Source organism: Natrix helvetica (genome assembly GCF_964273705.1).
Source record: "Natrix helvetica genome assembly, chromosome: 1".
NCBI lineage: Eukaryota > Metazoa > Chordata > Lepidosauria > Squamata > Natricidae > Natrix > Natrix helvetica.
Genome location: NC_138548.1, coordinates 47,708,270 through 47,830,165, shown reverse-complemented (window position 1 = coordinate 47,830,165; position 121,896 = coordinate 47,708,270). Strand labels below are relative to the sequence as shown.

The 121,896-nt window shown below is 39.5% G+C and overlaps 3 protein-coding genes and 1 long non-coding RNA gene across 4 annotated transcripts in view; 2 read left to right on the top strand and 2 right to left on the bottom strand.

The window, feature by feature from the left end:
• Positions 1 to 23,768: 23,768 nt before the first annotated feature.
• Positions 23,769 to 38,676, top strand: PSMC1 (proteasome 26S subunit, ATPase 1). Its single transcript, XM_081934644.1, has 11 exons — positions 23,769 to 23,871; positions 25,103 to 25,156; positions 26,636 to 26,732; positions 27,332 to 27,456; positions 28,591 to 28,776; positions 29,777 to 29,905; positions 30,816 to 30,912; positions 32,770 to 32,959; positions 35,302 to 35,453; positions 36,773 to 36,927; positions 38,021 to 38,676. Exons 1-11 carry the CDS (start codon positions 23,869 to 23,871, stop codon positions 38,153 to 38,155), a joined length of 1,323 nt encoding a protein of 440 aa, XP_081790770.1. The 5' UTR covers positions 23,769 to 23,868; the 3' UTR covers positions 38,156 to 38,676.
• A 3,984-nt stretch (positions 38,677 to 42,660) lies between these two features.
• On the bottom strand, positions 42,661 to 68,675 carry NRDE2 (NRDE-2, necessary for RNA interference, domain containing). Its single transcript, XM_081934643.1, has 14 exons — positions 68,535 to 68,675; positions 65,248 to 65,347; positions 64,289 to 64,495; positions 61,493 to 61,639; positions 59,251 to 59,713; positions 56,443 to 56,848; positions 54,180 to 54,313; positions 51,439 to 51,562; positions 49,673 to 49,845; positions 48,865 to 49,251; positions 46,645 to 47,555; positions 45,847 to 45,985; positions 44,313 to 44,384; positions 42,661 to 43,385 (listed from the first exon to the last, which is right to left on the bottom strand). The coding sequence occupies exons 1-14, from the start codon at positions 68,605 to 68,607 to the stop codon at positions 43,260 to 43,262; spliced, it is 3,462 nt and encodes a 1,153-aa protein (XP_081790769.1). The 5' UTR covers positions 68,608 to 68,675; the 3' UTR covers positions 42,661 to 43,259.
• Positions 68,676 to 81,430: 12,755 nt separating this feature from the next.
• LOC309388905 lies at positions 81,431 to 84,056 on the bottom strand. Its single transcript, XR_014174865.1, has 3 exons — positions 83,584 to 84,056; positions 83,254 to 83,492; positions 81,431 to 82,810 (listed from the first exon to the last, which is right to left on the bottom strand). It is a non-coding gene; the product is annotated as an uncharacterized lncRNA (long non-coding RNA).
• A 31,230-nt stretch (positions 84,057 to 115,286) lies between these two features.
• CALM1 (calmodulin 1) overlaps positions 115,287 to 121,896 on the top strand; it is a 17,780-nt gene continuing 11,170 nt past the window's right edge. The window contains exons 1-2 of the mRNA XM_081945147.1: positions 115,287 to 115,436; positions 119,399 to 119,429. Of these exons, the coding sequence (XP_081801273.1) occupies positions 115,434 to 115,436; positions 119,399 to 119,429 (34 nt within the window). The 5' untranslated portion in view covers positions 115,287 to 115,433. The remainder of the gene's footprint in view (positions 115,437 to 119,398; positions 119,430 to 121,896) is intronic.

Genomic DNA, 121,896 nt, shown 5'->3' with positions numbered 1-121,896 from the left:
GAATAAAAAAGAAATAGTGATAGCAGCTGATCTCACAATAAAATCAGTAGCCCATACTACATTAACACCCTGGACCCTGCATGTGGGGAAATAGCCAGGTGTTTATGCTGTTGTGAAACTTAGTAACCCATTTCGGTTCCTTATTAATCTGCCATACTTTGTCCTTTTTCCACCTATTATATACTTTATTGCTTAAGTTACAGTTTTTAATCATAGGCCTGATAAAGAACTGACAATTCAACCTACTTGTCGCTGATGAGAATAGACTTTTGTGTCTCAAAGCATTTAGTTCTGCAATGTCCAAATCACAGACAAATGAACTTTGAGCCTTTAAAAATGACGAATATTTATGGACTACCTTGAAAATTTGTGGTTTGATTTCCATTGCACATTTTGGTACTCTTTTACTCCCCATTCAATTGTTGGTAGAACCCTCACAGGTTAATGATCTTATGTACACCAGCAAAATGAATTTTTGCAGCTTCTCATATCGCAGTGTGCTTCACCTGATTGGAATTGAGATGATTGTAGGTTACGGTATTTGCTTGATTACTTGCTAGAATGAGATCCTAAGAATATATTTAAATTAAAACAGACTTTTTAAAAATCAATTTCCTTCCTTCACTTAAGATTAAAAAAATAAAGCATTAAGATTTTGTTCATAAATGGTTTAAGAGCCATTTTAGTCTAGTAATTAAAGTATCAGCCTAGAAACCAGGAGATTGTGAGTTCTAGTCCTACCTTAGGCCTGAAAGCCAGCTGGGTGATTTTGAGTCAGTCATTCTCTCAGCCCAACCCACCTAACAGAGTTAGGTATGCTCATCACCTTCAGTTATTTATAAAAAAATAATAAAGGCAAGATTAAAATCTAACGTAAAAATTAAATTAAGCAAAACATTGTTTATTTAAGTACAATTTACTCTATAAATCTCAGTTGGCTAGACATGTATAGGTAACTTGCTAGGCTACAAACTATGGTGGCTGGGATCAGACAATATTAGTAAACCAAAGCCAATCCAAAAAAGCCTCCTGAATATCTATATTGAATCAAGTATGCCAATAAAGGCTACTGGAGGCATGGTAATGGTTCCCACAACAGTTCTTTCTGTTGCTCAGGTTGTCATTTACATGTCTGTAAGACAGTGCAATTCTGGTAAATGAAAAACGTGTAGATGTATTTTAAATTATGTGAAGCTTCACTGAATTTGCAACTCTTGAGAATATTTCAAGTCCAGCTACTTGAAATGTTCAATTGTTAGACACACACTGGTGAGGAGAGCAACTATTATTAGTTGTATAATTTCTCTGAAAAGAATCAACTAATTTAGCAATAGCACTTAGACTTATATACTGCTTCATAGTGCTTTTCAGCAGTTTACAGCCCTCTCTAAGCAGTTTACAGAGTCAGCATATTGCCCCCAACAATCTGGGTCCTCATATTACCCACCTCGGAAGGATGGAAGGCTGAGTCAACCTTGAGCCTGGGGAGATTTCAACTGCCAACTGCTGGCATTCAGCAGTCAGCAGAAGTAGTCTGCAGTACTGCATTCTAACCACTGGGCCACCACGGCTCATTATTTCGTTGTGTTTTTTTGATATCATTTTTATTTACATTTGCAGGCTGATAATAAAATACCATAAGCTCATAGCACATTAAGATCTTAACAGAATTTTGATTAAGGAGACAAACCAACAGAGAAACAATCATATAGAAAAATTATCCTAATGATGGAACTACCAAGGAAAAGAAACTACATCCCCAACAACACTGGCAAGGCAAGTTACTGTATATAAATGGGATAATCATAAATCCCACACTCACTAACACTGATAACGCTTCCTGGTCAGTTCAAGGCCACCATGGCAACCATGGACATAACCCAAGTCATTAAGGGCATGAACACACAATGGGAATAACATGTGGTTCAGTGTTAGGTGGTGGCAATATGATCTGGACCTGGGAAATATTTCTGTTTGTCCCTTGTCATGATCAGATCACTCTGATCTGCTTCTCACACCAGAGCAAAAGCATCTAATTCATCTGGTCATTTCAGATGCCTAATGGACCAAATGAATTCCAGAGGAGACTTGGTGGAATTCCCAATAATCTGGTGCACAATTTGCCAAACTTGGAATAAGAGGATAGAGATAGGAATAGGAATAACTGCGTCTGTAGAGCTTCTCTCTGCAGGCAAATTCCAAAAAAAACTATTTTGTTTTCAGAAAAATTATGGGAGATGAACTGGTTGAAGAGATGGTTAGAGTGTCACTAGAGGACAACAAAGAGTAAATCCAAACAAAGTACCAGTAATTAAGAGACTTTAAGGATAGCACCATGGTGATAAAAGTAGCAACACTTTTTATTGCCTTTACTGCATTCTTAGATTGCATCTGAGCTGTATTTAAAGGGACTTGATCCCTGCTTTTGGGGGGAGGGGCTGAGTTAGAAAATCACATGCAGGGCCACTGAGGGTATTTTATACCATATGTTAGCTAAAATCATTCAGTTCCACTCGGAGTTGCAGTCTGGATGCTTAAGTCCTCTGGAGTTTGTTAAGAAACAAATTGGCATGTATATTTGTTAAGGGTTTGTTGACTCTGAGAAAATAGCCACAATCCTTGAACCTAGGATGTTTCTGCCTGAATTTTAAATCCATGCCATCTTTTTTCATCTATAAAGTTTTTTATATTTTATTTTCATAATATATAGCCACATGCATACTATTACATAACCAACATCGTATTATATTATTAACTGTTTACATCATTTTGTCTTACCATCAACTCCCAAAAATAATTATTGGCTCTTCTGCTCTCCATACACCATATTTGTACCTTATCTATCACTTTCTTCTCCCTCTCTCCTCCTCCCTACCTCCTTTCTTCCCTGTTGTCCTTCTCTTCTCTACTTCCCCTTCCTCTCCCCTTTCCACTCCTTCTTTCTCTCTTCCTTTTCCTCCGCCCTCTCTCCTCTCCCTCTCTTCTTCCCTTACCTCTCTCCTCTATTTCACACTCTTCATCTCATTTACTTAGTGTATTTCAGCCTCTGAGAGAGGTCCATTTTGTGTTGATGGTATTTATAATTCCTTTTCAATATACATATGTAATTTTAACATATCTTCCTCTTTCGTTTTTAATAGAGAAAAAAAGTATACATATGTAGTAATTGTATTTTTAACCCACCCACCCCCGGCCTATTTTTGGGCAAGATGTAGACCTGGTTACAATTCTCAGCTATTCTCATCATTATATTTATATTATTATGCATCCTTACACTCCCCAAATTTGTGGTTCTGTCTTTGTAATCTCAATAATTTCCCATTGTAGGTATATTTCATGTTCCCTCTCCATTTTTCCATATCTTGGCTTAGGTTACCCTTAATTGTCTTCAAATAACAATCCTTACTGTTCAGTGTTCATTACAATTCCCTTAAACGACTGCATAGAATAACAAGTGGTACACATCTCACTTTGTTCATCATCTTAGGAGTTATATATGTATCCATGTTTCATATATTTAACCCATACTTAATTGTCCTTCCATTGTCATATTCAATCAATTAGCAACTCAGTTTAATTGTCATGTATAAAAGTGAATCTCATACCTCTGCTTTACATTCTCCCCATAAGTTTCATATTTGTCCATATTCCATATATTTTAACCTTTATTTAATTATCTTTCCATTACAGTGATGTGCAGTCAGGTGAGGCAAGTGAGGCACAGCCTCACCGCTCTCATCATGAAAAGAAAAAAATGTAAAAGGAAAAAGCTGAGCTAGTTGCTGCCTCACCGTGGATGACTCTGCTTAACTGTTAAAAAAGCCTCTAAAAAGCGCCCTCTACTATGAGGCAGGAGAACTGCATGCCTCCTCTAGTCTGACTTTAGGCATTTTATGATCACTCCAGCAGAATTAAGCAAGGGTTAAAAGCCTAAAAATTCCTGACGTAGTTGAGGCATGCAGTTCTCCTGCCTCATAGTAGAGGGCGCTTTTTTAGAGGCTTTTTTTAACAGTTAAGCAGAGTCATCCACCGAAGCCAGGCAAAGAGCCATGCTGTAGCACACACACTTTTCCCCAGCCTCTTCCTTTTGGAAGGCCTGGATCGGCTCCCCTCTGGCTTCTCTGCCTCTCCTCTCACCCCAGCCTGCCAGCAGGAGGTGAGTGGGTGGGCTTTATTGCTTTCCAGGCATTTCCCACCCAGACAGCAGGCTGCATTTGCAATGGTGGAAGTGTTTGGGGAAGGCAGCAGGGGAATGGGGGGATGGCAGAGGAGCTGCTTTCAAGCCACTGGAAAAGATATTCAATCCAACTTTTGTGTGTGTGTGTGTGTTTGTTTGTTTGAGAGTGAATGAGAGAGGGAAGGGGGTAGGAGAGATAGTCCAATCCAACTTTTGTGTGTGTGTGTGTGTGTTTGAGAGGGGGAGGAAGGGAGAGAGAAACAAATGCTGTTGCTTTTAAATCGGAACTGAGCATGCCTGGCTGTGGAATTCTGGGAGTTGAAATCCACAAGTCTAAAAATATTTGAAACCCACCACTGTGTCAGTGCCTCACCAGCCATAAACCTCACCGCACATCACTGTTCCATTATCATATTCAATCAGCAACTCAATTTTATTATCATGTACAGGAATAAACCACATATCTCAGCTTTATATTTCCCCATATAACAATTTCTAATTATCTGATTTTTTCCTAGTAAATCTTTTGTCCCACTTCTCTATTACTGTCTTCTCCCTTTTCTTTGTTTTGACATATCCATCCTCTTCCATTTTCCCCAAGTCACTGTCAAACCCAATGAAATCTTTTGTATTTCCCTTTGTTGGGGCATAACCCACCTCTACAGTTTTCTCTATGTCACTGTCAGCCTCAGTAAAATATTTTCTCTGCTTTTTATTTCCTTTTGTTGGGACACTTCTCCCTTTTCAATTTTCCCTATACCACTGTCAAACCCAATGAAATTTTTTGTCTGTTTTTTATTTTTCACCGTTTCTAGCCCTTCGTTATCCCTCCCCCTTCTTCCTTCACTTCTTTCTTCAGTTCCTGCTTCTCTGAGTTCAAAATTCTATTTAAACTTGATTTTAATTATTTATGCATATTTTTTATAATTTCACATAGTTCTTCAAATTCCCATCTTTCCATAATGTCCAGCTCCAAAGTTACAGTTAGTTATACAGTTCTTATTTCAGAGTTCTGGTCTACCTTAAGTTTAGCTAGTTCATCTGATGTGGAGAGGAAGAAAGGTGGGAGTCATCTTGATCTTTTGTTCTTCCCTAATGTCCAGTTTCAAAATTGCAGTTAGTTATACAGTTCTTAATTCAAAGTTCTGATCTACCTTAAATTTAGCTAATTGAGCTAATATAAAGAGGAAGAGAACAGGAGCATCTTGATCTTTTGCAGAGAGGAAAAACTTCGTATTTTCCCGGTTCTTGGTTTTATTATTTTTACCTTCCACCTCTCATTGGTTATCATTGCTCAAAATATATTAATTGGAACAAACTTGCATACAGCCAAATTCCAGTATGTTTCTCTTCACCTCCTGCTTTTCCAAGTTCTGATTTATGGTAATTGGTTAATTAAATCTTCTTACTCAGAGTTTCACATTCCATTTGCCTCACAGGCAAGATTAGGTTATCAGTGAGAAAATAGTGCTGTTTTCTTGTTTTTTCCCCCCCCTAGTTACATTCCACCTCTCATTAATTGGAGTTGCTTAAGATATGTTAGTTAGAAGAAATTCGAACACAGCAAATCTCCTTGGTATGTTTTGATTTTCATTTCAACCTCCTAGTCGCTTTTAAAAACACATTTTTTTCAAATCCAAAACCAAATTTAGAGTTTGCATTTGAGTGGGTTTGCCACTTCTCTACTTTCTCCTTTTCTGTTCAGATTTCTGTCCACACACGTTTCAAGCAAATGGCTCTTTTGGGGCTAGTGGTTCAACCCTCCATTTTCCCTTTCTTTCTTTTTGCCAAAATCCAGATCTATCCATTAATATTATTTATACTCTCAAGCAGTGACGTGCGGTGAGGTTTATGACTGGTGAGGCACTGACACAGTGGTGAGTTTCAAATATTTTTAGACTTATGGACTTCAACTCCCAGAATTCCACAGCCAGGCATGCTCAGTTCCAATTTAAAGCGACAGCATTTGTTTTTCTCCTTTGCTCCTTCTTTCTTTTTCTTTTTCTTCTCCTTCCCCTCCTTCCTCCCTCTCTCCTTTCCTCCCCCTCTCTCAAACACACACACACACACACACACACACACACACACACACACACACACAGAAGTTGGATTGGACTATCTCTCCTACCCCTTCCCTCTCTCATTCATTCTCAAACAAACAAACACACACACACACAAAAGTTGGATTGGATATCTTTTCCAGTGGCTTGAAAGCAGCTCCTCTGCCATCCCCCCCCCATTCCCCTACTGCCTTTCCCAAACACCTCCACCATTGCAAATGCAGCCTGCTGTCTGGGTGGGAAATGCCTGGAACACAATAAAGCCCACCCACCACCTCCTGCTGGCAGGCTGGGGTGAGAGGAGAGGCAGAGAAGCCGGAGGGGAGCCGAGCCAAGCCTTCCAAAAGAAAGAGGCTGGGGGGAAGTGTGTGTACTACAGCATGGCTCTTTGCCTGGCTTCCTGCCTCCTCCTGTGGTCTTCTCAGTGCTCGCTTGTGCTCTCCCTCCCCAAGTGTAGTTTGATTGCAGGTGGAGCCACGTTGCCTTTTCAAACTTGTAATCAGTGAAGCTGGGTTAGATTTTTATATAGTTTTATCCAGCTGTGTGTGTGTGTGAGAGAGAGAAATGAATGGGGGCCTGGGGAGGAAGTCACTACACTTGGGGAGGGAGAGCACCAGTGAGGTTAAGCAGAGTCATCCACGGTGAGGCAGCAACTAGCTCAGCTTTTTCCTTTTACTTTTTTTTTTCATGATGAGAGTGGTGAGGCTGTGCCTCACTTGCCTCACCTGACTGCACGTCACTGCTCTCAAGGCTCTTTGCCTTTTCCAAATTCTGATTTATGACTGTGGGTTAATTAGATCTTCTTACCGGGCTTTCATCTTGTCCTTGTCCTGCACGCTCCTGTTCAGTTGCTTTGGCTAGAAGACAGCTTCTTGTGCAGCCATGTTGCCATGCTGCCGCCCTGATTCCAATTCAGAGAGCAAATCTCCGACCTACGAGGGACCTGTTGCACTCCCTCTGGGTCTGCCCTTTCTTCCCCTCCCCCCAGGGGGGTTCTGATCCAAAAAGGATCTCGGAATTGTTTTGTCAGACAGAGTTCATGTGAGACTCTTCAGAGCTCACACACCCCTTGTCTATCCAGCTGGAGAACTTCCGGTCGACTCAATCCATGCCATCTTGGCTGGTTAAAACCTTTCAGGAGATGCCAGAGGAGGTGGTCCCTGCAAATAAAGAGGCAGAGGTCCATTCCCTCCTCAGAATGCCAGGACTGAACCCAAATATGCTGCATAATGTTCATGTTTTTTCAATAATTTAATTAAAGATTATATTAAATAAGTAAAACTAATGCAACAATCTTATTAAAAGAATAATGTGTGCATGTACAGTATATATGTATAATACCCATACAGGTACAGACCTTAATGATGATTTATGGAAGATACTTCACAGAATTCCTAAAACAGCTAAGATACTGTGCAGAACCCAAGCCTCTGGTAGAGGACCCAAGACGGAGGAAGCAGAGTCTGAGGGAGGAACTAGAAAAGATATGGAAAGGCCAAAATGGTCCCAGTGATAGTAGAAACACTCAGGCCTGTGACTCCTAAGCTGGAAGAGCAGCTCCAACAGATCCCCTGGGATACTTTTTATCCATAAGTATCTCGTTTTCAATAACCCGGGTAAATCTAGAATTTATTGCTGTAGCTCAATGAAATGCATATTGAACTCTTGGGTAATGCTGGAATTTTCTTTATTAATATGTAATGTTGAGGAATGTCTAGACAATATGGAAGAAAATAAGACTGTGTGAAAAGAAGGTGTGGGAAGCAAGTGAGGTCATTTTGTCCATTTTGGCCAATATGTTCTTGCACCCTATAAGCATGTTGATGGGGAAATGTGTGTGCTTTTCCTCTATAAGTTTTACAAGTCTAAGGAACAGAGTACCTCCTCCTCTGCTAGGAAAAGTGAACAATGAAAATGTGAAGTAAAAACACTGATTTGTGTTTCCTTTCCCTGTTTCCTGATGTTGCAATAAATTATGACATCCGTTCTGGCTTAAGTGTAAGTAAATAATAAGGGATTTACAAGACAGGTGACAATTCAGCCTATGCTTCATTCCAAGCCATTCCGGAACTTATACTCTTGCACTGTATCAGTTTTAATTTACATGCATAAAATGGAAGTTTGGGTGAATTATTTCACATAGTGATAATGAAGATTAATTGTAAAAATTATGTAAGTCAAATTCTAAGGAAAAGTAGTTTTCCATAGGATAAAAGTTGTGATTTGCAGTGAAGCTTCAACTGCTCTGGGCTATCCTGCTATGCCATCTCTATTTTGTGGCCACAATTAAAGCCAAAACATCATGGCCACCAAATAATATACTGCCTAAAGAAGTAGCAGTAGCTCCCTCTGATTCAGTCTTATTAATAATTTTATATTTTGTTTAAAGATGGAAGTACAGTGTCAGGAACTATTTACAGTAGTGGTCCCCAACCTTTCCAGCTCTGCAGATCGGCAGCAGTGGGGGGAAGGAATGATTCCACACACAAGTTTCATGTGTTCGGCCACTACGTGCATGGCCCAGTTCGCAATAGGCCATGGACCAGTACAGTCTCTGGACCAGGGGTTGGGGATTCCTGATCAACAGTACTGGGATTACCACTATTCAGAGGTAGGTTGTGAATGCATGACAGTAGTTTGGTTCAGGCTTCTGCTGAGGCTGTAACGCAAGTAGGCCGTAAGAATGTGACCTTTAACATATATAGTGCTTGCATAGAATGAGAATGTGACCTTTTAACAGAGTGCTTGCACAGGATATTGGCCGACCACAGTATCTGAATAACCGTTCATATAGCTTAAAATATCGCTTGCATAGGATGTTGGTTAACCGCAGATATTTGATTGTTTGACTGTTATATGGCAGATTTTAGCCCACCTTTTGCTGTGACGCAGTTGTTATTCGCTTCTCGTGGAAAATTACTGAAATGTACTTTCATATATGTGTCCACTCCCCCGCCCTTGCAAATCTATACAATAAAAGGGTTTGTACAGAACATGTCAGGAGGAATGTAACTTACACCCTCCAGGCATTCTGTGCCTGCCTACCTCGAACTAATTCTTTGTGTAGTGTCTTAATTTGCGGCCTTCGTCCACGTGTGGACCCTCCAAATTCCCGGTGAGGACCGGGGCTCGTTCTCCCACCCAAGGGAGAACCCTGAAGGCCCAGACAGGCGAATCCGGACTCAAGTGTGTTGCAGATCTCGCTGCAACATCTGGGGGCTCGTCCGGCTGATTGTCCTGTCTTGGCGTCTTCGTGGGCACGATCGTTGTCTAGCGGTGTGCTCTCCTTCACTCCTGTGACCTTACCCGGCCGGACGCGCCACTGTGCACACGTAAGTCATGGGCTCCTCGGGCTCAAAAGCTTCTGCTCATTACTGAGAGGAGCTTTTTGCTCTCGTGAAGCGTTCAAATTGTCTCCAAAAGATTAATGGCACTACTGTCTACCCGCTTTCTAAAAAATCTATCGCTTACTCTCTATCCTAATTCTCCTTCAGACGATTCTTCCGTTTCTTTTGTTCCTAATCCTTCTCCTTCGGACGAAACCCCGAAGGTTTCACCACCTCCTTATGAGGCCCCCAAAGTCTCAGTAGCTTCCTCCGCTCCCCCGGCGGAGACTTTTGCTTCTTTTCCTACTGAAACTCCTACTGACTTTCCTGACGTAGATTCACGGGCTGGCTCCTTTTCTGCCTTTGTTGCCTTGTATGTATGTATGAAATGAAGGAAGTTCCTACTAAAGGTTTGCCTTCAACCTGAGTTAAAACCCTCTGCATATTTTTCTGACCAACCTACTCTATTAGTCCTAAAGTAAAAACCTGGCCTCCAGAAGGCAGTTTTGATTTAGATTTTGTCAACAAATTTGCTGATTTTTTGGCCACCATCAGATGAATCAAGAGCCCACCCAGATGCAAATGATGTGTTAATGAAAGTCTCCATACATCTTGGATCTTTAAAAATATGCCAGCATGAGCCAACCTAGAACCCTGGCTGAATGCAAACAATGTGTGGACAAACATCTCTGTACATTGTTTTTATACATCTTGATATTTAAAAATGCCAGCGCGTGCTGGGATATCAAGATAGAATTTGGATCTTTAAAAATTAGCCTGCGTCCGTTGGCAGATCCACATTAGAAACGAACACCCCAGGGCAGAGACAGGCATTAACTATCTAGTGCTTAAGGAGATAGAACAGCCGGGTCACTTCAAGCAAAAGTAAGAAATTTAGCAGGTAACAAAAAGGTAAAGCCTGTCTGAATGGAAGACCTAGGTAATTGGACTTGATTAATTTGATGTAATATCTGTTAAGAAATTCTTAGGTGTGCATCTATACACTGCTCTCTGAGTTTTCACATGCTTGGAGAACGAGCCATGGTATTTGTGCATGTATGTGTGTGTGTGTGATTATTTCCAGACCTGGAGGGAAGTTGAGATCCTTTAATAATAGAAAATGGAGCTCATTGGCTTATGTACAGCTCCCTGAAGTAATTGTAATAACTGCCTTGCATGAAGAAAGAATGAAATGGGATTTTTATATGTGAAATTAATGATTGTAGTGCAAATGTGAGTAGGTTGATGGTAAAAGTTGGTATGAATGTAGTTTGATTCCCTTTTATATAAAGAATGGTATGTGTGTGTATGCATGTGTGTTATCATTTCCAAATTGTTTGGCATGAGCAAGCATGAAGGTTTGATTGCAGTATGAATGTGAATATGTGTCCCCCATGCCCCAGGGAGTGATAAGTGAATGGCTCCAGAGGTCCACGTGATTGCCTGTGTGAATTTCCCCCTCCCCCCACCCACTCTTCCTTCTGGGTCATTCTTTGGAGGGAAGCAGGAGGAGCGGGGGGAATGAGTGTTTGCTCATTTTTACTATGAGTGTGTGTATGAACCGCCCCAGTGATACCTGTGAATGCCTCTAAGAGCAGTTGGTCAATGGAACGGCTTGCCTCCAGGGGTTGTGAATGGCCCAACACTGGAGGTCTTTGAGAGGATGTTGAATGGTTATTTGTTTGAGATGGTATAGGTTTCCTGCCTAGGCAGGGGGTTGGATTGAAGGACCTCTAGGGTCCCTTCCAACTCTGTTATTGTATTGTATTGTATTGTATTGTATTGTATGAATTGTAGATAGTTTTAATAAAGCATGACTGCATAAAATGTTATAGTCTTTTTTGTTCCAACCTTTTTTGTTTGAAAGTAGTTATTTTGCTAATTAATTTATGGCAGCTATTGGGGAATCTTTGTTTGGATTTGTCCGTTTTTGTCTGCCGCTATCTAAAGTTTTTTATTTGATTTTTTTTTTTCCCTTGTCACAGTTCAAAAGATTAATGAGATTTTGAGCATTCCATTTGTGGTTTGCGTAACTTGTCAGCTAATTCTTTTGATGTTTTTTTTAAAGACAACAGACTCCGTTTTAAAATGTTTTGCCATTTTTTTTAGGCAGTTAAATTAATAACCTTGGGTTTTTTGTAGAAATTGGACTGATTTTATTAACATTATTTTTTTTATTCCAAAATTTGATTTTTTTATTTTATTTTCAAAATAATTTTTTTTCCAGTGTCTTTTAATTGACTATGTGGTCTGTATGACTTTTCTGCTTGCCTATTGTTCTCAATTCTTTGCTTTCATAAGACTGGTTTTTTTTTGGATGGAAGATGAAATTGTTTATAAGGACTCTTATGAAAGTTTCCTACCTTGCAATATTGTTGTTTTTGTAACTCTAAAAATTGTTTTTTGTTATTTTATTTTTTCACACCTTTTTTTAATAAGCTTTTTAACTATATTTCTGACTTTTATTATGTGTGTCAATTTATTTTTACTTTTTTAGAAACTATGTTTTTTTTTTCTTTAGATTTATTTTTGATAATTTTTTTCTCATCAAAATGCCTGGGGACTGGCACAATTTTGCCATATGCCACTCAACCAGGCCAAGCAAATTGTTTTATTTTGTTCCCAGTGTTTTGGGGCATCCCCCTCTGGGGACAAAGAAGTTAATTTTTATGATTTGGCCTCTAATCACTATGGCAAATGGATGTCCCCTATGTTTTCTTTTTTTTGGCTCCTTAGAAATAAATTCATTTATTTAGTTAGGGGATTGGACTAGAAGACCTCCAAGGTTTTTTCCAACTTTACTATTGTATTATTATTGTATTATCTATTTTTAATTTTTGGCCACATTTTTTTTTTCAGCCTTTATTGCCTTGGGCAAATTTTTTTAAAAAACTGACAATGGCCTGGCCTATTTTTTATTGGCCTTTTTGTAATTTTGTACTAATTGCACCAGTTTTAATTTTTTGGGTTTTTCCTTATAATTCCACAGGTTAAGCCATTGTGGAACGTGTTAATTGGTCCTTCAGGGACTGTTTTTTCAAACATATAAAAAAGGAGGGATTTTGGGTACCTAGTAATTTGGTGTACCCCAATTTGGCTAATTTGGCATAGGTAACACAATAGATTTAAAAAGTTTGTTTGCCTCCCCCGCAAGGGGGACGAGGATATGCTGTGCTTGTTTTTACAGATTTTTATGGATTCTAGTACGTGATGTTTGTCTAGACAAGAATATTGTCGTACCAGTTCCCAAATCCAGTTCCAGAGATGACCAAGATGACTTTACAGACAGCACAGTGGCCAATACGATCTTGCCAAAACAGCTGTCCAGTGATATGAAAAACCAAAAACCACCAAAGCAGTGCTGAAACAACGACACGACAACTTATGTGCTGCCATTTTTGCCAAGTTTTTAGTCATCATTAGTCATCATTTGTTTATGTTTATTTGTTTTGTCATCTCACCAAAAAACTCATTTGAACAGTGACTGCAATAAAAATCTATGGGTGCAACTAACATTACACACACTGACTTGAACTGTACATGAAACATTTGCTTTTTATATGCTTGGATCCTGTTTGAATTTTGCCTGTAGTAATTCAACACTTCATTGGTTCGAATTATAAGACTATCTTTCATTGAGGATTAATTGCTTATGATCCTCCCTCTGATGCAATTGCTTTGTATATATTGATAGTAGCAGTTCCTAAAAATGTAACATGTGTTAAAGTAGTTAACTGTATATTTTTAAGTAATAAGCCTTATTGTCTCTTATTTCTTCCTCCTATTTTGCTCTTAATAACAGTCATGCCTTTCCTAATGCTGATCCGGAGTGTTGGATGTGCCTTTTTTTCCAACCACCATTTTATGAGGCCATAGGTTCTGCCGTACCTTTTCAATCTATGGTTGCTCTCCAGAATTCTCTTATTTCACTATCTGAGGTTGTTTTACAGAATAGAAGGGGTTTAGATTTGCTGTTTTTAAAACAGGGCGGGTTGTGTGTAGCTTTGAAAGAAGAATGTTGTTTTTATACAGACAGTTCAGGCATTGTGCTTGACTCCATGGCAGAATTAAACACCCGATTAAAAGACAGAGAGTCAGAACGCTCCAAGTCTCACATATGGTATCAAGGAATGTTCAATTTATCACCATGGCTAACAACCTTGCTTTCAGCACTCATAGGCCCTTTGATTTTGGTTTTGCTTGCTTGCACTATTGGTCCTTGTGTTATGGGAAAATTGCTTCGATTTTTGCGCAGCCATTTAGGTGATATAGATAAAGAGGTTAATGCAACTAGAAAAGATCTAAACCTACTGCAAAACTTATTGCCCTCCTCGTATGACTCTTGTAAACAACCATTGCTGACATTTTCGGATTCCGATTCCGACACAGAAAGTGAGATTCAATTCCCGGATAGGGTGAATGGTTCTTCTCACTGCCTATCGGAGGGTGGGTCGTTAGAGGAATGCATAGCCTTAGAGGGATATTGACCTCCTTTTAATAATAAAAACAGAGGAGATGTGAATGCATGACAGTAGTTTGGTTCAGGCTTCTGCTGAGGCTGTAACGCAAGTAGGCCGTAAGAATGTGACCTTTAACATATATAGTGCTTGCATAGAATGAGAATGTGACCTTTTAACAGAGTGCTTGCACAGGATATTGGCCGACCACAATATCTGAATAACCGTTCATATAGCTTAAAATATCGCTTGCATAGGATGTTGGTTAACCGCAGATATTTGATTGTTTGACTGTTATATGGCAGATGTTAGCCCACCTTTTGCTGTGACGCAGTTGTTATTCGCTTCTCGTGGAAAATTACTGAAATGTACTTTCATATATGTGTCCACTCCCCCGCCCTTGCAAATCTATACAATAAAAGGGTTTGTACAGAACATGTCAGGAGGAATGTAACTTACACCCTCCAGGCATTCTGTGCCTGCCTACCTCGAACTAATTCTTTGTGTAGTGTCTTAATTTGCGGCCTTCGTCCACGTGTGGACCCTCCAAATTCCCGGTGAGGACCGGGGCTCGTTCTCCCACCCAAGGGAGAACCCTGAAGGCCCAGACAGGCGAATCCGGACTCAAGTGTGTTGCAGATCTCGCTGCAACAGTAGGTACTCACAGAATTGAATCATCAAGCAAAAATCCCCAGGACTGCAAATCCCTCTCTGTGTATCCCAATTTCATTTTTCTCATAAATGGTGCTACCATGCTAACTTTCTCTTTTCACTAAAATCTCTTCAAGCATATTAAGAACCTGGATATTAGAATTTCTGTAGTATATCCAAATTGTCAAAAAATATTTTACCAATTTGAATACAATGATAGTGGGCTTTCCTGATAAAGATGGGCACAGAAGAAACAAGTGGATGTGAGATTGGATATAATGAGAAAAAATAATGACAGTGAGAAGGAACAAGGAAGATAAAGTATGGCAGAGAATGCAATCTTGGTTAAATTCAGAAGTGAACCAATTGGCTACGTTAGCTGAACATTTACTGGAATTTCAGGATGGACTGGAGAACAAAGAATTGCTAATAAAGGAACTAGGTTTAAGGGGCCCATGTAGCAATTACTTCCATTTTCCAAAGCAATTAAAATAGCCTCGTCATTTTCTTTTTTCCATAGAATAGATATAAGAGCATAAGGATTTCTAGACTTTTTGACTTAAGACTTTATGAAGTAATTGATTGGATTTTTAATAGGTACTCCCTTTTCCCCAAATTTTTAGGTGAAAACTGAGCATTGTTTAAAAAGAACAAGGTAAATTATTTTGCTGTTTTCAAATATATTATTTAAAAGTTAAAAAGAATATTCCAGAAAACAAGATGATACAATAAATATAAAAGAGTAGCTCTCTGCTCACACATGTAAGCCAACATGGATATCTACTTGGTCAACCGTATTGTGATTGTTCTGTGTCAACTTGCTATGCAGCTATGGTGTTCTTCTTATCAGCATTCCTCAGCTACCTGATAATGTTTAACAACAATATAAATAATTACAATAATACATTTTGAAACAGCTACCTTCATTGTGTTTCTCAAAAAAAAAAATTAAGCATTTTCAGATGTTCTTGGCAGAAGAGGAAAAATTAGAACAGTTGGAGAAATTCTTATTTGGTTGTAGACTGTGTGTGATCTACTGAGAGATGATTTAATAGAGGCAAGTTAATTAAAGACTATATCCATATAAACAATTGGAAAAAAACACGGTATTTCATTAGAAAATTACAGACCGAACTGACAGATGGCACAATGTGAAAGAGTACAGAATTGATTCTTCATGGTTCAGGAGAAACAAAACACTCGGGGAAAAACATTTTAGCAACACAAATATAGTTAATGGAAATTAAGTAACAGAAATATAATATTGCTGTTGAAAGCTGGAATAAAACATTGATTCTTATGTCATAGCATGTAAGATTGGGTTACAAGAAGTTACTTATGAATTTTAAGCGATTGAAGAATTTTTAACTTGTGCTTTGTGAAATGTTTATACTCCACCCCATTTACGTCTGTTTTAATTAAATTGCTTGAGGAATTGTTTATCCCCTTTTCCCGCCAGCATTTTTCCTGCTGTTCCTTTTTAACTATCCAAACTACAGGCAACTAACCAGAATTTAACACCCATCCTATCTGTGTTGAGTCAAAAATCCTGAAGAACAGCACTATTTTGTGATACAATCAACCAGGTGTGTGTGTGTGTGTGTGTATACAGTATATAACTCACCTATTTCAAAGAAAGTGTTTTAAAATAGTAACAGAAAGGAGGAAAATGCAGATATAAATATCCAATCAACACAAAATATAAATAAGAAAATAGAAATCTACAACTTAGTCCAATCTCCATTAGTACCTTTATACCCTGCAGTATAAAATATTGTTTTCAACTTATTCAATCTTTGCTTCTAAACTTTGCCACTGTTATTATTTAGTTACTTATCTTTATTGCAATACAATACAATACAATACAATACAATAGTAGAGTTGGAAGGGACCTTGGAGGTCTTCTAGTCCAACCCCCTGCCTAGGCAGGAAACCCTATACCGTTTCAGACAGATGGCTATCCAACATCTTCTTAAAGACTTCCAGTGTTGGGGCATTCACAACTTCTGGAGGCAAGCTGTTCCACTGATTAATTGTTCTGTCAGGAAGTTTCTCCTCAGTTCTAAGTTGCTTCTCTCCTTGATTAGTTTCCACCCATTGCTTCTTGTTCTACCCTCAGGTGCCTTGGAGAATAGTTTGACTCCCTCTTCTTTGTGGCAACCCCTGAGATATTGGAACAATGCTATCATGTCTCCCCTAGTCCAGCGATGGCGAACCTTTTTTGGCTCCCGTGCCACAAGTGGGGGAAGTGCAGGGGGGTTGTGTGCGGACGTGCCGCACCCATAATGCAATGCGCGACCCCTCCAGTGCGCATGCGTGCACTACAGGCGCGACCCCCTATTTTTACATGCTTTTTTCGCCCTCCCCAGGCTCCAGATGCTTTATAGGAGCCTGGGGAGGGCAAAAAGAGCCCCGCCGCCCCCCGGAGGCCCTCCAGTGGCTACAGGGACTATCCGGAGGCTTCCCTGAAGGCTTCAGAATGCTTAAAATGACCCTCTGAGCAAACCGGAAGTGACTTCCGGTTTGCTCGGAGGGTCGTTTTGAGCACTCCGAATGGTCCCTGAAGCCTCAGGGGGGCGGGGGGGGCGGGGAAGGCTCTTTTCGTCCTCCCCAGGCTCCTATAAAGCCTCTCGAGCCTGGGGAGGGCAAAAAATGGCTTTAAAAAAGGGTGAACTTAGCTGGCCAGCGCGCGCATGCACGCTGGCCAGCTGACAGGGCACCACCTCGCGTGCCCTGACAAATGGCTCCACATGCCACCTGTGGCACGCGTGCCATAGGTTCGCCATCACTGCCCTAGTCCTTCTTTCTCTTAAGCTAGACATACCCAGTTCCTGCAACCGTTCTTCATATGTTTTAGTCTCCAGTCCCCTAATCATCTTTGTTGCTCTTCTCTGCACTCTTTCTAGAGTCTCCACATCTTTTTTACATCGTGGCGACCAGAACTGAATGCAGCATTCCAAGTGTGGCCTTACCAAGGCATTATAAAGTGGTATTAACACTTCACGTGATCTTGATTCTATCCCTCTGCTGATGCAGCCTAGAACTGTGTTGGCTTTTTTGGCAGCTGCTGCACACTACTGGCTCATATTTAAATGGTTGTCCACTAGAACTCCAAGATCCCTCTCACAGTTACTACTACTGAGCAAGGTATCACCTATACTGTACCTGTGCATTCCATTTTTGTTGCCTAAATGTAGAACCTTACTCTTTTCACCATTGAATTTCATTTTATTAGATAGTGCCCAATGTTCAAGTTTGTCAAGATCCTTCTGTATCTTAAGCCTATCTTCTGGAGTGTTGGCTATTCCTGCCAGCTTAGTGTCATCTGCAAATTTGATGAGTTCCCCATTTATTCCCTCATCCAAATCATTGATGAAGATGTTGAAGAGTACTGGGCCTAAAGCAGAGCCTTGGGGTACTCCACTGCATACTTCTCTCCATGTAGATGCAGTTCCATTGAGGACTACACGTTGAGTGCGGTTGGTCAGCCAGTTACGAATCCATTTGGTGGTGATGCTGTCTAACCCACATTCTTCTACTTTATCTAGTAGTAGGTTATGGTCTACCTTATCAAAAGCCTTACTGAAGTCCAAGTAAACTATATCAACGGCATTCCTCTGGTCCACTAATTTTGTCACATTATCAAAGAATGCAATAAGATTAGTCTGGCATGATCTGTTTTTGACAAATCCATGTTGACTTTTGGCTATTACTTTATTTGCTTCTAGGTGTTCGCAAATTCGTTGCTTGATTATTTTTTCCAGAATCTTTCCTGGTATTGAGGTCAGGCTTGGACTTGGACTTTCAGCAATTTATGAACCCTTTCAATGCAAAAAGAATGTGATATACTCCAAATGACTGAGTTGTGAATAAATAAGCTTATGACACTGTGCAAATATTGCTAAGAAAAACAAAGCCAGTTCAGAATGAGAACAATTCTGTGTGTGTCATGTAATTCTCAGCAGAACCAGGGATATATATTAGAGAAAATAAATGAAAGAAGAAAAGTCTAGCTATTAACTATGTCTTGACTCATTGTCAAGTTTTCTTTCTATCCAGGTAACATGATATTTTTAAATATAGTTTTACTTTGTGCACTCATCAAATGTTTCAATGCTTCTAAGTAGTCTATTATTAAGGTAAACAGGACTGCTCAAATGTCAACCACAGGTCTTATTTTAATTAACTTTCTTTTATTTTCTTAGAACTGTAACTTCCGTTGCACCTTACAATTTCCAGACTACAAGGGAAGGGTGGTCTAGATAGAAAGATAGAAATTCTTCTGTTTCTCATTTTGTCTATTTTTTTGCCTATGAAATTGCTAATCTCAGGCATCTTCTTTCCTATTTTTATCTTCCAAAGCACACTTCTTCTTTGACTCTTTGCCTGATCAGATGCAGTAGGATCTGCCAGCCTTCATGAACAAAGACTAACAGTATAGCAGTTTCCTGTAACATTAATCAAAAGGGATATCAGAAGAAATACAGCCCAATCTGATATTAGTCCTAAAGATGTCATTGTCTAATTTTAATTAAGGCTCTAATCTCTCATGGATTCATTTTAATGGCTTGAAGGATAGTGGATTGTTCAATTGGACTATTACAAGCACTTTTCCTAAGTATCAGTTCCATTTATTTACAATACATAATAGTGGATTCATATTTTATTACCAGCCTCAAAGACAGGGGTTCTACCGAGTAACAAAAATTCAGATGATTGCACAATGGTATCAAAAAGATATAGAAAAGCCATTGCCACTTAGGGATCATATGGATATTTGCAGCCCATGCATGAAAGCCCTACTAAAAAGTGATCCCAAGCTGGCACTCAAACACAAGACTTTATCATGTGCCCAACCAGGTGTTGTGATTACTTCAGGAGAGGAAAATGTCAACTGATTAAGCCAATCCAGTTTGCATTATTAGCACTAAATATAATTAAATGTGTATGTCAACGCATTACTGTGAGATAGCACTGCAATCAGGAGTTCATTAAAACTAAAGATGCATTTATTTAAGGTTTGAAGTGATCTCCGCAAGTTTGATGTGCCACAATACAGCCACAATTTATTAATCATAAGATGTATTTCTGAGTCTCTGCACAATCAACAGGCTGAAGATAGACCAAGGGTCTGTGTTACATGGAGCCAACACTTAACATAATATGCATGAATAAAGGGCATAAAGCAATCTCTTTCTATGCAATCTGTATCTGGAATCATGTGACTTCTCTGGTCTAGTTGGGCTTAGTTAGATAAGCATATATCCCGTTTCAATAAATCTTGCCAAAGAAAACTCTGTTAGAATTACACATTCATTTTTAGGCAGTAGCCAAAGAGCCTGATGGTAAAGCACCAAACACTGCAAAATTCAGTAATCTATAAACACCTTATAGGGGAGATGTTTAATAAATAAATGATAAAAATAAAATAATAAAACAAAACAAATCCAGACCGAGAAGAACTGGACAAACACCGATGACAGCAAAGAGTTACAGTTTGCAGCTTAGATATTGTATCCTAAGGCAAGAGGTCCCCAAATGAGCTGACCTGGTAAGAAGAAAAAGTTACTAACTACTGCCATTGAGAAAAAGTTACTAACTACTGCCATTGAGGAAAGAGCCACCCAAAGCCCAAAAAATATACTTGTTTTTCTTTTGAAAATACTGGAGAGTATAACACATTTCATTAATGATTTGGGGGAAAAGTTACCTATTCTATCCTCTGCTACATCTATAACATATATTTCTCACCTTTCTTTCAATGGCTTTAGAGCAGTGCATCAAAATATATTAAGTCATTTCAGAAAATGTCCTAGCTTAAAAATGTCTAACAATCCATTTTTTTCTTTATTTGTTGTTGTTCCTGAGGATAGGCAGCCCACATCTTATTGTTTTTATATAATGTTGTATTTGTGCTGATAAATAAATGATACATATATACATACATACATACATACATACATACATACATACATACATACATGTTATACTATATTGGTTGTACATATAAAAACTCTTTGGTGCAAGAAATTCCTCTTATTTATGCACGTACACTTGCAAAATAAGATAAATCATAAATTATAATGGAAATTCTATTTTCCATCTAGAACAACAATATAAACACAAATCATGAGCTGTTACTACTTAATTAGATATAAATAGTGCCATACATTCTACCAAAGTCATCTTGCACTACCCAATACAGTTTTGCAGGCATTTTTAGAACTGTAACTCTCAACGAAAATATATTATTTTTCCATTTAGTAAATTTGGAATGTCTATTGCACTTGGATATTACTTTTAATTCAATGCCATTTTTGTTTGACCAATTACTCCTTTAAAGAGCTAAGATCCTAATGATAATTTTGGATATGCTGGAAGTCATTTCTTATAACTTGTAGGAGAAAGAGTGGCGGAGCCTGGGGGCAGTCAAAAGAGGGATAAACCTAGAGTCACTACAGAACCACAAACAGACAAAGTCTAACCCCTCTTGAGTTCTATTGACCCTTACCTAGCCCCAAAATAGTGCTAAACATTAGTTGAGTTGATTCCTATGCATAGGCGTGAGAAATAATAAATCAGTTTAATTGAAATTTTATGTGTAATCCTGGTCTTTTGTGCCTGACAAACCTAGCTATAACCGTTTGAAATAATTTGACCTTGTGGTTTTTGTTTTTTTGTTACAGATTTTGCTATCTTATGCTCCTGGAGGAAAGATGGGATATAAATCTTGCAAATACATAGATTCTTAGATTCTCAGTTTATATACTGCCCATATTGTGCCATTTAAGTGTCTACATTTTTTTAAAAAATGGGTTAGAGCTACTATTAAGGCCTACTTTGTAGCAGTCAGAACTGTGAAGCATCATAACTTTTTTGCCCTTTTTGTGTCCATGGATAGCTGTTTATGGTGACATGATAGAGGACCCCAAACAGTTACCTATGTTAGCCAGAAGGCTGGCTAAGTATGGGAATGTGAAAAAGACAATGTCCACATAGGATCAAGAAAAGACACAGCCTTTTATTTCTGTATAGAAACAGAAGAAGTTTCACACCCAAGGAGCATACCAGAAATCAGGCACTATTATTGTTATAAAATGAAAAGCAAAAGATTGATTTGTGCAACTTTGATTTCTAAACAGTGACCAAAGTCCAATGTAGCAATAGAGAGACCTCTGCTGGTTTATTTTTTTATCACACTTTTAACAGCAATCAGTATAGTGGAAGTATGGCTAATTTTATAGGTATGTTCTTAAAATTCAAATCCCAGCAGTCCTGTTCAGGAGAGAAAATAGGGAGGGCATAATTAGGCAATTGAGGGCAATAGTGAGGAAGACATGATATTTTAATACATTTGCTAATATTATTTTTTGTATTTAAATCTCACATTTCTTATGAGTGGTCAAAGTAGCATACATGGTAGTCTCTCTGATATTATTTCCATAATAACCCTATAAGATAGATAGGGATGGGAGAAAATAACTGGTCCAAACTCAACCATGACCTGTGTGGTTAAGTCAGTACTTTGAACAATCTCACTAGTCAAAGTTTATTATTCTAACAACTGTATTGTATTATTAAGAAGAGAAATACAGTGGGATACTTAAAAATCTAGTTTGCATATTTGGAGACTCTTTATTAATTCCATGTGGGGGGGACTGAATTATCACTTTTGGCTTAAAAATTGACTACAGGTAGTCCTCGACATATGACCGTAATCAAGCCCATAATTTCTGTTGTTGAGACATTTGTTAAGTGAGTTTTGCCCCATTTTACATTTTTTGCCACTGTTGTTAAGTGAATCACTGCAGTTAAGTTACTAAACAAATCTGGCTTCCCCATTGAATTTTGCTTCTCAGAAGGTCACAAAAAGGTTATCCTATGTCCCTGGGACATTGCAACCGTCATCAATGAGTCAGTTGCCAAGAGTCTGAATTTTGATCATGTGACCATGGGGACATCACAACAGTCATAAGTGTGAAAAAATAACAGTCATAAGTCATTTGTTTCAGTTCCATTGTAACTTTGAATGGTCACTAAATGAATGGGGAATTTTTGGTGGATGGTGGGTGTTTGGGGATTGTCATGTGTATTGGGCCTGATCTCTAGGTGTTATGTGAATTTCGTTGTATGGGTATACTGTGTATATACGTACAATATATACGTATACGTAAAGTAAATATAACTGTATAAGTTGAGGACTACCTGTATGTGAGAATATAACTGGTACCTTGCTGGATCAGATCTCTGACCCATCGAGTCCAGCAATTTGTTCAGAGTGGCCAACCAACTTCACAGTTGCCCACAGGTCTCCCAGCATATGGCTTTCAGAGGCAGTCACGCTGACCTCAAAAGGCTAAAAGTCATTGATTCCCATGTTTTTAATAAAAGGGTCCAACATTTTATTGAAGCCAACCAAATTGGTAGCCAGTACAAGTCACGGTAGTGAATTGTAAAGTATAACTGCACGTTATGTAAATTTTTTTGTCAGCCCTAATTCTTCCAGGATTCACTTTGATTGGGTGATCTCTGATTCTAGTTCTTTAGGAAAACAGCTTCTCCTACTTCCACTTATGGCATTGGGTATCCTGGCTTTTAACCATGCTTTTGTAGCAGACAGCTATCAAAAGCGTCAATGGACATAATTTGCCTCTCAAGAGATTATCGTTAAAATGTTATTTCAGCGAGGTGCCTGCTTGCTATCTCTCCGCGGTTCAAAGCAAGACAAAAGAATTAGAGTTGTCATGGACCACTCACTGACATGGCATCTGAAATATATGAAAGCTTAATTTTATCACTCATCTCTTCGTCTCGTAGATGTCGAAAAAGGAGTCATTCAGCCCCGAGAAGCAACACGGTGATATGCTGCGCAGGACATACAATCCCGCCTCCCACTGACTTAATATGACTTAATATGGATTTGTTATCTCACCAAGTATCGTTAGATGTAGCTCACATACACACCCGTCATAAACCAATGCTTTTTCTACCCACCAAAAGGCCAATTCATCCTTTCCACCCTCAATTCTCCCTTTCCACCTCCGCCCACTGGGAGAAGACGATCACTTAACTCCGCCTTCTTCTCTCTCTCGCTCTCTCGCCCAAACAGAGAATTGACCCTCCTCGCGCCCCGTACTTCCGTTCCGGTTCCTCTAGGAAGCCGTTCGATTTCCGGGGTTGGACTCTGAAGGAGCAGGATGGTGAGGAAAAAAAGGGGGTTTGGGGGGAACGAGGCCTGCGAGGGGGGTTCTTAAGGCCCGTTTGGAGCCTCTTCCCAGTGTCCGCTGGGAGAGACCGATTCCCTTAAGCCAGGGTATCCTTTTCTCCCGGCCTGGGTCCTTTGGGCGCTGTTATGCGATGTCATGATCGCATCGTTTCTATAGCTGAGAAGCGCGGGGAACTGGCATTGGGGGGTGGGGGAGCGGTTAGGCCAAAGCAGCCTTGGATATAAAGCGTTGGTGACGGGAAGAGCGCCTGATTTTCTTACCGTCTTCTGGTTACAGTCACCCAAAGATGGTAAGAAAATCAGGCGCTCTTCTGTCATCACCATTTTTAACTACTATCCCTCTAATTATCTGCTGGACCGTTGTCCAATGTGAAGTTTTCCTATATAGCCCTCTGTGTGGATATACATTTTCCATATGTACACGATATGCATTATATTTACAGACATCCTTATGTGGCGTAGGAATGTTGACAGTTTCTCTTTCTGCACTAGGGTTACCTGCGATTGTGCACAACAACATCAAAACAGAACATCCTTGCTTATTATTGCTTGGGCCAGCCAGCTTCAAGCTATATATGTAGCAGTTCAATTATTCCTAAGGGTGTTTTTGCTATTTGTTCCATTAATTATGTTCAGTGTTATTTAGTGACCTTAAATGCACAGATATTCTTGTCTTGAGATTTTTCAACTGAAACAAATATAGTAGAAATATCCAAAAATTAACTGATAAATTGGTTGCTGCAGATAATTTAGGATGTTTAAAGTGTAACCCTCCCTCCCTGTTTTAATTACCATTTGCTTACCATTTTGTATACAATCCGGAATATGATTCTGCTTTTCAGTATTTTTTGCTGAAGTGGTAGTCACCAAAAAAGATTCTTAGAAAGTAATGTCTTGTTTATGCTTAGAAGTTCATTTCATCGAAATGAATTGGACCCAGGGGCAAATCAGTGTTGGGTTTCTTCTTGCACATCAGAAACATTTTCTTATCTTTGTTGTGTAGCATTTCCCTGTTCTGGAGAGTTTTCTGGAAGGATTTTTTTTATAGTGTCAGAAGAATGAAGGGAGAATTACTTCTGTCTTCATTCTTTTGACAGTTGTTTCAGAAGGAAAAACTGAATTTGAGTTTGCACATAGTTTATGGTTAAGTTGTCTTTTTTTTTCCTTTTCTGAGTTTCATTGATATTTTGTCTCTTTGAATATAGGGTCAGAGTCAAAGTGGTGGACACGGTCCTGGAGGTGGCAAGAAGGATGACAAAGTAAGGAAAAATAACTTTTACCTGGTGTTCTTTGTTAAGAGAATATTTGTAGAAAACATCTTCCATGCTAATTAAGCAGCTCAAAATATATATTTTCCCTCAGTTGCCCTTATTATATAAACATTCAGAAAATCAAATATTGGGTTTTTATATATTTTGACCCAATGTTAAGTTTTCATTGCAGTGTTCTAGTTTTCAAAGCATGTAGTTTTACTGTAATGTACGATATATGGATAAATAGTTTATATATGCCTCGATTTATGTGCCTTTCTTTCATTTTTATTCATTGTAGTTTGTTATTTAACCTGGAGCCTATGATTTGATTTGATTTAATTTAATTTGAAACTGTCTTGTCTATGGAGATTCTCATCCAGGTCATGGTTCTCCCAAAGATGCTTTTTCAAGAAACAACTGATCTTTCCGGTTTTTCTTTGAAGAGGTTTTGCTTCTCATCCAAGAAGCTTCTTCAGCTCTAACTGGATGGTGGGAATGGAAGGATTTATATTGCTTGCAGACAGCTGGTCATTTGCATCCTTTTAAAAAGTTGTTGAGGCACTTGGAAGTTATCTGTGTCCTCAGGGTCATCTGAGTAGTGCAAATGGCTCCTGTAGTCTGCAATTTTTCTGGAAATCCATCCATACTCCCACACCATTCGTAGAATATTCATCCCAAATTGCATAGCTAAAAGTCTATAGAGATTCTCAGTCATCCAGGTCATGGTTGTCCCAAAGGTGCTTTTTCAGGAGGCACCTGATCCTTCTATTCCCCACCATTCAGTCAGACCTGAAGAAGCTTCTTGGATGAGAACAAAATGTCTTCAAAGAAAAACTAGAAAGTCTAGTTGCCTCTTGAAAAAGCACCCTTACAACTATCTTGTTTCTTATAACCATAGTTAAGATAAATTATAGTTCAATATTCAAACCTTCCCCGGAGGCACAGTGATAATAATTTATGAAGCCTGTAAGACTCCCAGTAACTCTGGCCAGCTCACAACTGTAAAATTATTAAATAAAAATGGAAAGTAGGGCAGACCACATGGAATGAAGCAGGTGGTCTCACTTTCCCTTGCCAAAGGACTGGATAAAGAGATACATCTTTACACCTCTTCTAAACAACAGTAGATTGGAGGCTATCCTAATTCCAGAGGTCAGGCACTGCTACAAAGAACATGTGTTACTGTGGTCCCAATAGATGACATTTCAATCTAGAACACACCAAGTCGAATTGACTGAGTAAACACTAATGGGATACAAGCAGTCCCTCACGTAACCAGGCTCTATACCATGGAGAAATATGGAAGTTAAATCTCAATTTATCTAGAAAGCAATATAATAACTTTATAGTTTGGCTTAGATGATTTATGAAATAATGGGCAATTTAGGGCTTTTGAAATATTTGACAAAACCTAGAATTTGTGTTGGATAAGATACACATTACTTTTTATAAATTACTTTTTAACTTGTTTTTTAAAATAAAAAGGACAAAAAGAAGAAATATGAACCCCCAGTTCCAACCCGAGTGGGGAAAAAGAAGAAGAAAACAAAGGGACCAGATGCTGCCAGCAAACTTCCACTGGGTAAGCATGGTTTGTGCCATCTCCCTGAGTAGCTATAGCTCTGTTTTGGAATGGATTTTTTCAGCGTGCCAAAAAAAACTAGTTCATACTTGAGCACCTTAATTTTCCAAATTCTCAGCTTGAAACATTGAAGAGCTAAAAAGTAACTGGAATGGAACTAGGTTGCTCAGTCGTTTGTTCTGAAATAGAGCAAAAACTTAGATATTTTCATCTTCAGAGTACTATATCGTAGGATCCAGAAAATTAAATCATAAGGTTGGAAGGAGATAGATTTTTAAAATTGATTCCAGGAATTGATTACTTTACAATTATAAAAACATAACTTCTCCTTAGAACAAGATGTAGCCCTCTCAAGAATGTCTTTCAATCGTGTTATTGGAATTTGTTTAGGCTCACATATTGCTACATCAGTTCCATGCAAAAAGGCAACTCTTCCATCAAAAACCAGTACCCGAAATAATAGGAACAAGAAGCATCCCAGACAAAAGACAGGAATTTCAAAATCATTTTAGTACACTGTCTCTTTCTTTAGCTCACCTAAACAAGCTGAATATATTATTCCAGATTGTAAATTTAGAAAATCTTCTATTTAATTGTAGTCACTCCTCATACTCAGTGCAGACTCAAATTATTGAAGCTGGAAAGAATTAAGGATTATCTTCTAATGGAGGAAGAGTTCATTAGAAACCAGGAACAGATGAAACCTTTGGAAGAAAAGCAAGAGGTATGTATGCTTTGAATTAGGAAAAAAAAGTTTAAATTCATATTTTCTTTTATCAATTTGCTTACCCTCTATTTTCTACTTCACTTCATTCACTCAGCAAAACAAACTATATGAAAAAGAACAAATGTTAAGTTTCTAAAATGACCTCAATGAAGGAAGCCAGATGGGGCTTCAATGGGGAAAACAGATTCACTTAACCTACCGGTTGCTAACAACCGGGTTAGTAACTTAACAACTGCAGTGATTCACTTAACAACTGTCTTCTTAGCAACAGAAGGGTTCCGTTGTAGTTGTAAGTCAACTACCTATATGTATTTTGGGATGGTGAACTTGAGCATATCAAAGAGATTAGAAACTTAATAGTTAGAAGTAGCAGTTAGTTTGAGTAATAATGTAGTGGCATATTTGCAATAACATCATAAAACCTAAGCCGAATCTGTGAATTCCATCATTCTACTCTACAAGATATTTATAATCAACACTTTCATTCTGTTGATTACTATAATCCTAAAGTCTTTTCTTTCTCATCTACTCACACCCCATTGAATAATGCTGAGTTTATTTCACCTAGTACCTACTTATAGCTAAATGTCTTTGTTAAATGTATGTATTGAATCTCCATTTAAATGCCATTCAAATGTTCTTTCCTAATGGATTGGAAAAATCTTTTAGACTAATTGTCTCAAATAGTTTGGTTTCATCAAGTAATTTGACTAAATAATCTTGCTGACCTAATTCAGATCATTTAAACCTCAGTCCGAATCTCATAGATGATCCTTGTGGGAATCTCAGTTTTCATTTCTTCATTATGAAAAAGGCAGAAATTAACCAGACCTAGTTTGACAGAGATAGATAATATCAATTGAATATTTTAATTTGTTGCTAAGAATGCAATTAAAATAGCATAAGTGTGAGGTCTAAGTATTAATGTATTAAGATAATGCTTAGACACTGAATAGTGAAATAGTTAATACTGAGAGTACTTAGAATACTTAGCCATTTCTTCTATTTTGGGATTATTGAGGATGCCATCAAATTGTCATCTCTTTATTGTATAATAGATGTAGAAATTGTTGGGATGCATAGCAATTTGTAATACATAAACATACCTTCTTTTTGTGTGCTTGTTTGCAGGAAGAGAGATCAAAGGTGGATGATTTGAGAGGGACTCCAATGTCTGTAGGGACTTTGGAGGAGATAATTGATGATAATCATGCTATTGTGTCCACATCAGTGGGCTCAGAACACTATGTCAGTATTCTTTCTTTTGTAGACAAGGATTTGCTAGAGCCAGGATGTTCAGTTCTACTTAATCATAAGGTAATCCTTGAATTTTTTGTCTGTGATTGAAAGCACTGAAAGTAATGTTATGAATATCTTAATATTCATTATCTAGATTAAACTCAAAGTCTTTAAGACTTTTATCTTGATCAAGACAATGTGGTGTCTCAGAACAGTTTGTATATGACCAGTAACAACAGGAGATTCCCTCTTGCAGAGATAAAAGAGAAAAAGAAACCACTCAGGCATATATTCATAAATTATAACATTCTGACAGTGTTCAGATTAAAAAGGAAAAGTCAGTGGAAATTTAGTGGAATCAGTCCTCTAACCAATATGGTGGGCCTGTTTGTTTCTTGCCTTCCCTCCAAGCTGTATGCTAGGTTTGCAGCTTGCAATGTTTTTTTTTTTTTGTTTCTTTTGGTTATGATTTTCTTTAGAAAGCTATACTCTCAACAAAATGTAAACAGCGTCAGAGGGAGAGATAATGCCCCCCACCGAAAATGAAGTGAAGCAAGTTAAGTTGCAATTCTCAATTTTTGTTTATTAGACCCAACCAAGGTTGTAGCATTTTTGGACAAAAAAATGACAGGATCATAATTTATCTACTACTCTGTATTCAGACTGACACATATGAGTCACAGCAAAGTGGATGTTGAGACCAGGTCTATCTGCTGACGTAAAATTATTTGTGTTTGTGCAACCTGAGTCATTACATAGAGAATATAAAACATGACCTGGCTGGTCCGCAGTACTTGCTTATCCCTCTCCAAAAGGGTTGAGGTGCATCCCCATAACCAGGAGGCCTTCTCTTTTCCCTGTGTTTGGGGAAGAAATTGGCATGAACTTAACTATACTTAACCAGAAGCTACAGAGTGCCAGTCTCTGAGAAATAGATTTTAGGAGCTGAATTTGACCATGTAAAATGTCCTTATCAGTCTGCAATAATGCTGCTTACTACTTTATACTAGGCCTGTGATAGGGCAATGGCTTAAGTGCTTTCCCACTATTGGATGTTTCTGCCCATTGCTTTTAACAGGTCCATGCTGTGATTGGTGTCTTGATGGATGACACAGATCCTTTAGTTACAGTGATGAAAGTGGAAAAAGCCCCACAAGAGACATATGCAGATATTGGAGGCTTGGATAACCAAATTCAAGAAATCAAGGTATTAATATTTCTTGCACTGTCCAATAATAGAAAACGCTAGAACAGATAATTGCAGTACTTCTATTTTTGTTCCAGGTGATTTTTATATATATGGCTTTGGTATTTTGCTTACTTCAATAAATGCTTCCTTGAAATAGTAATTTGATAATTGCCCCTGCCACCATCTCTTTTCCAGGGAGATGCTTTTCTACCCAAGGAATGCATGCATATATTTTCCATTTAGATAAATCTTTGTAGGTCCCATGCTAAAATACGTTCATTGACCCACTACCTCAGAATTTTCTTCAAGGCTTAAGTTTAAATCTTGTTTAAGAGCCTAAATTCTTAGACTAACTCTAATCTCTAGGTATGTCAATCAAAAGGGTACAGAGAAATATTTTAAAAGAAATTTCTAAGATGGAATAACACGCAGTGTATAGCATAAAGATATGTGACTAGATAAGTTAATCCTTCCTTCCCTCCTTTAGAGATGGATTAAACTCACCGGAAATAAATTGTATTGATTCTATAATTTATCATTATAATTTCTTTTTTCAACACTATTTGCATTTTGAGTAATCTTTCATTTTCAATTATTTTGTGACTGAAATATGATACATATATGGCAAAAGCCAGGCACAGCTTTTGAAGGAGTTGTGTAAAAAATGGGCAATGTAATTGAAGTGCACCTTATTCAAATGCACATTGATTATACAATCAAGAGATAGGGAGCAGTTACTCCAGAGTAGAGGAATTCAGGTTGAAAAATATTACGTGTTCATCTCCATTAATGGCAAGCACATTGTATTAATTGTTAATATTGGCCACTATAGCGGTGCCTTGATCTCTAATTTTCTAACCAGGAGTAGCCACAGGTTGATAAAAGGCTTGATCAACACTTGAAGGTATATGTAATTTCTTCCTTCTAGGAATCTGTGGAACTACCTTTGACTCATCCTGAGTATTATGAAGAAATGGGAATAAAACCACCCAAAGGGGTCATTCTATATGGGCCTCCTGGCACAGGTATTTTTTTCTTGTCTTTTTATATCAGCATGGGGCAACACATTAATTACAGAATAATATATTGAAGTGTTTATATGAATAAAGACCATTAATGTGCCTTAGCATATGTCTCATCGTATTGGCTGAAAACTATAATGAATGTATTATTGCTATTTTTGAAATTGGTCTTTATGATTTGATGGTCTTCAAACATGCTTGAAGATGAGCTAAAGGGTAACATATTTATTTCTAGCTTATTTACCCTCATCAGGAAAAAAATGGGACAGTGTTTTCAGGATATGTGATGCAAAAACTAACTGATACTGGTATTTCTCAAACAGTGATATGAGTTACTAGTGACAGAAAAGAAAAAAGTTCCCATGAAGGAAAGAGTATCAGCATCCTGAGGTAACAGGAAAAGAACATTGTAGCAGAATAATGTTCTAAAGTTGAATTTAGGAGCCATTATTCAGATGTAGTTTTTAGCTTAGACTTCAGGGAAGACTCCTTCCTCAGTAAGTAATGCTACTTCAGTTCCTGTAAATTTTCACTATTTTACAATTAACAGAAAAAAATGATCAACATATAGCAATTTTAAGGACCATGAAATTATCATAACTATCCTGTTTCCCAGATAATAAGCCCAATTGGGCTTTTGAGTGCATGCACTAAAATAAGCCCTCCGAAAATACTGTAACACAGCAGCAGCAATGAGATGACCACACTCGCCACCTCCTGCACCTCAAAAATAATAAGACTTCCCCGAAAATAAGGCCAAGTGCTTATTTCAGGGGGTCAAAAGAAAATAAGACCCTGTCTTATTTTCAGGGAAACACGGTAATAATACCAGAATAGCTATAAGAAAGCTTTTTATTTCTACCTTGATACCTTTTTGATAAAACAATTGGTTAATTTAAAACCTGGATATTTAGAATCACTGATCAAATTGGAATCTTAAGTGAATTGATACTTCTTTTAGTAAATCTATATGATGGTTTATTTTCATTTTGGCTTTCTGTCCAGTTTATACAAAGTGGTAATCAATTTGTAATCAACATCCGGGTACTTGTTAGATCCATTCCACAGAGTTCTCAAAGCCCAATTAGGCTTTAATTCTTCAACTTTGGGGAAAAAGGGGGAATCAGTTTTTAGGGCAAATTTTATCTAGGAAAGCATGGTGTACCCATGGGGAACCAGAGGCAGATACCTTATCAAGCCAAATCAGATTTTGTTACCTGTTTGGGAAATGATAGTGCTAGAGATATGTGTGTGTGTGCGTGTGCGCGTGCGCACGTGCGCATGGAGAAAGCAGATAGAAATATATAAACCGAAATGCTTCCACTCATATTAGATATGGGAAATTATGAAAAATGTTTTTGAAAATTAGGATAATATGGATGATTCTACACCCCAAGTGAAACTATGCTTCTCACATTAACTTGCATAGACATAGTGTGTGAGATCTGTCATTGATGCTGAAACTGCTGTCTGGTTGATTTGATTAGTTCATTCTATTACTTTCTTTGGATAGATTTACCATGTAAGAATAAAATAATTTCCTATTCCAAATATGAAAGTGACAAAGAGTACTTTCTGAGCATCTTTTTAAATTGACAGGAAATCAGTTTGTTCCTGCTTCTCCTTCTGCACTTCAGACAGTGAATTCAAATAGGAAAATTTTGTTTACATGTCTCAAGCATGTAAGCACTTCCAAGGTATAACTCCATTGTTTATTGACTTAAAATGCCAAACTTGATCTAAGGAAAGAGAGCTTGAGGACTTTTGTCAATATTCAGATTTGGGTGATTGCCTTCATGCATGAATGTGTAACACAAGTTGGAGCATGTGTTAACTTTCTGGCATTTTGTAATTAAACAGGTAAAACGTTATTAGCCAAAGCCGTGGCAAATCAGACTTCTGCCACCTTCCTGAGAGTGGTTGGTTCTGAACTTATCCAGAAATATTTGGGAGATGGACCAAAGCTTGTTCGAGAACTTTTTCGGGTAGCTGAAGAGCATGCCCCGTCAATTGTCTTCATTGATGAAATTGATGCGATAGGTACCAAAAGGTAGGACGGATGTCATAGTCATTCCCATGCTGAGCATCACATGCATATCTTTTAACACTCTTTCCTTTCTTTAAATTGGTTTTCAGAAGTAATAGTTTGAGTCACTAGAATTGGTTTGTATGCTGCCATCTTCAATTGTAAGACAATGGTCAACCTTTATACTTGTAGGAGCACAAGTGCTAAATGCTTCAGACAAAAATGTCTGAGCTTAATCATTTCTTGGGATAGTTGGAATGCAGAAAGCAGGAGAAGAGGAAATCCCATTGTGGTTACTTTTGCCAATTAATGGATTTATTGAGGGCATCACTACGCCCCCCCCCCCCCCTTTGAATGTAAAAAGACTGTGGCTGGATTTTCTAACATTTCGGAGGATTAGAAATCCAAAGCACACCTTCCTAGGAGTACAGTATAAACTATTAAGTTCAATAATGTTTACTACAGATTAAGTCTGCATACATTTTCATCTCCCATTTTTTTCTCTTCCTTTCTTCTCATAGCCCATGCTCATTTTGCTTCTTCCCTCTCTTTTTTTTCTGCTCTACAAGGAGGCAGAGTATGTGTGTGGACAGGAGAGTAGTTCATGTGTAAATGCAGATAGAGGAACAGATTTAAGAACAAGCACTTTATTTTATAGTCAATTTGTTATTGATTCATTTAATATTGACTTAATTTTCACAGCTTTGTCCTTTTTTGAAGTTTACTTTGTGGCAAATATGTGCATAAATAAAAATATATCACGTGTCCTTGTTTGTTGAAGAAAGATAATCTTTAGTATTGACTGAGTGAACATGGAGAGGAAAGTGATAAATTCTATACGTGCTTATAATAATTTATTATCTAACATTTAATTTTTGAAGGTTCATCTTTGAATAGAAATCACTTGGAGCAGGAAAATAGCTATAAATACAAAACTGCTATCATGGATTATAGATTAGTTTTATGATATCTTAACTTGGAAATTAAGAAATGCTGCTCATAGCATTCTTTCAGCTGCAGAACCTCTTGTACTCTAATCAGAGAGTTTTTAATTAAACTTCAGAAATGATGTCTTATCCTGGGTGAACAGTGTTCTGTGTCGGGGTGTGAATTCCGCCCTGTAAATCAATGATGTATGGACCGTGGAATTTCCTTGTAGTATACCTTTGAAATAAGCAAAATGAAGGCTCGCAATCTGGGAGTCCTCCTAGATACGCGGCTTAGTTTAGAAGAACACCTGACGGCCGTGACCAGGGGGGCCTTTTACCAGGTTCGCCTGGTACGTCAGTTGCACCCCTTCCTGGATCGGGATGCTCTGTGCACAGTCACTCATGCCCTCGTCCTTTCTTGCCTGGACTACTGCAATGCTCTCTACATGGGGCTGCCCTTGAAGAGCACCCGGAAGCTTCAGCTGGTCCAGAATGTGGCCGCGCGGGTTGTCATGGGGGTACCCAGGTGCTCCCATGTTACACCCCTTTTAGGCGGCCTGCACTGGTTGCCGGTTGTTTTCCGGGTGCGATTCAAGGTATTAATTATGACCTTTAAAGCGCTCCATGGCTTAGGCCCAGGGTACCTGCAAGACCACCTACTGCCACCAGTAGCCTCCCACCATCCAGTACGACCACAGAGTTGGCCTCCTCAGGGTGCCGTCGGCTAGACAGTGTCGGCTGGTGATCCCCAGGGGGAGAGCCTTCTCTGTGGGAGCGCCTTCCTTCTGGAATGAGCTGCCCCTGGAGCTTCGCATAATCCCTGACCTCCGGTCCTTCCGACGCGCCCTAAAAAGTTGGCTTTTCCAGCAAGCCGGCCTGGCCTGTTAATTTTAACTCATTTTTTAAATGTATTGTTCCATAAATTTGGTTTGTTTTTTTGGATATGTATTTAATTCCTTTTTAACTTTTGGGATGTGTGCTTTTTAATGTTGTACGCCGCCCTGAGTCCTTTGGGAGAAGGGTGGCATATAAATCCAATAAAAACAAAACAAACAAACAAACAAAACCTGAGGCATAATCTAAGAAAAACATTTTAATGTAAAGAAAGTAAAAATACAAACTTACTAAGCTAATTATTACATCTTGGCAGACCCCCTTGTCTGCCTGGCATACAGACAAAGGAAGAAAAGAAAGAAAGGTATGTGATGTAATGACATGCGCAGGAAATCATTGCTGATAAGAGACAGTTCATGCTGCCGCATAACTCGGAATGTAGACACAGCTGGCAAACCAAATAAACGCAGTGACATTCTGTGTATTAACAAAACGTAATTCATTGCCCTTTGGCTTCTCAGTGGATTACTGTTGGTAAAGAAAAAAGATGGTGTTCTGTGGGTATTCTAACCTCAACTTAGATATTTTTTTCCTATTCCAAAGGTATGATTCTAACTCGGGGGGAGAAAGGGAAATCCAGAGAACAATGCTGGAGTTGCTGAACCAACTAGATGGGTTTGATTCACGTGGAGATGTAAAGGTGATCATGGCTACTAACAGAATAGAAACTTTGGATCCAGCCTTAATCAGACCAGGTAAAAAGTATGATGGTCATATTTAACTACTTGAAATCTAACTGCTTCTAATGATTAGTTTCATGTAGAACAATGTGGTCTGTATGTCATGGTGTTTCCTAGAGCGTTCTGTGTTTTTCATTAGAATGGATTGATCCAAGCTGAACTGGGAATGGTTTGAAAAAACTTGGGAATTAGATCACATCCAAAGCTTGAAATGTTTTGCTCTTTCAAAAGGTGCACTTTTCACTCGATTTGGTCTGCTCAAGGAAAAAAACAGTATTCTAGAGAGAATTACTGCATTTTCTACAAATCTTATAGCTTTCTTTCTAAAGCTTTTATTATTATGTTTGTAATTGTGTGTGTGTGTATGTATGTATGTATGTATGTATGTATGTATGTCTTTGATTTTATGGCTATCACAAATATATAATTCTCAGGGACTAACAATATTAAAAATAATAAAATCCTATACAAAAACCCTAACCCTATACAAAAACTTAAAACACATAGTAGTCAAGGGAACATTGCAAAAACATCAATCAATGCAATCAGGCAACAAGCTCAAGGACAAAACCAACTCTTCAAGACCTGGTGGAAGGCCAGCAGGGTTGGGACCAGTCAGATTTCCAGCAAGAAGATGGATGGATAGCATGGTAGAAAGGTTCTCCTGTGCCAGCACACACTCAGGATCCAGGGTGTGACCACTTGCTAGACCAGATGGATTGAATAGAAACAGACATATATTAAATTTTAGAATATTGTGTAAGCACATATACACACACAAAGGATCTCCCTTAAGACTCGTCATTGTTTTGGGGATGATAGGAATTTTGGGGAAGTGTCATGACTACAATTTCACACAAAGAGCTTGCAAGTGTGGGAGAGAGGTCTTATTACTCAAATTCTTTTTTTTTTCTTCAATTGTCAATTTGCCACCTCTGCAGCCAAGGCTGAAAAAGCATGGTGCGACAACTGATACTAATTAAATCAATATGTGATTGGGATTAAGAAAGTACATTTCTGGAGTGCCTATTCATGTAACTTGATATTGAACAGTATGTGAAAAAAATTTAAATATAAATATTTGTGTGACTTATGAAATTTGAGGGCAGAAGAAATGTTTTGGTCCATCAGTAAGGAGAAATAATTGTATTTGTGCAGTGGGCAGGAAATAAAAATGAAATTCTACGCATCTAACATAACTGTTCAAAAATGCACTACTATTTTCTGAGGTAGTATCAAGGCTCAATAATGATGTTATTTTCCAAGGAAAGCTTTCTATTTTTGATTCCACAGGCAAAAAACTGAAACTGCTAGTTGTTTTTTCTAAATTCTAGGACGTATTGACAGGAAGATAGAATTTCCTCTCCCAGATGAAAAAACAAAGAAACGCATCTTCCAGATTCACACCAGCAGAATGACTTTGGCAGATGATGTTACTCTAGATGAGTTGATAATGGCTAAAGATGATTTGTCTGGGGCAGATATAAAGGTAAAATCCTTGATAACAAATGATTCCCCCCCCCCCCGAAATTAATTGAGCATTTGTATATTGCATCCCTTTCCAATGAAGACTTTCCTACAAATGTCCTTTATTTAACCTGTCATTAAAGAAATCGTGGCTCTCTAGTTTTGCTTCCAGAAAGCTCCAGTCACTGTCTTTCTTTTCTCTTTTTCACCCATTTAAAAAAGACCACTTTTTTTCCTACATTCTGATACAAATAGTCCTGGACTTACAATTTGCTTACTGACCGTTCAAAGTTACAATTGCACTGAAAAAAGTGACTTGTGACCCCTTTTCAAACTTAGGACCATTGTCATCACTGTGGTCTCATGATCAAAAGTCAGATGCTTGGCAACTGGTTCATATTTATGATGGTTGCAGTGTCTATGGCCGTGTGACCACCTTTTGCTATCTTCTGACAAGCAAGGTCAATGGAGAAGCCAGATTCACTTAACAGCCATGTTAATAACTTAACAACTTCAGTGATTCACTGCGGCAAGAAATGTCGTAAAATGAAGCAGCCACTCGCTTCACAACCATCTTGCTTAGTAATATAAATTTTGGGCTCAATTCTGGTCATAAGTTGAGAACTACCTGTAGTAAATATTGTTACAGCAATCTTTTCTGAGAGAAGGGGATGTCCATCCGTCCCCATAAATATTTGGAAGGGCATTAATGGTCATTGTTGGGAGGGGAAAATCTTCAATGGAAAAGAAAATGAACATTTGGCCACCTGTCTTGAGAGTTTCACACTTGATATAAAAAACTTGTAAAGAATTGATGGGGATATTTTCACTAGGAATATTGGTAGCTAGGGAAGTTTGCCTATACATCTATTAAATGTTATTGGCCACTGTTGTGACTAGCATGTTACACTCTTTCAGGGGAGTTACAATCAGGGAGGATAAAATTATCTAATATTAGTAACTATTTTTTCTAATTAATATTTAATGCTGTTCTTTCTACTTTACGGTTTCTAGCATACATAAGGACTACCAGCTTGTTTGACCATTACTGGTTCTTAGCACTTCATGCAAATCAGACTCCTGATTTTCTAATCAAATGCTTCCATTTCTAACAGGCCATTTGCACGGAAGCTGGTTTGATGGCTCTGCGTGAACGAAGAATGAAAGTAACAAATGAAGACTTCAAAAAATCAAAAGAAAATGTTCTTTATAAGAAACAGGAAGGCACTCCAGAAGGCCTCTACCTTTAACTTCCCCACCTTTGTTTTGGTCCTAGGTTGGGGTTAATTGCTTGAACCTTTTTTCCCCTTCAGAATGTGGAAATGGCATTAGTGAGCAAGGTGTTATTGAATACAAAAAGAAGCTTTTCCTGCTGAAAGTATGATCATTCACTTACTGTGAATGTCTGTGTATTGTGGCATACATTCATTGTGAAATACTTTGTCATTAAAAATTAATTTCCAAGTGAATTGGGATGATTGGATTAGAATGTAAGCAAAGAAGGGTTTTTAATGTGCCCCAGCTGTTCTGTTGCCTCTTAGTCTACAAATTGACATTTTTAGCAGACTCTGCAAATGTTCTGTAATTGGTTGTGACATTAGTCTAAAGTGCAACTGAATGTACGTTCATTGACTTTACACATATATCCCGAAAAATATAGTGATGGAAATACTGCAAAAGTACCTGATTCATGGAAAATTAATGCAGCTATCAGAAAGAAAGTTTCGAAACAGAACTGCTGTCTGCAATGAAAATGGTTTTGATGTCTGAAGACTCTTGTTTCATTTCATTTAGTTCTCAGTCCCCTAAGGCTATGGTTTGCCAAATCACACATACATAATAAGCAATGAGATTTCATTGCCAAAGTTATTTGGACAAATAAGGTAAATCATCTTTAAAAACCAAGTCAATGCCTCCCTTCCACCTCTGTAGTCAAGTTGTGCTGATTCAGTTCCTGCAAGTAAGGTAATAACAATTTGTTCAAAGAAGTGAAAGTAGCCATTATATAGGAGAACGTTTTCCAAATTTGACAAGGAAATATAAAATTATGGAAATAAATTTTAATTATGGAAAATTAAACATCCATTCTATCTTTAAATGAGATATTCTGATTAAACTCCCAGCTCAGTTCATAAAGTTTTATTCTAATGCAGAGCTGGGCATTTACGGCCCCCAGGCTACATCCAGCCCCTTAGCTCTTCCTCTCTGATCCACAAGGCCAATCAGAAATTAAAAATCAAATGTAAATATGTGTACCGCAGAGAGCAGAAGCCAAGTCAGATTCAGCACTGCATAGTCGCCATGCGCTCCTTCAGTCACCTGGCAGCCATCGGAGGGCAAGGAGAAAGTGCTTTTCTACTCCAGCACAGCACTCCCCCTTGCCTGGAGCAACCTGAGGAGTTGAGGTGAGGAGTTTAAGGACATCAAATCAGGTTACATTGGTTCAGCCAGTTTCTCATGTGGCCCCTTGGGAAAATTAATTGTCCACCTGTTCTAGTGGTTAGCAAGCATTTCCATTTTACCTATGAGAAACTGGCGGGACAAATTCAATATTGGGAGGTTCTTATATACCATTAAAATGATGCATTTTGCATTATGTTTGGGATTCTTAGTATGCTCCAAAAGAAGCTTCATGGATTTAATGAAGTGAAAAATTAAAAATCCCGTCCTTCAAGATATAAATGGAATTTGTGTTGGTACCAATTCTGCTTATTCGTTTTGGTATTGAAAAGATTTGCTAGTAGTTAAGCAATGCATAACCTTGCCCAGAGCGCTTTCCAAATACAGGGCTATATAATCTGATCTTTTCACAGAGAGTCGTAGCCTTTAAATCTGTTTCCTACTTTATCAGGCTTGCTTGGAATGGGTTTTATAGTACAACAGCAGAAATTCATCAGGTTGAATTATTCTGCTTTAGATGAATAGTAAACCCTTGGTAGTTCAATTCTCTGTTGCTGATGGTAGTGGGTATCGTTGGCAAAGTTCTTTTTCCCCTTAGGCAATGTAAAAGCAAGTTGAAAACTAAAATGAAAGTGTAGCAGGCTGTTCAGCACACCAATGTTATGCATGTATTATTCAAAACAATTGATGTCATATTCGTGTCCCTGTCATACAGTAGATAAAATATAACAGATGCCCTGCTTCTGAATGAAGAATGTTGTAAGCCTGAGGGGGAATTCTCATGGCTGACATGAATGATTTAAACCATGTATGACCAATGTTGCTTTCATACTGTGTCAAGTTCAACAAGGCAGCCTGGGTCAATATGGGGACCAGAAATAAATGTTGCCAGTAGAGTATTATAAACATTTATAAATAGATGCTCTTTTGCCAATTAGATTTCAGATCAAATTTGATTGTGGGCTTCCTGGCCACAGATTTCTTTGCCCTTTTTTCTAGTACACAGGTAGGTAAGCATGGTGTCCATTGATTCCCACTTGACTATTCCTAGCATATCTGCTCAACCAACCTTTAATGTCTTGAGTTTTTGTAAAAGAACTGGCCTGCTACAAATATCCAGCTCCTAGCCTTATCTTGCCAGGAAAATCTAGGTGCCCCACAGCCAAGCTTTAAAGACAACAAGTGATTGTAGGTCTAATTTATTTTAAAATATCCTTTTCTGGGGGATATTGTCTCTGGGAAAATGAGGCCATGATGGAAGCGATCTCACTAATTTGCTTTCTAAAAAATTGCAGGGGTGGAAGCTTAGTAAATAGTTAAAAATATCTTGTTTGCATATATTTGTAGATGATGTATAGGCTGATATCCACATTGCAAGTTTAAACCAGCGTAACTGGGTCAAATGCCAGAGATTCCTTCAGTGCTCAAGTTTCTTTGGCTGTGAATACAGCTGAACAGATTGAACTGTTTAACTTTGGCAGTATCATTATTATGTGTAACCCGAATTATTTATAGGTGCCAAATGCATTTCTGAACTTGAATTTAACTTGAATGTAGGTGCTTGATTGGTTTTATGAATTATTTACAAGTCAAAAAGCCCAGATAATATATCATGCCAGCACTTTTCCAAGCAGATAAAATGCTCATAAGTGTATACTTTCTAGAACCCTCTAAAAAAAAACACCTTAGTGGGTGAAACAAACTCCCTGTCCCACAAAATAACGTCTCTGGGAAGATTATTTTGGCTTTTCTGTGATCCTGTTAGTGTTTTATGACTGGCTCTCATAACAGCCTGACTGAATATTTTCACCAGATCAACTATCAACAGCATGCAAGTTAGTTTTAATTGTACCTTGCAGAAATTGTTTCTCAGGATAATGAATAATTAACCAAAAGTTTCAGTTTGTTCCTCTTTTCAATACGGTGAACAATCACTGTATTTTATTGTGGTTATAAATCTAAAATATACTCAGAAGTTTTAGACGATTCAAAGCAGATTTGTTTCAGTGCCTGGGTATATGAAATTTCTACTGTGACTCCAATAGCATGCGAAAGTTTACCATTGCGCTCGAGTGATGTATGACTTTTTAAAAAAAGAGTTCCCAGGCTTGTTATTGAAGGGGCCAGAGCCTCCGTACAAAATCAGGGAAGACGGCATTGCTCAGCATTCATGTATTGGACAGACAAGCACCTGTACAGTGGTAAAACAGGCTGGCTGGAGCTTCCCTCAATTATTCACTGAGCTGAAAGCTGTAATGGAGGATTAATTTCAAATTAACTGTTATTTTCAAATTTCCCTAACCTTGAGCACATGGTGCTGCTCTCATCTTACCTGGAAATAAGAAGCTAGTAGCCTAAAATTTTCCTTTTTCTGGAAAATTTAACACTTTTAAATACTTTGCTTAGAGAGAGAGAGGAAGTGAGGGAAAGTAAGTGTGTGTGTGTTCTGGTCCCGCATTGGGAATTAAGCCAGCTTGGTAGCCTTGGGTCGATCACTCATCCTTGGGAAGGAGGCAGTGGCAAAACCTTTCAATTTCTCCCCATCCGCTAATATGGTGACTTTGTTCAGCCGTGAGCCTATCTCTATGGGACATCCACACTTGTACCAGAACAAGTATGGCTTATCAGCGCTACTATCTCTAAGTCAGGGGTGGATTCCTGCCAGTTCTAACCTCTTCTATAGAAGAGGTTCCACAAATCTACAGTGCCGTTTAGAACCGGTTCCAGCTCCCTCCGCCCCGCCCATCTGCACATCATCAAAATGAAGAACGAGAGGAGGAATTCTGGGAGTTGAAGTCCACAAGTCTTAAATCTGTCAAGTTTGAACACCCCTGGGGTTTTTTCTAAAGGGTTAGGGGTGCAAGGGTCTTGTAACTTGACAGCTTTAAGACTTGCGTGCGTCAAATGCCAGAGTTTCTGAGCCAACATTTTGGTTGCTAAGCAAGAGCGTTGTTAAGTGAGTTTCACCACATTTTACAAGTTGGCCACGCCCACCCGGTCACATGGCCGGCAAGCCACTCCTACCCGGTCACATGGCCAGCAAGCCACTCCCACAAAGCAGGCCACACCTACAGAAGAGGTTCTAAAAAAATTTGAAACCTACCACTGCTCTAAGTAAACCGGATGCTGCTTTAAATTAAAAATGCTCTCTGGCTAGGCTGAATCTAAAAGCCCTTGTACATTTTAGATCAAGCCAATGAAAGCCACTGCTGATGTGAGTAAACAGCATTTAGACTTATATCACTCCAACATTCTCTGAGCAGTTTACAGTCAGCCTATTGGCCCCAACAATCAGGATCCTCGTTTTACCAACCACAGAAGGATGAATCAACCATGAACCAGTCAGGATCAGTAGTTATGGAAAATCATTTTTTTTCTTCTTGTAAGTCAATGAACAATAAATTTCAATATAGTAACAAAGGACAAATCAAAACACAAAACATTTTTAAAAGAGTCCACATTCCAACAGAATTTTTGTAATTATGTTTACCAAGATATTTACATTTCCCTGCCCCTGGGTCACAATAAACGGATAAAAATTCAGTTACAGGTGTCTTCATTAATTAAAGATTTCTTCTAAACTGTCAAATTGCTGCATACTTTTACAAGCTTAAACAATCTACAATTCCAAGGTGTTTCAATCTTGAATAAACATTCATCCATAAAATCTGAATCAACTGGAAGCAAACAACTTCCCATTCAACTGCACTTTATTCTAAATGTATTTGGCTTATATATATCTGGACTAGTATTTTTTAGCAGTGAGGCAGTTATGAGTCTTATTTAAAAGACTTACCCATACCTGCACTTAACAGAATACATGTTTGGATACAAAAATAAAACTCTTAATCTCTACATTTTTACAGATGCTAAATTAGTCACAAACATTTTCTCCCTAGCTATATTGAAGGCTCATTAAACCAACACAGTGATCATTTGTCTTCATATCTTTCTTCAGTCTTCAAGCAGCAGTTCCAATTCTTCTATAGGTACCCGTACTCGCAGTTCTTTCTCAGCCATTAGATCGAGGATCTCTTGCAGCTCATCTGGAAAGTATTCCATAGCATCCATGTATAATATCTATACAGAGATCAATAAAAAATTATCAACTCACCTCACTGCTATGATAAATCAAACCTAGTTTTCACAATAAAAGAACAAGTATAAAACAATGATTTATCAAACTTTTTTTTTAAAATTTTTTTCCAGTATAAACATTCATATTTAATGGACTGGGTCAAGACTTTTTTAAGCCACTTAAACAATAGTAATATGAATAAATATATATATACTTCAAATCTACCAACTTCAACAATATTGGTCTCTTTCCATAATCCTTTTATCATTTTTCCAATAGTTCATTTAAATATAAATAACGTTTCTTTTTGCCCTATAATTATTATCCCTACTAGGTAATATCATTTAATAAGTTTAAAAATTACTAATTATTCCACCATAACTTCAATGTCCTGTGTGTAGGGTTGCTAGTAATGCCAATTATTAACAATATTTAATCAATCCCAGCAGAGGTGGTTTGCTACCGGTTCGCACCGATTCAGCCGAACCAATAATGGAAATGGCGACTAGGTCGCCAAACCGGTAGGAATAGTAGGATCGTCATGCCCTCGAACCGGTTCCCCGGTTGCCGCTGCATTTTTTTTGACATTTTTAATGTTCTGCGCATGTGCAGACCTATTTAAAGTAACTGTGCATGCGCGGGGAGCACTGAACCAGCAGTAACACCAGCAGAAACTTACCCCTGAATCCCGGAAATATATTTCGAACTCCCCATAATTTCTATTCCTTGCTACTTTAAATTCACAATATACTTTAACACATTATTAATGTTATTAATACAATGGTTTTTCAAACTTGTATGCTCCCTGACTCAACAATTCTGGGTGGGCACCACGAAGACCTTAAAATCAATGAAACATAAAAATGGTAGGGTTTTTTTTTGGGGGGGGGGGGGGGGTTGTATTATTATTACAAAGTAAGGAAACCTACTTTTGCCCAGGGACAGTTTTGAAGCGCTTTGTAAAATATGCCTTTACTTTTTGCCTTATCTCCCAAAGAAACCTGCAAAAGGAAGAGAAAAGAAGCTGCATTTTAAAAGGGCAATTGTTTAGAAAAGCTATGAGTTACAGTATATATATCTTAGTTTAGAGATTAAAAAAGAAGAAGAAATGAATGAACATAACAAGTTGTGATCAACAAAAGGGAAGTGAAACTTTTCAAAATGCTCCTTGCAGCTGGTCCAGAAAAAGGGCAAGGAAACAATCTGTTTGCTAAGGCTCATTCATATTGTAATGAGTTGCCCTTAACAACCTTCTCTGGCCTGAAAGCAGCTGTGATAAGGAATGCAATTTGACTTCCTCACCTTCCAAATGGGTGCAGCAGGAAATAATCCCACAATATCAGGAACCAGAGTGAACTTTTATGGTGTCCCTGTACCCAGGATTTTAAGTGTGGATTAGGAAACCTCTGGTAGAAAGTAAAAGACCCACATAACCACCTTTAAAATTGCCCTAATCTCACTCCCCAAAAGACAGATCTAAATTCTCATTTTGAGAATCTCTGAAGGTTCTAAGAAGATGGGATGGTTTGTCCTACCCTAACTTAAAACAATTTAAGGCTGAAATCAGGCCACAAATACCTACATTTGGGGAAGTAAAGAAAAAAAAATCAGAGTGAAAGGCCAGGTCCTCATTTCTACACTTAAATTTAAACCGAATACGGCACAGCTGGAATTGTGATTTGGGCAGCACAATTTTGGGCTACTGAGAAAGGCTGCACATGGCCCACAGGCTACCCATCCCTGCCCTATCAATTACTGGAATTGTAATTGGTAATGGAAGAATGTACAAATCTCACTATTGTATAAGTACATAAATAAAATGACAGTCTAATATTTGCTTTCAGAGATGAGGAAGTAAATGTTTTTTTTCTTTTACAAGTAATTGCTTCCTGGCAATCTGTTCCTATGTCTAGGAATAATATGGGAAATTAATGGAAAATTATAGGTTCACTTAAAGGTCCTGCGAGGTCATTTCTGACTCTGATCTGTTTCTTAGCTGAAGAAGCCAGCATTGTCCAAAGACATTTTCCATGATCACATAGTCAGCATGACTACAGGCCAAGGCATATAGAACGCTGTTACCTTCCCACCAAGTGGTACCTATTTATCTACTCGCATTTGCATGCTTTCAAACTGCTGAGTTGGAAGAAGCTGGGGCGAGGACAGGAACTCACTCCATCCCACAGCACTTGGGTCACTCCATCCCACAGCACTTGGGGCCATCAGCTTTCTAGCTGACAAGCTTAGTGTCCCTTACCTTACTTTAACAAAGACGAGACAAAATATCAAAGCAAATATATTTAATACATAAACAACTTTCTACAGTGATTTTGCAATCCATATACTTCCACTGCACTCATAGGCATAAAACCAATTGTAAAATGTACCATTCTAAAAGCTTTTAATCAATAATATATTCAGAGGTTACCTACAGGATTAGACAACAAATGTTGATGCACTCACCATGAAGCATATATACAACCTCCAGAGCAATGGACAATGAGCACCATTTTCAGTCTGAATTGCATGTTCAAATAAAGCTTTGATTCGATTTGTTAACCCAATTTCAGGAATGATTGCGTACACATCTCCAGTCGGCTCCCTGAAGAAAAGCAAAAACTGATCGATCACAAGAGGATCAAGAGTCTTCATCAGCACACAGGAAACACTGGGCAACATGATTCTATGTGACTAAGGTTCTCCTGGGGGCTCCAAGATAAACTGCATAGGATATCTCGCTTTATATTTAACATTTATGTTTCATGTTCATACGTTCATTTTATATGTATAACAACTTTTTTTTCGCAATGACTGCAGTGGGGAAAAAGCTAGTCATCAGCTCATAAGAGGAAGAAAGACAACTAAACAACAAAGGTAAGAACAGAACTGCTGGCTGGATCAGTTAGACAAACAGTCCCAATTGGATATGCTAGAGCCAAGGTATGCCATCTTTTGCTTGCCCATACATTGTTCATCTCCCTTAGGTGCACTGCATTGGATTCAAGTGGGGCATATTCAACACAACTGACCATCCCAAGGCTAGTTGAATGGGTATTGAATTCAAGGATGGCAGTGGGGGCAAAACTTTTCCAGAATTTGTCTTGGCAGAAACTGGGAACAACCCAGTTCCTTAGTTTCAGTCATCCTATCTGAAACGGCTGGCTGACAGAATGCAGTTGTTTCAGGTTCAAAACAAAACACCTTTTCTATTTCATAGCTCTTCTCCAACTGACCTGACCATCGTTATAGAGATGACATTACCTCTGGATCCTTTCAATTAGTTTTTTCCTCATTTGCTCCAGCTGGATTGCAAACAACCAAGGCTCCAGCGATTGTGTAGTTCTTGTAACAGCATCAAAAAACCGTCGGGCTTTGCTAGCATTGTGGGACTTGCTTTGGATCTGGATGTATGAGCTCCAAAAAGACTGGTTGCTAGGATATCTCTTTAAAACGTCCAACAGTACTTCACGAAGAGGACTCAAAGGATACACACTGATTTTTATGTGGAACCTGAGCAAGCTTACATGCATGAGGGAGAGGGCTTCAAGTGGCGTTGTGAAATGTTGACCATCAAGCCTTTCTCCAGGATCCTTGTCTTTCAGCTTTTGAGAAACCTGACAGAATACTGATACTGCAGAGTCAATCCCAAGAGTTAAATATTGGAAAAGAGTGTAACAACCAACCAAACCAATCAGATGGCTGGAACCATTAACATGTTCTTGATCAGAAGTGAGATTTTCAGTTAAACAATCTTGAAGTAGGTGCTCATACATTTTCCGAGCTTTCAGAACGTTCACCGATGATACTTGTCCATGATAAGGAACGTAATGTCCCCTTTCAGCCAGTTTGGTCAATATGTATGTTGCACGTGATTCTACAGCTCCTTCTAGATTTACTAGTAATTCTGCTTCCAGCTTAGCATAAAGAAGGCTAAGATGACAAAATTGGGGGTTTTGAATTCCACTAATTCCAGCCATCCCCAAAGATGTATCAAAAACTTTCCTAGCATCTTCTATATTGCCAAGTAGCCACTCCAGGTAAGCATACAGTTGCCAAAGGGAAACATTATTTCTGTTGTCAGGTGCCTTAAGAAGATTTTTAGCTAATTTTTTGCTTTTCTTGCCTTGCAATTTTAGTTTCTTTTTCTTTCCCATTTTCAAATACTGAGCAACCTACAAAGTCAACACAATCAAATTAAGAAATAGCTTTAAAATGCAATGCACTTTCTATACAACATAATGAATTTATTTATATGCATTCTAGCTAGGTCCACCAATCAACAGCAATATACCTTTGCTCTCTATATATACTTTTTGTGTTTTCATAAATGTTCTATACCAGGAGTCCCCACCCTGTGGGCCGCAGCCTACTACTAGGTCGTGTCCTATTCGCAACTGGCCCATGTGAGTGGTGGGCCGGCACACATTAGCACAGCCCCATGCGTGTGGCGAGCACCAAGTACCAGTACTCACAGCCCCGCTCACATGAGCGACGCCCCAATGGCTTCTCTCTTGCAGGAGTGGAGCTGTTCGTGCATGCCGGCCTACCACTTGCACGTTCCAGTTCTCTTCCCCCCCTACCAGCTGGGCCGCCAAGCCGCCTTCTCCTGATGCTCCAAAACCGGAGCAATGAGAGCAGAGGCTGAATGGGCCAAGTGCACCCTGCTCAGCTTTGCTTTGTCACCAAGGCTGCTTGTGCAGGACACCCCATCCACTTTTGGAGTGTCAGGCAGCCTTGATGAATCTGAAGGAGCACAAGACCGTGCCCCAAAGGCTTCTCTTCTATTTATTTATTTATTTATTATTCACACTTATAGACCGCCCCCTCTCCCGGAGAGGACTCGGGGCGGTGTACAGTCACTAAAATACATTATAAAATACATACATAAACAATTAAATTAATACTAGTGAAGGAGGTTATGAGACTGTAATCGAATAATAAATATAATACGTTAAAAGCCTATAAAACCCTTAAAACCCAATTAAAATAAATAAATCCCGGGAGGTCAAACTAAGACAGTGCAAACAGACAAAAGGCTTTGGGGGAGCAATTTTGCACTGCTTCAGGCCTGCCCTGCCTTTGCAAAATATGTGTGCACGGATAAGTCTGAATGGATAAGCCACGCTCCAAAGGCTTCTGTTCTCTCTTGCGTGAGTGGAGCTGTGCGAGCGAGCTCATGTGCACGCCACCTGCTCATGCGGCCTAGTTCCCCTCCCCTCACCCAGCCAGGCCACCAAGCCACAAAGGTTGGGGACCACTTTTCTACACAACCTTTGCATTCATCACTACTCTAAACCCACATCCAGAACATCCCAGTCACACCCCACCTTGGTATGTGCTATGTCACAGACTGAAATGTTGAATATTAAGTTATATTGGATATCCTTTTCTATCCAGAACTGTCAACTTTAGAAACAGATTTGTAGATATAATGTATATATTTGATCAACTATCTGTATAAGATAAGAGAAAGAACATTACCTTAGCAATTTCATATTGAAGCCAAAAAATGCATAGGTTAGATCTGTCTTTGCCTGAAAATAAGGGCAGCATCATATGGAAAAGATTCTGAATAAATTGCTCTCCTTCCTTAGAGTGAGTCACATGCTTCTCTCCTTGGACCATTGAGTCCATATGACCAATATTACTGACTCCAAAAAGAGGCATATCCAAAGAAGTCAGAATTCCTTGGTTGTTACACCCATTGCCAAATGAGTTATTTTCATCCATCGCGATATAGAAAGAAGAAGTCAAAAGTCTACAGCTGCATGGAGCTCCTAAGAATTGCAAAAATGAAGAGAATAGTTGAAACTGAAGTTCAGGACTGGAAATTCTTATCAATGATGGTCCAAGGTCATCAAATAAGACCTACAAAATACATAAAAGCACTGTTATTGTAAGGAATATATTTTAAACAAAAACCGGCCTGAACCTAACATTTATCAGAAGAAATCAGAAACAAATTGGCACACAATAACAAAATCAGCACTAAATACACAATCCTTCCAAAATCTGGATGTATGCTGATCAGCCAAAAACACACAAGCGAGGCACTTATAGAAAGAATGGAGCAGATACATTGTATTTTTTACTTTGAAATATGGGAGCTGATACCACATTTTCCATGAAAGACATGTGTTTTTGAAGATTTGCCCTGCCCACATCTTCCTAGAAGCAGATGTAAGTAGTCATTCAGTGTTAGCTTCCATCTTTGACTCAGGTGTGTCCACCAGCACCATAAAAAAAGCTTCTCTTAAAATAAATGTGGGTCATATTGCATCATACCAACCTGCCTCTCTGGATCTTCACATTCTTCTAACGGCGGTTTCTTGTTTTTTTCTGGACGCCAGGGCAACCAGTGTCTTGCTTCCCGGGAACGTTCAATATGAAGCCAGTTTTGCCACTTTGGTAGAGATCTATCCTTTATTTCTTCTTCATCCTCTACATCTTCCTCATCTTCATCTATTTAAAAATCGCATTCGTGAATTTTTCAAAATTGCAGCTGGATATGTAAGTTCTAAAAAGTTTATTACAAATTTTAAAAACTTGTTGTAAGACAGCCACGACTGCTCGTAATAACTAAGACTGAGAAGGATCAGGGTGCATGCAAGTTCAATCTTCAACATCCCTGTTCTTGAAACTTCCATAGAATGACCACCTTTTAGAGACATGATGCCAAAGGGACAATGAGAATGATAAGGCCAGGGCAAACAGGTTTACCTAATTAAGAAGAGTATTCTTAGAGGGGAATAATGTTTTGAATTACTTCATGCTTTAAAAAAAGAAAGACAAGAAAAAGCAAAAATATTTCTACAGAATTTTTTAAATAAAGGGAATAATTCAGGATTTTTAAAAGAAATGCTGTTTGCTCTAATGCAGGGTTGTCAAATTCAATTTCATTGAGGGCCGCCTCAGGGTTGTGTTTGACCTTGGGGGTCCAGGGGGCGTGGCCAGAGTGGGCATGATCAGTTTGTCACTCGTGTCAGGGGCACCTGTGGTGGTCTGGGCAGGGCTGGGGAGATTCTCCTGCAGTCCTCTGCCAGTGAGAACAGAGCATGGACCCTCCCAAGCTCTGTTTTCACTGGCAGAAACGTTACAGGCCAGTCCGCTGTTTTCAGGGCAGCCCCACAGGCCAAATCTAAACACCCCATGGGTCAGATCCTTGAGTTTGACATCCTTGCTCTAGGTTTTTAGGCACCAGACTAGAAACCAGGAGACTGTGAGTTCCAGTCTCGACTGAGGCACAAAACCAGTTCTCTCACTTGGCCCTAGGAAGCAGGCAATAGCAAAGCTCTTCTGAAATCTTGCCAACAAAATTGCAGTAATTTGTCCAGGCAGTTGCCAGGAGTCAACACTGATTTGAAGGAACAAAAAAAATCAATATCATAGTAAAACAAATGCTCACTGTTCATAATCAGTGAGAACTTTGTCCTTCCCCAAATAAATGATAAAAAACAAAGAAACTAAGTCCTCCAACTAACTACATGTTCATATACCTGTCATTTACAAGCTGAATAAATGCTATTGCTAAGAGTGTTTAACTGTGCCAGAACCTTTACGTTCATTTTTATAATCTAAGGGCTTCTGCCTATTCAAAGCAATTTACATAACTCAAGCCTCACCAAAATCAGAAGGACACCGAAAAAAAAACAAATGTGGGGAAAACACTTCTGTTTTTGAAATCATCCCTTGGGACTGAAAAAAATATTTTTTCTTAGATTCAACAAGATGATTGCAGATGACTATTTTCCAGCTTAGCCTAACTTAACTAGTGCCTGCAGAAATATTGACGTGCAACTCCCATTCTTCTTCAGTAAGCCAGACAGTGTCTATACTGGCTGATGTAAAATGGGATTTATAATTCCATAAATCCAGAAAGCAAAGAACTGGAGAACACTGTTCTAACTTGCGGACATAATGAATCATACCAGCGTGACCGAGGCAGTGCAGACATTTCATAAATTATCTATTTCTTTTGGGCAAACCAGAAACAATAGAAGGGTGTGACTTTATCATGTGCCTTGGCTTCTCAGATCTGAAGTGCAAAGTATTTACCAGGTGGGTTGATGAGCACCCAGCCCCCCTTCTCTTGTTGATGCATCCAGGCCTTCCAACCCTTAGCTCCTTTTTCTCCCACTCGAGGCTCTCCACTGTCCCAAAAGGGTTCAAAGAATTCCCTCTGGAATTGGGGGTGGAAAATGAATAAAAACAGGAAGTTACAATCGCAATATTTTAAAGAAAACTCCAACATTCATTAATCGCTTTTAAATGTCCTTATAATATCTCCCATTAAATATTTTATTGAATGGTTGGGATTTTTAATATAAATTTTTAGAACATGTTATTTAAAAAGTTAGGGAAAATATCTTCCAAAGATGACTAACGCTGCCATGCATGTTCCTATTACTTTTTTTTTTTAAGCTTTTCTTCAAAATTGCCTGAGCCATATGTACACACTATAGCCTTAAACCAGGGGTAAACCAGCCATATGTACACACTATAGCCTTAAACCATGGCTGGCTGGGGAATTCTGGGAGTTGAAGTCCACAAGTCTTAAAGTTCTCAAGTTTGGACACCCCTGCCTTAAACAATTGACTAATTGCACAAAAATTGGAAGAGTGCTAAAGTAATATTTATTTGATTAATATCTACACATATTATATTTTTCTTTCCCCATAATTGCACCCTTCTTTTTTGTTTTTGTTATCCAAGCCCAAGTCCAAAGTCATTCAACTTGCTATCATGCCTAAGGTAAGAGTCAGTCTTCTGCCTTCTAGTCTGGTGCCTTAACCTCTGAATTAAATTGGTTCTCAGCTATTTATAATAATCTAAATATAAATAAAAGTACAGGTCACACAAACAATAGAATAATAAAGGTAGGAAACAAACAAACAAGCAAGCATAAAAAGAATATAAATACATCTAAATGAATATACACCTTCTCTAACTTAAGGACCACTACTTATCCTGGAGTCAGAATTATTAGTCAGTTTGGCCAACGCTGGATTAATGGAAAGGAAGAATGACAGTATAGCATTGTTCTTTAAAGAATTTGATGGTCTAAGACTAGGATATTTTGAAGACTGATGGCTTCTCTATCAGTCTTTTCCAATTTAGGTGCCCTCTAGATTTGAACATACAGAATTCTTCAGCCAGCCAGCATTTCATCTCAGTTGTTGGCAGAGAGAAAAACGATGAAGGCTCTTTATTTTGAAGGAAGTATAATACTGGCCAATTTGTTGTTTTTTTTGACACAAAGCAGTTTTTAACCCAAGCTGGGGGGGGGGGGGGGGGCTAGAAAAGGACAATGCTAAAGAAAAAGTAGGTTTTTAAGATTATTCAAATATCAATTTTAAAGTGCAAATGAAAATTCTAGTTGTGAGACTGCCTAAGGTCATCCAGTACACCCAGCTGAACCATAAAAAGTGATACATAACTAGAGCAATGGGCCATGTATTCCAAAATTACTCCTGTTTTTTTTTTTCCATTCATGGTGCAATCTTGAGAAGGGAACCAGAATTTGGAAGCACTCATATTTTGAATTAAAGTGATCAAATGTGCCTTTATGTCTGCACTGGGATGCCTGCTAAAATTTATCCTACAGATTTATAACCACTGATCCTGGAATGTTTTAATAAACGAACAGCTTGCCCTTTCTGGATATAAAAATAAATCATGGTGTGGCAAAAAAATAAAAAAAGAATCAGATGCTTCTGACCCTCATCCTCTGTGGATGGCAAGCCCGAGCCTTGTCATATAACAGTAAAAATTGCTTAGTTGTTCAACAAACCAAGGTAATGAGTTTATGGCTAAGACAAGATAAAGACTTGGGACATCTCAGCTCATCATTACTACTTATACTCTTCGCATAAAAGAAACATTCTGTTCCAAGTCATAAATAGAAATTTGTATTAACCAGTGTTATGTGCTCTGGTATTCTGATTAGAAGCCAGTTTAAGGTTTGAATCAATTCCTGATTGAAAAATAATTTTAGAATGGCTTAGCTTCAATCACCCCTTACCTCAAGCAATAAAAACCAATAAAGAAACAAAAGGATTAATACAGTCAAAGTCATACATCCTTATGACATTTCTTGTTTGGCCTTTATTTCATTGTTCTAAGTTGGTGCTGCCAACCTGCCAACCTCTAATATATTTGAAATTCAGCCTTGTTGGCATTTAAACTATAAACAACTATAAAGCAACTTTGAAATGCATAAAAAATAATTGCAAAACCGCATTCACGTATTACGCTATTTATTGCTAAGCAAAGCCTCTATCCTCCAAGCTGGTGAGAGGCAGATTTTCATTCCTTCCACATCCTTGAGCTATAGGGCACGACCCCTTTGCAAGGTGCAAGTCGATTTGGTTTAGGATTATCAGGGTGCAGAAATACTCACTGAGCAATGCTATTCATGATCGTACAGTCCATGGCACACAACCTAAAGTATTTTTAAGATTAACATGTTTTCTAGTTCAAGAAGCAAATCAGGGTTAATATCTCCCTTAAGGGCATTCAGCAAGATCAGTAGTGTACTACACAAAGCAGGCATTCTCTCTCTCTCGGTCTCTCTCTGTCTCTCTCTCACTCACTCACACACTCATACACACACAAACACACACACACACACACACACACACACTTGTGGAACAAAACAATAGAACAAAGCAATAGCATGACCTCTGAGTATTAGAAATCATCAGCTGGGTTCATACATTTGTCAGGTTATTTGCTTGTTTTAAGTACGTTAGTTGGAGAAAGAGAAACTGGAAAGAATGAGAGAGGCTAGTTTTTACCTGTCCTCTTGTTGGCAGGTCCTTGACATTATCTGGTTTAAAAAAGGTAAAGTCAAGCATGGCTTGGAACAAGGACACAGCTTTTTCTGAATGGCCAGCCTGCCTAAGGAAATGGCACTGCTGAAGAAAAATGGCTTGGGAGAAAAAGAAACAACATTTCATGTAACAGCAGCTCAAATACAGATAACAATTTCTTTTTTTATTATTATTTATGACAGCATCTCTATTAGCAAATCCCAGAGTTTGAATTGCAGCAACCACATTAAAAAAATAAAGACATATAACTTCTTATGTAATACTTTTTAAAAGAAATCAATGTTGCCAACCAAGATAAATCATTGTTTTCTTTCAGTTCAGTCAAAGTTAAATGCTCCAAGGTTTTGCAAAACTCCAAACGGAAGTAACCTTTTTGAGAACAGAGGTAAAATTCATGAATGAAACCAGGAATATTTTGGAATACAGTAGGTGTGTAGCCAATTGCACATTATGCATATTTTCTATTTCGTTTTTTTTAAAATATTGTCAATTATTTGAAAACATAAAAAAAACTTTTCTCTGATATGTTAGAAATTGAAAAGAAAAATGGCTGAAATAAACTTAGGAACAGAAGAATATCAGGCAATTTTTGCCACTCATTCAAAATTGTAGCAGCTCCTCATAGGTCCCAAAGCTAAAAGTTGTTTCAGCCAGATGACACAATGAGTGGGACTGCACTCATCGCCATGTGCATACAAGGCAACTGTCAAGTCATGGAGTTGTTGAGACAGTGAGCCTTGTCTTCTGACAATAAAGCCAGGTAGACGCATTTGGATCAACTCAGAGTGACCCCACCTAAACCACTTCCTGAAGCATTCAACTTCCACTGTGTTCCTTTCTGACAGGTTGACACTTATGTCAGGCAATAAAAGAAATAACCACTAAGTGGCAGAAGCCTTCAGTGTAACTTTCTTCCTCATCTCCTGTTCAAAGACTTTCATTTAAAGTCTAATGTATCTTTTTAAACAAGTTTTTTTTTAAAAAAAACACGCATGGTTATAAATGACTGACAACTCCTCGATATTCTTAATCAGTAAATGAGAACGTCAGGGGAGAGCAACTCCTCATTAGAGGCACAATTTAAAAAGGAGCCCTCATGAAGTCTGGCACCCAATAGCATTTTTGCTAACACTTTCCCATCTGGGAATGTCTACCAATTTTAATACTCTGTCAAAATTAGTTTACTCCAGTTCTGGCAAATACGGTTCAGATTGAGCCCAATGTGGTTCTCCAAAAGAAATAAAATTCACAGAAGAAAGGATTCAGTTGGGTACCTGAAAGTATTTTTAAATACTGCTGCTAACCTAACAACAAGCTCATCTTTCAACTATGTTCACTGATATCAAAAATAGCCAGCCCAGCTTCCCTGATCTGAGGCCTCCAGGAGCTATTACACCATAACTCTTGTCAACTCCAGCTAATACAGCACCGGGAATACGGAGGGTGATTGGAACTGTAGTCCAATACTCTAGTCCAAGGTCAACAAACTCCCTGGCTTCTAGTAGGTTAATGTTTTAAATATATAATAAGCCCAACCTTCCCCAACATAGCATCTTCCATATACGAAGAACGAATTCCCACAACTACTAACCAGCTTGGCAAATAGCGATGCTGTGAAGAGATTGAGTCTTACAGCCCAATTGCCAAACTGGAAGGCTAGAACTAAGGAAGGGTCTGCAGGATTCAGGGGAACAACTCTTCCAGCTGAGCAGGCAGGCAAGATCATAATTAGTGATCCCACAATACAGGAGAGAATGGTCATGTATTCAAGTCTTTCTAAAGAAATTACCTGAGATCTGTGTGGAAAAAGCAACTGCAGGGGACTTTTAGATCAAAAGGACCATTTGACTGTGATTCAATACATGTTTTTTTTTAATTTATGTTTTTCACATTTTCTCCCACCACCCTTCATATTGGAAAATGTTTTTGATTTGAGTCCTGAGTTTCGTAAGTAAGGTTTCTGTCAACTGCAGAAATATCTACAAAACCACCTGGGTTTATAAAAGGGTCACAAGTCAAGCAAAAAAGAAAAGAGAAATTGGACTCCTAAAGCAGCCAATGAGAGCCAACCATGATCTATGCAAACCAAAACCTGAGATTAGATCTATTCTTCTGGTTCATCATCATGCCTCATAAGTAAATACAAGTCCCCAAAGACCCAAACGTGTCATGACAGGAGAGAGGATTTGTCTTGTAAAAGGCCGAAGCAGCTCAGATGCCCTCTTACCTAGCATGGCTTCCTCTGTGCCTGGCAGTGCAGGATGGGATACCATACTGCCATCATTCACAGCTGATAATGTGCTCAGGCATTTTCCGTAGCAGCCATGTGTTTTGGAGACAGTAAAGGTACTGAACTGACTCTGGCAGAATAAGAGATATTTCTGCCACAGGGCTGGGTTGTTTGGGTGCAAGAAAATCAACTTTTGCCATTCCTTCACCACAGCAGATGGCTCCCAGAACTCTAGGCAAAGTTTTAGCCGTGCTAGTTTCAGGTCCACTTCATTTGGGTTGTTTTCTATTGCTCTTTCCAAAATAGCCAGTTTCTTCTCCAGGATTAACTTGGATGATTTCTTTCTCTTTTCCCGTTCTCCCTCACTGATGGCATAACAGCTAGGATGTCTCATGAGCTCATCCTTAAAAATAAAAGGAACAACAAAACAAAAAAAGTAAGGCGTTTTAAATAAAATGGAAATGGAATTGCGTGTCCTTTGGAAAAACCCACAGCCAATCCAACTATTAAATTTGAATTGGGTACTGGAGGAAGTGAAATCAACAGCCAAGGCACATGCACAGGCCTGCTTAATCTCCTCCTTCCAATCTGTGCAAGCCAATTCAATTCTGGTTCTCTTAGTTACATTCCAAGAGGCCACAACTTTAACCTCAGACTGTCTACTGTTGACCTCACCCCAATCCTAAGAGATCTGTAAGGAGCGTGCATAAGCGCACCAACCTGCCTACCGTCCCTGTCCTAACAACCCCATTTATTTGTATCCATTTCATGTATTCATAATCTTGTATGTACCTATATCTATTATCTTATACACGCTTGACAAAACAAACAAACAGACAAACAAATAAATATCTGGAGCTTATTAATTTTACATTAAAGTTTCTTCATACCGGGAGTCCTTGGGTTACAGTGACAAATGGGCGTGGGATTACTGTCGCTAAGCGATGCGGTTCTTAAACATGTCATGTGACCGCATCGCTTAGCAACAACAACCCTGGCAATCCCAGTTGCTATTATAATCCCAAGACAAGTGGGCTGTTAAGTAGGAAGCAGTGGGAGTCTCAGGTAAGGAGCACAGAATTGTTGCAAAGTGTTTCAGGGGGGTGGGAGAGTCCCCAATTGCAGGAATGAGCACAGGAAAGCTAGGGGACAGATAGCCTGGTCTGTGACGACGTGAGTGCAGGAAGACTGAGGGTGGACAGTAGGGAAACTGTGAGTGCAGAATGGCTGGGAGGTCTTATCAGAATGACTTACAACCTTCCCAGCCACCTCTCCATTGACTTTGCTTGTGGAAAACTGGCAGGGAAGATTGCAAACGGCAATCATGTGACTGTGGGGCATTGCAATTCTCATAAGTGAAAACTGGCTGCCAAGTATCTGAATCACAATCATGTCACTATGGGGATACAGTGATGAATGGAACTTTGAATAACGCTGGTTCAGCAGCACCATCACAACTTCAAACAGTAACTGAAGGAGTGATTGGTAAGTGATGACTACTTGTATCTATGGAGATTCTCAGTCATCCAGGTCATGGTTGTCCCAAAGGTGCTTTTTCAAGAGGCAACTGGACTTTTTCTTTCAAGACGTTTCGCTTCTCATCCAAGAAACTTCTTCAGCTCTGACTGGATAGACTGGATTCTCTGCTTCTAATCCTTCCATCTCCCACCATCCAGTCAGAGCTGAAGAAGCTTCTTGGATGAGAAGAGAAATGTCTCCAAAGGAAAACAAGCAGGTTTTTCAAGTTGTCTCTTGAAAAAGCACCTTTGGGACTACTTGTATCATCTTTTTTTCACAGAAGATAGAGTGGCAAAGCAGTGCAGGAATTGGTAGAAAATTGCACTGACAACATACTAAGCACCTGTCAATTTCTGAGGCCTTTCTAAAAGGCCTTTTTGAGGCCTTTCTAAAAAATAGAAGGGAAATCTGCAGAATTAGGGGGAAAGGGGCTTTTAACTCAAGTATGCAGAGAATATTCCAAAATCCAACCTGCTCCTCTAAAATAATCACCTTCGGTCATAACTTTACATTAGATCGATACCTTATTTTCAGAGTATAAGGCACACCTTTTTCCCCCAAAAAAGAGGATGAAAATTTGGGTGTGTCTTATACACCAAATGTAGCCCCCCCACCAGAGGCCAAAAATGCGAGGCATGGAGGCAGCAATGGTCTGTGGCAATCCCTGCAGCCTGGAACAGCTGATTGGGGGTATTCCGGCAGTCCGATCCACCTGCCTATTAGCTGTGCTGAATCAGGCTGCAATAAGTGCTGAAGCTGACCTGGCTGGTCAGAGTTTGCAGCAGCAATCACATTCAGAAAGCACACACAAGTAACTGATTCAGCAGGATTCAAAATAATAATAATATACAATACATTAACAAAAGTAGATCTTCCAAGGTAGCAGTAAATACAAGCAAAACACAAGCAGTTTCACTTTCAGTTCTTGGCTAAGCCAGGCTCCTTCCTGTTTCCTTGTTGCTCACACAGCAAATTTCAGAGTCTAAATAGCCCTCATTGGCTGACTTAGTTGCTATGCTATGCCTATTCATTGGCTGACCTTGTTACCATGTGTCAGTTGAATACCATGGATGCTGGAAGGCAGAGGCAGAATTTTTTTTTCTTATTTTCCTCCCCAAAAACTAATGTGCGTCTTATACTCTGGAGCATCTAATACTCCGAAAAATATGGTAGATAGAATAGATAGAATTCTTTATTGGGCAAGTGAGATTGGACACACAAAGAATTTGTCTTTGGTGCATATGCTCTCAGTGTACATAAAAGAAAATATACTGCCTTAATTGTTACCTGAAAAGAAACCAAATCCATCCATGCTTTGACATCTCTGGGATTCTCTCTGACTCTGCAGTTATATTCTTCCACTTTTGCCATTAGAAGGGAGTCTACATTCTGGGGGTTCTCTTGAGGGTCTTGCTTATTTAGTAAGCCATGTTCAGCAGAGGGCCCTTTTCCTTGTAGCCAGAGCGTGGTCTGCAGATCATAAACTCCAAGAGGGTTTACCCAGCTTGTAGAAGGAGCCTCTGCTGGATCTAGTTGCAAAATTGGTATCCAGGAGGCTGAGCCAGAGGAGGAGTCCTGATTTTTACCACTGACATGAATGCCTTCTTCGTTCAGGAGTTTCCGACCACCTTTTGTGAAGTAGCGTTCTGGTCGCTTATAGGAAGATGATTTTTCTGCTGCTGAGCTCTCCCAAATAATATGTTGCTCCTTAGGTTGAAGGCCAAGGCAGAAGTTGCTTCGTCTCCTATACCTTGAAAAGCAATAATTAAAACAGACTATTCCCAAGGCAGTGGAGGGAGAATAGTCTTTCTCAGACCCTAATCACTGTAACTTTAAGATTTTGTTCTGGAATATTTCCCCCCACAAACTCTCTGAGCCTTCCCGGAGACTACTGACGCGTAGGACATTAGACATTCACCATAACCAAACCATGAAGTAGGAAAGCAACGGCTACACATTCTGTACTGCTCCTCAAATGGCAAGACTGCTACCTCAGAAACCAAAATCTGAGGGTTAATCGTTAGTAGGCGGCTTTTGATTTTTGTAATTATCTAGGGTCCCTTATTAAAATGAATTTATTGATTATTTCAATTTATGCCTTGCCTTTTCTACTTAGAAGCAGGAAATATCACTTACTTTTACCTTTAAAAAGAAGTAAGTTCCTTATGTATGGAAAGCACCAAAAGCACAAGGCAATGTACAGGAGCTGTTTTTAACGTAGTGCAGAACAATGGCATATTTTCAAACTCCAAAATTATTTTTAAACTGTTAACAAACGGATACCATATCTATAAACTGAACAACCTCTTGTCAGGTGCAAGACAAGACTCTGAGATTTAAATGAGCTCAATCCTATGTTTGCTTTTATCTAATGGGCTGAATTTTGCCAAACTAAAGTTAAAACTTTTTAATCTACTGGAGGATGAGGATATATCTGAGAGATTCTGGGAGATGACTACTCTGAACCTCTTACTCCCTCCAGATCAGCATTGCAGTGTCTCTTAATTCAGGCTTCTTTTGGGAAAAACTCTTGCGTTGCCAAACTTTCCCCCCACTGCTCCTACAGAAGCACATTCCATCACATTGGACCAGGTCGGTTGCCTGGTCACAAACTCGAAGTCTGATGACCCAATTTTTCAGGGCAATTTTCTTGTCCACTGCTCACCTTCCCACTATTAAAAAAGCAGGAATCCTACTCTGCTGCACATTAGGTGAGGGAGGGAAAACAGGACAAGGCCGGGTGAGAAAGTTGCCAAATGCTGCTGAACAATCAACAACAGAGGATTCCCAGATGCAAAAATTGAACTCTCTCCGATGTGAGACTTAGACAAGTCAACTGTGTTGCTAGAATGGCCAGGTGCAAATCCATTCGACTGTTGGCTCTGCAGAGTCGGAACTTATTAAATTAGAATTAAAACAGGACTCAGGTGGTGATTAGTAAACGAACTCACTGGGCAGAATTATGGCACTAGAGAGCAAATGTCTTTCCCTGTGACAACAGGCTTCAAAGCATTTTTACGACCTATTATAAATCTGGAAAGATTCTCAGGGGATCCTGTTACGTGCAAGACGAGTTGCCTATTAAAGGAAAAGATGTACATTTTTAAAAAAATGAAGGACAATCTTTTTTAAAACATCCACACGCTCATCAGCTTAGCTTTGATTTTTAATTCTGCAGTCAGTTAAATATCAATACCCAACAGGACAAGGGACCTAAAGATATTACAGTCAAGTACTATTGTGGCTACACAGCAAACTCCCAAATCCTAGCTTCCCCTCTCACTTCCAGATCATGGAGCTGCTTTGTTTCACAAAATTGAGCAGGGCCCACGGGCTGTTTGTTCTCACATCTAGCCAAAATGAGGGAGGGAGGGAGGGACTAAAGGAAGAGAATATCGCTCAGCCTTCTACAAATTGCATAAAAGAAGATGCCCCGAGTTCTTCCTGAACCGGAGATTATTAGTATTCTGAAGTTATATTTTACTCTCAATAATATTATCTAAACTGTTACTGCTCCCAGATTGATTACCTTGCAATGTTGCCTCGATATAATGATTTATATTGCCAATTTGCAGGGTCTGGCTTCTTATCTGTTCTGAATCCTTCTGTTGTCAAGCCCTGAACGTCATCAAGCCAAGTAGAAGAATAGGGAACATTTGTGGTTTTTTCTTCTAAGCTGCAAATATAAATTTAAAAATGAGGGAAGGGGAAAATAAGTACAGGTAGTCCTTGGCTTACAACCATTTGTTCAATGACCATTCAAAATTACAACGGCACTGAAAGAAGTGGCATGACCAGCTTTCACACTTACCACCCTTGAAGCATCCCCGGGGTCACATGATCGAAATTCAACCGCTTGGCAACTGGCATGTATTTATGATGAATGCAGTGTCCCAGGGTCATGTGATCACACGTTGCCATCTTCTGACAAAGCAACAGTCAATGGGAAACTAGATTCACTTAATGACCGTGCTACCAATTTAACAACTGCAGTGATTCACTTAACCCACGTTGCAAGAAAGATTGTAAAATGATGCAAAGCTCACTTAACATCTGATTAGTCTAGCAACATGAAATTTGGGGGTCAATTGTGGTCGTAAGTCGAGGACTACCTCTAGTACAAATCAAATCAAATCCAAAGCAAAAATGTAAGCAATATATTTTAAACCAACTAAAATTTAGGCTTCCTCTTATTCCTTAATACAGGGGTGTCCAAACTTGGCAACTTTAAGACTTGTGGATTTCAACTCCCAGAATTCTGGGAGTTGAAGTCCACAAGTCTTAAAGTTGCCAAGTTTGGACACCCCTGCCTTAATATGTATGAAAAAGGGAAAGAAAAGCCAAATACTGAATGAAGTGAAAATTTACCATGTCATCAGTAGGATTTATCAGCATCTGCTGAGAAAAAGTCCACATCAGTTTCAATGGAGTGTGCCTCAACTTAATAGAGGTAGGATCCTGAATCAATTCATTCGATATGTAAAGTATTTTCTTTACTATTACTTTATTTCCTCTTTTAGAATTAGCTGGATTTTCATTGAGGTGCTGCAAACATAAATTACCTTCCCTCCGCTATTATTTAAAACAGTATTGGGACTTAGCATTTTAAGGCACCCTGTGTTTTATTTATGAGTTATTATATTTCTAAAGCCATCAATATATATTATTTTTGTGGGGGAAGCGTCTAACTACAGAAGGACGGTTCTGATATTTTATTAATAATCAGTTATTAACAAGAGCTAAGAAATACAAGAGACAATTCAATATAGTATTACAAAAGAATCACAAAGCTTAAATACAAAAATATTAATATGAGATATTACCATGATATCTATACTTATTTAATGTGAATAACATGACTGATGGAAAGCTAGTATTGGTTTTCTTTTGAAATCATTCCCAGTATTGTGCCGAAAGCTATTTCAAAATATTAAGAGTACATTAACAGAAAAAGGGTTTGAAAAGAAAGGCAGGTTAAAGATCATCCAAATTACTGAACTTCTAAAATGAGTGCTAAATTAATACATTAAAAAGTTCAAAATTATCTGTTGAGAAACTTTCTCTGCTCCAGCTCATATTAATCTGAATAGTTTGCAAAGGAATTTAAGACACGCTAATATACATTTGTACATATTTCTGGTTAGCAAAAGAAGATAAAATTGTTTCTTAAAATTCCAACCTGGAATTCAGATTTTGAAGGTGATAAATGCCAGGTTCTAATATTTAGTGCTATTGCTTGTGACAATGAAGAATTTCTACCCAGTATGAATAACCACAAAAATGTGAATAACCCAAAATTATTATTCACAGAATATAACTTAGTATTATAATAGTGCCTCATTCCAAAGCCTGAATGAATGATTAACTAACATTAGTCAAATTACAGCTTCTCAAAAATTTACAGCCAATTACTCATTGATTTCAGTGGTACAGAGACTGGCTGCCAGTTATTCTAAACATTAATAATACAGCATACACTTAATTTAAATGGCTATCATTACAGCTTGATCTTGACAGTCAAGTCAGTTTATAATAATGTATTTTGTCTATTTGCTATTCATATCAAAATGGCAATAAGAGAGAAGGCGGAAGTTCCACATTTTGAACAGAGGACAGACATTGCTAGCATCTCCAAATATTGAAAAGAGTGTACTGACCCCATTTAAATCTGTATTCTTTCTTTCCCATTCAAGTAATTCCAAACTCCAACAGGACTTGTATCTCCACATAAAAGTTATTATGGATTAGGGAGACTACCTTGACTGTTGAGCTCACTATCTGGCTTCAGGCCAGTTATTCTCTCTCAGCCTATTTTACTTTACAAAGCTGTTATTTTGGTGACAAAAAGCAATAGATTGCCCCTAAGTGTAATGCCCTGAATTCCCAGATGAAAGATGTGGTATATATACATGTAATAACAAAACAGCCTTTTACTTTGACTCTATTACAATCCCTGTTCATCTCCCTGCCCATCAATCCAACAAACCACTGCTTTTTTCCATTTATTTTCTTCTCAGAGAGACACTTCTAATATGATGACCATACAAATTACACTGCAGTCTACTTGTGTCTTTTTCTCCCTAAAAGAAAGGATAGGAGACATTCTAATTTTTAATGCATCCTTAGTTGATAATTCTCATTGATTTGAAGCACAATCCTGTACATATTTATTTGGAAATAAGTTGCACCAGACTCAAAATGGCAAAAATATGCATGAATTATTCTCAAATCTGAACTACCTTTGTCACTAATCTTATTCACAAAAAGGAAGAAATGATTGGATCTACGAGAAGTGCAAGTTCAGAAATGAAATGTACTTACGTACTTTAATTCTGTTCCTCTTTTTTCATTTTTTCTATCATCTCTCCCATCCTCAGATTCAGACCCACTGGTGGTCCATGCTTTTCTACTTTTCTTTTTCTTTTTCTTATGATCTTGTTGCTTTTTCTTTTTCTTTCTTTTTTTAGGTGACACTTGAAAACTTTCGTTGGCTTCATTTTCTCCAGGGAGTTCAAAACTGGTGGCTGTATTGCTTATAAAACAGATAAAATCACATTTTCAATGATATTCTTATATCTATTGGAAAATAGAAAGATCTAGGAGATATGCTACAAAATGTATTTTTAAATGAAAAATGAAATCTAAAGAAGATGGCACAGATTATACAGCATATTTTTGTTTTGCCAAACACAGAAAAGTTAAATATGAACATTTAGGCTGCAGTTATAAAGTTCACAGCTAGTTTACATGTCACATTTTTCTTACAAAGCGGTAAAATCATGTATTTGCCTGTCTTTGACAAACAGGTTTGAGAGACCTGAAATCCAATTATCCCAACCACTAATCTTCTAAAATGTCTCATCTCTGGAACAAAGATACAAAGATTTTGTATCCCAAAAAATGAAATTAAGAGTTAATTTTAAGAATAAAAAACAATAATCTGAGCAGCAATGACAAATGATCATGCTGTTCCATCTTCACAAAGAATTAGAACTTATCTTATTTAAAGGAAGGAGAAAATTTTAAACAATAGTCTTTGTGATTTAGTGTGCATAAATACAGAATGCTATAGCAATTATATAAGCATTGGCATCCTCAGGCTCCTGCCACTTTCATCAACTGTCACAATCCTGCTTTTGTCAGACTGACCCACATGATGTGCAACCTTCCCCTCCCCCAAAGATGCTATTAATATATAAGAAACCAAACTGAAATATAAAACTTCCCATACTTTTCTGTTTAAAAAGAACATTATGAACGACAAAGCTAAAGGTCTTATACTACCTTTGGAGAGGAGAAGCACAGCGGGTAATTTCTAAAACATTTTGGTGCAATCTCAGTGCATCTTCATTGCAGAAGCTTTGATTTGTCAGCCAGTTCAAATCTAAAGATTGAGAAGAAAGACAGAGTATTAATACAACAATAAAACTGTCATTGGTGTTTTCTTTTTAGTTATGGATGATTTTTTAAAATTTTCCTTTGCCTCTTAAATGCTTATTTGTTTCAGCACAGATTAGTACTACAATTTACCATTGGGGCTTCTGTATCTGACAGCCAAAAGATAGATAAAGTAAAAAGCCCAGTCTGTGGAGAAAAAGTGAAGCTGCTCAGTACTGCTTCTTGCTTATGACACATCTTCCTGAAAATCCCTTACACTCTCAATGTTAGTATGCTTGTGTTGTATTACATGAAATCTGGCTGGGCAAGAGCGACTAGGATATCTTCCTGCTTAGTCACCAGGGATTTCTTAAGGGAACATGTAGGATGTCCTCTATGACTTATGAACAGGAACCCTGTCCTTCTGGGCTCCTTAATGCAGCTGGGATGGGGAGATGGTTTCCCGAATCTGTAAGCTGTGATTGCCTCACTGTGAGAGGAAATGCAGCCAGCAATCTTCAAGGAAGCAGCAGTGCACTCATTTCTCAAAAAGCCCTCTCTGGATCCAAAAGTATGTGGTAATTGGATTTTTCAGAATTCTCACCGAGTGACCCTTTTATAAGGGTAACCACGAGGACTGTGGAATATAAAGTGCATGTTGCATGTTTTCTGTTCAGCTTAACAGGGAAAGATTGGTGTATCTCATTGCATATATGTTGTGCAATTACATAATAATAATAATAATAATAATAATAATAATAATAATAATAATAATAATAATAATAATAATAATAATAATAATAATAATAATTATTATTATTATTATTATTATTATTATTATTATTATTATTATTATTATTATTATTATTATTATCTGCCCATTTAGAGTCAGCTTTGTTAACAGATCCAGTTAATTGTAACTTTCAATATGTCAATATGCTGTACTGCCAATGAATGGTTTCAGAACTGAAAGACAAAAAAAGTAAGTATAAAAAGTGGAAGGAGGGGGACATAACTAAGGCAGAATATCAGCAAATAGCCCGAGCCTGTAAAGATGAAGTGAGGAAAGCTAAGGCTCACAATGAAGAAAGGCTTGCCACAAAAGTAAAAATTAACAAAAAAAGCTTCTTCCAACATGTTAAAAACAAGAAAAAGGTTAAGGAAACAATTGGTCCATTGCTAGGAGAAAGTGGCAAGAAGGTGACAAGCAACAGGGAGAAAGCAGAACTATTTAACTCATGTTTTGCATCTGTCTTTACACAAAGGGATAAAACAGTCCAACCTATCAAAAGCAGCACCACAAAATTAGGAACACAAATTGAAATAGGGAAGAAAATGGTAAGTGAGCACCTGTCTACCCTAGATGAGTTCAAATCACCAGGACCGGATGGATTACACCCCAGAGTTCTGAAGGAACTAGCAGACGAGATCTCAGAACCACTGAATTATATCTTTCAGAGATCCTGGAACACCGGGGAACTACCAGAGGACTGGAAAAGAGCTGATGTGGTTCCCATCTTCAAAAAAGGGAAAAAATTAGATCCAGGAAACTACAGACCTATCAGCCTAACCTCAATACCAGGAAAGATTCTGGAAAAAATAATCAAGCAACGAATTTGCGAACACCTAGAAGCAAACAAAGTAATAGCCAAAAGCCAACATGGATTTGTCAAAAACAGATCATGCCAGACTAATCTTATTGCATTCTTTGACAATGTGACAAAATTAGTGGACCAGAGGAATGCCGTTGATATAGTTTACTTGGACTTCAGTAAGGCTTTTGATAAGGTAGACCATAACCTACTACTAGATAAAGTAGAAGAATGTGGGTTAGACAGCATCACCACCAGATGGATTGGTAACTGGCTGACCAACCGCACTCAACGTGTAGTTCTCAATGGAACTGCATCTACATGGAGGGAAGTATGCAGTGGAGTACCCCAAGGCTCTGTTTTAGGCCCAGTACTCTTCAACATCTTCATCAATGATTTGGATGAGGGAATAAATGGGGAACTCATCAAATTTGCAGATGATACCAAGCTGGCAGGAATAGCCAACACTCCAGAAGATAGGCTTAAGATACAGAAGGATCTTGACAAACTTGAACATTGGGCACTATCTAATAAAATGAAATTCAATGGTGAAAAGAGTAAGGTTCTACATTTAGGCAACAAAAACGGAATGCACAGGTACAGTATAGGTGATACCTTACTCAGTAGTAGTAACTGTGAAAGGGATCTTGGAGTCCTAGTGGACAACCATTTAAATATGAGCCAGCAGTGTGCAGCAGCTGCCAAAAAAGCCAACACAGTTCTAGGCTGCATCAACAGAGGGATAGAATCAAGATCACGTGAAGTGTTAATACCACTTTATAATGCCTTGGTAAGGCCACACTTGGAATACTGCATTCAGTTCTGGTCGCCACGATGTAAAAAAGATGTGGAGACTCTAGAAAGAGTGCAGAGAAGAGCAACAAAGATGATTAGGGGACTGGAGACTAAAACATATGAAGAACGGTTGCAGGAACTGGGTATGTTTAGCTTAAGAGAAAGAAGGACTAGGGGAGACATGATAGCATTATTCCAATATCTCAGAGGTTGCCACAAAGAAGAGGGAGTCAAACTATTCTCCAAAGCACCTGAGGGTAGAACAAGAAGCAATGGGTGGAAACTAATCAAGGAGAGAAGCAACTTAGAACTGAGGAGAAATTTCCTGACAGTGAGAACAATTAATCAGTGGAACAGCTTGCCTCCAGAAGTTGTGAATGCCCCAACACTGGAAGTCTTTAAGAAGATGTTGGATAGCTATTTGTCTGAAACGGTATAGGGTTTCCTGCCTAGGCAGGGGGTTGGACTAGAAGACCTCCAAGGTCCCTTCCAACTCTACTATTGTATTATTGTATTAACTTTTTTTGCACACACCAGACATTTGTCAGGCAGAGTGCTCCAGAAGCGTTGGGACTACACCTCCCAGAAATCCCGGCAAGCGTACCGTAGCCTTGCTCAGCGGGGAGGAATTCTGGGAGTTGTATTTCCACCTATTCGGAAGACCTCGGCTTGGGAAAACGCTGCGTCTCTGCAACGGGCATCTGTAGAAACAAGCGTCCGGAAGGAAAACCAAAACATGGTTTCAACGAAGAGGGGCTTCCTTGTCCGTTTGTTACTGAGGGGCATAAATAAGAGCAACGTCATTACCTCTGTTCGAGCCTTCGTTTGCTTGTATGTCCTCGGCATTAGCAGCATCGGCAAAAGCAGGAAAAAGAGCCATCACGGCAGGCCACGAAAAACCTCCAGAACGATTACTTCCGCTGCCGCCTCCAGCAATAGGACAAGGAAGGCGACAAGATGGCGCGAACCCTTTTCCTGAGCATGCTGGGAAATGTAGTTTTTCTGAGCGGTGAGCTCAAAATGGCACTGCTCCATTCATTCGTGAAAAGGTTCTTCGTATTCCCTCCATGCAACGTGGGCTTTAAAGCAGATTCTAAAACTGCTAATCAGGAAATTCGTGTTTTCAGAATATTGGATGGAACCTTTTTTTTAAGTGAATGGAAATCAGTACATATTTAAGCAGAAAATCTAACTTTGAGTACCAAAAAAGAAGATTGTACGTTACCCAGGGTTGCAAAACTTTAGACAACTAAAAACTTTTAACTATATCCTTTTGCTATAATTTATAATTGTGTGTGTGTGTTAAAGGACACGGATTTATCAAAAGGAGATTGTTGAATAAATTTGGGGCTTTTTCTTTTAAAGGGAAGGTAATGTGGAAAGTTATCACCCAGCCCACATTTCTTTCAACAGTAACATTAAATTTCCAGAATTTTTAAACAACCTCAAACGAAAGTGTACATTATATTTACATTCTGTAAAAGGAGAGTTTAACAGGTTAGAATATGGCATCCAGCTGAAATATTTTGAGAGAATGAGTTTCTATATAAAAACATGCTCATGAAGGTGTTACTTTTAGAGCGTTAATAATGTATACTGTAGTGTGATAACAAATCACTCTCAGGTGTTGAGAAAATGGAAAATTATCTGCAAGAATCAACACCTTTCTTTTAAAACTGAAATACATACTTTACCCAGAAGAGTTTAAAACAACAAAACTGATTTAGCTCAGGCCTTTCCAGTGATTTTTTCTATTTGTCTTTCAGTCAGTGCATTAATATGTCTATTGGGCATAAATTAAGCAGCTGTGGACATCCTTAACTATGGATAGATTTTTAAAAAGGAGGCTACATTATGCAACTACAGAACCCAGAGTCTGCTGCTGCTCCTTTCTCGTGTAGGAAGTATATTCCGCTAAGACAGAAACATTCCACGAAAACAATCTGGAAAATTACTTCCAACATACGTTTTAGAAATTTTATCTTTTTTTGTACAAACTACTTAGACTCCCTGTGTGTATTTTATTATGGGTATTACCATGATTAAATGAGCTCTGCTTCTGACATCTGCCACCCTAAGCCGCTTCTTCACTTTCCCTAAAGGGATAGTCAGCCTGAAAATTGTTTTTACTGGTGAATAACATGTTCAGATTATCAGGTGTCTGAGCCAGAGTTTTCTAACACAGTGCATATTATACAAATTTCTCTATTCTCTGCATATTAGATGTAATGGTAGTGGTAAATTTGACTGCACTTACAGAGTGTAGTGTGAAAGCTACACAATGAAATGTGAACTATGGAACCAAGCACTGACACAGATCAGAAAAGTGGCCACGAAAGATGTAAACCACTGGGCTGTGCGTATCAACTGAAGAGAGATGTGCTTTGCCACCCCATCCGTTCTCATTTTTTAAAAAAAGTAGAGTTGGCAAGTAGCCAGACATGTATAATAGCAGCTGCTCTTTTTATTAATTTTGCTTATGAATCTATTATCCTTTTCTACAACAAAGCGATCATCCTTTTCCACAAAACAATGTAAATGTATTTAGGGTCAGAGCAGCAGAAGCAATCCCCCCCTTTTTTTCATACTAGGGATAATAATAATAATAATGGTGCCATAATTAAAGAGATTTTAAAATGAGAAACAATATGCCTAGGCTTTTTTTCATCACTGATGGGAAGTAGGTGTTTTGGTTTGGTTATAAAACACGGATTGGCAAGGAAAAGGGAGAATTATGTTAATTGGGTATTTCACATTTGAAATAATACACATGATTATGTAAAGAGGGCCTAGTGAAGCTATTAACTCAGGGTCTAAAAATTTGGTGGCTGTTCCAGTACTACTGTATTAGATTTCATAAATTACTTCATTTGCAAAAATACTAATCCTTTTTGGCATATTTCAGATTTTGTCTTCAATGTAAAAGTTTTTCAACTTTTTTTCAAAATGCCAATCTTATTTTGTTCCACTGACATTGACATTGCCCTCTACTTCACTCTGAAAGTTTAATTTGCTTTTCTTTGATTATTTTCTACCCAAATGCAGTATATAGCATGCAATTCATGGCATATCTAATCTCTCTACCCCCAAAATAGATTTGAATTTTAATTTTGTTTCAGATTTTAAGTTATTTATTTCCTTTATTCCCTTTGTAAACTTGCAATAGATTGATTTTCAAGTATTCAGATATATTATATATGCATAAAGCTGTTACTTTGGAAGATAAATAATGTTATGCAATGCATAGAGAAAGAAAGAAACTAGGAAATAAAGTCATATACGAGAGGGAGAGGAAGTGTAACTAAATCTAGTTTACATCAATTGCACACTCATCTCTCTATGCTTTTTAATTCTTGCACAAACCATCCTGGCTTCCACTACATTCACGAACATCATCATAAGATTTAACTGTTAGTTTGGCAATAGACCTCCAAAGGGGATGATTGCCCCAAGAAATGCAGACACGAGCTTTGGGAGTTTCTCACCAGCCCACAGATTAGCATTATGTGTTTACCATCAGAAAACAGCTACTGACCCTTTCCAGATCAACTGGTTCTCAGAAAAGTGTATAACGTGTGTGTCAAAAATTGTGGGTGTTTGAGCACTCATACATCTGCGCTTCCTGCCTTTGAGCTTGGCAATTGATGCAGTCCTCAAGGTTTGGAAGGGAGCCCATGCATTTACTGCAATCACTAAATTGCTGAGTTCATTTTTTTAAACTGCAATGCTGTATGACACTTGACTAAATCTCCTTATCAGCTGTTTCCAAATACAGTTTTAGAGTAATAATCTCAAAAGCATTTTACGCATATTGGCATAATTCAAATTTATGACAAATTCTGTCTCAAAACTATAAGAATAAAACTCTTATTCTGCTCTGATCAGTAACACCAAAATCCAGAGATACGTTTTACACTTCAAAAGATAGGGAATTGGGGTCAGTATTTAGTAGCCATAGTATAATGGAAGAAATAACCGTTTACACCCGTTTTATGATTTCTTCTCACCCCATAATAAGAAACAAGACGCTTGCTTAGTTCTGCTCAGTTTATGGAATCCTTTTCCTCCTTTTCTTTTCTGGGCAAGTTTCATGAGCAAATAGCAATAGCACTTATATTTATATACCACCCCATAATGTTTTACAGCACTCTCTGGGTGGTTTACAATATCAGTATATTGCCCCCAACAATCTGGGTCCTCATTATACGGACCTCAGAAGGATGGAAAGTTGAGTCAATCTTCTTGACATCCAGATCATCTCTTTAACATATTTTTTGGATTATAAGACACTCCTGACTATAAGACGCACCCAAATTTAGAAGAGGAAAACAACAAAAAATGGGTTTGGCCTCCGTGAGCCCCATTTTCAGCCCTTCTTTGGGGCCTTTTTGGCCCTTTTCCAGTCTTTTTTCTACCATTTTTGAGGCTTTTTTGGCCCATTTTTGAGGCTTTTTTCAACCTTTTTTAAAAAAAAACGGGCCCAAAAACTGTCAAAAACGGGCTGAAAAAAGGCCTGAAAAAGGCCAAAGTAGGCCTGAAAACAGGGCATGCAGAGGCCAAAAAATAGCCAGCTGGTGGGCAGGACGTCAGCAATATTCGGTCTATAAGACACACAGAAATTTTCACCCCCTTTTGGGAGACAAAAAAGTATGTCTTATAGTCAGAAAAATATGGTAATTATCTCTTCAGCTTAGGATAGGGGTGTCAAATTCATATAACACATCACCACATGATGTATTGCAGATTCCCCCCCCCCCCTTCGCTAAGCCGGGGGTGGGGGGTGGCCAGCGCATGACGCATCTGGTCCTCAGGCTTCAAGTTTGGCACCCCTGGCTTAGGAAGACTTAAAACTTTTCATCACAGTTTTCATCTTTATTGCATTTCTTTTGGCATTTTCTGATCTGTTAACAGGCCTCTTCAAAAAGGATATTTGTGACTTATACCCGCTATCATGAATTAAACATTTCATAACACTTGTCCCTCCAATCATTGACAAGCCTCTCCACACAACAGCATGTTAATACCAGTAAAAGCTATGGGCATTTGATCATTGTTTATAACAGTGATTTTCAACCTCCACTGCTTTTAAGATGTGAGAATTTCTACTCCCAGAATTCCCCAGCCAGCCTCTATACCTCTCTTAAAAACACTGCTGTTGCTCCTAGCTATTCTCCCTTGAAGGAGATTTCTGGAGGTAGGGAGAGGAGGCTCCAGACAGTCATGATTCCTGGAAGGAAGACATGAATATTTATACATGTTTAATAAATAGCTTGCTTCTTCTCAAAATATGCCCAAACACCCACAGTTTTGGAAGCGTCACACCCAATTTTCATTTCAAAGGAATGTTTAAAAAGAAACAGGAAAAGCACAGAAAGAAGTAACATTTCTATCCTTGAAAACATCTAGCAAATTAGGAATGCTGTGACTGTGTGGAACTTTTATGCTGGATTCAAATTTAAGCCCTCCGGAGGATTACTTTCAAATTCTTTGAAAGGCAGTCATACTGTGTATGCCTGCCCTCACAGTCCTTCCTGCCTAATAAGCATGCCTAAAATGCTTGAATATCTTTGCACCTCAGTTCTTCAATGGATAAGTAATTTAAGGGTTGCTGAGGCTTTTGATTCTTTGCAGTGTGATCACAAAAGACTACATTTTTCTTGTAATATGGCTGAGGCTGTGTGGAATTCTATATATTTTTATTTGTACCTATATTATATCTATGGGAAAGAAAGAATAAAAAAGAGATTCACAGTTAGCTCCATCTTCAATTAAGAAAAAAAACTTGTCTTAAGATCTTTTCCTTTTCTTTGGAGTTAACTAATGCTCAGTGCATACCGTAGTATTATTTAATAATTAACTGATTTAATTTATTAGATTTCTAGACCGCCCCCTCTCCCCGAAGGGATGTTAAACATTAAATAAATTAATGTTTATTAAAATAAAGCTGTTTGTTATGGTAAGCCAGCAGTGTGATGCAGCTGCCAAAAAAGGCCAATGTATCTAGGCTGCATTAACAAAGGGATAGAATCAAGATCACATGAAGTTTTAGTATCGCTTTATAATGCCTTAGTAAGACCACACTTGGAATATTTCATCCAGTTTTGGTCACCATGATATAGAAAAGATGTTGTGACTCTGGCAAGAGTGCAGAGAAGAACAATAAATAGTTGCAGGAATTGGGTAGTAAAATGAAGAGAAAGATTAGGGGGTCAGATGATAGCAGCCTTCCAATATCTAAGGGTCTGTCACAAAGAAGAGGGGGCCCACCTATTATCCAAAGCACCTGAAGGCAGAACAAGAAGCAATGGATGGAAACTAATCAAGATGAGAAACAATTAATAAGTGGAATCGCTTGCCTTCAGAAATTGTGAGTGCTCCATCAATGTAGATTTTTAAGAAGAGATTAGTATGAAATGTAAAGGGTCGTGCCTGAACAGGGGTTTGGACCAGAAAACCTCCAAGGTCACTTCCAAATTTGTTACTCCTTTAAATGCAAAAAAAAAAAAAAAAAATCCTGGTGGGACTGATATAATAAAATTACTGTTCTTTCCAATAAAGAAGAATGTGTATAAGTTGGAATGAAGGATCCTTGGTGCATGATTGTTTTCTTGCAAATGTTTCATTATGGTACCTAAACTAGGTAAATCATCAGTGGTAGTCAGTAAAATTACTGTTTTTTGTAATCTATCTACCTTTGTAAATACAATTTTGCACTAGCTATTATGCTCAACAAATTCCTATCTAACAATACAAATGAACAATTACAAAGATTTATTACTTAGGGAGCTACTGATTACACTTTAATTTTTTCCCCACTGTACATTTGGTTTATTTAAATTAATTGCGGTACATATTTTTCTGGCATAAATTTGTAATGCAGAGGAAGACTTCATTTGAATATTACTGTGGATCCACAGCAAGTTCCTAAAAGCTTTTTGAAAGTCTTGGTGAATTTTTTTTTCAAGCAATTTTATTAAACAGTTGTAATACTTTAGATCTTAACTGAGTCAACAGTTAAGTTGGCCAACTGGATATATTTCAAATGTATGCATATGAAATAAAATAGAAATTACCTTTAAAATGATTCACATAAAGCTATAATCAATGGTATATTCATACATATGTTATTTATCATGTATGCAATTATTATTGTTGCTGTTTTGTTACTGTTAGTTATATTTCTTTACCAAATTTGCAATTAAATTCAAATATTTTGGCTTCGGATATTCATCTGCAATTTATCATCCCTATTTATTTATGTAACAATTCATCTTTTATATTGGTTAAACTTCTTTCTTTGGGGCTAGAAGTTGTTTCATATAACTGACCTTAGTGGGTTCTGCATTTCATCAACATACGTATATCTATTAGAAGGTTTATTCCCCTTAGGTTTACACTATAAAAACGTTATTGTACGACAAGTGTTTCTTATCTAGATCCTTTTTGACCAATCCAATGACTAGGATAAGGAGACTTTAGGTGGAAATGTTCACTTCATTACTATCCTGGGAAGTTAAGTTGGGAAGACATAGAATTGGGGAGCATATTATTAGAAACGTTGAGTTAACCTCCCTTCCCCTCAAAAAAGCCCCCATAAAAGGCTGCACTATTGAAAGTTTACAATCAGTCAGAATCTCTTCAATTTTGCTTTCTCGATGTTTGCATTTCTTTTTTGTTTTGCTGCATTAGTTAAAGATAATTATGTACAGCAGAGAGGATACCAAAAGGGTCAGAAAGTAAGATGCTACTAGTTATATTAAGTCTTCTGCGGATTAAGCTTGAAGCAAGGTGACTTTACCGAGGCATATTGATCTCTGCCAGAGGTACATTCTTTATTGTTTTTTGTTTTAAACTTCCAAGTATTCATTGCTCAGCTATGCACCCAGCTATGAAATGGTTGATACAGAATGCTTGTTCAGGGAGCAAAAAAAATACACTGCTTTATTGCTTGTTTGCTCATTGGCGATATTTCTTTGGCATCAGTCACTATTACTTGGTTTTGAGACATCTATTTATTTGCTTTCTGTATCTATTTCACATTTAATTCTAGAATAGTTTTCAATATGGCTATATGAATTTTTATTACCATACTATCCTTTATGTGTTTGTAGAAATTTAGCATTCATATCCATTCTTTACCAACTGCACATTTTTTTTAACAATTTCAATATGTGGTCTTAGTATTTTTTCCATTCCTACTTGTATTGATGGGGGACTGACCCTTTCACCTTTTTATCCTAATCTGTTAACCTCTTGTCCTGACTTGTATTACCTACCTGATGAATTGTTCATTATGTACTGGCAGATTTCCAAATTGTTTTAAGCATGTTTTTCTTCAGCCTTTGTGGAAGAAAACGTTTCCGGATCCCTATTAATGTTCAAGATACTGGCATATGTCCATGATTCCTTTTTCTAAAAAAATCTAAAGTCCTTCAGACAATTACTCTTATAAAACTGATTCCTCATTTATCTTCCTGTGACCTTCTAATCTATATCAATCAGGTCTGTGACAGGCCATTCAATTGAGACAGCACTATTTCTAATCCTGAATGATATTCTGGAAACCAAATCTCAAACACTTTCTATTACTGCTGTTGTTTTAGACTTGATGACACTTTTGATATATTGGACCATCAAATATTGATTGATTAGATTTTTAGACCAACATAATCTTCTCATAATGGATAGCTTACAGAAATAAAACATTCACCATACTGTACAACCAAATTAACTGAGATAGCAAAACCATTAAAAACATTATCGTTAATCTAAAATGAAACATTATCCCAATAATAATTAGTAATTCCAATGGGACTATATTAGTGAATTGATTAATAACAAACCTGCAGAACAGCTCCAGAAAGACTGCTGCAGTAGGGCAAACACACCTCCTGAGGAAAGGACAAACACGTTGATCAATAGCCACCTCAATGTTTTGGGCTCTGATGCAGATAGATATTCTTTTAGGTATTATTGCTTGTCCTGTTGGTTTGTTCAAGCATTTCTTGTCTTCCCACTATTTGATTAGTAAGTTAGTACAGATTTTTAAAAAATTCACCTTATTCAGCTTGGCAGTTGTTAGAGTAATATATTTTATATGGATGTACAGCACTTGGCTACATTACAGGGAGCTATTAAAATGCATGGCTTTAGTGGTTTGTGTTTCTTGTAAATATATTTTCTGTTGTTCTGATTAATAAATTGTGAAGCATTTTTATTGGACATTTTTTGTAATTATGTTTCCATGCCTTGATAGGGGGCCAAAATAAGTTATCTCCATCTTCATTATCAGTATGAATGGAGACAGAAATTGATGCAGAGTTCTTAGTTCTACTTTCTATGATAAGTATAGTGCTCTCCATCTTTCTTGCTAACCTTGAAGTGTGAAGGGGAGCTAAGGATTAAGGAGCAGAAATTAGTTATACTGTGCTTTAGACTCAAAACGCGCTCATAATGTTCATTGTAATGACACTTTCCACCCTAACATCAGAAGAGCAGGAGAAGAAAATAGTGTAGCCTTTCATTTTTGAGAAGCAGACGAGAATGGCTTCTGCCATTGCATGAGCTTTCTGAGGCCTTGAAAATCGAGCATTATTCTATGGACAGCTCCACCAATTACAAAGCTTAGAAGAGTTCATGTTGTTTCAATTAAAGAGGACTTTTGGTTGTAAACTTATCTCTAAGAATCAATATACTAGGAGTTATTCCTATATGTACTTTAAAAGACTATCTCAGTCCGATCTTACAAGAAATTCTATCCAATGTCACGTAAACTTATTTTATTTTTACCATTGTTTATAAAAACAGCTGATACAGGATGGTTGACATATCAATCTACTTGTCAAAGACAAAGTGACAAATATAAATTCAAGTCTGCCAAGAATCTTCCTGCATATACAATATATACTATGTCAATGTTGGTGAACCAGAAGCTCAGGTTCCTGGCACATGCATGCGTGTCAGAGAGCTGCTCTTCTGGTTTCCAGCGCTCATGTGTGTGGGAAGACCAGCTGGCCGGCATGCATGTGCTCGCCAGAACCTGGAAGAGCAACAGACAATGGCAGGCGTGCCCAGAGAGATGGCTCTGCATGCCACTTCTGGCACGCATACCATAGGTTCACCATCACAGTACTATGTTATTCAGTTAACATAGTCAGTTAATTCGAATTAGACCAGTATTTTTCAACCATGGCAACTTTCAAGATGTGTGGACTTCAATTCCCAAAATTCTGCAGCCAGCATTCTGGGAGTTGAAGTCCACACATCTTAAAGTTGCCAAGGTTGAAAAACACTGATTTAGACATATATCCAGCAACATTCTACAAAGTAGAATAGGAAACTCTAGAAAGTGGCAAACAAGTCTTAAACTACCTAGAGGGTTAGTTTATGCTTCTCAGGTTGAGTCCTGATGTTTGAGTAACTTTTTGAGTAAATTGCATGTTAAGAAAGAATTACATGCTTGAAAACCTGCCCTTCATTTGTTTAGTGTCACTGGGATATATTGCCAACCTCAATTTTACTTCATCCGAATAATGCAGTGTTGGTTCCTTCCCAGGCTATGATTTAAACATCCGTATCCTAATTGTTTTGCAGCGCAAGCTACTACTCAGTAGCAAAGCACAGACAACACAGTATTTTATTATGTTGGCAGTTCTTTCTATCACCATAGCAAATGTGGTTTCTGATAAAGGTCACTAGTAAACAAATGTTGCTTATGGGAAAAACAGGCCAAAAGTATTTTTTCCATATTGTTGTATACACTTCCAAGATGGTTGCAATGCAACTAGAGGGAAGAAGAAAAGTGCCAAAAAAATTTGGGGCATAAAACCTAGAATCTCCTTCCAAAGCTCACCGAGTGCAGACTCAGAAAATTATTTTTCTCCTCACTGCATGGCATTTCAGAAGGGCTTGCTTTTTTTACATTTACATTTGAAGCTTACTTGATCTTAGTTTCATAACTAGTTAAATTGTTTTATTCAATCAAAAAAATGCAATATTTTCCTAGAATGAAATATGGGATGAGTGGATACAATGACTCCTGGCTTATTATAAACAAGCTGTATCCATTGCAAATGTGTTTTCACTTGACTTTTTCTAACAACAGCAGCAAGTAAACTGGAGAAAAATAACATACTTAATAGATCGTCCAAGTGGGATTTCTAGTTTGGTTTCTAAACAGCTTGGAATTTATACATAAATAAGCCAGAGGGGGAAAGGACTCATAACTCTGACTTTGAAGGGCAACAAGAAGCCAAAAACCTCAAGTTTCTGAAGCACTAAGTTTATTATTGCAGATTAATTTTAGCAACTACTGCTTGTGAGAAGAACTAAGTGAACATTTGCCATTTGTCTTGCTTTGCAAAGAACAACTCTGTATTTTTATGCTGTCAGAGGCCCTTAACCTTGTAGTTTCCAGAGAAAGAGTTATATTAGTATGTTGCTGCAGAAACAGCTACTGTAAAGAGTAAGGATTTATTCTTTAAAGTATCCACTTCATCAGATGCATGGTGTAGTTTTATTATATCAGACAAGTCTTTTTTGCTACCAAATATCGGAAGCTAAAAAGTAAGATTTAAGCAAAGATTTAAGCAGCATATACTGGCCCTAGGAAATAAAAGGGCATGCACGAAACACAGTGGTGGGATTCAAATAATTTAATAACCGGTTCTCTGCCCTAATGATTTCTTCAAACAACCAGTTCTCCTGAAGTGGTGCGAACTGGTTGAATCCCACCACTGACGAGACATGTTTAAATGGGGGGAAATGGGGGTTAGAGTTAAAAGGCAATGTAATTTTAAAACAATGATCTATGACAATTCAGTTAAAACTTAAATGTATCAAAAATGACAAATACAGCAATAATGATTGATATTACTAAAGTAGGACGTAAAGTGAGATTTGGACATTAAGAGTGAACTTTTGACCTTTTGGCCAAATTAAAGCTTATCTTGATCTCGCAGTCTTATCTCTTGATTTTCTGCAACATTACTGCAATCATCTTGGTAGCTATGTAAATTAATAGCTATTAGGAGAAAATAAAGTATTATATCTACCATATTTTCGGAGTATAAGACGCACCTTTTCCCCCCTAAAAGAGGGTGAAAATACGGGTGCGTCTTATACACCGAATGTAGCCCCACCCACCCACCAGCCCCCACCTTTTGGCCTCTGCTCCCAGCAATTTACCTCTTGGGCTTGCAGAGGCTTCAATAACCTATAGCAGTGGTCGGCAAGCCGCGGCTCGCAAGCCACATGTGGCTCTTTACACATTTTAATGCGGCTCTTCTGTGTGCCGGGCGCCCGCTCCCCTCCCTCCTCTCGGGCACTTCAAAACAAGCGCCCCTTTCCCTTTTTTCTTTTCGACCCACAATGATTAGGGAGGATCCTGAAGTCGGGCGGGGACGAGAAGCGAGGAGGCAGAAAAAGAAATAGAGGCTAAGGAGCTTCCCCCCCGCCCCCTCCCAGCAAAAATCTAACCGGGGAGCCGGACGGGCAGTAGCAAATTAGCCGATCACGCAGCGTGATCGGCTAATTTGCTACTGCCCGCCCGGCTCCCCGGTTAGATTTTTGCTGGGAGGGGGTGGGGGGGGGGAAGCTCCTTGGCCTCCGTCTCTTTTTCTCCCTCCTCGCTTCTTGGGGCTCCACCAATGGGGGAGCAAGACCCGCCCAGCACCAGGCTTTGGGCTAACACAGAGGTCTGCAAAGTTGGCTGTTTTAAGACTGGTGGACTTCAATTCTCAGAATTCTGGGAGTTGAAGTCCACCAGTCTTAAGAGCCAATTTTACAGATCCCTGGGCTAATATGATTGATGCCCTTGGTGGACTTCAATTCTCAGAATTCTGGGAGTTGAAGTCCACAAGTCTTCAAGCTGTCAGGTTTGAAGACCCTGGGTTTTTTTTTCTAAAGGGTTGGGGTGCGAGGGTCTTGCAACTTGACAGCTTTAAGACTTGCATGCTTCAAATGCCAGAGTTTATTGAAACTAAAAACAGTGTACCATCCTATGTATTTTCGGTTTTAATAATGTGGCTCTCAAAATAAATTTCAATCGTGGTTTTAGCGAGATTTGGCTCAGTTGAAAAAAAAGGTTGCCCACCACTGACCTATAACAATCCCTGCAGCCTCTAACAGCTGATGATCCGGAGAAATTGAAAGTGAAACTAGCTGTTTGCTCCACATGGCAAATTGATGGGAGGCAGATTTTTTTTTCTTGTGCTATTCAGGCTATTTGCTGCAAGGAGGTAAGTCAACAACTATAAATGCCTATAGAATGTTAAAATTATTAGACTTATTTTTTTAAACACTGCATTATTGTTCTAGACGACATAACAAAATAAAGAAGCCTTTTAAAATAAATGCATGATCTGAAGAGGCCCAGTGGTATTGTTTTAAAAAGTGCTATTCTTTTAAATAGCAGGGAATAACTATACTTCCAGAAAGCACATTTTAACAGCATCTGTACAAGTATAGTGTGAAATGTACCACTACAAACAGTATATAATATATTGTCTGTACTGTTTGTGGTAAGGAGGCAAATTGCTGGGAGGCGGAGGCAGATTTTTTTCCCCTTGTTTTCCTCCCCAAAATCTAGGTGCGTCTTATACTCCAAAAAATATGGTATTCAGACCCTCCCAAAATATAATTTTTAATAAGATGCAAATTTGCTATGATGATTCTATTGGATGATTTTACTTTTTCACTTTTATTCTTGCATTTTATTGTGGTTGTTAAACAATTTGACATTTTTTCCATTTTTGGTCATCAATAAGATTTGTGATTTTACTTTTTCTTTTTAAAAGTTTGTTTTTAAAACTTTGCATAGTTGTTTGCCAAGAAGCATACATGAGTGGAAAGATGTGACTTGTTTTTGAAAAGCACAAACATTGTTTTGGCAGGAAAAATATCTTCTCCAGAATTGTAATCTGCTAATATCAGAAAAAACTGCTTTATGTTGTTAGATGAAATATTTTAAAATAAATTGGCTAGTGCTTAATATCCCCTCCAGCAAGAAAACAAAAGAAATTTTATTTGTTCAGTTCTTTGGGATATATTGCCAATATTATTCAGTAATATCAAATTTTCAAAACTGTGAGTCAAACAATTGCCAGTTGAACTCATGAGACTTCGCTATTACTTCAGCATTTTGAAATGGAAACCTTCCCCAATCCACTGATATTGTTCATCAAAATAATATGTCATCCCTACTGGCTTTATAACATTATGCTTGAAGCTCTTCTTTTATTACAAAAATGTTTCTTACTGTGAAAATTAAAATACTGGATACCAATTATTTTTGAAGAACTGTAGCCTTCTGATATACAACAGAATATACAACAATATTGTATTCAAACAAAGATGTTCAAATACATAAAACATTCACACCAAAAAACCTCAAACGAGTCATCTTTCTGAAAAAAAATATAAATAGTGGAGAAAGTTCCAGTAATAATCCCAATGACAATCTGACAACATAAGAATTATAAATGTATTATTATCATGATATTATTGTTATATTTTGTTTTGATAGTACCAAATAGGCTCAATAAAATGGCAGAGCTACATATATCTAATAAATTTCAGTGATGGTGCCATCTTATAATATACTTATACACTTGTATACCATGAATTTTGTTTGATCATTCAATGAATTATAATCCTTTCCCCTGTAGAACAAATTCAAGGTAATCTGCAGATTCTAAATTGTGACAACTTTAGTATACAAGTATATGACAAACATTAATTAAATTGGATACTTCCATGTTTTTCTAGAGGCATATGTTTTTGAATATATAATGATTAAATCTCAACTTGCAAACTATGTAGCAGGTGTGTATGTGAAATAAGACACAGCTGAACATCTTCATTGTAAAATTTTGTTGCAAGTTCCACTTCTATATTGTTTTTTTTTCCAATGTGAAAGTTTCTGCTATTATCATCATTCCTGTTTTGTAATTGACTGGAGAGTATCGTTCCTTCATCTTTAATATTCTGTTGGAAGAGGCTATTTGGCAGAGATGGGAACATCTTTTGGAAATCTCCATGGTACCCAAGATGCCAGAGACCCATTTTCCACTGCAGTTGCTCCTCTGAAAAACAGCAACCAATTACATTCTCAACAGGTACTTCAGTCCTTCAGGAATCTCCTGTATATCTCATCAATATTTCACTTGGGGAAAAAAGACAATACAGAAAAGCATCTATGGTTTTAATGTCATTTGTACCAGTAAAATAATCTGATACCACGATCATTTTTCATTTAAACTTTTTAAACCATATATTGATAAAATGATACTACTGCACTAGGTGACATTACTAAGTAAATTTGGGTGTGTGTGTGTGTGGAGGGAAGGATTGCAAAGAAGCAACTTAGGAACCGGCTATCTATTTTCCAAGTGACAAGACCAAATGTAAATACTGAAAATAAGAAAGGAAATTGGTTGAGTCTGATTTATAGTCAAGTTATGCATATGTACACGGAACATTTTAAGGTATAAATCCAACATTCACAATCTGATGTAAGAGGACTTACATGAAAGCACTTCTGCATGTGCTGCGTCTTACATACATATTTCAGTCACGAAACTGCAGTGAAAGTCTTACATTCACAGGCTGATTGCTGACCGGCCCTTACCCCCAACCTGAGATTCTTTGTGTGTTTGTGTATGCAACCAGACAAGCAGGACTCCCTTTTTTTAAAATTAGGTTGCACAACGAAAAGGACAGTAAAGAATAGTTCCTGGTCTCTGTTCAAAACTTGTTCTGTCCGGTCTTATTCCCAGCCGGCTCCAGCTTGGAGGCTGAACGACACCCAGCCAGCCTCCTTCGGCCAAAAAGGCCGAAGAGTTCCGGGCGCGGTTACGCCTCGTCCGGCCAACCGAGCCTTTCCAAGCTGAGGCGTTTCTCGGTTGGCGTCGTGCAGATGCCGAGTGCGGGAGAGAAACGGATCGTTCCCCCAAGGCGAAGCCGCGTTTTTCTCCGCGGGAAAAACACGTGGCGACCCACGGTTGGCCAAGCAAATGGGGATGGGTCTGCCCTTCGTCTGCAATCGCCGTCCCAGCTCTCAAGCGAGGGGGCTGCTGTCCGAAATGCTCGCCTCGGCAGCGAGGCAAGAGGGAGTTGCTGGTGGTTGTCGGGCACAAGCGCCTTTCCCCCTGGAAGGGAAGGAATGAACGCCCTGCCTTTCCCTTCCCTTCCTCTCCCTGCCGGGGAGGCAGCCCAACCCCGGACTCCCTTGCTGCAAACGCCCAGGGGAGGGGAGGTCTTCCCCGTGCCTGTCCGTGCAGCCGCAGAGAGGCTCTGCGGTCACCTTTGAATTTTTTGGGCCAACCCGCCCCGTCACCCACCGTTCCCCAAGGCCCGCAGCCTCCCTAGTTCCCTCTCGCCTCCTTCCTGTCTCTCTTCGGGTTCAGCCATTCATACAAAACTCTCTCCAGCACATTCATGTCTGCATCGTTCCTTGACGCATTGCAGGTGCAAGGCCACCAATCCAGGAGCCCGACTCTTCTGTGCCAACCATTGCAGAGTCCCGCCGACCAATCAGAAAGCGGTTCACAAAATACCCAGAGAAGACGCCTCGGCAATCAGATGCCTTATGGGTTGGTCCACTGATTGAAAAAATCGGGTAACCCTCCGCGAGGAGATGTAATCCCTTCCCTTAAATTAATTGATCATGCAAAAGCTTCGCTTCTTTGGCGCGGACGCTGCTTCGTTTTTGGATTCATACCACGGCGGCTGAGAGTATTTGTCTTGACAGTCTAGGCTAGCTTCAGCTCGGGTGCTGTCACTTGACATAGCTTTGCTTTATATGAAATGTGTGTTTACTAAATATAATGAGCATCTGGAGTTTACATGTATCTTTTTTATAGATTGCTACAGCAAAGTCAAAGAAAATCGAGTGAAAACGATTCTGTAGAATGTCTTTGGACAGAACGTATCCCTATAAAACTCGTGGAGAAATCTGCCTGTCAGATAAACTAAGCAAAATTTCCTTCTGCACAGTAACATTTTCTCCTGATTGTCCAAGCTTGGGGACAGGCATTTTTAAAAGTAGCAGAGATAAATAAGAAATGCATCCCAGTGGCTGTATTTCCCACCAGAAACTTGTAACACTCACAGCCCCCATAATGCAATAAATATAATGGATAAGAAGCTCCCTTACTTTGGAATGTTGATGAAGAATAGCCAGGTTTTCCTTTATTTCAGCCTTTTAAACAGCAATAAAATCTGATCCCATCACCAGAAAACTGCATTTGAGAAGATATAGTGCAGATTTTGTTTATTTGTACCGATGAAGCAAAACCTCCAGCAATAAAATCAAATGGCTTACCAATAACTCATTTGTGATAGCGGAAGGGAATTTTAGGCAGATAAATTAGTAATATTTGCCCATACACTTCATTTCCCTTTGATATCTCTAAATAAAGGGGTTGGTTTAAAGGTGGCACAAGTCAAATTTGAACATTTTTATCCAACCTAAAACCAACCCGTGTTCAGCTCTCATTCTGTTTTTGAATCACTTTTGGTGGTGTTTTCAATTTTTTTCCCAGATGAAAAATTCTAGAGAACTAGAAAGATTATGTACACAATATTGTGTGGCCTTGTATTAATCAGATGAGGGGTGCGATGGCTCAGTAGTTAAGGCACTTGTGGGCTGGAAAGTCGACAGCCCAGGTTTCAGAACAGTGGTGGGTTGCTCCCTGTTTGGCCTGGTTCAGCCGAACCGGTATAAGTGGCGGCAGAAGGCCCCGCCTGGACGCTTCTGCGCATGCACAGAAGTATTGCCCGCAAGTACGTGTGGGAGTGCACCCAAACCGGTAGTAAAAATATTTGCAACCCACCAATGTTTCAGACCCGAATGCTGTGCAACAGGGTTTCCCAGTTCCTGCCCACCTAGCAGTTTGAAAGCATGTAAATGCAAGTAGATAAATAGGTACCACCTCGATGGGAAGGTAATAGCATTTTATGTGCCTCGGCATATAGTCATGCTGGCCACGTGAACACAGAAATGTCTTCAGACAACGCTGGCTCCCTCTGCTAAGAAACAGCAGAAACAGAGATAAGCACTGCTCCCTAGAGTCGGAAACAAATGGAAAAGGGAAACCTCTACTTTTAGTATTATTCAACAGATATGACTTTTACTTTTTCAGGATGTTCACAAAGGAAGTGCAATTGCTCAGAAAAGCAAATACAGCACCTGATCTTATCAGTGTTGGATATGAATTCCTCTCTCAAACTTAAAATCTTCAGAATTGATCTGTCATATTTATAAATAAGTCCTATCCATGTGTTTAACAATAAGGTCAGTCCCATAAGTAATAGATAGATGTATTGGCTCTAACAATCATATATTGGGCCTGCACCGGGTGTTGGTCTGCTGCGCTTGTGGCTCGCCATCTGAGCTGGTTGATGTGTCGGCGCCACATTTGCCCATCACTGAGCTGGACCTTATAACAGTACAGTACAGTTAGTTGCGTAATTTGTCCGGGAAACCACCTTGGTTTGGCCCATAGTTATGGGCGTAGACTGGGTCTCCCGCATTAAAGGCCCGTGTGGAATTGCCTGCGAGGGGGCTTTTCTCTGCTGCATTAGCGGGGTGTAGCCGGTCCAGGGTTGTCTGGAGCCAACGACCCATAAGCCGTTCTGCGGGACTATGCTTGGTGATTGGGCACGGGGTTGTATGCTGTGCCAGGAGGTATTACGACAGTTTGTTGTGCCAATTCCCTGGCCCCAGGCAGCCCAATTCCTCTTTAGCCGACTGGACGGTTCGTTCTGCCAGGCCATTTCCGGCCAGGTGGAACGGGGCTATCGGAGCGTGTCGTATGCCATGCCAGCCTAAAAACATCTGGAAGGGTGCCGACGTGAACTGGCGCCCATTGTCAGTCACTACCATGTCAGGCAACCCATGAGTCACGAATAGCCTCCCCAGCACCCTAATTGCGGCCTCCGAAGTGGTGGATGGCATGAGTGCCAGCTCCACCCACTTTGAGTAGGCATCTACAAGGACCAAGAAGTTCTGCCCTAAGAATGGGCCGGCGAACTCCAAATGGCTCCATCGTGCCCATGGAGCCCGGGGCATGTCCCATTCCCTGATGGGCACAGAAGGAGGAGCTGATCTAGATTGCTGGCACTGCTGGCAGGTGGCTACCTAATTTTCTATTTCCTGGTCAATGTTGGGCCACCAGACGTAGCTTCGGCCCAAAGCCTTCATGTGCACAATGCCCAGATGAGCAGTGTGCAGGCAACTTAAAATTGGCGACCGAAGCTTCGGGGGAGCTACCACCCTATTGCCCCATAACAGGCACCCATTAAGGATGGACAGCTCATGCTGCCGTATATAATAGGGGTGAAACTCAGGATCTACTGGCCCCTGTGGCCATCCCCCTGTGCACCCAGTCCAAAACTTGATCCAATATGGAGTCTGTGGCAGAGAGCCTGGCAATATCCCAGGCAGATACTGGCATGGCCAACTCTTCAATTTAGAGGACCGAAACTGTAGGAGCAGGGTCCAAAACAGGTGCTGGCAGAGGGCAGTGACTGAGGACATCAGCGTGCCCAGGTTTTTTCCTGGCCTATATTGTAGCTGATAATTATACACCACTAGAAAGACTGTCCATCTGGACATACTTGGAGACAAAATCTGAGGAGTCTGATGATCCCCCGCCAGAAGACCCAAGAGGGGTTTATGGTCGGTCACTAAGTGAAAGAAACGACCAGAAACATAATCGTGAAACCGCTTTACCCCTGCTATAGCAGCTAGGGCCTCCTTATCCAGCTGGCTGTTATTTCTTTCAGCTGCTGAGAGCATGCGCGAATAATAGGCAATTGGGGCTTCTGAGCCATTAGGTAGGATAGGACTCAGAACGGCCCCAATGCCATAAGGCGATGCATTGCACGCCAAAGTTAATGGGAGGCGATCACTGCATTGCACTAATAAAAATTTGGATGTAACGACATCCTAACTGCCCTAAAGGCTTGGGCTTCCTTAGATCCCCAATGCCAGGGCATCTTGGAGTCCAGGAGCCTATGAAGAGGCTCTGCCAAAGATGCCTTATGGGGTAAAAAAATGGAGTAAAAATTAAGCAGCCCCAGAAAGGCTTGCAGTTCAGCCTTAGAGGAGGGTGGGGGGGCTTTCTTAATTGCCTCTACCTTGGACGGAGTAGGTGGATGCCTTTGGAATCAACTAGATACTCCAAAAATTCTACATTGGGGACCCCTATCCTACACTTTTCTTGTTTGAGTTTCAGCCCCGCTTGGCGGAAACGGGTCAGGACTGCTCTTAATTTATCAACGAGCTCAGCTTGATCCAAAGCGGATATAAGCACATCGTCGAAATAGGGTACCACCCCTGGCAGCACCACTCCATTAGGCTCTGGAAAATACCCGGGGCTACACTGACCTCAAATTGCAAACATTTACGTTTGAAAGGTCCCCGGTGCGTTACGATGGTTTGATCCATGGCAGTGGCTTCATCCACCGGGAACTGCTGGTACGCTTGTGCCAAGTCTAACTTGGCAAAAATGTTTCCCTGGCCCAAGGAATAGAGCAGTTGTTGAACCACTGGCACTGGGTAAGGGTCGGCTTGCAATCCTTTATTAATGGTGCATTTAAAATCCCTGCAAATTCAATACTACCATCCTGCTTAATAGGTATTATTATGGGGGGTCTCCCAGGGGGAGTGGTCTACTGCTTCAAGCACTCCTTGTGCTATTAATTTATCTAGCTCTAAATCTATTTTGGGCCGAAGAGCAAAAGGCACTCTCCTGGGTTTTAGACGTATTGGCGCCACCTGGGGGTCCAAGTTAAAAGAAATGGGGGTCCTTTATATTTACCAAGCTTGTTGTCAAATACGTCCGTGAACTCGCTGGCCAGCGCAGTGAAGGAATCTGTAACAATGGAGTGGATGCCAGAGATGTTGAACCCCAATGCGGAGAACCAGTCAAGCCCCAGGAGGCTGAGCAAATGGCCATATACAATGATGAGGGGAAGAGGCCCCTGGAAGTTATTGCTGGCTATGGTGAATGTGCCACAACCCACAATGGGTATTGGCTGTCCTTGATAGTCTCTGAGGCTAAGTACGCACTGTCTGAGTTGAGCTTTGGTCAGACTGGGCACTATCCGTTTGATAGTAGCCCAAAAGACCAGGGATTTGGAAGAGCCAGTGTCCACTTCCATCTTGCAGGGCTCTCCCTCTAAGTGCACAGTCAGGTATATCTTATGGGTAGGCTTAGTCAGGGACGCATGGCTGATAGCCCAATCAGGGTGCTGCTGGTCACCTGCGATGGCAAAGCAGTCTTTGCGGTGTTCCGGAAGTCTTCTTACGAATTGTCTAGACAAGGTGCGCTCCGGAAGTGGGTCAGTGATTGGCATGGCCCCTCTGCAGACCTTGACTAAATGTCCTTTCCTGTCACACCGACGGCATATTGCGGCTTTGAACCTGCAGACTGACCTTGCATGGTTCCCGCCACAACTCAGGCAACCCGCCTGTGGTAAAAAATCAGCCTGAGTCTGTTTTTTTCTGGTGGCCAGTTTGAGGTGGCTAATCTCTTCCTCGTCTGAGAAGTCTTCTTCGTCGTCTTCTTCGTGGTGGACAGCATGGCCCCTACTGGCATGGGTGGCTGGTGACAGAAATGTCTGAATTTCTGTGGTGGATTTGTCCGACATTTCATATGCCGTGGCTTCATCCACAACTGCCTGAAGGCTCAGCTCTTTTCATGCCAGCAAGCGCTGCTGAAGTCTGAGGTCTTTGATACCACAACCCAGCTGTTCTAACAGGGCATCATCCAGCACAGGAAAGTCACAGTGCAGGGCCGCTGTTCTGAGGGAAGCCATGTAATTGCTCACAGATTCCCCTTCTCTCTAGGTCCTCTGCCTAAAAGCATAACGTCTGGCTATGCGCGAGGGAGTTGGAGAGTAATGATTTTTAAGTTTCTCCAAAAGAGTCTCCCAAGGCATTGAATGGACGGATTGAGGGGCTGCTAAAGCCCTGGCTGTTCCAAACATCTCGTGGCCACATGCGCTGAGAAAATATCCTCTTTTATGGCCACTGGACAAACCAGTGAAGTCGTTTGCCTCCAGGAAGCACTCAAACCGCTTGAGGTAGGCATCCCATGTTTCAGTGGCCGGGCTGAATGCCGTGAATGCCAGTAGATTAGCCATCCTTAGAAGGACAGAACTTGAGGAATTAGCCTTGGAGCGACTTCTCGTCGCCTGTGACTTGAGGCAGCTCTTATTAGTGACTTCGCTTTTCCTTTACTTCAGTCCTGATCCCACCTTCGTCGCCAGTGTTCTGTAGGGAGAACGAGGCAGGCAGGAACTGAGGCAAGGCAGGTTGAAGCTAACACACCCTTTATTAACAGTATAACACAGCCCAATGTAAGGCAAACCTCGACCCGGCAAACAGCAGCGTTTGACAGCTGACAGCCCTTTTTATACTAGAGCTGTCAGACACTGAACCAATAGAATAGCTGCATTCTCCCGCCAGTTGACTGCTCGCATCTCAACCAATCAGGGGCCGGCAATGATAGTCAATGGCGTCGTAGCCTCGATGACTTGTTTACTATTACTACTAATAATATATATTTTTAAAAAGATAATAAACGTTGTTACCAAGGTTTTGATACAGTACCTACTTGTATCTAATACTTCTATATATACTTTCTATATGATTCTCATCTTTTTTTTTTAACAAAATTTTATTAGTTTAAAAAAAAATAATCAAGGAAAGGGGTAATGGGTAAAATTACAAATTTTGACAGTTACATTATGCAGGAAATGGCCCTCCCCCTCATTCTCATAACTTTCATTTATTAATACATTAGATTGTTGCTACTTAGTAGTATTTTGTCAGCATAAACTTTTATCTTCAAACAATTTCAATCATTTTATATCAAACAGATTTTCTAGTTCATTTTTGTGATCTGAGTTTTCTCAATGTTGCCTCTTCTCCCCCCTCCAGCAGAGCTCCGGCACCTCCCGTGTCCTGTATGTCCCGTATAATATCATCAGGTTTATCTAGGAGGACTTTATTTTTTTCCATGAAGGCCTCAGCCTCCATAGTTGTGTTGATTCTAACTCTCGTGTCCTCCCAGAATATTAGCATACCTTCTGGCATAAGCCATCTAAACCAAACCCCTTTCTGGTATAATTTCTTTGCTAGAAGCGAATAGTTTTTTCTTTTATCTCTAACTTTCTTTGGGGTTTGTTTCAGAATGGCTATTTCTCTATCCTTGTATTTTAGTGCTTGCCCCCTTTGTGCACTCAGAATCTCATCTCTTGTGGTCTTTCTGAGAAATTTAATGTGTACCTCCCTTGGAACATTGTGTGTTCTGGCATATGCTGAATTTACTCTATAGACCAGGTCCATGTCCCACCCCATCTGTTGTCTGTCTTTTTTAATGTATTCAGCCAATAAATTTGTCATAATATCCCTCAGATCTTCATCATCAGCCTCAATTACATTTTGAAATCTAAGAAAAAAAGACATCATTTCAAATTCCACTTTTATCTGGTGGTTCTCAAGTTCTTGGTTTCCTGTCTGCACCCCCTTCACCTCCCTCCTCATCTCAGCCGTCCCCTCCTCCAAAAGCTCCAGTCTCCATGAGTTTTGGATCACCCGGTCTTGGTTCTCGCTGAGCTGCTCGTTCATTTCTTTCAATTGATTTTTTAAGTCCTCCTGCCCCTTTAAGAGTTGTTGAAACATCTGTTGAAAGTCCACCTCAGGGGGCTTAGGCTGGAACAAAGAAGTTAGTGTCTGTTGTCCACTGGGGCTGGATGTTGAAGATGCTGAGGCAGAGCCAGCAAAACCCGGTTTCCCCGGTGGTAGTCTTTTAGGTGGCATTGTAGTAAGCAAAGCTCAGAGATGACAATGTCAATACAGAGAGGAGACAATTGGGAAGGTGGATAGCCAAGAGAGATCGCGAGGTAGGAAGTCCAGACAGATAAGGACCTTTTCTCAATTTTAGTTCCAGGCAATAAAGCAATAAAATCCTTTGTTCCAAGTCCAGGGTAAAATGTAACAAGAGATTTATCTGAGTGTCACGGAGACAAAGACAAAAGCCAGAAGTTTCTGTGGGTGGAGTCAAATTTCAAAGTACATGAAGACAACGGAAGTTTGCCATCTTGCCCTGCCAGCTCCGGGATCAGAGAGCAACAAACCAAGAGTTTTCAAAGTTTTCAGAAGGAAACAGATCATCACCTCATTTTCACAATTACAGTAAAAGAAAATCTGCATTTGCTATGAGCGTGATTTCATTCCAGGCTCCCCCCCTCCTCCTCTGGGGGCAGAGAGCAGAACAGTTTAAAGCCGCTTGTCCAAGGGGGGGGAATCCCCCTCCCTCCAGTTACACTTCCCAGGTACAGGTTGAACAAGTTTTTTCAAAAGGCTGACAGTCTTTTTGTTTTCCTTCACTCATGAAAGGGAACGGGGGGAATCTCCATCTCACCGCATTGCAACTGCGTCCTTCAAATCTTCAGTTTGTCCAGCTGCCTCAACGCAAAGACGCCGCAGCGCCTCCCCTCTTGCCTCCCGATGCCTAGGGCGATGCGGGGAGCCCCCCGGCTGCCGCCAACACAGGGGGTCCCCCGCTACGCCGACCCCTCGGCAGGAGTCCCTCCAAGGCGTCCTGTGCCCCCCCGATCAAAGGGGAGCCCACCATGAGTGCGCGGGGCGAGCAAAGCTTGCCCGTCGCGTACCGCAGCCGGAACCGGAAGTCATGATTCTCATCTTTTGACACGTTGGACAATACTATTTGCCGCATACCAAACCCAAACTAGTTGCTGTTAATGCTATTTCACAAAAAATACATTACATTTATCTTATAAAAAATGTGTATAATTTATGTGAAGATTCTTGTACGGAAAACATTTTTTAAAGAGAAACTGGTTTGGATCCAAATGTAATCATATTAGGAAACCTTTTCAAATCAATGGGGCTTAAGTGTAGATATTTCAGTTTTATGATTAAATTTGAATCTAATCCTCCGTGTTTAGCTCAGGAAAATCAGTTCTGGGTGCTGACATAGAAAAACTGCCTCACATCATTTAATAATAAGAGCAATAGAAAAACTTTTAATAAGTAAATAGATGTTGCTATGCTCAAAATTACTCATCTAGAAACTTGATACAGTTAAAGCAACTCTTCCCCCTTCTGAAGTCTTCTCAATTGATTCTGATTTTTTTAAAAAGATGCAAAGACAAATTTAACAAGACTCTCATCATTATTTGCAGCACTGTATGCCTGAAGGTATACACATGGACAATTAGACAACTGAACTATTGTTTAGTACAGTGGCTAATGATTCTGTAAAATATGATGTGGCAACCAATCACACCAGGAGTGAGATTTTAGAAAGATGCATTGTCAGATGTTGGGAAAAGAAATAAGAGCAAAATTTTGTTATTTGTGTCTATTTCTATGCATTCATAACTACAAAAACGGTGTTAGAATATAAAGACATGTAAGAAATTTTACTAATTTAAGTGAAGTGGGACATGTTTATTTGTTAACTATGCAAATTGTTGTCTGGATTAGTCATAATCCTGCTTTAGTTGGTACTGAACTAGAGAGTATCCTTACTGACCTTGGTGGGGCATCTCAGATTATGAATGTATCTGTGCATGCATGTGTGGGAGGCAAGGTTATTCTTGTTCCTGGAAATCCTGTGGCATTGGTAATGTTTCTAGATGTGTGATAGTTTGCATTCTGTAACTAGATTGATTTTTTTAATTAGTCATTATTCAACACTAGTCATTATTCCATGGATATTTTGAATTGGGTAGAAAGGATTTTAGAAGCCTGTCTCAATCCATTGAATTAACTGCTTTGTAGAGGATGCTGTTTAAAGGTCCGCATTGGGCATTTGGCAGCTGGTTTGCATTTATGAATGACTGCAGCATCTTACAATCACATTGATATGTTTTGCAACTTTTTTGCCATTTTCCAGCAAAAAACATTCATTGAATAAACTGGATTTAGACTTCCAACTACACGATTTGCTTAATGACTGTAGTAACTTGCTTAATGACCATGGCGATTCACTTAACAAACATTGTAAAAACAGTTGTAAAATTGAATTTGGTCACATGGTAACTTGACTTACAACTACAATGACTTATGACCAAAATACATACATTCCTTATGATGTACATACAGGAAACCTGATATAATTCAAACATTACACCAAAAGAAAACTTATTGTGATAAAAATGATGATTAATTTTTAATTATCAGAAGAAGAATAAAATCACAGACCTGCAAATAGAAATAGAACAATTGTGGTTAAAGAAAGCAAAGATAGTACCAATAATAATAATAGGCACTTTGGGTGCAATCCCAAGCAACTGGAACATCACTTGAACCCCATTGGCATTGACAAAATGCTATCAATCAATTGCTAATGAGAGCTTTTCTTGGAACATTTTACATCCTGCAACAATCCCTTTAATATAATTAAATATTGGTAGTACCAATTAAATAACATTAAGCAAAGGTATTACCAATAGTAGTAGGCACCTTGGGTGCAATTCCCAAATAACTGGAGCACCACTTGAACACCATCAGCAATGTAAACTCACCATCAGTCAGTTGCAAAAGGCAGCTTTACTCAGAACAGCTTACAATCTGCAACAATACCTTTAGCACTATCAAACTTCAACATCTGCCTATCCCAGGTCCTTGGGAAAGACTCAATAGGTGAATAAAATTGCCAAACCCAGTCTAAATATCTGGCTGGCTGTGCAACGAACCATAATAACAAGGACAATAACAACTGGAGAAAATTGCAAAATGTAGGACTTGAGAATAGAAGTAGAAATACCAGCAAAAGAAAGCAAAGATAGTATCAATAGTGATAGGTGACTTGGATGCAATGCCAAAATATCTGGAGCATCATTTGAACACCATCAACATTAACAAAATCACCATCAGTCAATTGTAAATGGCTTGGAGTAGCTTACATCCTGCGACAATAACTTTAACATCATCAAACAACATCTGCCTATCCCAGGTTTTTGAGGAGTCAGTTGGTGGATAAAAATGCCAAATTCAGTCTAAACATCTAGCTGACTATGCAGTCAATCATAATAAATCATATCTCCCCCTTTCCCTTTCCTCAGTGCACCTGTAGAGAGGATATTTTTTTCCAGCTAAAGTGGTGTATTGGTTAAAATATTGGATTAGGATTCAAGTTCAAGTCCACCATCAGTCATAGTCCTTGTGTGATGGGCAAGTTATTCTATTTCCCAAGGTTGGTATTGTAGAAAAAATAGATGGAGTGATGAATAAACTGCTATGAAGTTCTAGAGAGAAGATGGAGATAGATACGTAGCGCATAAATATTTAACTTGTGCTAATTATTTTATCAAAATCTAATCAGCTTAACTATTCTTAAAAGAAGTTTCTTTGAGACAAGTCAATTTTTAGCATTAGGCTTTGAAGCTATTTTCTTTCAAAAATGGGATTTTTTTGTTGAATTCCTTGAAAGTATATCAGAGAAAGAGAGAAGGTAATATGTACATAAGCTTTTCAGTGACTCATAGTTATGATAAATTGTAGTTTACTAGCAGTTTTGGGCACTAGACTCAGAAAAGGCTCTATTTCTGTGGGTTTTTATAAAAATAAGATAAAAGGGGGACTCTTAACATCTCTAAATGCTATCTTCCAAATTTGGAAGACTATTGAACTATAACAACAAAACATTAGACAGTGGCTTCTTTTGGAATTTATAATCAGAAATCTTTTATAATAAACTGAAATTGATTTGGATTTTTTTATGATGCAAGCATAGAAAACAATTCTATTCTAATTGCACATTCTTGTTTTTTTTCTTCTTTCCTTCCCTATTGACTTTTTCTAGCATTTTAAAAAATGTTTTAATAAAGTATCTGATTAGATTAGTTTAACAGCAAACAAACAGATCTGATAGATCTTGCCATTACAATACGTTGGCTAGAATTTCTAAATCATTTGACAATATCAACAGCAAAATGACATCTCAGTAAATTATACTGTTATAATGCAGAGGACTTGGTGGGTTTTTGTATGGGAGCCCTGTTTCATTTTTGTGATTAAATTAAGCTCAGACTTTTTAATATAACAAAGTAAGGTTTTCTGAAGACTCAAGCTAATGGACCTTTGGATTGCAGAAAGAAAGGGACAGCAGAGCAGGAGAAATAAAGTATGAGATCTATGCATTTCTGTATAAATTATCTTCAGGAAAGACAATTAGCTGGATTTTAATATAACTTATTTGTAAATCATAACCTTTCAAGTACAGGAAAGAGTAAGGGTTACTCATAAAATAATGGCACTTTCGATATTTTATTAAAAAAATAATCCAATCTTATAACAGTGTAATCAAGACTACAGATGTATGTTCAAAAAATTTTTTAATGAAAAAAACTACTTTGGACTACAGTATGGAAGCTCTACATGTGATGTAATGATAACATTATGAAATGCAAGAGGTAATTGTACAAGTATGCCTACATCAGCATGCATCAAAGAACAGCTGTATTTGGTCTTTCGGCCAATTTATTAAAATCAGCATGACTGTGATCTATGCAGAACTACCTGGGACTGAGCTGCATGGAAGCCAACAGCACTGATTCAGGACTGTATAAATTTGATTTGTAAAAAGATCAAAGAACATATCAAAAGTAAAGGTTTGTTTACTTTTTCATTAGAACTACAAACAATTTGCATATATATAAAGTATTTCATCTCAGCTAAAGGAAAGAATGAAGTACTCAGTCTCTTATCATTTGCATTATTATTTGCTTTCTCTTGTTTTACACTGTCAGAATTTCTCACAAACATTATAAATCTTTTGCAAACAATTTAGAACCAGTATTAGTCATTTATAGCAAAGAGTAAGGAGATTTGTGGCATCTCAAAAGCCAAAATACTTGTTCACCTCACTTACTGCCATAGGAAGAAGGCCAAAGCAAGAAGGCCCCGTTAGGTTAATTTTCCTGACATTCAGACGTTATCTGAGCTCCACTCCCTAATCTCCCACCTTAACTACACCACTATCTACTCTGAAGGGGCAGGAAGACAATATCTTAATTTATAAAGTAATTAAACAAAATTTCTTATTGTAAAATTTCAAATGTTCATTGCCATTTTTTCAGATGTGTTGGACTTAAATTTCAGTGATGGTTTGCATTTTGGAGAAATTGGTTAGCTAATTATGGTGATAGCATTCATCTACATATGACTGAAGATGTTGAGAAGCTGCAGATGGCACAGGTTTACTTTGTGGATCATAGTTTGTAAACTATAATTGTTATAAACAAGTTGATATGTAATTTAAAGTAATTCCCCAGATAGGTTTCTGCAGTAATGAAGCAGTTGTCTCTTGAAATAGAATAGCTAAGCATAAACTCAAAGTCTGAAGTAACTCAATGGATTCCCTGGTCTGTGAATTATTCAAGTGGAGTGGAGTGGAAAGCCTTGGTGACTGTACCTCATACCTTATACTCATTCAGTTGGTCTCCATGGGATTGACTTTGGAATGAACCAGGAGACTGCAGTTGACTCAGAATGAAGTGGTTTATTCTTGAATGTGAATCATCACCATGTGATAATCTATGGGCCCATCAATAATTGACAGATTTCTTGATGTAATTTAAAGTGTAATTTAAAATTTTAACTTATAATGCCATATATGGCTTGGCACTTAGCAACCTTTAAGACCTTCTACTTCAAATAGAACTGATTCATCTTGTGCTTTTCATGGCGGAAATAACTAATGGTTTCCATTAATTATTTTCAGGAGATTGTGGAGCAGGGATTCGCAAACTGTGCCTTTCTGTTGTGGTCTTTATTTAGCACCTATCCTAATTACTTTCTGGAAGTTTTTGAAAACTGAACTGTTCTGGGAAGTTATTCTTTGTCATCATTATTTAGCAGCTGATATATAGCTTATCTTTTGATGACAAAGAATAACTTCCCAGAACAGTTCAGTTTCTTCTTTTTATTTTCAACAAACTTGATAAACTTGCTCCAAATTTAGCTCTGCATCATCTCTACAAATCCAGCATATTTGTGCATACTTTTTGTTGATGAACTGTCCCTCTTTGCACCTTTTTGGTTTGGATTATATTTTGGTGTAGTGTATTTGTATTGGTGCCCTCTGCTGTCTTTGATTCCCCCTATCCCACTCACTGGAATAGTTTCTATTGTGATTTCAAGATATTTTTTCTTAGGAATTCTTATCTATCTCGAGTTCCTTTTCCACTACAGATGGTCCTCAGTTAACAATGACAATCCGGACTGGAATTTCTGTCACTAAGTGACACAGTTGTAATGTGCAATATCACATGACCACATCACTTAACAATGGCAGTTCCAGTGCTTTCCAGTTGGCATTGTTAAGAAAATCCCATGCTATTACTAAGTGACAATATCTGTGAGAGATGGTGCCTATGGAAGGGGAGTTGGCGTGATGGATTACAGTGAAGCAACAGTTTTGCAGGAAAGAAGGATCACATTCAAGAAAGGTGGAGGTGAGACAAGAGGCAGCACAGCCTGGAGTTGGATAGGAGACAGAGCAAGAGTTTTAGAATAGCCAATCCATAGAGTTCTCCAAAGTCTATCCATTAGGGAGAGAATACTAAGGGTTTAGACTGGCAAGATACTGTCTATTGCATGTAAGCAAATAAAGAACTGAACTCTACATCATTCTTGGGCTCAGCTAACAATATCACATGGTCACATTTGCAATATCCTACCAGCTTCCTTGTCATATATTCCTATAGGAAGCCACCAAAGAAGGTTGCAAATGGCAATCAAATGACTGCAGAGATTCTGTGACAATCAGTGCTTTGAGGAGCGGTTATAAGAACCATTCATTCAGTGCCATGACAAAGTCAATGGTCACTGAATGAGTAGTCACTAAGAGAGAAGCACCTCTAATTTCTTCTGCCATAGGAATTATTGAACTTTTAGAAGCCAGAGTATTCCAGAGTTGGTAGGAGTGATAATGATTGAAAGGTCTACTTCAAACTGCTTTGGAGTGAATGGGATATAGATGGGTCCAAGTGGAAGTGTTCTCTGAATACAGAGGGCCTGGCTAATGCCTTTGATCAACTGAGATTGGATCTGTAGTAGAACAAAATCATGAATGAAATAAGAAAATATGACATGAACCACAATTTGTGAGCAGAGCACTGAGTTGCATTTAATTTAATTTTATTTCTACAAAAGATATAACTTACTCTTCTAACATATATGCATCATTCAATCTAATTGAAAATTAACTCCATCTCCTCAGGCATCATTTTGTACCTGCCTTTGCCATCTCTCAGCTCCTAAAGTGTACTTGGATCCACTTAGAGAAACTCTATTTTTAACTTAAAAAAATGCTTGAAGCATGAAATTTGGGCATTTGTGCCAAAAACGTGACTCAAATATTTTATGTGACTACTTCACGTTAGCTGATGACTTGATGTGAGTACAGCACTGTGAATGTTAGATATTAGGTTGCTTGAAAACCACTGACCGAATTCAATCTAGAGACCGAATATTCTAGGGTCAAAGTAAACCTGGCAATAATTGTAAATAGGCTCTTGAATGAAATGCAATTATAATTAAAATGCTATTGCATTAATGGAGTTATTATGCACATTTTTAGGTAAATGACAGCTTACAGCAGTGGTTCTCAACCTTCCCAATGTCGCGACCCTTTAATACAGTTCCTCATGTTGTGGTGACCCCCAACCATAAAATTGTTTTATGTTTTCCGTATTTTTTCAAAAATATGTGTTTTCCGATGGTCTTAGGTGAAAGGATCGTTCGACCCCCAAAGGGGCCCCAACCCACAGGTTGAGAACCACTGGCTTACAGGAAAGCACAAGCAATCTTTCAACGTTAGAGTAACTGCAGATCTACTCTCCAGAGTTGTTATTTGCATTTCTACAAATGCTGTCATTGATACTAGTGGAGTTTTCTTTGAAGAACACCACTAGGTCACATTAATAAACATATATGCTACCCTCTTGGCCCCTTCTTTGCATGGTTCTTTGATCATAATTGGCACTTTTCCTGTTGGAACGCAGAATGACCATCATTTCTAATAATGTGCTGAATAAAATTGGAAACTATGGTTAATTGTTGGTTTCATTTTCCACTTAGGTCTCATTCCGCTATCATGACTCCAAAGTGCTCACATTTTGGATATCTCCCTGCTGATGCACCATGACACCAGCTTCTCCAGAGGCATTTAAATACAGAGTAAAATATTCACAGGCAGAAGTAATTGTATGTTCCTCTTTTGAATGTACCGTACAAATACTACAGGGAAGCCAGTGTTACTTATGTGGTATCAGTAGAGTGCAGGGATGGGTTCCAGCTGCTGCTACTGCTGGTTTGCTCAGGATGCGCTCCGCATGCGCTTGATGTGCACTATGCGCGCATGCACAGTAATACAAAAAATGCTTCTGCGCAGAAACAAAAAACAAGATGAACCAGTTTGGAGGCGTAGCAGGCCAAGTTACTACCTATTCGGCCGAACTGGTACGAACCGGTAGGAACCCACCTCTACTAGAGTGGGACTTAACCAACAATATAATTTAACCACAGTGCTCAGACAATAAGTTTTGAATTTAGATAAGGCCATACTTGATCTTTAATATTTAATAATAGCCACCCCAAACATAAAAATATGCAGCTTGGTGAAAAGATTTGGAGGACCGAGGGTGGGAGTTATGCTCATGATTAGTATTGCTCCACCTTAGCCACTGTAAGATGAATGGACTTCAACTCCCAGAATTCATACCTGGCTGGGAATTTCTGCGAGTTGAAGTCCATTCACCTGAAAGTGATTAAGGTTGAGCAACACTGCTCAAGATCTGTAAGAAATACATATAACCCTGCAAAAGCCATTCTGAACATAACATGCACAATCTATCTGCAAGACTCTGTGGGGAAGATATGTAGGATATCTGACACAAAGAGGATTTGTAAAGGTATTGAAAATAAGTAACCATGGCGTTTAAGTTCAAGCTTCAGCTTCCACAATTCACAAAGGTTACGTCAAATAAACTCATTAGTGCTAGGAGCATATCAAGTTCCTTTTAAGCCATTATGTTTTTGTATCTTATTTACTGTTTTTCTTCCTTGTTAGGCCACATGCCAAGACTTTAAGAAAAGGCAGCCTAGGCATGAGTAAGGAAATCCTATTTATAGTTTTTAATGTAGTCCTGCAATCACTAAAATAGTCTGATTGAGTGTTGCAGTGTAAATAGATACCCCCTTCATTATAAATCACTGGTGCCCTTTCATGTGTGACATGATGTTTTAACAGTATTTTTATTAATAGTCATAGCAATATATATCACAATTAACCATTCTGATGATAGTTAGATAGAATGCAATAGTATGTTGTATTGCATGTCTAACATAACATGTCTTGTAATATATATATATATATATATATATATATATATATATATATATATATATATATATATATATATATATATATATATATATATATATATATATATATATATATATATATATATATATATATATATATGGCATCAGATGATTTGCCCATTAAATTTTCACATGTGAGAATGCTATGCAATGCCTATGAGCAGGCCATACAGGTAGTCCTTGATTTACGACCAAAATTGAGCCCAAATTTCTGTTGAAACATTTGCTAAGTGAGTTTTGCCCCATTTTACAACCTTTCCTGCCACAGTTGTTAAGTGAATTACTGCAGTTGTTAAGTTAGTAACACTGTAGTTAAGTGAATCTGGCTTCCTCACTGACTTTGCTTGTCAGAACACTGCAACCATGATAAATACAAGCCAGTTACCAAGTGTCTGAATTTTGATCACATGATCCTGGTTGTAAGTGTGAAAACCCATCATAAGTCACTTTTTTCAGTTGCAGTTGTGACTTTGAATGGTCACTAAATGAACTGTTGTAAGTCGAGGACAATCTGTAATGCAGAATCAAATGAAACAATGTGATTTCTAAAAAATAATACATATTGAAGCAACCTGACTCACCTCAATGGTTTTTCAGTGTATTCAACTACAATTCATGACATCTACATTCCACGCACCCACTCAGTGGCGTAGCGTGGGGGGTGCAGGGGGGGCCGGCCGCACCGGGCGCAACATCTGGGGGGGCGCCCTGACTCGCCCTGCGCCGCCCTTTGCCGGACTGTGGCCGTCTCTTTCCTCCCGAGGAGGAGCTCGAAGGGCAGCGGGAAAAGGCTCGACTGAAGGGAAGCAGGTGCCGCGGGGGTGGGAGGCGCACCGGGGGCTTCGGGAAGGCGCTGGCTTCCTGGGGCGCTCCAGGCGGAGCCGAAGGAGAGCGGCGCTGCGCTCCGTCTGCCCGCCGCTGCAACGCCACCGCGTCCTCCCGCTCCGCCTGGAGCGCCCCGGGAAGCCGGTGCCTTCCCGAAGCCCCCGGTGCGCCTCCCACCCCCGCGGCACCTGCTTCCCTTCAGTCGAGCCTTTTCCCACTGCCCTTCGAGCTCCTCCTCGGGAGGAAGGCAGGAGGCCAGCATGGAGAGCCTCACTTGACTGATGCCGACCCAGGGGCAGCTGCAGTCGGGCCGCCCTCGCTTTAGGGGGCGCAAATTACTTGCCTTGCCCCGGGTGCTGACAACCCACGCTACGCCACTGCACCCACTTCAGGAATACTGCTTCTCTCTCAGGAGTGAAATCAGCCAAAGTTTGCAATATCGCACATCTCCCTCAACAAGGTGTCCTCTGTTTGGAGCTTCCAAGTTAAGGGACTGAGGAGAAAAGGCAAGATGACCTCTTCTACCCCTTTGCCAAAAGGAAGGGCCTCATTCAAACACCGATTTTTATTCGTCTCAAAGTAATTGAATAATCTTTGGCAATTCAGGGCTGTATGTGACATTTGGGGCTGGAGTAATGCAACTGTGGAAGAGACAATGATGTCAAGTATGGCTTGAGTTTGAAGCACCTGCAAGACCAGGAATTTCTAGAGCTCACATGGAGTTTCAGGCTTTTATAATCTTCATCTGAAAATAAAAGGCAAATATGCTGCTGAGTTTGGATTATTACTTGGTCAGAGTGAGATCTGGGAGCCATGAAAGGATAGACCCCAAACTGTCCTTCTCAGAATAATTATCAGGCCTGCAGCCATCTTTTCTTTTGGGTCTTTGGTCTGCCACACTTCTATTATTCTGTTATGCATTTTCTATTGTGGGGAAATGGGAGGAGGGACTGTAAGGAGTCACATATGATGTAGCCACAACAAAATTCTTTCTAGAAAGTCAAGGTTATCCTTTGTTTCTGCACCTCTACACCTGACCAGAATTGGCTGGGTGGAACTACTAGCATGGCAGTGGGAGATTGGACCATGTGATGGACTTGTGGGTGTGCGGGCAAGATCTTGAACTTTCAACTAGGTGGGGAAAACCGGGAAGCTTTCAGATTCGGGTTTTCCCAGATGTGCTAACATGGCTCTCTTAATAAATTGTAACTTTGAGCAATACTTTGCCTTGGACTCTGATTTACTTTTGGATGCTATTTGGAACCCTGACAATAATGTTCCTTGATCATGGCAATTTCCAGATCTTTTGACTTCAATTCTTGGACTTTTTAGTAACAGCTCTACTGTTTGGTGAATTCTTTGACATCTCGAAGGCTTGGCTTTTTTGTCTCTTTATTCTGATTTGTGTTTGGTATTTTCAGTTTGGTTATGCTGTTTTAATTATTGGTGCATTTGTATGCCTCCCAAACATTGTGTCACATGAAGGACTATATACATTTACTTAAATAACATATTTACCTTATTAATAAATACATCAGGAGAGTGCTCAGACTAACTAACATGCTATAGAGTATAGACAAGGGCCATGTTCTAAGTGTAAACACAGTATGATTGCAGAGACAAGTGAATAAATTTCTTTAAAAATTAAAAAGGCTACTGTATTTTTCAGAATATAAGACACACTTTTTTTCCTCAAAAAAGAGGCTGAAAATCTGGGTGTGTCTTATACACTGAATACAGCATTTTTGCCTCCTGAAGCCCCGCCCCCTTCACCAAAATGGCCGTGCATACCCTTATGGAGGTTTTCAGAGAGCTCTTGGGTACTAGGGGGGGCAGAAAGGAGCAAAAAATGGGCCATTTTGCCCCCGCAGCCCCCAGCAGCACTCTATAAGCCTCCATAAGGCTATGCATGCATTTTTGACAAAAAATGGGCCCGTTTTCATGGAAAATGGGCTAATTTTTGCTCATTTCCCCCCCAGTAGGCTATTCATGCTTTTTTTTAAAAAATGGGCCCGTTTTCGCAAAAAACGGGCCATTTTTGGGAGGTTTGCAGGGTGCAAAAACTTTTTCCCCCCTTTTGGAAAGCTCTTTAACTGATTGATGAAAATTACATTGATCAAGGGTTGTGCCAGCAGAAACAAAGTCTTAGGTGCTGCAGATTGTCAGCGACTTCCTTCTCCAGCACATGGATAAATACACCTGGAAACATCTACCTACTTACACTCTCTCCCTACCTACCTACTGTATTTCTCTCTCTCCCCCTCTATCTACTTACTTACCTACCTACTCTCTCCCTCTCTCTACCTATCTACTGTATTTCTCTCTCTCTATCCCTCTACCTACCTACCTAACTACCTACCTACCTACCTACCTACCTACCTACCTACCTTCTCTCTCTTCCTACCTACTTACTGTATTTCTCTATCTCTCTATCTCTCTTTCTCTCTTTCTCTCTATCCCTTTATCTACCTACCTACTTACCTAACTAACTGACTACTCTCTCTCTCTCTCCCTACTTACCTACTGTATTTCTCTTTCTCTCTCTCTCTCTCTCTCCCTCTTTCTACCTACCCACTTTTTAAAAATTTGCTGCATCTTATACTCCTGTGCGTCTTATACTCTGAAAAATACGGTAATTATTACAGTGATGGTCTTTTCCCTGCTCTGCACTGGCATATGGATTAGAACTGCAATACAACTGCAGAAATGACTTTTTATGATGATTGGAACTGTATTTTTCAAACATCTTTTGTAGGTTAAAATGTATAAGTACTCAATACCAATTTTCTCGGTACTATGACGTGGGGTTAAAAAAAAACCTAAGTCTGTACTTATATGATTATTTTATGTTTACTTTTTCCTTTAGTCTAGCGAAGCCGTGTTAGTTCCAAAATCATTCCTGTCCTTCAGTTCCCTTGAAAGCAGCCTGAATGTAAATAGCTTAGACACAGATTCAAGTGCTAATTGCTAGAACCATCCAACTTTAAATATTGTGATTGAATTCAGTGCTCCCAGCCAAACTCTCCAGCTAGCTGAAAAGTGAATTCCCTGTTACCTGTGTTCCAACAATTAAGGAATCTTAATTTGATTTGATTTTCCTTTGGGTTCTCATTGGCAAGGAAAATGGAAGTCAGCATCCTAAAATGAGATACTAGAAAATTATGCAAGGTTTTTCAAGTCTCCTTTTTATGAAGTTAGCACAATTTACAGTAAGCTTTTGATAACAGGAACTCTCCTTTGCCCTGGCATTCCTAGATTCTTGGATTTCTCTATGCATCTTTTACAAATATATGTTACTTTCCGTTCCTTTGTTCTCTAACACTTTCTGTGTGTTTGGATAATGGCTTCCAAAGAAACCACTCTGCCTTCTGATTCTTGTGCTGTGAGTCTATGTGTTAAATCAAATGAATCTCTGACTATAGGGTCGTTATTCAGAAGAACTGAATAATTATCTGAGAATAGTAGTGTATTTGTTATTGCTCCTCCTTTTAAAAACATGGTTAAGTTGGATGTGTTTGCTCTCAAGTATTCAAAGCAACTGGACCTATAATGATTGCAGGACTGACTTGCACCATCAAATGAGTTTCATGCTGTCAAGGAAGTTGAGACTTATATAACTCAAGCTAAAGTAGAACGACGTATCACTAACATAAGACCATAAGAAGAACCATAGAGTATGAAATGAAAGTTCTAGTCTAGTGTTCTGTTCCCACAATGATCAAGCAGATGCCTCCGGAGAGCCTACAGTGAGACTATCCATTTCTACCACCCTAACCATAACAATGGCTTCCACATGTTCCCCCTTATTTAACTTTTTTCCTAAGCCAAAGAGCTCTCCAATCTATATACTACTAAAATCTCATGTCTCTAACCTTTAACTGGGTGAAACAGTGCATCATAGGGCAAAACATTTTGAACCAAGATACTTCACATGGCCTAACTCCAGGGATAGGCTGCTGGGAGTTCTCAGGGGTTCGGGAGAACCTCTAGCTCAGATTCTGTGCAGTTCGGAGAACCCCCAAATCCCACTCCTGGCTGGTCCTGCCCACCCCTCCCCTCCCAGGAGTCCCTACACGGCCTGTTTTGGATGCAGGTAAGTCCAGGGCATGCACAGAGGCTCAGGGAGGGTGAAAAACAGGCATACCGGGAGTTTGTTTCCGGCCTCCAAAGCCTGGCGAGGCCATTTTTGCCCTCCTGGAAGCTCAAAGTAAGCCTATGGAGCCCGGGGAAGGCAAAAACGCCGCTGTGGTGCAGGAGGCCAACCAGGCCACGCCCACCATGGCCACGCCCACCATGGCCACACCCACCCAGTAACCAAGCAGAGAACCCCTTGCTAAAAATTTTGAAGCCCACCGCTGGCTAATTTTCAGAGTGCATTCAACATCCAGGACCAATGACTCGATTGGAATTGAAATGTAGCAAATTTTATAGAACATTTTACTAAAATTATCAGAAAGGATTTTGTGGTATAATACAAAATGTCATTAGACATTTTGGGTGGTCACCTCCTGATGTTTGATTGTGCTATACAGTCCAACATGGGTTACTTTAAAGGCAGATACATCTCTAAATATCCCCCTGAATGTTTAAGAATTTTACCAATACATTAGGAGCTGTGCCATTGTGGAAGGCATTGAAGGATCTGGTAAAGAAAAATCTCTGAAACAATTACCCAACAGGTAACCACTAATCTAGTGTTACATAGTCTTCTCAAAAAAAATGCTTTGCTCCAGCCTCTTAATTATTTTGATCGTTCTTTACTAACACATTGTTCTACACTGGATCATAGATTCTAACTTATTCCTGGTATGTGTACAAGAGCTGCTGAATGGAGCACTTGTGTGGACCTTCTCTGCAGCAGAGACACATCCTGGAATCCTCCTCACCCCAAATTTAGGAATCTGGGCCAGCTCTAGACATTTTGGGACTTTAGATAAAGTCATATTCTATTGCCTCCTATGATTTGGCTCCTCTTTTGATATTGTTACCGTAGGAATTCCAAAATGACGCTCTTTTGTTTCTTTTCTTTGAGTTTTTTTTAACTTTACACTTACAATTTTCATTTCCAATTTTTTTTCCTTTTCTTGGATAATTTCCCTCTATTTATACCGCAAAATTATACTTAATACTTGAGCAGGCATGCTGATTCATAGAGTGCCCTTTTACTGCTTTTTCATTGTGCTTTTCAGAAATATTTTCAAAGTTGGTGTCCCTTAAAACATGGCAGTCCAAGCCAATGCCTATTTAACATTTGCTTAAAATCAGCCCTGTTAGGATGTTTCTACTCTGTTATTCTTAGGCATTGATTGAAACCCTACATGTTCCTCCAGACTTTCCCAGTATGAAAGTTGAAAATATTTTTTTCTTCATTACTGCCACCTTGATAAATTTTATTGGGTATTATTTTGAAGTGCTCTTTTCTACTATTTTGGTATTATTTTATTGTATACCTTTTGCTGTTCTTAGGTGGGTTGGGATACTTTGGTATATGAAGTAGCGTACAAATACATAAATGTTTTCATTTGGAATAAAAATTCTGTTCATGGCAACACATAATGGTTTAGCCTTCCGTTGTTTTCCTGCCAAAAACGTTAAAGATGCTACTTATCTTCCCTTTGGAAACGTCTGACTTTGACAGAGTAACTGCACACTAGGGCTTCACACCAGAGGTGGGTTCCTACCGATTCGGACCAGTTCGGTTGAATAGGTAGTAACTCAGCCAGACACGTAACCATACCAGTTCTATCCTGGGCACCGCCATCTTTATTTTCTGTTCTGCACATCCATAGAACAATTTTCATTGAAAAAATGTAATTCCCCCCCCCCCTTTTTTTTTTTAATGGTGTGTGCATGCCAGTCCCAGAGAGGTCCCAGAGATGGGCCGTTTTTCACAAAAACGGAAACGTTTTTGCCTTCCCCAGCACCCAGAAGCACTCTGCAGTACTCTGGGAAGACAACAACTTTTTTTTCTTACTGGGTAGTTTGCAGGTGCTCCCTTAGCTCTGGTGAGGCTGGAGCCCTCCCCACCCCAAGAGGTGGGTTTCAAAAATTTTTACTACTGGTTTAGTGCGTGTGGCTAGAAGGGGGGGCATGTGACTGAGTGGGTGTGGCCAACTTGACGTCACTCATGCACACTCAGCCACATTACCCTCTCACCAAGCCATGCCCACCGAAACGGTGGCAAAAAGTTTTGACAGTGGGGGGTGGGCTCCAGCCTTGACAGAGCTAAGGGAGCACCTGCAAACTACATGTCCGGCCAAGTTACTACCTATTCAGCCAAATTGAACCCACCTCCCCCATCAAAGTGAACCCACCTCCCCCATCAAAACTTTTTGCTGTTTAGGTGGGCATGGCTTGGTGAGGGGGTCATGTGACTGACTGTGCATGAGTGATGTCAAGTTGGCCATGCTCACTCAGTCATATGCCCCCCCCACCATCTAGCCATGCCCACTGAACCAGTAGTAAAAATTTTTGGAACCCACCCCAATTTACACCAGTTCAAAACTAGTTCTAAACCTGTATACTTATACTTCCATAGAGTTTGAATTGAGTCAGATCATTTTTGGCCTTGCTGTGGTATACAGGTATGTGAAGCTGCAACAAAGCTGCCATTTTTATTCCAGGCTTTGCTGAGCATTTGGGCAAAGACTCATCATTGCCCTGCCTTAAGATAGCCTTTACTCCCTTCCTGCCTTCCCAGAGAGTGGTGTCCTATTCCTGATATTGTCTGTAACCAGATTGGGGTGACTTCTTTTCCTCCAGACTGGTAGCAGTTTGGGCAGGGCACCAATTTTGATGCTCTTTAAACATTTTCTGTGGGTCAAAACAGAAGTTCTAACTAGGTACTAGTGTTCTCTATCTCTTCTCAGGATTTCAAGTTTGGGGGGGGGGAGAAGATAATTGCTTTTTAGTTTCAGAATGCTTTGGAGGAATTGGAAAACTACTGTGCTAAAAATAATCACTTGGGACTTGTGCTAATCAGGTAAACCAGGGGTGTCCAAACTTGGGAACTTTAAGACTTGTGGACTTCAACTCCCAGAATTCCCCACAAGTCTTAAAGTTCCCAAGTTTGGACACCCCTGAGGTAAACAAAAGGAGACAGTACTGCACAGTTAACGCTCATGTGCATAATTTATTCTGTAATGTATTGTATTTTACATAATTTCTAATGCTCTTGGAAATTACAGAAATGCAGGTACTTCAGTTGGCCACTGAAAACTCATGTCTTTGCTCTGGTAATTTTATTCAGTATCCTTTCTCTTCATGTGCTATGTAAAAATGATGTTATGGATTGAACACTGCAGAAACCGCCACAACTATCAGGCAGCTGAGGCAACTCACATATTAGAAAAGCTATAAATTTAACTTTTGGGCATTTTAGACTATGTTTCCATTTGTACCAAGTTGCATAGATCGGGCTAAGAGTTCATAGTACTAAGCAGAATTTTATGATTTTCTGCATTCTCCTATGCTCCTATGCTTAATAGCACCTACTGTGCAAGCCCTTTACATTGATTTATACTAAGGAGTCCTAAGTCCATTTGTGTTGTGTTTTCTTTTTTATATGGCTCTGGATATTTGAAGACCTGAATATAATTTCCAGTAACACAGCATTTGTTGCAGAGAGTAGACCTAAAGATTCAAATTAGATTTCCAGACAGGATAATTTACTGACAAATATAGTCTGCTTAGATCTCTCCTTATTGTTCTATTTCTTCAAAAACGTGACGTGAGGATCAGAGTGTTGAGGAAGAAGAAATCTCTTCTAAATGGCTCTCAGGTTGAAAGAGAAAGCTCTGTATATCCTAGATGCTATCTCTTCCTGAGGAAACATTAACCACTCAAATAAGCCATTACTGTTTAACTTCCCTATGGCCAGGATTCATAATGAAATAAAGCAGCAAAATTGTAATTATTGATAGTTACTGTAGAGCAGGGGTGAAATCCACTTACCTTTGCTACCAGTTTGGACCTCCCGCACATGCACAGAGCATCAAAAACAGACACGATGACGTCCAGGTGGGTGGGCAGAGCCTGCCGGTTTGGGCGAACAAGTAGCATTTTTACTACCGGTTTGGGCGAACTGGTCCGAATCGGTAGCATTTCACCCCTGCTGTAGAGTAATAATAATCTGCAGACCACTAAGTGGTGAATAAAAATGTTTCAGTGCCTATCCTGGACCCAATTTTGTGATGTTTGCATTTATCAAGTCATAAAAGTTTTAAAAAGTTGGCAAAACACCACATTAAAACTGAAATAAAGTGCTGTATAATTTTCTATTTAACTTCCTCATTTGCTACCTGAATTGTTCTCCTTCTTTGCTCACAAAATGACAGGATTAGTTTGATTCAGAGGTGGGTTGCTCCCGGTTCGGACCAGTTCAGGTGAACTGGTTTTGGTAATTGGACCTGGGTCACCGAACCGGTAGTGATGGCTGGAAGGCCACGCCCCAAACAGGCCTGCTCGGCCGCTCGCCCTGCCTCGCCTTCACCACATGCATCCACAGAACTGCCTCCTCCTGCCTACACAGGTAAGCATTCGCGCTAGCCTAGCCCCCCTCCCCACCTGCCAGCATCTCCCGAAGTTGCCGCCATTTCAGCCGTGGCGGGGATGGGGCAGCCCATCAAGCTGGGTTCCCGAAAACGGCATGCGCGGGCAAAGGCTTGGAGGGAGGTGCAGCACATGGGAGGCTCCCTGCAGTTCCTTGGATCCTCTTCCATCCTTGGCTGTTGCCAAGAAGTGGTGCTAACTTTATTCTCTTTGAGAGCTGCTTTGCAAACAAGGTGCAAAACAGCCTCCTCCTTGGGTTCAAGGCTGCAGCTGGGAGAGCAGCGGTGGCTCCTCCCATCTTGCCCTGGTCAGCTGGTCAGCCTGGTGGGGAAAGTGGTGAGTGGACAGGTGGGCGGGCAGGACTGGCCTGGCCTCCAATGCTCCATCTGGCAGGGGTGGCAGTGGAGAGCAGTAAGGGAAGTGAGCCCCGGGCCAGCATCCCTGCCTCCTTCCTCTGAGAGCCAGCTTGTGGGATGACCAGCCTCCCCCACCAGCACACCCTTGCCTTGCCGCCCACCTGGAGCCTCTGCCGGTGGAGCACCTCCTGCACCGGGGCCAGAGAAGGGCCGAGCTGAGCTGGTGGGGCCTGGTGCTGGGGCCGGCAGCGGGGAGTCCAACGAAGAGGTGCCTCTTCCATCCTCAGCTATTGTGAAGAAGTGGTGGCTCTGGCTGCTGCTATGCCTGCTTCATTCTCCGGCCCCTCTCCTTGGCTGCTACTGCGGGGATGCTGCCAGGGCAAGCGGTGTGTGTGTGTGTGTGTGTGTGTGTGTGTACAGGAGGCACGGACCATTCAGCACTGAGGTAGAAGCAGCCACAGCAGCGGGGGAAGCAAGGCTTCTTTGCCAGCCTCCCAGCTAGCAAAACACAAATTTTCACCGGTTTGGTGGATGTGGCAAGGGGGGCACGTGACTGAGTGGGCGTGGGCGTGAGTGACATCAAGTTGGCCATGCCCACTCAATCATATGCCCACCTAGCCACACCCATCGAACCAGTAGTAAAAAAATTTAGAACCCACCCCGGTTCAGTTCCTTTTACCTGGCCAGATGGAAGATAGATATGTTTCTGCTTTCCTGCTGCACTCATACATTAGCTGTTCACATGCATTCAATTCACATGTAGTGAAATGTCCAAAGTTTAGTCAACTTGGTTTTTTCCCTCCTGCAATTTCCTTGAACTTTTATAACCAGTTGAAAGATTGTGAAATGGATCCTAGAAATCTCTCAATATACTCTGAAAAATACTTTAAAAATTTAAGTTTTCTATAGTGCCATGGACAAATCAAGTACATGGATTTTTTTTAATTGAAAGAGATAAAGACTGAGTGATTAGGCTAATGAAATTGTATATTGGTTAAACAATTTATTTGAAAGACACACTGGCGGTGCAAATGTTATTGAGGAGAGAAGCCATGTAAAGATTGGCACTATGAATAATAACGGACAACCAAAAGTGACATAATATACTTTCAGGAAGCATATGGATGTATTGCTTCAAAAATTTTATTCTTTCTTTTCAAGAAACAGATTATTCTGGGAGAACGTGTAGCAATCTCATATGACGTACTTGGATCTGAGCCACTGAACAATAAACAAAACTGTAGTTATGAAATGTGCACTACAGTAAATGGCACAAAATTGGGCATGGGTTTAGTATCACAGTCATTAGAGCCAACATGTTAATACTTCTCAGAGGAAAAAAGGAATAAAGATGAGTCTTGTTAGCTTCCAGGAACAATCATTTACTGAAGGTTTCAGAGAAGGAGAAAAGAGGAGGAAGGAATAGTAGACATAATGATTGGCTTTGCTTCTTAACATTATGCGAGCTAGGAAGCAAATATTATGACTTGATTATTAATAAGCCTTTGTCGTTCATAAGGAGAATGTTTCGGTATACTCCACCTCCCCAAGATAACTGCATATGAAACTTTTGAGTTTTATTTTTAAAAATTTGGCTTAATTTTTTTTTTAAAGTCCTCAATCTGTGAACAGAGCATTGTTTTTTGTCCCTCCATTGAAATAATATTCTAGACGGTCCGTAACAATGGCTCATTAAAAGCTAGTTTTTAAATCTATCCAGGCATTCAGAAAATATGAATCTCAAAAGCTTTTGGCAATTCCAGCTACCAAAAATACTCAGCTAGCGTTTCTAGTCAACCCAGATGATTAAAATGGGTCTATTGGTGAACTACCATATTTTTCGAAGTATAAGATGCACCTTTCCCCCCCTAAAAGAGCGTGGAAATGTTGGTGCGTCTTATATACCGAATACATCCATTTTTGGCCTCCTGAAGCCCTGCCCACAAATCCCATTTTTTTGAAAAACAGATGAAAAACAGATGAAAAACGGAGGTGTTTTTGCCTTCCCCCAGCCCCCAGAAGCACTCTGAAGGTTTCAGCAGAGCTGGGGGAAGGCAAAAATGCCCCCGTTTCTGTGAAAAAAATGGCCCATTTTCTGCCTGTTTTTTGCAAAAACAGGCGATTTTGCGTTCCCCCAGCTCTGCTGAAGGCTGCAGAGTGCTCCTTGGTGCCGGGGAGGACATTTTTTTTTTCTTACTTACCTCTTCGAAATCTTAGTGCATCTTAAACACCGGTGCATCTTATAGTCTGAAAAATACAGTAGTTTTGTCCTTCTGACCATATTTTGTGAATTGCCATATTCTGCAAATTATAGTCGTTAAAATCTCTTCAGCTCACTTGAGGCGATATTTTTAATAGTAAAGACTATGTTTGAAACACTGAGTAAGTCTTGGTATAAGACAAGGGGGTATAAATTATAGGCAATATTTCATAGAAGATGGTAATCAAAGCAGCACAAAATACTGCTGAAAATTATCCTTGACAACTCTGTATATAAATATCAGTTAAAACCATAGTGTAAGGCCATATATTTGTAGATGAAACAAACTCTACTTGACTCTCTTGAGATCACGGAAGTGTAAGGGTACGTCAGAATCTATTTCAAGGAGGGCATAATTGCACTTCCAAAGGGAAGTGGCAGTTAGTTTGATCTCAGAAAACATGATAGCTAGCGGTTTCTGTTTTATAAAGAGAGAACAAAGTCTGCTATACTCAAATAATTCATCACTACCAGTTAATGGTATGTTTCAAAAGGGTTGCTTTGAGAATTGCAACTGAAGTGTTTCAAAGGACATGGAAGCATAATCATTAAAAGCCTAGCCCTGATTCACTGCAAAGTAAAACGGGGTTTCGTTATCAGTCCCTTTTGTTTCCAAAGAACCAATACACAGGACAGTGTATATGAAATACTTTACAGAAATTTCAGCTCATCTCATCAGTTTGACTAAAGGTCTTACCAAAATGAACCATGAACAGACAACAGAAAAAAACAATTTGTGATTAATATGATCAGGTCTTAGTTTTTTTGTTTCATATGCACAACTCTCCAGATTTCCCTTGCACCATTTTTATAATTAAAATTATCTGTCCTCACTTTCCAAGAGTATATAGAGAACAAGGATGTAATGGGATTCACATTTATGCAACTGAATTGATAATCAACATTTTATTCCTTAATGTACGCAAATAAATACACAAAACCCAAAGTATCTGCTACTCTCTATTCCCAGAATTCCATTGCTGAGAAGACTTTGTTGTTAGTTGTGAAGTCATATTCAACCTATCGTGACCCCATGTTCCTCCAGGCCTTCCTGTCCTCTACCATTCCCCTGAGCCCATTTAAGCTCATGCCTACTGCTTTGGTGACTCCATCCAGCCACCTCATTCTGTCGTGCCATTCTTCTTTTGCCCTCAATCTTGCCCAGCATTAGGCTCTTCTCCCATGAATCCTTCCTACTCATTAGGTGGCCAAAGTATTTTGAGTTTCATCTTCAGGATCTGGAGCAGCCAGGGTTGATCTCCTCTAGGACTGGACTTTCCAATTTTGGTATACTTTTTGGTTGTATCATGTTTCCTAGCTTCCGTAGTATGAGCATATTAGCTGATTGGAAGGATGAAAATTGCAATCCGATTGCTTTAAAGAGGGTCTCCTTGGGGAATGCTGTTGTTGATGTGTAGCCCCCAGCAATTAGACATGTACCATCTATTCCATTTTGAGATCCACTTGCTTCCCAAAACGTTTCCCTTTGTGTAAGCTTGAGGTATGATCTATAGAGGTACTTTTCAACTTGTGTGCAATTTTAGGGTGTTTTATAGGGGGGGGGGGGGATAGCAGCACCTGAGCTACAGCATCCTCTTCTTACCCTGAAAACTGCCAGCTGTGGCCTGAGACACAGCAAACAGTTCCCCATCTGGCCATTTTTCTCCCACAAGAGCACGCAAGTTATCCTATTAATTCTAGGCTTCCCTTGCAGCCTCCGCCTAAGGTCCGCCCCACGTGGCAGAAAGGTTTACTATGCTCTGAGGCCAATTGTCTTTCGACGGCTGCTCTGAAAGCCGCCTCCCCCCCCCACCCCCGTGCCCCCAAAACAGAGGCGCGTACCGAGCCTCTTAAGAGGACTCTGCAAGATGCTTAAATTCCGCCAAGCATCCGCAGCAATAATTCCGGAGGGCAGGGCGCGCGGGACTGTGTAGCGTGGCCGCTGCTACTGCGCCCGTCCAGCAGACGCCCGCGAAGAGCCCGAACTGTTACAACTGGCCACTGAGTTGGCAGAGAGGAGTGAGCTGAGGAAGCTCAAGGCGGCGTGGAGGGGCAGAGCTGCCTGCTGCAGTCCTGCTACTGTGCGCCCCAGTCCGGGGAGGAGAGAGAGAGAGAGAAAGGCGCTGCTCTGGCGGAGGGATACGCCGTTCCCTATAAAAAAGGCTCCGCGCAGCCTCACACCTACAGCATTTCTGGCAAAGGGAGGAGGAAGCGACGCTGTTCGCTGCTGATTGCCTTCTGCACCTTCGCCAGGGCACAGAGAGCCAACGCCGCCAGCCGAAATGGTAGGTAGTTTGGATCTACCGCGTGAGGGATTTTGTGTGTGTGGGTTGTGTGGTTGGTGTTCTTGCTCGGGTTTTGCTTTAAAGCACGGACGAGAAACATCTGGATTTGTCGCTTGACTTCCTACAAGCTGCTGTTGGATCTTTCGACTCTTGGCGGGAACCGACTAGCAACGCGTTTGCCCTTTCGCTACTATGCCTTGCCAACTTCGGGGGCGGGGTGGGGTGGGTTGTCAGCTTGGACTGCGCTCTAGGAGCGGAGGTGGAAGCGGGCCCTGCGACTGGAGATCTGCTGGAAAGCGGATCCGCTCTTTTGCATGGAAGGTGGGAGTGGGGGGGGAGGGTGTCCCTGAATGAGGCGAAGCGTTGACAGCCCTGGCCCAGCGCTTGTCCTTTTGCTTACAGTTTCTAACTTAGGCTGTGGAGGAGAGCATTAAGATTGCAGGCGAAGTTCCAGGCGGCCTTGCAAGTCGCCCGTCCCGCGCCCGAGTCTCTTTCACTCGCTTCCCACGATCTCGTGGCTGTTGTGTGCGGAGAAACTCGCGACCGCTTGCCGGAACTGGCGCTCTTGTCGACGCTCGCTTGCAAGAGTGCAAGCCGGTTTCCTCCCCAGTTATCGCCCAAGGCTGGGTGGGGATGCTTCAGAGTTCAGCGATCGCTTGGGCTGGGAAAGTGGCGGATCCGCCTGCTCTCGGACAGGGGGCGATGTTTGCTTGGAGAACCGGGCGGTCTGCTTGCTTGGCACGGCGGCGGTCGCAGCTCCCGATTTTGTGTTTATTTGCAAGGACTTTGGGGCAAATGTCTTTGGAGACGGGATGGCAATTGCGTGGGAGGAACGCCCTGGTTCTCCTCTCCACATCCCCACGTCATAGGGGCGAGGTAGTAACTGGGGCCGCGCCTTGCCTGTAGTCAGAGGTGCTGCGTGCGCTTCTCCGGAGCTGAGATTTCCTGTGTTGTAGCTGAGGAGCGGCGCTTTGCCCCCTTCAAAAAACGGCAGGGCTAAGATTAAGCCTAGACCCTCCCCTAAAGAATAAAGACCGCGTATCTTCGGCAGGAATGAGCAGAGGCTGGGGAAACTGATCAGGCCTTCATTGGGCACAAGACCGCATTCAAGTGAATTTATCCTATATTTTGGCGGGTGCCATTTGGATTATTTAGCTGGAAGTGGTGGGGTTGTTTTCTGGAAGCAGCTTTCCCCTTCCCTGCGCCTTCCAGATGTGCTGGCTGATGACAGGGGTTGACAGGGACTACCCTGAGGCATACCTCTAGAAAGTTCCTGGTTAGAACCATATGGGAGCTCAACATATGGCATTGATATGGCTGCAGATGGAGCAAGAACCCTGCCCTGTGAAAATGCAATGTAAAGAGCCACGATTTTGATGTTATTAAAAAAAATGTTGATGATTGCATGTGTCTTTTTCCCCCTAGTGGAGATAGGATGAGGAAAGTAGATGGCCAGGCTGATTGAAGGATATGGGTTAGGAAGATGGCAGGGGAAGGATGATGGAAACAATCACAGTTTTTACACCAGCTGCACTGCGGAGGGGGAGGGGGAGGGAGAACCTCTGCGACTATTGCACTATTTCTCCACCCCCCAAAAATAATTTTCCAAAACCCTCAAATGCAGCAATTGCAAAAAAAAAGGCTTTGAAGGTTGGATTACATCATGTCTCCTCCTCTTCTTCCTCTTGAGCCTCCACCCTACTAATCCCTAGAGGTGGGAAGCTAGGAAAGGATAAAAATCCATGCTATTTACAGTAGCAACTGAAAATTATTTCCTAGAAGCCCTGAACAAACATCTTAAAAGCTCACTAATACACTGTGTGTGAGTGTGTTTGTATTTGTGTACAAGAGGGCTTATTTGGGTGATTTTTGGAATGGAGAGTGAAAGGAGAAGTGGGTAAAATCTGCTTATAAGGCAGTCTCAATCTACTAAATCTACTAAAATTGACACTATAGCTGCCTGGTGTACCAAAAAGTATGGATCACAATTGGGCTGTTGGGACAAGGTCATGTTTTGTGCAGAAGGTAGTCAGGGGAAGCCTTTTTAACAAGCTCCCCCCCAATAGTGGAGCCCTCCAAGTGTGTTGGGCACATGTTGTGATCTGACCCATTTGGAAGTCATTCAATTAGGGAAGGCTGCTTAGTGCAGGTGTATTGTAGAAACTGACCCTTACGTTTCATTTTCTCCTAATGTGCAGTTAGATTTTACCTTGGTCAGACATCTCCCAAGAGCATTTTAGTTGATGATGATCTTTGGTCTTCATTCAGGATTTTATTATTATTTTAACTAGAATTGCTGTGTAATTGTGAAATGCATGATATATTGAGAAAAGAAGGGATGAAATCTCAGCTTTCATTTCCCATAGTAGAAAGGAAAAGCCCAGGTATGTCTCCTTTCCCCTTTTGCAGCTGGGAGGGGTTACATCATGGATCTGACTCCCCCTTCACACAACCCTGTATGGGCGGCGTGGCTGGTTTAGCACTATGCTAGCTACTTTCATCAGGTAACCAAAGTAAGGCATATTTGTTCTTGTTGCCTAAAATACAAGGTAGATGTTATTAAATATTATGTGAAAAACATGTATAAGATCAAAACTTGAATGTATAAAACCTGGATTCTCATCCTTCAAATTACAGACTGAGGGCTTCATACACTCTAGTTCTGTTGATTTGCATTCTTCATTTTATTGAGGTGTGGTCCATTTTCCTGCTCTGCATTGCTCTGATACGTTATGTAAATCACTATGCCAACTTGCCTCACCGAAAGAACATCCAGCAACTGGATTCTGGGAAGATTTCAAACAGGGTTGCTCATTAGTTGTGTACAAATCCTGCAACTTTTTTTTTAATGAGAAGCTTACTTTGGGATGTCCTTTAATCGCTGGCAAGCCACTGCATTGTGAAGTCAGTTATGCTTGCCAACAGAGGATTTCAAACTGCAGAGGATTTTGACGCATTTGTTGATCTTCAAATTTCATAGTAAACTTCCAGACACATCTTCACATACATACGTCTTGCGTATTTAACAGAAATCAGTATTTGGATATGACTCTTGCAACATCAAATAGCTATTTAGAACAAAGCTTTAAGGCAGACATTCAATATTTGGATAAGAGTATAATTTTTCCAAATTCAGCAACCTTTTAAAGAAAATCTGTAACTTCATTGGCAGGTATATATCTTTCTCACTATATATATATAATCCTTCTCACTAAGCTATTAAATATTGATTAGGCTAATTAATTATTTTTAAAGCATTTATGTAGCCACACATCTTATAACCCAAGTCTATATAAACAACTGACTACATAAATGTTTAAATAAATCATAATCTCTTTGCACTGACAGTGTCATACAGAGCAGAATACCATTTTTCCTTGTCAGTTATTACTGAGTGGAACTATTGATTAGTACAGTTACTAAAGCTTCAAAGCAATGCTTTATTTTTGGAAAACTAATAGATCGGCAACTTCCAATGATTGCCTTAACAAAACAAAAAAAAAAGATCAGATGGTTTGTTTTTTTTTGAAAAAAATAAAAGCATTTATTCCTGAATATAGCATGTGTAGTTCTTGAAGAGAAATGACCTAAATAGTTAGGCCCTTATTTTGCAGGTTTGTTTTTGCTGCCCGTTGCTTAGTGGTAGGATCAGTAATCTCATGGCTGTAATGAAAACCTGATGCAAAATGCATTTGGGGGGGGGGGGTCTGTTTCTTGACCATCAGAGTAATAAGAAGGTTCTCCAGCTTTCTGGGTAATTCATATTCTCTCTCCCCATGCTGTCTCGGTTCTATTTGCACGATCCACTGAAGAGAAGAATGGTTTATTGCCAATTGCTCTTGGATGTGCCAAGCATTAATATAATGTTATGTCATCTTGCCTCTGAGTTGCTGCTGCATTGTGTGCTTTGACATAGCTACAGGTAAACAATGTTCTGAAATACTTTTCTATTCTTTACATAGGCCGATCAGCTGACCGAAGAACAGATTGCTGGTGAGTATTCTAATTGGAGGGAGATGGTTTCTGTTGGCCTAGCAACTTATTGTGAATACAAAAATATTGCAGAACATTCTTGGTGGCTGCCATCGCTTGGCTATTTCTCAAGACTTTTACATTCCTGTTGGTGTGGATTGATCTTTAAAAGACAAGAAAACATCACATTAAATTGTTTTTCATTCAGTAATTTAAATATGTTCCTGAAAACATACATGTTTGTATTCGTTTCTATCTAGATAACTGGTTACCATAGGAATTGAAACCTACCGGCTGGTTATGCAACCCACATCCTTTTTTTGCGTACACAGTTATAGCTGTATAAATATAAAGACTGTGACTATGAAATGGATACAGTCCTTTGATTTCCTCTGTACGTTTGCTTAGGTACCAATCAAGACCACTTATTTCAACATTAAAGATCTGAGGTTTTCTGATGCATTGGATGTTAGTTACTAGGCAAAGCATTGTTTCTCATGAAATTGACAGTATTTATTTATAGCAAGACATATTTATCTGAGAATAAAAGAGTTCTGAGAGTTCTGAAAGCTAAAAAGTATACAGTCCAAAATTATTAAAAGTAATTGGGATTTTTCAGAGAAAATAATGGCCCTTGCCAAATTTAAACAATGTGCTGCCTTTTTTCTCTTTCCCTTCTGTTACTTTTTGGTTTATCAAGTCACAATTTCTGCTTGGTTTTACCCAAGGTTGTGGCTAACTATACCGAAGGGAAAAAGTAGTATAGCATACTTTGGGGCCTTAAGACAATTGTATTGGTTAGGTCAAGAATGGGCTGAAAAGTCCTGAGTAGTCGTTCCCTCTTTTTGTAATTTTTTCTGTCCTGCTCATCCTCTAAAGCAGAAGTGTGCAAAATTCAGCTGTGAAATGGAAAAGATTGTTCACATACAGCATGGGTGTGTCAGCTGCACATTTCCCTGGCTCGAGATGGTTGAGTTAAGAAGGCAAAAGAGCACTGACTTGTGCTCCTTGGCACTTATTTTCTTGGCACAACTTCTTTAAGGAGCTGCCGACCAGTATAATTAGCTTATGCTAGACCCGAACCATTTGGGGATCTGAATACTGCACACTTTGCATTCAGAGCTTCGTTCCTGGTTGCATTTCTCCCCCTGCGTGTTATGCTTATAGTAATGCTGCAGGTGCAGCATAATGGCTAAGAGTCTGAGATACGAATCAAGAAACTCCTAGTTCAAATCTTCTGTGGTAAGTAATTTCTGTTTTTTACATTTTCACCAATCTTGGAAGTATTTTTTCCAAGTAAATCTCTCTCACATGCATACATACCAATTGTGTGATTTGCATGATGACATCATCCCTGCCATCATGTCACTGGCTCAGTGACCGGGAATTACTGTTCAAGTATATCTGTAGGCATCAAACCGAGGAAACTTGATGCATTATGGTATTATTGTGTATTCAGGATAGGATAATAGTTAATCTGCAGTTTCAGGGTTAAGCGATCTCAAGTGTGAATGAACCATTAAGAACATTACCACTTGGTTGAATCAAAGCATAGGTGTATGGCACACAGAATTCTTTACTCATGTTCTGTTTCTGGGATTCGTGCAGTCTAGATTAGGGTCCTGTTTTTCACACTGAAACTGTCCTCAGAAACCAACAAGCAGGACATGAGTTCTGTAAGTCCTTGCACTTACATTCCATAGTAACTAATATTGAGAGACTTACTGCATCCAGACCTGGAGCTAATAAATAGCTGTCATGATAGTCTCCATGAATTTTAACAAGATCTACAATGACATCATACTGAAGCTAATTAGATGCTCTGTGAAGTACTTTCATTTCTGGATGACATGTTTAAGTGCAATGAGAGAAGATGCTATGCAACTGTAAATGTATACAATGTAAAGGCTTTAAAAAATCCATGTGTTCAATGTCTAAGAGGGAATTATTTTATACTCATTTGTTCTTTCCTTAAAAAGAGAAAAACAAGATTTCTTTCGCAGCTAATGAGTTTTTAGTCATTATGAATGCAATGTATTATAAATGTAACTATCTGTTTTAAGTATCAGTAATGTTGTAACTGTCTTCACCATATCTCACTGCCACCCACTCCCAGACTTCAAGTTTTTTAGGACATGGGACTTTGGGTTCTTGTAATATACATTAGGATGAGAAAAAGACTGGTTCCAAATATATTCTATGTGTGGGATTTTGAATGCTACTTTCCATATTTCATATCCAAAAATGTCTCCTGATGTTATGGAAATGGATGCTTTTTACATGGTTTGGATTACTAGTCATTTTTTGTTGATTCAACGCAATGGTAATTATAGGCTTTTGGGTGTCAGGATGCTGCTCTTGTCTAGGTATTCTAGACTAACTTTCTTCTTGGATCTTCCCCAATTTGCATCCATAGACTTACTGCACTTTTAATGATGAGATTTGACTAAGACACAGTTTTAGTCTTCGACTTATGACCACACCTGAA

Bases quoted from the DNA above. Each gene is read 5' to 3' on its own strand.
- NRDE2 (XM_081934643.1), bottom strand. From the start codon at position 68,607: ATGGCTCTTTTTCCTGCTTTTGCCGATGCTGCTAATGCCGAGGACATA. The intron at 64,496-65,247 runs GTAGTATAAGAC...CTGTTTTATAAG, and splicing joins TGTGCTTCTCCTCTCCAAAG to CAATACAGCCACCAGTTTTG. The intron at 56,849-59,250 runs GTAACAATTAAG...TTTATTTTTAAG, and splicing joins TGGATTTGGTTTCTTTTCAG to GATGAGCTCATGAGACATCC.
- PSMC1 (XM_081934644.1), top strand. The intron at 25,157-26,635 runs GTAAGGAAAAAT...TAAAATAAAAAG, and splicing joins GTGGCAAGAAGGATGACAAA to GACAAAAAGAAGAAATATGA. The intron at 36,928-38,020 runs GTAAAATCCTTG...CATTTCTAACAG, and splicing joins TGTCTGGGGCAGATATAAAG to GCCATTTGCACGGAAGCTGG.